Raw genomic sequence first — 138,124 nt, 5'->3', positions numbered from 1 at the left:
GGACCCTGAAGGCAGGTCAGCAGAATCGCCCGTCTGCTAACAGCAGGGAAGGCAAAATCATGTGTGAGATATGTATCAGATGAGCAAGGAGAAATGATCTCTCACGTTGTTGACCCAAAGAGAGGGTACGTGTATGCAGCGGTGTCCACAATTATTGGTGGAACTTGGTAGCCACATGCTAGTTCATCTACTGAAACACCCTCCCCCCAGCCACTGGAATTCCAGAGAGGCCAGGACAGCAGGACCGAACATTGAAGCCAGCCCGGGCTACATCATGAGACCTGGGCTGCACAGAGAGCCCCACAGATAAGAGCACACACTGTGGTCAAAGAGGAACCGAGTTTGGATCCCAACACCCAAAATGGATCTGGCAGTGTGGGCTGTGGACTTCTTGGAGTTCCATCTGTACTTGCAGCGAAATCACTCTGGTCTTCAGAGATCAAGAAGAAATGTAGACTCCAAGGTGCCAATATCAATTCCGGAGCCATAAAACTGATGCAGGAAAAAATAAATAAATAAATAAAGCCAGGGCAGCCACCACTGGTGTGGGAAAACTGCTCCCTTAAGTCTCCAGAGCAGTGGTTCTCAAGCTTCCAAATGCTGCGAACCTTTAATACAGTTTCTCTTGTTTTGGTGAACTGTCAGCCATGAAATCGTTTTGGTTGCTACTTCATAACTGTAATTTTAAGCTACTGATATGAATTGTAATGTAAGTGTCTGTGGTTTACAGTGGTCTTAGGTGACCCCTCTGAAAGGGCCATTTGACCCCACAGGAGTCGTGACCTACAGGCTGGAAACTGATGCTCTAGAAAGACAAACAAATAGAAAAGAGGGAGAGGAAGTGGCATTCGGAGGATTAGCTGACGTGACTGTGGACCCTGGAAAGGCCCAACAGGCTCTCTCCAAGCTGGAGACACTGGGTTTTCATATCTTGGCTCACTGTAAGTTTAAAAGCCTCACGCATTGTTCAATCTAGAGTCCCAGGGTGGGACTAGGGGTCTATTGCCATAAACCCTGTAGTCAGGACAGAAGGACCTCTTGTAAATTTGTAGCATCCCAGGGCAGCGGGAAGAGTGTCCCTGTCCCAGGAGAGGGTAAGACATCTGTCCACTACCTTGTTCTTCTAGCTGGGACTCTAGCCCATTGGACGTGGCTGCCCACAAAGGTGGATCATCCCCTACTCGGTCCACTAACAATACAGTCTCCTCCTCCCCACAGACACACCAGCGACGACCTCTAGATAGCCTCTAGTCCAGCCGCTCTGTCTTTAATATCCCCCAAGAGCGATGATGCAGGGATCCCGCCTGAGCCCACCCTCCAGCTCCAGGCGCCTTCTGAGAGGGATGGCCTTTCCCTCTTGCCTGCCTGCTACGTCTGAGTCAAAAGCAACCCACTGGAAAACCAGGCAGGCCTCCAGGAAACCCTCTGTTACAGACGGGAACTGTGGTGATTCCCAGTGAGCACTGGAGATGAACGGAGATGAGATCTGTCTTGCAGCTGCTTCTCTGTGGAGATCTCAACAGACCGAATTCCCCCCACCCCCATCGCCATACCCCAGTGCTTGAGGAGTGGGGAGAGTTACAGGTGACTTCAAGGTCTTGGGCCCTTCTCCTGGTTTCCAACTTGAACTCTGGAGTAGGGGAGATTGGTTTGTTTGTTTTTGTTTGTTTGTTTTGAGACAGGGTCTCGCTATCTAGCTCTGGCTGTCCTGAAACTCACTATTCCGACCAGGCTGGCCTCCAAATCACAGAGATCTGCCTGCCTGCCTCCCAAGTGCTAGGGCCAAAGGTTCGGAGCCACTACTCACGGCTTAGAATCAGATTTTTTTTCTTTCTTTTTTTTCTTTTTTTAAGAAAGCTATTAAAAATGCATTGGTAGAAGAATGGATCAGATAATTCCCTCAGAGACGGTTGTTTTGGGAAATCTCGAGCTTTCGGGGGGGGCAGGGAGTGGAACCCCGAGCCACCCCATCCTCCTACCTCAGCGACCAGCTTCCTCCCCAGCGCAACCCACTGAGGTTTAATCGGAGTCGTGCTGCCACCTAGGGGTCGGCACCGCGAATTACTTTAATTCCACAGCGTCTGCTCCTTTAGGGGCTGATCTCTTCTGAAGCCTCTGAATTGGAGGGGCTGAGGTTGGTGATTAAGACGGGAAAGGGCGAAGCAGAATGAGCCTGAGGCTCGGTGGCTGCATCTGTGCAGAGCTAGGCGCCCAATGAACATTCAGACCTCTTGCTTAAACATAGCTAGGAATTGCCAAACCCTAACTGTAGATAAGAGCGTTAAACCTGGGGTGGGGAGGTCCGAAGGCGGTGAGTTTTCTCAACTGATTGCTCACAGCCAGTTAAAGATAAGACCCCATGTCCTACACTCTACCTTCTAACTACTAACATCTGACTAGACCAAAAGGAGGAGGGGGGGAGGAGAGGGGAAGGGAGAGGGAGGAGAAGAGGAGGAGGAGGAGGAGGAGGAGGAGGAGGAGTGGGACTGGCAAGATGGCTCGGTCCACTGCCCATGCAAGTCTATCAACCTGAGTTCCAAGATCCACTGTGGGGAGAATTCACTCCCAAAAGTTGTACTCTGGCCTCCATAGATGCGTGTGATCCAAAATACATGCACACCTATCCTGGTGCACACAATAATAGGCTAAATTAAATGAAGTCTCTAATAGACCCTTCTGAGCCCGAGGCCCTGTGTGGCCATTCACGTGGCACGCCCACAGAGCTGTCCCCTCCTGCGCACTTGTATTCGGGTGGAGGTTAGCAATGCTCCTGTGTGTAAATGTCCAGATGTGTACACATACCTAGGTTGGTGTACGTGCCACGTGCCTACGCACCTGTTTGTACAAGCACATGGGCCTAGGTGACAGTGTGTATGTCCGTGTGGAGGACAACGGTGCACGTGATGAGCGAGCAGGCTTCAGTGTTCCGGGATGCAGGTCCTACGTCTCTGCCTGGGACAGCTGGGGGACAGCAAGACACGGAACGGCCATTATCTGCACTCAGACAAGAGAAAATCTGGCGTGGCCTCTGGAAGCATAAAAGCATGTCCCCGGCAAGCTCAGTTCTCCTTAAACAGCCAGGCCAAAACAGATCCGTGCTCCTGGTGGTTATCATCTTCCTCTGGCCAACACTGGGCACAGACCCTGAGCTCTTTTTCAGAGCTTGTGGTGGACACTCCTCCCTTTGTCCCTCCTGCTAGGTGTGTGGCAACTGCCAATCAGCAGGACCATTCCCGATTTGAAAAAAGAACCAATAAGAGCAGAACTGCAAGCCAGGCTCAGTGGAGCACACCTGTGATCCCAGCACTCTGGGAGGCAGAGGCAGGCGGATCTCTGTGAGCTGGAGGCCAGCCTGGTCTACAAAGAGAGTCCAGGACAGAAAAACCCTGTCTTGAAACAACAACAACAAAACAATAAAAAACAAAAACAACGCAGCTTCATGCCAGCCAACAAAAGGAGATGGCCTGGTCACGTTTGTCACTTGAGCTCCCCAGTCTCCCTTTTCACCCCATTCATCCTTTAAAGGTCCAGCCAATCAGAGGGGGGCTCACTTCCTCCCTTTGTCGGTAATATTAAATCCAAAGGCCAGGGAGCCATTGGATGTTGCCTCAGTGGATCAAGCTCGTCGTTAAAACGGACTCATCGTGCGGAAGTCCTCGGCACCAGGTGTGACAGACGGCTAATCTTGACAACGTTCCCGGATCCTAGAATCACTGTGGAAACAAACCTATGGGTGGGTCTGTGAGAGATTATCTAGACTGGGCAATCAGTGTGTGAAGGTTCACCCTAAATACGGGTGGCGCCATCTTCTAGGCTGGGGTCCCGGACTGGATAAAAAAGATAACGCATGGGGCTGCTTCCTTATCTGGGACTCTAGCCAACGCCCACAAAGGTGGACCTTCCTGGCTGCTTCCTGACTGCAGGCCCACTGCAAACAGCCACCTCCTGCTCTGCAACCGTGTCTTCCTGATCCAGATGGAGTGTGTTCCCTGGAACTGTAAGCCCACATGTCACAGCATCCACACACATCACTAACACATCAGGATACAGGTACTTTCTTTCTCTGACCTCCTGAGAAATCAGGTCACCCGGCAGGGTAATGGGGTTCCCTCTGCCTTAATTCCCAGACACAACGAAGGCACCTGAAGTCATCTGAGGGGAACAAACCCTGCTCGCTCAATGGAACTATTCTATTTTATAAAACAAAATGCCACCTGGTTCTGGAATAAAAAACAAAGCCAATTAACATTTAAATCCTGTCATGTTGCCATCTGACAGTAATTACTGGGTGAAATCTGCTCTTTCCCAGGAACTCACGGGCAGCTGTTCCTCCTTGGTCTGTGCCCTCTGGCTTTCTGTATCCCAGGGCACACCACACGGCCCCATTGCCACCGGGGCATCCACACTGTGCCCATGAGGACACTGAGCAGAGCTGCCTGAGTCGGAGACACAGTGCCTGAGAGCAGCTCCCATCCAGCCCTCCTAGCGGATAACTTGGAAGTGTCCAAGCTCTGACTGCTTCCCAGAATCCTTCTGGGAGAATGAGCCGAGCCCGCTGCAGAGTGGCAGTTTGCTGAAGGATACAGTGTATCACCTTACTTCCGGCTGCCTCTTGACACCCCCCACAGGCAACTCCTGGAAATGGCTCCTAAGAGCCTTGGTCTTACTTGGGAGTCACCTTGGAGACTGTCCTCTGATGATGGTCTCAAAGGCTCTCTTCAGAGCCCCTGTCCGAAGCTAATCTGGAGTGGGGCCTATTTGCTCCTTTGCTTGTTTGATTTCTCTTCCAGCTTTGGACGGAACAGGCTGTGAATGACAGCCCAGCAGACACAGACTGAGGGGGATCTCAAATCCTTTGATAATGCCGCTATTATGTGTATGGTGTGTGGGTAGGGGCAGGGGAACCCGCAGAACAAGGTGCCCTCTTCCCACTTAGCGACTTTAGAGGGAAAGGTTTTCTGAGCTGAGAGGGGAGGAGTCTTTGAGATTAGCAGACTGGTGGGGTTATTAAAAGCCATAATTTCTGAAACTATTCCTGTCACCCCACCCTGCTTTGGAGCTGCTAGCTGCTGGCAGTTTAGCAGCTTAGGGAAGGGACTAGATTGAATACAGGCATTTCTGACTCGCCCCACTCCCCAGGGATTTCAGGGCTCTCCCACCTCCATCCTCGGCCATCTGGTGAAGGATGGGTCAGCCAGGAGCGGACCATGTGTCTCCTAAAGACAAAGCTCTGTTCAGAGCCACCCTGGGGTACAGTTTCTGACCCCATAGATGCCTGTGACCTCTCCTCTCAGCTTCTCCGTGTCTCCTGAAAGCCTTCTTTTCTTTCTTAATGAGTTAAAGAGCAACAGCCTGTGGGGAATACGGAGGCTGCTGTGCACTTCTCTGATTGGACATTGCTCGGCCACTGCCCTGGGGGCTCTTTCCAGGGAAGGATGTTTTTAACTCTCCTACGTACAGGAACCTGAGAGTCAGCTGAGCCCTGGCCCCGACTGAGCCCCACCCCCTACTCCACAATAGTTAGAAAAAGCTGCGAGGTCTCCGAGAAGTCCCCACTGTAAGTCCACCCTAGAAAGACCTGGATTCAACTCCTACCTCTGTGCCTCTGGACCTCAGCAGTCCATTTCTCTCTACGTGTGTGCCTTGGTTTCCCCATTTGTTTACAGAGTATTTCTTAAGACTTCTGCCCTTTCCCCTTTGGTCCCTTAATGACTTTTTCACCATAGACCATGATGTCCTGGCCACCTAGCAATTGCTACTCTGGGTCCTTGGCCTGGCTCTGACCCAAATCTCACCAAATGCATATACAGGGTCTCCTCTTCCTCCTCTTCCTCCTTCATCACCAGCTTGGAAGGATATCTGGTACTTTCTTTTCTGGAAGAATTTAAGGACTCGCCACAAACAATAAAATCTCCATGTGAACTTCCTCCTCTGCACTTTAGACACTCTAGAAGCCTCGTCCATGCCTACCTGAATTCCTGAGAAAACCGCAGTTTGCACTTCAGTGGGGTAGGGTAGCTTGGTGAATGAGGTGTGGGTTTCAGGTTAGGCCACCTGGCGCGAATCCCAAGCTCCAGCATGTATTATGTGTCAAAGGATAAAATTACACCCATTCAATTTTAAAATCTTAAAGATCTTTATATTTGATCTCTCTCTCTCTCTCTCTCTCTCTCTCTCTCTCCTTTCTGAGTCCTTGTCCCCAAGTGCTAGGATTATAGGATTATAGATACCTCCACAGCCAGCTTTAAGATGTTTACCATCAATTCTGAAACCATATTTTATTCCATCGAATAGAACGAGTGTTCTGATGAGTGCACAGAACCGGTTGGGTTGACAGAGCCAAAACAGCTTAGTGGGAAGGGTAGAAACAAAGCCAAATGGCAGGGCGTTCCTCCCAAGATAGCTTTCCTGTAAGGGAGGATGGGGAGGCAAAGCAGCAAAGAAATGCCTACTTAGTATCAGGATATTCTGATTGCCTCCATGTTAAACTGAAGCCTGGGGGACGCCACGCCTGTGTCTCTTGGGTAATTTGACTCTAACCTCTCATGGCTCCTGGCTCCTCAGCAGAGCAGACAAATGGCTGTCATCTTGGTGGTTGAAACTTTAACGTGGGACCAGTGCGGCGGCCTAGTCCCAAACAGTGGTTTCCTGTGATGTCCATCCAGGAGGGGTCACAAGACATCATATACAGGAGGAGGGAACGTACCGTCCCCAGGAAGGTGGAGGCTGAGGTAGCCTGGGATCATGGTCAAGGTATGAAACAGCCATGTCTTATTTTAGGCCATCCTCAGGGGCTTCTCTTTGTGGGACATAGACATAACACAAATTATGGTCTCTAGATCAATTTTCACTATGTTAATCAGTGTCACTTGGCAGCTGGTCCCTGAACATGGCACTTACCAGTCACTCTGAATTCTACCAAGAAGAGCCAAGAGAGCTGTCAGAAGCAGGACCAGGAGATCAAGGCCTCCTTTGGGTAAAAACCAAAATGAAACAAAAGCTATACATGTTTTATTTAGTTTGCTGACACAGCTAAGCTCTCTCTAGAAAAGAGTTAAATGAAGCTCTTCTTGTCTTGAGGTGGAATATTCAACTGAGATAGAGCCATGGCACATTCTATGCAGAATTTCTATCCAGACTGTCCGTTTCTGCAGAGTACCGAAAACCCCTCACACAGGCAGAGGGAACCTGCCCTAAATACCGCAGTACTGACGCACAAGACCATAACCCAAATGTCCTTCAGCTGGACGGAGGACAAATGGGCAGCAGGAAGGAATGAACCTCCACCCCCAACCCCGACACATCACAAAGCCAGGCCACCGTGTGCCATGACACCAAATGACAGCCTGAAGAATGTGTCCCCCAAGAGCCAAGTGGTTCTCAACCTCCCTCACGCTGCGACCCTTTATCATAGTCCCTCAAGCTTCACTGCTACCTAACTGTAAATTCGCTGCTGTTGTGAATCGTGATATAAATATCTGATATGCGGGATAGATGGCAGGCGACTCGCAAGGAGACCTCGACCCACAGGTTGAGAACCAACGCTAATCATGTCACCACCCAAAGGCTGGCCACAGTTCATGGGGTGACTTTAAGAGTAGGGAGGGAGGGCTTGAGAGCAGCCTAGGGATCCACCTTCAGGCTGCGTTTAGCTGACTTCCAGAGCCACTCTGGTGTAACGGGAATTAGGGGGCTCTTTGCAAACTCAAATTACGTTATGTGAATATGTTTTTGTTTTAATCCGAAGTGCGGGGTTTTGGTTTGGGCTTTAGTTGGCCACAGCTGACAACTGTCTCACGCAGGGTGTGGTCATTGACAGCTGTTGACGGCCTGGTCTGTCTCTTGAGGCAGGGAGAGGAGCGTGGTCTAGAGTTCTGAGGATATAAATAGGAGAGCCCAGAAAGAAAACGTGCGGCGAGTGGCAGTTTCGAGAGACCAGAGACGGATGGGATGGTGTGGCGGCTTGGGGAGGAGACTGAGTTGCCGTTGATGAAGGCAGGTAGAACCCCCAAAAGAACCCCTCGACCTGAAACAGCCGGGAGAAGTAAAGAGGTCTACACCCCCTCTCCCCACTAACCTCCTCTTACCTAGAGCTGGGGGTTGAAAGGGAGAGGCATTAAGGAACCCCAAATAAAATAAGAGTTTACAAATGAGTGCTACCCTCTGGGGAGAGAGGCGGCTGGCAGAGCGCCTTCTGGTGGGAGGAAGGGTGCTGACAGCACAGTGTCCATGAGCTGATGCGAAGAGAGGCCAAAATGGAAATCACTCTCTATGCAAAACAAATGTGATGTGTGTTTAAATGTGCCCTCGTTCTCGTCGGTCAACTTGCCGGGGTTTGGAATCACCATAGAAACAAACCTCCGGGGATGGATATCCATGAGAGAGCACCTACATCAGGGCAACTGAGGTAGGAACACTCTAATGTGGGCAGCCCTTTCTGTGGCCCGAGGCCCCAGACCCAAGACAATAGATGGCATTAAGGACCAGCAATCATCGTAATTCCTGCTCCTGACTGTGCCTGAAATGTGACCAGAGGCCTCACTCCTGAGCCACACAAACCCTTAAGTGTGATCAGGTTATTCGTCTCAGCGATGAGGCGCCACGTTTTTCTATACTTGCTTTTTAATTTATGTCAGTCTGGTGAACTGATTGTTTTCATCTGCATCTCTGATGACTCAGAATAATGAGCATGCCTTCGGGGATTTTTTTTCCCCTGTATGTTTCAACCAGATCAGAAGCTCCTAGAGGGAGAAACCATCTGCTGCCCCTACCTCTCCTCCATGGAGCTCTGCTCCAAGCTTCCGGAGGCACATCCATCTCCCCAAATACTCCTTGCTAGGAATTCATACTCGGCACGATGTCCTGAATGTTGTGCCCCTTTTGGTCCATCTTAGTGACCCAAGGTGTTCTCCCATCTGTACCCACATCTCCCCCTTGGCTCCCCAGGGGTCTTGCTATAGGCAGTTAGGGATGCATCGCTTTGCCCTTTAGGCAGGCGTTGTGACGTATCCACATGTGTATGCACAGTGCATTGGGTCAGAACCAGCTTCCCCATCAATTCTCTGCAGACCATGATGCCCCGAGCACAAGGACTGCATTACATGTGTCTGGCACCTAACAGGATTGTGTCCATGGTGCCTGGCACAGGTCTGATGCTGCTGCAGTATGGTTATCTGGTGGACATGGAGTACCTTTGGGAATGAGGGTATAGTTCAAACGCCTGTGTTTGATTCTGCAGTACCTGATAAACTGGGTGCGGTGGTTCCTGCCCACAACCCAGCACCAGGGCAGAGGCAAGGAGATCAGAAGTTCAAGGTACTGAGGCCTTATCTAAAAAAGACAATAAAGAGGAGGAGGAGGAGAAAAAAAAAACAAGAAAAAAAGAATAGAAGGAAGGAATCAGAAGAAGAGGAGACACAGAAGAAGAAAGAAAAGGAGAAAGGAAGGAGACGACGGGTTCCCAGGTAGCATCTCACACCTATGCCTGGTCATCGTTCTCACTGGCCTGTTTCTGCACCACTTTGTGCATAGGTTGGAAGAGATGGATGATAAGGACAATCTCTCTGAAGTCTGTGGGTACCTGTTGGAGGAACAGGCATCCAGAAACAGTAACCATCAGCCACGGACTCACACGCAGGGTACAAGAGGACCTGTACCCAGGAGTACCCAAGAGTACCCAGGGCACACTGGCTCAACTCCAACTCCTCCTGAGGTCAAGGGGGAGAGGCATAAAGAGGAGGTGCTCATGGCTCGTCTTCCTTAGCTGTTCCTCCAGACCCACGCACGGTCCCTGTTCTGGAGAGCAGTGGCAGCACAGAGAGGCGGGGCTCAGACTAGAGCCTTTATCTCTTTATTGGCAGCACCCTCCTCGAGCTTCCTTCCAACCTCCTCTCAACTACTTGCCCTTGGATTTGTTCTTTTCTCCGAATTTCTCTTCCAGCGCTTTCTGCAAGTTCATGTTCATAGCATTTTTCCGGTGCCACCGGCCTGCAGGGAGCAGGAGAGGGACTATCACAGGGGGGACAACAGCTTCTTGGGGGGACCAGACCCCAGTGGCTGGAACTCAGGCCTCTTCAAGCCCACCCCCAGGATTCCACCTCCTGCTCTGCATCTTGAAGCCACTCCCCCTCCCCCCCACGGAGGAGAGGGCCACCCCCTCAGCTGTTTGCACCTACCCAGCTCGTCTGTCTTCCTGCCATGCCAGTGTTCTACGTCCCTCACTGACTTCTCAATCACCTCCGGCGTGTAGGAAGCCTTCATGAGGCTCTTTGTCTCCTGGGGTGGGCCTGTCGGACGTCATGAAAAAAAAAATCCCCAAGTCACCAAAGGAGGGCAGTATCTTAGTATCTTCTTCCCCTGTGGGCATGGGCAGTGGGCATGGACAAGAAGGGGTGGGCGGGAACATTCAGCATGGCCTCCATGTTTAACCTCTCCGAGCTTCAGATTTGTGCCTATGTGAGGGGATAAGGTCTCTCTGCCTTGGGAGGATCGAACCTATCTTTCAACTCGGCTTCCCTCCAGGGTTTCTCTGGCTCAAGACTCCAAACGTTTCCAGATTCCTTCCACAGACTAGTTTCAGAGTCCTATGCTCGTCAAAGGGTTCACAACTCTGGCACCAGGCATTGTGTCAATCAGCTTTCCGTTGCTGTGACAAAATGCCTGAGCCCAACCACCAAAAGGGAGCAAAGAAGGTTCATGGTTCCAGAGCTTTCAGTTCAAGTTGTCCAAAAGGGTGTGGGAAGAGGGACACTCAAGTCATGACAAGCCAGGAAGCATGGAAGGCACCACCTGCACCCAGGCCAGATCCCCACCCCCACCCTAATACACCCTTAGTTGATGTCTCTAGAAACTGCCTCCCAGACATACCCAGAGGCACCCTAGGTCAGAGTTTCTACGTGGAGCCCGTACCACCAAACCTGCTTTGCTGCACTGTGTGAGTCAAGGTTTACCAGGAGCTAAGAAAAACTCCAGATGCTTCCCCAGGAACTTGCTCATTGGCTCAGCCCTCCTAGGAAGCACATGAAACTATTGTCCCCATCTCACCGCTGGAGCACAGACTAAGGGAGTCTGCATAAATCCTCACCGCTGCAAAGCCAGAGAGAGCTCGGCTGGCCGGAAGCTCAACCTTTTGACTTTGCCACAGGACGCTGTAGTGGACACAGCACCGAGAGGGAGACAGGAGAGTGAAAACGGCCAGCTGTTGTCCTGAGACTGCTCAGGGAAACCTCATGCCCCCCCTTGAGGATGTGTCTGCTGTGCACCTAAAAATGTCAGCAATAACTACAAAATGAAAAAGAGCTGTGAGAAAGGACCAAAAAAAAAAAAATCTGACTGAGGGAAAATAAGGCTCACGAAAATGTTTAAAAAGCACAAGAAAAGCACAAAGAAAGCATGGCTGGACCCAAATACACCCCAACAGAAATAAAAATTGACTTCACTCACTGGTTAGAGAGAACAGATTGTCAGAGTAAATAACTTCCAGACCTATATTATTTAAAGCCTACTTTTCAAGGATAAGTATGAAAGGATATAAAAAGATACATTAGCTAAATGAACGCAAGCTGGCCCGGCTACATTTATATCAGACAAAACAGCCTCTGAGTCAAAGGCAATGGGAAAGATACAAGTAACAGAGGTTGGCAGTGTGGATCAGCAGGTGAAGGTGCTTGTTTGAATTCAGCCTGTGACCTGAATTCAATCACTGGGGCACATAGGATGAAAGCAGAGATTTGACTCTTGCAAATTATGCTCTGACCCCCACAAACCATGTGTGTGATGTGTGTCCCATACCCTAATACATACATTAAAAAAAAATCTTTAATACGTCTCTCTCTCTCTCTCTCTCTCTCTCTCTCTCTGTGTGTGTGTGTGTGTGTGTGTGTGTGTGTGTGTGTGTGTGTATGTAACTAATTCTCTGAGGTAGCACCACGGTTCTAAGCTTGCTTCATTGCGAGCATCTGAATAGATACGCCAAGGTCAAGAGAGAAATTGATGGGCCTGCTACCATGGGAAGGATTTGGAGGTTCGTCTTTCACTAATTAATAGATCAAGCAGAGAGTGGTAATCAAGACTGACAGGGTTTATGCAGAAGTCATTAACAGGCCTCTCCTCTTAGACAAACACAAAGCCTCCAGCCAAAAGAGGATTTGCAAGCTCGTGAGCAGCTCTGCAAAAGCAGCGTGGGCTGGGCTGTGAAGCAGGTCCCAACAACGTCCAAGGACCTGCAGTTACTGCATAGTGCATTCTCTGCAGATGAGGCCACCAAGCCAGGAACCGCTCTGAAAAAGCAAATGTGCAAGCTCGGTCTCTACAGACAGCTAGTAAGGTTCACGGAACAGAGTGAACTGAGGTTTGGTCCGAAGCCTGAAGCCCTGGTGACAGTCAGGGATCAAAGCCAGCTTCGACACAGAAGCCTCTGGACAGACTTGAAAGCAGGCTCTGTAAATGGTCAGGTTTGGGGGTGGAGGGGACGGCCAGGTTTAAAAGGATTACTTTGGCTTTTTAGATTCCCCAAGGCAGAGACCATGCCCTGCTTCCCGCCTTTAAGAATAAATCTAATTAGATGGGATTTAGAGCTTGCTTCAGGGCTGCCTTGGAGTCTAGAGGAAACCGCCACAGAACACACTCGGATCGGAGCACGCATGGGCCAGCTGTACCCCCAGATCAGGGAACCCCATGTTTCTCTAAACCAGCCACAGGCAGTAGGGGGGGTATAACCCCAGGGCCCTGATGAGTCTTACCCCCAGGCTTCCAGAGAGTGGGTGGGCAGGCACCGACCAGAGAAACACTGAGAATGTCCCCCCAAAGATTAAACAGCAGGGATGGGGACATGGGGGACAGCAGGACATGCTGCCGTGCTGGTGTCAAAAAATCAGTGAGTGCAGTGGTTTAGGTGATCCCCCTTTCCTCTTCATGAAGGCTGGCCCTGCTGGCTGAAGCTAGCTGGCTGGGTCTAGCCAAAGCCAGACCCAGACCCAGGCGCTTTCCCTCGCTCTGGAGCCTCCACCTGTGGTAGCTTACACAATTCCAGGCCACCCTGTCACCCTGGTGTGTGTGCATGTGTGCGCGCATGCGTGTGTGTGTGTGTGTGTGTGTGTGTGTGTGTGTGCATGCGTGTGTGTGGTGTATATGTTCACATGTGTCTCTGTGTGTATATACTTGTAGGGGGGTTTGCACATGTGTTTGTGCACACTTGGAGGACAAGGAGCTATCTTGGTTCTCACTTCTCCAATATCGTTCACCTTGTTTTTTGTTTTGTTTTTGAGGCAGTATCTCTCACTGGCCTGGAAGCTTGCCAAAAAAACAAGACAAAACAAAAACCAAAGCAAGCCTGGTTTACTATGAGAAAATCGGTTCATATGATTTACTACATTCCTAGACAAATGAGAAAAGAAGCCAGTGACACAAGCGGTTAACAAACTCAAGGTCTAGTCAGAATTTGCAGGAGGGGGAAAGCAGACTAGGGGGAAAGCAGACTAGGAATAGCGGGGCCCTCCTAAACCCAATAAAAAAAAATCTCCAAAATTCTCTTACTAGTAAGTGAGGCGGAGTAGCAGAGACCCATAATCCCAGCTACTTGGGAACCTCAAACAGGAAGATCATAAGTTCAATGTCCACCTGGGTGAGAGTGAACACAGGGCCAGCTGGAGTAATTTAGTATCCATGAAGCCACTTCTCAGCCTCCAGTAACGAGTTTATATATACAGAAAGATGACAGATAAATAGATAGAAATATATTGATATAGTTATGAATGTGTATGGCCAGCTGACTATATTATTATTCAAAAAGGTTCCAAAGGATCCATAATTATTGGACTACGTGAGTTTCTAGATATGATTAATATACAAAAATAAAGCTGACTGTGAGCTGGCAATACAGCTCCATGGGGGATTATTCACCTAGCTGGGGTTTGGTTCCCCAGCACTACAAATAGGAAAGGAAAGAGATCAACAAGCAAATGAATGAAATGGCTCTTGCATAGACCAGTAGCAAAAGTATAAAATTTAGTATCTCACTTATTTTTTTTTTAATTTGAACCTGGGGCCTCAAACATGCTGAGTGAATGCTTTGCCACTTAGCCACACCCCAAGCCCCAGGAAATAACATTTTAAAAAGATATCATCCACAATAGAGAGGGTGGTTTATGCCCCAAGCAGTTGAGGAGCTGAGGTAAGAGGGTCACTCTGAGTTCAGGGCCAGCTAAGGCTACTTACTCTTCCTCAGAACAAAGACAAAGGGGGGAAAAAAACCCATTTGCAATGAATGCCAAAATGAGATCTTCGTCCTGGAAATTATGAAATACTGAAGGAAGATCCTGACGGAAGCAGCTGTGTAGAATACCGATAAATTGGAAAATGAATTAGTGCCACATTGCAATTGCTCCTTGTTCACAGAGTCAATGTGCTCTAATGAAAAAACCCAAAGAGGGTTTTTTCTGAAAACTGTCCAAGTGACCCTAAAACTGAATGGTGTGTGTTCTCAGGGGCCTCAACAGCTCAGTGACCACAGCTGAGTCCACATCCTCATGGGTGGATAGAGACGGAACCCAGGGCCCCTTGCGCTCGGAAACCTGAGGGCACACCTGCGGGCCCCTGGGGGATGATGGGAAAAGATCGATACTCCACACAGAGGGATTAGAAAAGAATCCTTCTCAGAGCAGGCCGAAGCAGACCTGAGGTGGAGTGAGGGCTTAAAGCAAGCCTGAGAACGCAGAGAGGATCACACCCGCCAGTGACTCAGCATATCCTGCGCACCGCCTCGCTCCTTCTGGAAGGTCCCGGCTCCACAACCAGGAAGCTCTTCTGCGGGCTGCTCAGGTCTTTTGAAATCAGCCATGACCCTGCTCTCACACCCAAGTCTACTCCTTAGCCTGCTCCACCCTTACACAAATGCCCAGATTCCTGTGCCTGGGGCTGTGTGACCAGATGTGCCCTCCAGATGTGCAGTGCACCCGACATGCCTCCCAATGGCCCAGTGTCAAATGCTTAGTCCGAAGTTTGGCACCATTGGAAGATGGTGTTTCCACCAAGGTGGAGTCTACTGGGAGACTTCGGGTCACGGGATGGGGAAGGGGAGCCCCCATGGGATAAAAGGACCTTGGCTTCTTTTCCTTTATCTTCACTTCTCAATCATGAGGCGTGTTCCATCACACACTCCCTGCCGGTGGCTTTCTGCCTCACCAAAGCCACCAAAGGGCAAGAGGCCAATTGATCACAGCCTAGGCGACGTTCAAAACCTGGAGCCACAATAAAGCTTTCCTCTGTTTTGTTTTCATTTGTTTTTGCTTGTCACCAAGGCTAACCTGGAACTCACTAGGCAGTCCAGGCTGTCTTCAAACTCACCGTAATCCTCCTGCCTCTGCCTGCTGAGTACTGATAACAGGCGTGTACCACACCTAATTAGCCTTTTTTATTGTGTTATTTTATTTTATTTTTATTTTCTCAAGACAGGGTTTGTCTGTCTAGCCTTGGCTGTTCTGGACTCGATTTCTAGACCAGGCTAGCTACAAACTCACAGAGATCCACCTGCCTCTGCCTCTCTGGGTGCTGGAATCGCAGGTGTGCCCCACCACACCATAGTCTTTTTAAAAGTTTATTATCTTGGGCATTTCTGTTACAATAACAAAAGGCTAACAAACACCCCAGACCACCGTCATGGGTCCCTCCTGGATGCCTACAGTTCTTTCTTTCCACTGTCACTGTGTCTGCCCTGCAGAACCACCCCCACACACACACCGTGTCCTTCTCCACATGGCACTGGAGAAACCATTTATTCAAGCTGAACAATTCCATTCCCCTGTCTCCCACGCTAGCTTAGCATCCAACTCCACCCTGGGGGGAAAAAAAAACTTTCTAGGATCCATGACCCAGACTGTTCCTGCTATCTGGCTTCTTTCCGCTGCCCAGATGCGGCCGCACCTCACCAACTCCCATCAGCGAGTGCCAAGGTGAATCCCAGTTGTGTGGACCTTGACACGGACACTGACAGTCACGTGCTTAGGGTGCTGCCAGCCAAAGCCCTCATTCTGGTGGCAATCTCCGAGCACAGGCTGCTCCCACCTAGTTTTCAGTTGTCATTTATATGCCAGTCAGTCCAGGAAAGTCCAACAATGGACCCTTGTGTGCCTGGCCTTGTGAGCTGGCAGAAGCTGGTTCCTGCTCACCCCTTGGCACACTTCCACTGCCCGGGCTGGGTGAGGGGGACATGGATTCTTAAGAACAGTACTCTTTATATGCATGCACACATTTTACAATGTAGGTAAGAACTCCCTGGTGTCCAGTGTCAAAGAGAAAAAGCAGAATCCCAAGCTCCAAAAGAGACGATTTGATCTGACTTAGCCTCCTTCCCTCCCTCCTTCCCTCCCCCCTCAGCGCCACCCCTTCCTCAGGCTCAAAGAAAAACCCAGAAAGGCTTCTTTCTAATACGCATCTGGTTCCTTGGGTGACAGGGACCTAAGCCAGGGAAAAAAGGTCTGCTAGGCCCTGGGAGCACTGAAGGAGGCTGGAGGGAGGATGGAGGACCCTTGACAGTGAAAGATTGCAGAGAGGAGCTCCTGAATGCTCACTATGTGCCCCAGTCCCCCTCCCCTGCAATGGACAGAAGCCCCGGGGATCCTGTTACCCCAGGGACCACCACTGTAGTCCTGCTTCTCATCACATGACTGAGGGGTCTCAAGCTCTTGGCTGCGAGCCCAGCTGTGACATGAAGCTCATCGCACTCCTGATCCAAACAGGACCAAACAAGGCCAAGTCATCCTTCTAGAAATGGCACCCCTCCAACCCACTCTGTCCTTCTCCCAAGGTGGTGTCAACACCAGACTCCGGAAAAGAAAAACAAAAAAACAATAACCTGTCACCTTCCTGTCCTGGAATCCTGCCCATGGCAAAAGGGCCACACTGTCTTTATCAACCCAGTTGCACAAGGAAAGGGCAGAGGTTCAGAGAGGTCACAGTTCCTTGTTCAGTCATCCCCAGTTAGTGAGTGGCCAAGCTAACCTTTGAACCCAAGAAAGCTGCTATTGTCACTGTCACCAAAGGTGTCAGAGGTCAGGGGTACCTTGGCCTCCTGCTTGCAGACTAGGGAACCATCGGTGTCTGGTGTGGGCAGGCCTCACTGCTAAGTGGGTGATGTCTCCTGCCCAGTGAAAGCACACCTGCCGGGGACTAGGTGGCCCCAGTGCTCCCCTAGGACATGGCAGCATGAAGGATGCCTTGGGTGCTTGTAAAGTGAATGTCTGTAGGGCTGTGCCTTTGGGCCTTGAGGTTCAGGTGAGGTAGACACTCCAAAGGCCTTCAGTGCCCAGTGTCCTCCCCAGGAGGACACCCATGCTCACAACCCCCTCCTTGCCTGTTAAACCTGACCTTGAAACAAGTTGGACCTCATGTGGTAGCCCAGGTCATAGTAGTCTGAGAAGATGGAGGAGATCTGCATGGGAGTCTGGGTCCTGCTGGGCCATGAGCTGGATCTCTTCTGGCCCTCAAAGATTTCACCGACGGCCCTTCGAGCCTGGTGAGGGAGACAAGGACAAGAGGCAAGTGATGAAAAGGTAAGTGTGTGTCCTCTCCCTCCTACCCTGCCTTCCCACTGCATGCTGTAGCCCCCAAGGCAAGCTCTACACCTCCCCCCAGTCCATTTCCTCCTGCCAGTGGTCAAAGACTTGAGAAACAGCAGTGACCCTCCACACTACACAGCTCCTACTGTGTACGCGCCATTGGGAAGAGGGTCTTCCGAGGCTGAGCCTGTCCCCACAGAAATGAGTAAACGGGCCAGACTTCCCCAGTTCACACAGCTGAGAAACTCCGGGGCCCCAACTTGCTGCCTACTAGCCAAGGCATCCCACAAGCAAAATTTCTTCCTTTACACCGAGACCAATGTCTTCCTCAGACCAAGAAGGAAAACGAGGCCCACAAGGTCAAGCCTGGGCCCGTGAGTCAGGAAACCTGTGGCTCTTGACTTTGGTGGGTCTTGAAATCCTCTAGGCCTCAGTTTCCCTACCTGTAAAACACGGGTGGAGGGGAGACCTGAGAGCCTTTAAAACTCAGGCATTTGCCACTCCATTGCCATCTGGGCACCTGTGCCCTAAAAACGGAGATGCAGAGGGCAATGATGGCTAAATAGAAATGGTATCTTCCAAAGTCTGAGAGCTGTGATGAGCGACCATACCCATCTTAAATGGGTATGTGACACAGCTCTGGGGTTTCTTATGGGTGGGTCTGTTCCATCTTGAAATGACAAATGAAGGCAAGCCTGGAAAAGCCCTGACCCTCATTCTTTTAATGGATCTACTGGCCTTGTGGCTGTGAGCAGATCACACACAACACCTCTCTCCTTGTCCCAGTCACCCTCTGTTTAAATGGAAGCATTAAACCTCTGCCCCTGCTGACCACACAAGGCAGCCGCTTGTACAAAGGTTGACAGGAGACATGGTTCAGTGGTTAAGATCACTGGCTGCCCTTCCAGAGGACCCAGGTTCAATTCCCAGCACCACATGGTGGCTCACAACCATCTATAACGAGACCTAATGCCCTCTTCTGTCATGCAAGCACACATGCAAATAGAACACCCATAAACATAAATAAATAAATCTTTTTCTTAAATGTCGCACAGTACCAGAGAAGGAGGGGAGCTTATCCTTTGACTAAAAATGGCAGGTGAATCCAGCTGTGAAGTAACAGCTTGTCTAGAAGTAGGTGGGAAAGGGTGCCAAGATTGATTAGTCATGTCTGCCCTGAGCAGTGCTGTGGTATGCGTGCCATGGATTTAGCAGACTGACCAGTCTGGGTGCTCCCTTTTGCAGATCTAGAGACTGAAGGCCAGAGGCAGAAAGCAGCTTCAATAGAGTCATCTGGCCTGCAGAAGTAGAGCCACAACCCAAAGCAGGATCTCTGATAGCCACTAAGTGCAGACTCTCCCCAGATGCTGACCCCCTTAGGAGATGTGTCCAGACTGGAAATGTCTAGTGCAAACAGCCGACTTACAGTTGCAAACTCAGAGGCAGCCAGAGCTCTGGAACCCGCCAGCCCTTTGGGGAGATCCTCACCCCACACGGCTGGGTATACGTGGTTAACCTTGGACTTCCTGTGAAGTGGAGGTAATGCCTCTTTCCTCATAGCTGTCACACACACGCAATGCCAAATGGGTAGCGGGTCCCAGTAAACTTTCTAACAGTATAGGGACCATTTCCAGGAATGGGCTTCAAACCCTCGTTGAAAGCCTCCAAGATGATCAACCCTCTTCTGCCCTTGGCCTCTCGAGCCCCGGCTCTGTCACCTGTTCCTCGGAGATCAGATGGTCCACCACATCGCTCCCAAACTTGTGGCGGATGTTTTCGGGAATGACGCTGTCCTTTGAACTCATAGGCACTTCCCTCTGCTCTGCGGCCCTGGAGTCCCGGCCTTCCTCCCCCAGAACTCCCTCTCTCAAGCTGGATCTGGATGCCCGCTTCTTCAGGTCCTCAGGCTGGGGGGTCATGACTAGAGAAGTCCTGCTGGTAGCAGCTGGTGGTGGAGGCGGGATCTCCAGGTGGCCCTGGCCTTCAGGGTTCTGCGAGGGCCCTGGATGCTGCTTAAATTTGGAGCTGTCCAAGGAGCTATGGGCAGCCCCCGGGGACTCCATGTCCTGCTGGCCCTCTTTGTTGTTCGGGGGGGTCTTTGTCAAAGTGGTTGTACCTAAGCAGGGGGAAAGAGGAGTGCAGGAAAGGTGACAGAGGGCCCGGTGGGAGGGAAAGTAGACAGGAACCAGAGAGATGACAGAGACAGACAAGTAGGTGGAACAGAGAAATCACAGGATCCCCAGGCAAGGTGAAGAAGGGGAGAGGAGGGGACAGAGGGAGGTCAGTGGGAAGACCTTCACAGGACAGGGTTGTCCCCATAAGGCTAGGACCAAAGGGGCTGTGACCCAGGTTTGTGCAGCCTTCGTTAGGCCTAACTGCATGGCCTTGAGCAAGAGAGGCCACCTCTCTGGGCTTTAGTGTCCCCCTGGCTCACTTTGGTTAGTTCCCTTCCTCACTATACTTGCCACCCCCAGCTAACCGGGGGGGGGGGGATGGTAATGTTCCCAGAGCTGAACTGGCTCAGACACACCTGCCTAAGACTCTTTTCCCCTATCAAGCCTGCCATCTTTTGTCCCCAGTAGCCAGAGGCATAGATGCATACTCCTCTCTGCCACCAACCCCAACCCATACATCATCCTGAGCAGGGTTCAGTCAGGCCTGATGCACCCCTAACCCAGCCTCTGCACTTGGATGCATAGAAGGGTTCTCCATAACAACCCAATCTTAACCCAAAGAAGCTGGTGACCAGGACCACGTTAAGTCAGAGCTTCCAGGCCTGGAAGATAGAAGGCTCAAGCAGCTCTTTCCTCCACTTTTCTTCTGTGCTCAGTGTCTTGGGTCAGTTAGGCCATGCCATCCGGAGGCCTCAAGCAGGACTGAGGGAGATGAGGAGGTGAGACCCTCCCCCGACCCCCACTTCAAGAAGCTAGTCTGTGCTGACAGTGTTCCCATCTTCCCATCTTACCTTGTCGGGGACCCAGCTCCATGGACTCTGGCTCTGGGGCCCGCAATTTCCGGGCTTGTCCCTGTAGACAAAGGAATGCACACCAAATGGTCTCAGGTGACAGCCTCCATAAAGGATGACAGCTGAGAACCAGGGAGGCCCCAGCGACCCAGCCAGCCCTGATCAGGCACTCTGTGCTGCAGCCAGCCGCCAGTGCCACCTGCCATGCACCAGCTGTTCCTGGCTAGCCAAGGCCTCCCCACCTGGGCTTCTGTGGCCTTTCTCACATAGCCATGTCGCTGAGATTCTTTCACTCCTTCCTAATCTCCTCCTCCTCTCTTCCACCAGCTCCAGGCTGTGGGGACTTTACCTCAGCCCCCTTTCCCACCCCCATCTAAAAGTTCTATTTCTTTCTCCAAATAGAAAGCTGCTATTTGAAGAGGCACGGGCTTCTGTGTTGACCCTGCCGCTTGGCTCTTCACAGATGCTTGGATGAAGGGTCTGTGCTCCTGAGCTGCCTCTGTTCCTTCCACATGGCCCCCACACAGGACAACTAAAACATGGCAGCTTGGGGCGAGGGGAACATAAAACCCAGGACCTCACGAATGCCTGGTCAAGCCTCACCCCAAGCCCATTTTACCCTTGGGTTGTTCACTGAAGAAGAAAGTTCACTAGGAGAGCCTAGAAAGGGACCCAGGACCCAAGGGCATCAGCTCTGCATCCTGCAGCTTTTGTACCGTTTCTCCTAAGGGATCATTTCCTTATTTATATTCCCTTATTTAAAGCACATGTGAAGTTTTCCCCAAGTTTCTACAAATGTAGTAATGTCAATGCAATAAAGCCAGGTCTGACACACAAGCATCTTTAAAATAAGAGAGGCGCAGAATAGAAGCACCAAGTCTGAGCTGGAAGAGTGTCCTAGTTTCACTTCCGTTGCTATGACAAAACACCCTGTCAAAAGCAATTAGGGGAGAGAGGGTTTCTCTTAGCGCACAATTCCACCTTACAGTCCACCCTAGCAGGGGAAATTAAAATTGGCAGAAACTTAAAACAGCTACTCACATCCTACCCACAGGTAAGAGCAGAGAAAAGTAAAATGCACACGTGCTGACGCCTCAGCTCACGTTCCCCACTGTTAAACAGTCCAGAACCCAAGCCCAGGGAATGGTGCCGCCCACAGTGGTCTGGGTCCTCCCACTTCAATCAACTTTAACAAGACAGCCTCCCACAGACACACCCAAAGGCCAACCTAAACTAAAGAATCTCTCAGTGAGATTATTGGCGTGGGGGAGAGAGGGGGAGAGAGAGAGAGAGAGAGAGAGAGAGAGAGAGAGAGAGAGAGAATGAGAGACTGGTCCGAGGTCATCCAGCAAGCTGAATTGCTGCTAAGCTCAAACTGGGTAGGAACCAGACCAGTTTTACTCCCTTGAAAGGTTGTTAGTCAAAATGCCCTGTTACTTTGGACTAAATTACCTGGGGTCCGCCCAGCTCAGTTGGAGAATGATTGCCTAGAATGCATGAGGCCCTGCCTGGGTCTAACCTCAGCACCACAAAGTGAAAGTGGTCATTTGATAACTGTGCATTGTCTGTTATGACTCCTGGTGAACCCTACCCAGAGTGCTCACAGGCTGGCTAGTCCTTGAGTACGGACTGGACCCGGCAACCTGTTTCTTAATCAAAATGATGTGATGAGAAGCGGTGCAATTGCTTCCTGGATCAGATTCACGGCATTTGCCTTACTTGCACTCTCCCTGGCCCCCTTCAGTTGGCTCACTCTGACCTGCCATGCGTGAAGCCATCCCATGCGGAAGCCACGTGGAGGAGAATGAGGCAGCCTCCAGCCAGCAGTTCATGAGGAGCAATAGGCCCCAGGTCCCAGCATCCCCAAAGAACCAGGAGAGCCCTGTCCCTGGGAAGAACCTGGAACTGGATCCTCCTCCAGCTGAATGTGAGAATTTGGCCACAGGCCCTGACCCACGTGTAGCAGGCTATGGCCGTCAGCGCCCCTGCATTGTCTCTCCCTGCCGCTCACTTTCCAGGCCTATGCTCTGGCTTGTTCTCTTGAACTGATTCTAAGAAGTAGCCAGAAGCCAGGATCAGTGGCGCACACGTGTAATCCCAGCACTCGGGGAGGCAGAGGCAGGCAGATCTCTGTGAGTTTAAGGCCAGACTGGTCCACAAAGTGAGTCCAAGACAGTCAAGGCTACACAAAGAAACCCTGTCTCAAAAAAAGAAAACACACACACACATACACAAAGGAGCCAGAAAACTGGCCTACTTTAATCTCCCTGCCCTCAGACAAGAGGATACCACCGCCAAAAGAACCACCTCCTCCCTCCTTCCGGTGTGAGGCTGGGCCCCTCAGCGAGGCTTTCTGAATGCAGGCAGTAGCTGGACAGACCAGCACCTCCCTTTTTCCTGAAGCCGTGAAAAATGCTTACATTACCTTACGTGTCTGACTTGGAAGTCACTCAATAGACCCACATTTTCAACATCCTCCACACATCTCTTGGGCACCAATTCTTCCACATGAGACTATAATTTGGGTCTCTGTAGCCATAGCAACCGAAAGCCAAACTTTTGAGACTTCCGAAAACTTGAAGCCACTGTGCTCTCTTGAGTCTCAGTCTCAAGCAGGAATCAAGAAATGAACGATGCTGTCAGGGGCACAGTGGGCAGTGAGGCTCCCTCAGGAGACTTAGAGGAAGAAGTGCCTTGGTATTCAGTGGCAGAAACTCAGGGGCACTGTGGCCTGTGTCAGTGATGTGGAAGGAGACGGTGAGGCTGCAAACTGAAGGATGGGATAGAGAAGCCAGCCACACCTGGACTCAGCATGCAAGCTTCTGGCTGCTTGGAGCTAGGTCTGGGGCTTTGAAAATTCTCATCCTGGGGCCAGCAAACTGGCTCAAGCAAAAGGTGCCTGCCAACAAACTTGGTGACCTGAGTTCAATCCCTGAGACCCCACATTATGGAAGAAGTGAACTGACCCCCGCCCATTGTCCTGACTTCCTCATGTGTACCTTAATGCACATGTACACGCACACATGTCTGTGCGTGTGTGACACAATAATAAAATTGCTTTTAAAGAAAAATATTCTCTTTTCCACATGCCAAAAGAACTAGGAAATGGTTCCCGGAGCTGGGGAGACAGTATGGTTGATAGCATGCTTGCTGTGGAAGCATGAGGGGCTGAGTTCCTCCCCAGAACCTGTGTAAAATGCCAGGAATGCTGCCACATGGTCGTAATCCCAGAGTTAGGGAGGTGGAGATAGGAGCAGCCTTCTCTAGCCCATCAGCCTAGTCTCACTGGTGAGCTACCAGCCAGTGAAAAAAAGCAAGGCGGACAGCATCTGAGAAAGACACCTGGAGGCTGACCTCTGGCCTCCACACATAGACGCACAGATATGCACACACACAAACACACACACACAAGCACACATGAACATGCATGCAACATACATGAAAATCAGGCACACACTTACACGCTTGCACACACATACTGATATACATATAAGCATGCACACAACATACTCACATGAAAGTCAGGCACACACTCACACACAAGGAAACACTCAGAATGGTTTCAGGCAAAGGCCAACAGCAGGATATACAATCTGTTAACACTGTGGGAAAATTGAGAGACCAGGACACTTCTCAGCCACACAGAGGACTGCCGGATTCTGGGGTGATTTGTTACACAGCAAGAACTGACTGCTACAGCTCCTATTAGCACGCAGTGGTGGTTTGAATAGGAATGGCCTCCCTCGGCTCATATACTTGAATGCTTGGTCATTAGGGAGGGGTGCTACTTGATGGGAATTAGGAGGTGTGGCCTTGTTGGAGGAAGTGTCTCACCGGAGGTGAGCTTTGTGGTTTCAGAAGCCCAAGCCAGGCCCAATCTCTTTCTCTCTTCCCGCTGCCTGCAGATCCAGATGTAGAACTCTTAGCTACTCTCCAGCACCATGTCTGCCTGCGTGCCACCATGCTTCCTGCCAGGATGACAGTGGACTAGACCTCTCCAGTGTAAGCCAGCCCCAGTTAAATGCTTTCCCTTACAGGACTTGCCGCCGTCGCAGTGTCTCTCCACAGCAATAGAACATGGACTAAGACAAACTCCCATGACCAGCAGATTAGTGTGTCTTCAGAAGGACCCACAGTGGTGTTCAGAGTCTGTGAACCTACCCTCTGACACGGTGGAGAAGATGGAGAGGAGGAAGCGTTAGGGGTGGAGCTAAACAGGAAAACGAGTGTCTAGCATGTGATAGACCCTGTCCTCCATCTTGAAGTCAATGGAAGTAAAAATCAGTACTTTCAAATTAGCTTTCTTATCTTAGGTGCTGCCTACCCCCCGCCCTGTTCCCCAACCTGATATGCTCCCCCCATAGCTACTCCTTACCCTAGAGGTACAGCCAGTTAGATCAGCCCTCACCGGCTGTCACAGAAGGTGGGCTCACAGCCAGCCACTGACCTGGAGAGGGAAGTCCTGAGAGGTGTTGGCCAAGGATGGCAGGAAGATGCGTGCGGCTGCAGCCTGGGCACCTGGCACTCACAAGCAGCTCTGCATGGGAAGAAGGCAAATGAAACCCCAGGTGGCAGTGGAGTCCCAGCCACCTCACAGATCTCTACCTCACCTCCCCAGATGAACCACTCTGGAGGGTCAGACAGAGTAGCACTGCTAACCAAGAGGACCAGTGGGTTACTAAGGAGCAGCCTTCCGAGCTGTTGATTGGAGTTGGCATGGTGACGCGGTACGCTCGCCTTTGTTACCTCAGAGGCTGATAGGCTCTCAGCCTATGAGGGTGAGGGGCCAAGACTGAGGGGACAGGAGACACTCTCTGTGTGTCACTCTCTGACCCATCCTCACAGAAATGTTCATTGAGTAGCCGCTAAGGCCGGGCTGTGTGTGGGTCATGTTCACAGGGCTCAGATCAAGCACAAAGGGCACTCTTGGCAGGGCAAGGAAAAAGTAGACAGTATAGCCAACTCTATCTAGGGGAAGGGGAGCAGAAGAGCCATCTGGGCTGGATCTTGAAGTATGCATAGGAGCTCACTGGTTTAGAAGAGGCAGAACGTGGGAGGTGTTTAAGAGCACAAATATGATTCAAAGTAGTGAACCCCCGGTACCCGAGCCGGATGTTGGAAATCAGGGAATAAAATTAAAGCATGGCTGTGAGAATCAGGGTCCTCTCCACCTCGAACTACAGGGCTGGCTGCCGATGAGCTCAGTAAAGTTGTGACTTCTGCATAGTGGCGCAGAGGCGGAAGCATGGGTACGGGCACTAGCTCTGCTGCCCAGCAGGCACAGGGTAGAGGTGAGCACCTTGCAGCATCTCCCCAGAAAGGAGAGAGAAAGGGTTGGCTAAATCTGAGGTCCAACCTATGCCAGATGACGTCACCTACCTGTTCAGAACCTTCCCGTCGCATCCCATCTTAACCAGGGTAAAAGCCAATGCGCTCCTCTTGACCTGCAGAGTCCTACCTAATGTGCTCCCTTTCCTCTGCTATGGGTCCTTCCACTCCGCTTATGCGCCCAGGGCCCCAGCTGTGCACAGCTGCCTCACGGCCTATGTATTAGTCATCCCTTCCAAGCTTCCTTCTTTCCCCAGCTGTCTTCAGGGCCAGCAGGACATCAGCTGCAGGATGGAGCAACGGAAGAGGGAGGAACTCAAGGATACTTGTTCTTCATCCCCAAAGATGCTTGGGTCCGTCTGGCTTCCCGAGAGAGGGTAAGCTGACATTAGGAGGGGAAGGCGACAGAGTCGAGGTCTAGCCTGCAGCCTCAGAGCCCCTCCCCAGCAGCTCATGGGGTCCCTTTCACCCCAACACTGGGGTGGGCTTTCTCCCTAGCAAACATGGTGTTAGCCCTGCAGGACCCCTCTTTCCCTCTGGAAGGCTGGGCATGAGAGAGCCAGGGTCTCCAGTGGACGGGACCTAGACTTCACCCTACAGCCTCAGAACTTGTTTTTGGAAAACTCAGAACAATCCTTCTCCTCGTCAGGGAGTCCTCAGCCATGGTGGCTTCCTGCTGCCACCTATCAGGCCCCCCTCCATGACCTGCCCTACACCCCCCCCATCATCCCCAGAGTTCTGTTCAGAACCAGCAAGGGAGTCAAGGCCACCTTCCGAGCAGGTGATGTTTCTTTGGGTGGCCTTTGGAAAGCTGTTTCTCTCTCCCTCCCCACTCTCGGGGCATGGGGAGTAAAGCAGAGGGCTCAGGGCTGGGTTAGTCTTGGTTGGCTTCATCTGTCTCGGCCTTCCTCATTCTCCTTCTGACAGCTTCCCAGGTAGGTCCCAGCATCCTCTACGGCATAACATGCCTGACTAGTGTTATATGACTGTCACCTCACAATGGGAACATTCCCCTCCAAGAGTGTTGGGGGAGGCGGTCTCAAAAGGCAAATAGAGGTCACATGTCTGGCAAAACAAAAACTTGAAAGATCCCTGAGGCCTCTCCATAGCAGTCTAACAAGGAGTCAGAAGTGCTGGGGGAGAGCGCTCAGGCCAGCAGAGCTGAAGATTTTCTTAGCCTGTGGAGCTGTCTGCAAGCTGTGCAGAGCTCCAGGGACACAGCTCCCGTGAATTGTCACCCGTGTTTGGGGTGGGCTTCAGTGATACAGCTTGCTTCTGACCTATCCCTTCTAAGTGGCCCCTCACCCACGCTCCCGTGAGTAACCCCAATAAAAACTCCTTGGTTGGACAAGTTGGACACTGGTGCAATCGCTACTTTGGTCTTTCATGGGTTCTCTTTCTGGGGTGAGTAGCCGTGTGTGGCCTATCTTCTCAGGAAAAGCCATGCCATGTGACACAAGAGAGGGCAGGACCAAGCGCGGCAATGGTGTCCTCTGTGTGACCTTCCAGGGGCTGAAGGTTGATGGAGGCAGGGGTCCAGTGTCTATCCAGGGCAAGGGGGCAGACACACTACTGAGAAAAGGCACTTTATTCCAGTGTTGGAGGGAGAGAGGCACCCACAGCAATTCTAAAATCCTGTCAATCTCCATCGCCTAGGAGGTGCGAAGCTGTGGCGGGTCTCACCGGCCCCACTGAAGGGAACTGGCTGTATTCAGTGGGCAGAGGAGGAGGCTGTGCACACTCAGGCCTTCCCGCTCTTCCCCTGGGACACTCGGGTCTCCGGGGGCGCCCTGCGGAACCACTCCGACCAGGAGCCGTCATAAACAGCCACGTCGGGCTTGCCGCATAGGTAGGCAGCCAGGGCAATGTGGCAGGCAGTGACCCCCTTGCGGCACGTGGCGATGAGGGGTTGTGAGAGGTCCACCTTCTTGTCCTGGAACATGGCACGCAGCTCCTCCGGGCTCTTCTCGAAGCCATCTTCTGTCAGGAAGTCCATGAAGGGCATGTTGATGGAGCCACGGATGTGGCCAGAGTCCAGTCCTGGGCGGCAACAGAGGATACAGGGTTAGAGGAGGCACGCCAATGGGAACTGGAGGACCTGGGGCCACCCAAAAAAAGAATCTCTTTGCTCCCTTGGGGACTCAATTTCTATACCTGCTCTGCTTATCGCCAACACTCAAGCTATAAGACCCAAGGCCTGTCTCATCTCACTGCTGCTGGTCTGCATGCATTGTTGGTCTCTCTAACTTTCCCCTCTAGCCTCTGGGAGCTGCCTCTGCACTCCACACCTCAGGCTTTCTCACCTGGGAAATGGGCTCAGTAGTGCACGCCTGTCTCCCTGGGTTACTGGGGAGAGCAGAAGGGTTGAATCCACACCGAAGCTACACACTGTGCTGGCTGCCAAGGACACGGCCGTGTGGGCTCTCCTGGGCAGCCGTTTGCAAGGCCACCGCAGCTGGCTAGCTCTGTGTGTCACTAAAGAAGCCCTCCTGTGAATTTATTTTACAGGTGAAAATGCTGAAGTGTGCTGACATGAAATGGCTCAGCTGAAGACACAGGGACAGGCAGACCCAAGACCACACCCGGTCTTGGTGTTCCTGGGGGGCACATAGTTGTGAAAAGAGGAGACCTGGTATAGGGACACATGTTCAAATCCCAGCTCTACCACTTACTACACTGGTGACATTAAGTAAAGTCACCTCTCTGCACCTCAGTTTCCCTGTGGGGAGTAAATACACCTGCATCAAGATAAATGACATGGACAATATTGAACCCTAATGATGCCTGACCCCATACATGGCTCCCAATCTATGCTCCCTCTAGGAACAGGGGATTATAATCCCCTCCACACACCTCTAAAGCCTAAGTGAGAGCAGGGCAGAGGTGAGGGAGGCCGGGGTCCTTTCCAGAACACACCCAGGGAGGCTTTGAAATAGTTGTCACGGGTGGTGGGTGTGTATGGTAACCCACATCCGTAATCCCTGTAAGCTAGAGGCTGAGGCAGGAGGATCTGCAGTTTGGGGCCAGCCTGGTCTATATAGTGAGTTACAGGTCAGTCTGGGCTATAGAGACCTTGTTTGAAAACCATCAAACTAGTAAAAGGGGACGGCCCTTGCAAACCACAAAGATTAGCCATGGCTGGCTAGTGGTGCCCAAAGGACCCAGGCTTTATCAGTCCTGGCATGCTCAGCCAATTCTCTTCCTTGGGCATCCTGCACCCTTATACAGACAGCACTGAGAGGGAAGCCCAAGCCAGAAATGCCTCCATCTCTTCAGGTTCCCCAAATCCCCACCAACCCATTAAACTTGCAAGACAGAAACAGCATGGTGGGCGTGATGGGAAGAGGAGGAAAGGGCTTGGATTGCTATGAGCAAGTCACATTCCAGCAGGGTGAGCAGCGTCAATCAGACAGGAAGGCTCTCCCTTCAGGGCCTCAGTGTCCCCTCCTATAAGTAAAAGACCCCAGTGACCCCAGCGGCACAGTGGGTACATGCTTGGCCGGTGTAGCAATATGGGAGCTCCCTCATCCCAAAGACGAATCTAAGAACCACTAGCACAAGCAGTCCTCCGATGGGGCCCATGGCCCCGCTTGCACAAGTGACATCGAGACACGTCTTCCTGCTGAACCTGAAACCAGCGATGTGTAACCCTGCCAGGGAGGAGCAGCTGGCTGCAGACATCAACTGTCAGGGTACAGCAGTTCCCTGCGGGAGGCATCGCTGGTCAAGATCCTTTGCGCCGAACCTCTGAGTGCTGTTTTCTTCTTGTCTGCGACACACCAACCTTATTGTTGTCTTAAGTCTATAAAGGGAGTCTTGCCCGAGTGAGGATGAAGCGAGGGATTGCTGGGAAGCCTCAGCACCAGCCACTCGGCCAGGAAGGCTCAGGGCCTCGCTGGGTTTTTCATCAGGGCAGGTGTTGAGGAGTGCACTCCTACAGGCATGCACATGGAGGTCAGAGGACCACCTAGTCTGAGGCCCCTCGTTGGCCCACCCCCCTGGCACTTGATGGTAAGACTGGCTGCAGAGAGCTCAAGAGGTCTGCCTGTCTCTGACAAGCCTAAGCCACTAAGTTGCATTCAGGGATCTAACTTGTGCTCATGCTCGCAAGGCGAGCACTTTCCCCGCTCAGGCTCTCTCCAGCCTCTGCCGGGAGACTTTAAAGGAACAGAGGGCACAGCCTTTGTGCAAAGGGAGAGCCGGGGAACCCATGGGCCAAGGCCAGAGAACTCTGGAACACTGCCAACCAGCTAGAAGCAAACCTCCTGCCACATTCCTCCTCTCTACAGCCAACACCCCAAAAGTGGGTTCTCTCACTCCTCACAAGAGGAATGAAGAGACATTCCTCCTAGCTCTAAAGGAGATGCCAGGCTCAGAGAGACACAACAACACCCTCCTCTCCCCCAGGACACACAGGAGTCACGTAAAATCAAGCCACACTCCAAAGCCTGTGTTTTTTAGTCACTCTCAGCTCCCCTGGAAAAGAAGGCTGAGGCAGGGGAATTACTAAGATGACTTCTTGTGTTCCTCAGCTGCCCAGAAGTCTAGGAATTTGTGTCCCAGGTTTGGCTGAGGAGGGTCAAGTCCATAGGCATGTTGAGATCCTGTAGGCCACAGACGGGCTCAGCTGTTGGAGGCCAGGAAAACCACAGACCTTTCGGGCTTGCATCTCAAAGATAGGGAATCTGGTGTAGACACCCTGGCTGTGGCCCAAGAGACAGGGCCACAGGTAGAGAGGCTCCATGCTCGCACGTAGCAACAGTGAGGAGGGCTGACCTTGCCTGCCCCAGTCCCCATGTTTGCTCTGGCTCACCCCACCCTCTGCAGCAGCCTTAGGCAAGCCTCTTTCTAGAGCCTGCAACTGAGTGGAGTGGGGCCAGGTCCTTGGGCAAGGCCACTGAGGATTTCAGAAGTTGACTGCATCCAGGGGCCTGCAAACCAAAGTGCTAGTCATGGACCAACACCCTCCTCCTTCCTCATCCTCAACCACTCCGCAGTGAAAGAACAGGCTCACAGGCTGAACAACTGAGAAACGAGTGCTACCAGGATCAAATCCAGTACTCCCATTTTATAGATGAGGAACACTGAGGCCTGGAGAGGGGAGACAGCCTATTACTGGCCCAGGCCTCAAGAGACCCTTGCATTCTAAGGTCCCTCTCCTTTCTACGACTCTTCCTATTTACTCTGGGTGCTCAGCCTTGGACCTGACTAGCATAAGCTACCTCTGTGCTTCTTTGCTAGTATTCCTTCCAGTGCTAACACACAGCTCCGCCTGAATATTCTTTTATTCTACACCCTAACTCAGGACTTTGGAAGTCACGTGAAGGCCTAAGGTAAGTTGCCCCTGAAGGGAGCAGCCATCGGGTCATGTTTTTTTTTTTTTTTGTTTCTGCCACATTCACTCCCTTCAGGAACACTCAAGAGTCAAGGGCTCCCCGCCCCCGTGATTTTTTATATCCGGACTACTGAACCCACAGGAACTTCCCTGAACCCACCCAACAGACCATAACCTTGGCAGTGTGCATTTTGTTTTCTCGTACAAATCCTCGTATAGAATGGGGCAAGCGGCCCACCCTGCCTGTCTAAATGGCCCTGGACTTTGCTCAGTGCCTTCCCCTCCAAAGAGCCCCTTTGCTGACTTGCTATGTGGAAAAAAAAAAAAAAGCCATGGGCATGAGGCAGGGCTGGGGACCTCTGGCGAACACAAGGCCAAGCAGTTGGGCTGAGTACCCTCCACATAGGAGCGGCTGAACTGGAAGGAGAACCCTGGTTGCCTGGCACCCAAGGGGAATCAGGAGAGGTAGGAAGAATCATGAACAGAGAGGGGCTTTAGAACCGTGTCCTCTCTCCCAGCCTCGGCTTTCCTCATCTATAAATTGGTGGGAAGGCAATGTCTGGACTCCGTTTCACTCACGTCTCAGTTTGCTTTCTAGCCTGCTGGGAGAGCTCCATGACCAGCTTCACTCCCCCTCCCCCCAGCATAAGTTTTGAGAAGAAAAAGGGCTTTGAGCCAAGACCAGGAGGGGCTGTGGGCGTTCTGTGTCCATAGTCTCTGGAAAGTGCCCAATGAGCAAGCGTCTTTCTCTCCTGACCTTCCCAGAGCGCCACAGGCGGGGGAAATCAAAGGCCTGGAGAGGCCCATGCCAAGCTCTGCCAATTGTGTGCGTGGCCTTGACCTGCTCCTTCCTGTGTGCCTTGGCCCCACTCTATCCGGTGGGCTGACAGTTTAGTATTAAGACCGTAAAAACAGGGTTGCGGACACCAGGAGGCAGAAAGGAAGAAGCGTTTTGCAACAAGTTAGGCAAAATGTTACCCCGGAGTTAAGTCATTCAGGGCAGGGATACTTACTGATAAAAAAGAGCCTTGAGAGGCAGGGGACTAGTGTTGGGGGTGGGGGAAGCAAGACCTGGGGTCCCCTGGACCCTAGGAAGTGGTGGTGGCACTGGATGGGCTTATATCTGAGTTTAGAACCCTGGTTTAAGACAAAATAGCACTGGGTTCAAACCCAGCCACTGCCACTTAACAGACCCAAGTAGCAACATCTCATCTTCTGTCTAAGTTAGGTATTTCATTTCATCGATATCCCCCTGCACCAGCCGGCAGCTGTTGCATCAGCTCCACAAACAGACTGTGGCTGCTGGTTGAGCTTCTGAACTGACTGCTGACTGACTTTTACAAACACCAGTCAGAGTCCCAGGAGAGCCGGAGGAAGGACACTGTGGTGTTTGAAGGAGTTTCTGGGGTCTAGGGGGTGTGAGCATACACGCAGACCTCTGTACAGCCCGTGTAAGTGACTGCTCGTGGGTGGGATGTCCTTTCCTGCATCCTAGTGCATGTGGGAGAGAGAGCTGGCGTCTGGAAGTGGGCCGTGGAGAGAGACAGGCCACCAGCCGCCGCTACTAATGCAGCACAGGGCTGTGGGCACCCAGGGCCCTCCCTCACTTATCAGAGAGCTGCAAAAGCCTTCAAGGTTGACTGTCCCCTCCCATTTTACAGATGGAAAGACAAATCTAACACGGAGGGAGGGACGGAGGGGCCCGGCCGTTCCGCTTCCCCATCTTTTGATGGACGGTCCTCCCCTGGGGCCCTGGTAACACCTACCGACCGCATCGGGCTCCGGCTGTGTGCCCAGGTACCTTCCTTGGGCCCGAGAGTCCACCAGCTGGAACCTTTTAGACTGAAGGTTCTCCAGGACCTGCTCGTAGGTCTTGAGCAGGGAGCGGTCCAGCGTGGCTTTGAACACGGCCGGCTCGGGCCTCGAGGGCTCGGACGTCACCGGGTGGCCCTCCTTCAGCCAGTTCCGGAAGCCGCCGTTGAGCACTGACACGGTGCGGTGGCCGAACACCCGGAACATCCACCACACCCGGGGCGCGTAGAAGCTGCCGAGCTCGTCCCCGTCATACACCACCACGTGCGTGTCGTTGCTTATACCCAGGTTGCCCACGTACTCCCCGAAGCGGGCCTCACTGGGCAGCATCATCTCGTAGGGCGAAGCCGTGTCCCGGCACTCCTCTATGTCAAAAAAGGACGCGCCGGGCACGTGGCGCTCCTGGTACTCTCGGCGCGCCTGGCGGGTCCCCGGTGAGTACCAGGACGCGTCCAGCACCCGAAGGCCGGGTCCCAAGTTGCCGGACCGAATGGATTCCGCCAGCCACTTGGTGGAGACCAGCGCCCGGTAGAGCACCTGATGAACCATAGCGGCGGCTCTGCCTGTCACCTGGCCCCGGGTGGGAACCCGGAGAGACACCAGCCTGAGAGGACTCGGTGCAATGGGCGGAGCCCAGGAGGGAGGGCCGGTTGTCCCCCCGCTACACTTTCCCAGCGTGCAATGGTAACTGCACCCAGAGCGAGACCGGGGCCACTGTGGGATAGGTTTGCACATTTCCCTAGGGAAAGCCTGCTCTGCCCCTCCCACTGTCTCGGTGCCATCCCCGTCTGGTCTCTAGAGGGCAGGTGGGCGTGGCCGAGGGCTTCGGAGCGCCCCAATAGCAGCAGCCGCTGGGAGGAGCTAGCTCAGGACTCTGTTTGCAAGAATGGGGTGCGGGGGGCGGGGAAGGAACACAGATCCTAGGTGGAGAAGACGGCCCTCGGGTTGCGAGTTCCCTCTCCGGGCGCACTGACCACTCGCCAGCCCTTCTGCTTCTGTTTTCTGAAGCCTGGGTTCTCTGGCTTCTGGAATGCCCCAATCCCGTGAAGGGGCTCCCAGTTCCCTGCCTTCCTTTCGCCACCAGGATCCAGCCAGCGGGCCCACACCGGGCGGCCCGCAGCAATCCAGTCGCCCCAGTAGCTTGGCTGGCTCTCGCCTTTACACTCCAGAGAGGCGGGCGGGTTCAAACCGGGAGCCGGGAGCGTTCTCAAGTGGCCCTCACCATTGCGCCGCCTCCCACGGGGGGTGCTTTTCTCGCAGACAGTCGGGAGTCTGAGCAGCTCCTGCACCTCCGCACCGCAATTCTGTTTTCCCCCTTGCTGGTATAACGCTTTTCACCCCCGAAGCGGGGTAGGAAAGGCTCGGGTGACGCTGGGACAGCACGCAACCCGGCTGCACGGCGCGTTCTTCCCCCCGCGGCCCGGGGAATGGAAGGTGCAGCCAGCAGCTGCTCGGAGTGGCTAAGGCGGTAGGCTGTGCCCGAGTCTCCTCCCTTTGGCTGGTCGCAGGTTGGTGGCGGAAGGAGGGGACCTCTGAGGGCCCGGGGAGGGGGTGACATGGCGGAGCAGGGAGCACGAGACCCTAGTGCCTGCTACCCAACGCGTCCTGTGAGGGAGGGTGCTCTTCGGGGGTGCATAGCGTGTCACCACGCAGGAGTGGAGGAGGGGGTGCAGGTGGTCACGAGAGGAGAGTTTCCAGGGCTCCCCTAACTTGCCTTACCAGGGGCTGTCCACAGCTCCTTGTGACCGCCTGTGGGTTGGGTTGGGTAAGAAGCAGGCAGGTAGCAGTGGCTGGCAGGGGTTTGGAATGTCCTGGTGCCTCCCCGAGAAAGTAGGAGGGCCCGAGAGAACCCACAAAGCCGTTCAGAGGGCCTGTGATGAGAACACCCAAGGCTCCCCAGGAGGAGAAAGTAGTAGAACACAGTGGAATGAAATGAAACTAACGTTTATCAGGCCCTCCTGCGGTGGCGAGGGCCTTGACGACCCTGCGGGATAGGGCTGAAACTTCTCCCAACAGGAGAAACAGGTAGTGCCAGGAGGCGTCAGGGCGCGGAGTAAAGTAGAGACTAATTTCTGACCTGAAGCCCAAAGCGGTGGGAGCCGCCTTGGTCTCCCTGCCCCGTCCTTGAAGATAATCCCTTTGGCCTTCAATCTTTACCGCTTCGTTGTAAATTTATGTAAATGCCAATTGGTAAAACATCTGGAGGCAGGGCATGGCTCTAGCAAACTGGCTGTACCCCACCTCTCTATAGTTTCTTCTGTTCCTCTGGAATGCTTTTCCTTTGGACTTCCCCCCCACCCCTGTTTTTAAACATTGATCCTGCCCTGAAATGCTGTGTGTTGCAAAAATTCAAACACTGCTTAGCATTTTCCAAGGGTCCCCTGAGCCTCGTGCTTGACGGTGGGGAAAGTGCCAGGAGGGTCCCGGTGGGGAGGTGCTCTTGTGCCTCTGCATATGTGGCATATATGCCTTAGGATGGCCTGGAGCTGCTCTATGTGTCCTGATGGTCCTGCAGAGAGAGCATTCTCGCCTGGAATCCTGGCCCTCCAAGCGTAAAGGAACCTACTCTCTTCCTGTTTTCCACCCCTCAGGAACACCCATAGCCCTCTTTCTGCAGCCCAGTGTCCTTTGTGGTAGCTGTCAATCAAACAGGGGGGTGGGGTCAGGTGACCTCAGACCTCTGAAGTCCCGCCCTCTGGAAGTCTAAGACAGTTTGTAGGAGTAGATTCAAGAGCCGCTTTACTTTACAACAGCTTTACTTTCAACTACCCTAGGTGATCATTCAAAGAAGCTGTATGTGGAGTAAATGGTGGCCCTTCTGTATTTATTTTTCAGTCTCATTAAGAGGTGGTTTTTTGGAGTCTGACATAGTGGCTTATGCTTGTAATGGCCCTACTCCTGAAGCTAAGGCAGGAGGGAGATGTTTTCAAGTTCCAGGATACAGAGTGAGACCCTGAAGGGGGCAGGGTGGTGCTCCTGGGAAGATGGCTCAGCCAGCTTGCCCGGAAAGCACAAGGCCCCGAGTTGGATCCCCTACAGCCTACATAAGCAACACAAGACATGTTGCATGCCTGTAATCTCAGCACGGGGGAAGGAGTGACAGGTACGTCCCTGGGGCTCAGTGTGCAGCCAGCCAAGGTGGGTCCCAGGCCACAGAAAGATCTCTATCCCAAAAACGAAATAAAATGGCTAATGCCTGAGGCTCCATCTGACATCTGAGATTGTCCTCTGCCCTGCACACACACACACACACAGAGGAACCATCATGCCCACACAAACAGCCTGTGCCAGGGCATTTGTGCTGTCTGACTCTGAAATCAGAGATGGAGAGGCAAAATTCCCAAGAATGATGGAGGTGAAGTTGCTGCTCTCCTTCATGAAAGGATTGTCCCACCGGCCCTGGCTTCCCTGCCCTCTGTGCACATACCTTTGTCACATCCAATGCATGGCAAACACTGGGATCAGTCCTTAGCCAGAGTCCATGACCAACCAACTTGCTTTCTTGTTCTTTTTGTTGTTGTTTTCTTTTTTGAGACAGGGTTTCTCTGTGTAGCCCTGGCTGTCCTGGAACTTGCTCTGGCTGGCCTTGAACTCAGAGATCTGCCTGCCTCTGCCTCTGGCTGGAATTAAAGGTGTGGGCCACCACTACTTGGTTCACCTCTTTGTTCTTCTCCCTGAGACTTAGTTTTCAGGAAGCCCTTCCACCTTCTCCCTCCCTTCCACCTTCTCCCTCCCTTCCAGGCCAAGGTAGAGACCTTGGTGTTCGCTCTAAACTCCCAGTTGCTTTGATGCTTGAGTTGCTTTGGGGCCTACCAGCTCTGCCCCGGCCCCACCCCAGGGCCCAGGCCAGTGATTCAAGCCTATCTCCACTTAATACCCTGGTTTCTGTTGTTTGTTTTTGTTGTTTGGTTTTGTTTGGTTTGGTTCTGGTTCTTGTTTGTTTTGTTTTGTTTTGTTTTGTTTTGTTTTTGCTGAATAGTCCAGGCTGGTCTGGAACTTCCTATGTAGTCTAGGCCGGCCTTGAACTCTGGTCCTCCTACCTCAGTCTCCTAAGTACTGGTATTATAGGATGCCCAGCTTCCACTCCAGGTGACTCAAAGCCTCAGTGGCTTTCAGAAGAAGGTGACAGTACCAAACCTCCTAAAGCCTGCTCCTTCAGCAGGTTGGGGAGAGGCTGGCCTGTCAAGTGTTGTAATATATGAGGATTAAACGACACTGGGCTAAGGGTGAACGCTGGTTATTGCTCCCATTGGACACCCAGAACTGCTCAATGAGTGAGCAGATTTGATTGGCTGTGGAGCTGGGCTGCATCTTGGAGAAGGGCTGAAACTTTGGCCTTGTTTGCTTTACTTAAGCTCCAATTGAACCTGTCCCTGGCTCCACCCGACCCAGGGGAAAAAAAAAAGAGAGAGCGAGGGGCGCGTACCACCCTCTCCTGTCGCCCATGGTCGTGAGGTCAGTTGAAGCTGAGTATTATTCAAGGCCTGGCAGGGGGCGTCCCTGGGTGATAAAGGCAGAACCTGGCTTCACCGCAGGCCATGTCTGCATTCCTGGACTCTGCTCTGCCGGTGCGCAGGCTCCACCCCCGCCGATTAGCACATAGGCCACAGCCTCAGCCCCTGACAGGCGGGCCTCCAGATTCTGATCTCTTCACTGTCTTGCAGGCCCGCGATCCGAGCATCCCCAAGGTCATGGCCGCCCCGCAGCTTTTCCGAGCGCTCGTGTCAGCGCAGTGGGTGGCGGAGGCCCTGCGGACCCCGCGCGCCTCGCAGCCGCTGAAGTTACTGGATGCCTCCTGGTACCTGCCCAAGCTGAGCCGCGACGCGCGCCGCGAGTTCGAGGAGCGCCACATCCCGGGCGCCGCCTTCTTTGACATCGATCGCTGCAGCGACCTCACGTCGCCCTACGACCACATGCTGCCGAGCGCCGCGCACTTCGCCGACTACGCGGGCAGCTTGGGCGTGGGCGCGTCCACGCACGTCGTGGTCTACGACGGCAGCGACCAGGGCCTCTATTCCGCCCCGCGGGTCTGGTGGATGTTCCGCGTCTTCGGCCACCGCTCCGTGTCGCTGCTGGACGGCGGCCTCCGTCACTGGCTGAGCCAGAACCTGCCAATCAGCTCCGGCCGGAGCCCCTCGGAGCCGGCGGAGTTCTCCGCGAAGCTCGACCCCTCCTTCATCAAGACCCACGAGGACATCCTGGAGAACCTGGAGACCCGGAGCTTCCAGGTCGTGGACGCCCGTGCGGCCGGACGGTTCCGAGGCACTGACCCGGAACCCCGAGATGGTAACGCGCGGGGAAAACTGGCGGATCAGGGCGTGGGGACAGGCTGGTGTGTGCGCTGGACACTGCCCAGCCTTGTGCTGGCCTTTCATGCATACCGAGCAAGGGAGAAGGGTTGGTTCCTGGGCGCTTCACTTGAAAGCCTCTGGCTTCCTTCTTACAGCGGAGGCCACAACACCACCTCATAATTTCCGAACTTTGGGCTGAGGTTGCCTACACACCCTTGAGAATCCAGGATACCCAGGACGCAACAGCAGCCCAATAACTCTGGCCACCACAAAATACCGGAAGGAAGCCCCCACAGAGCTTAGGGAAGGACCCATATTTGGTCCCGATGAGGTGTGGCCTGCAGTTGATGGGGTGTGGAGGTTTTAAGGGATTCCGAGCGGGGGCGGGGGGGGAGCGAGGGGGGGAATGGGGGTGGGTCGCCCAAACTTGAATGGTTGGTGCCCCAGGTGAGGGCCAAGCCGGCTGCCTATGGCCTGGGCTTATCCAAGCAAAGCCCTTGTGTGCCGTGGAAAGGGACCCACAAAGCAGGTAGGCCTATACGCCTTCCATGCTGGTGTAAGCCTTTCAAACCTCTCAGGAGATAGATAGAGCCAGCTTTCAGTACCGGCAGATAGCACATGCCAGTGTATTATTATTATTATTATTATTTATTATTATTTATATATTATTATCCAAAAAGTATATTATTATTATTGTTATTACTATTATTTTGGTCTGTGCTGAGGCTGTGCTCTTCCTTCCCCTGTCCTTAGCATTTACTGTTGTGAGGTCCACTCAAAGCCAACCTAACTCAAATACCAGGTCGATGCAGGTGACAAAAGTGTAATCAAGCCAATACTGACCGATCAGGGCCGCAGAACAGACTCGGGAGCTGAACTATGACCCTGAAGGGATGCTGTACATCGTATCTAAAGGAAGAAACCACAAGGTGGGGGGGAGCGGGGTGGGCTGTAGTATTGTCCGGTCATATTTCAACATAAGGGGTTGAACAAGGAAGTTTCCATCCGTCAGGATGGGAGTAGGTTCCTGGGCCCGAGAACATGAACTTAGTTGACCTTGCCAGCAAGATGGAGAAGTTGTCCTTGAAATGGCTAGACTCAGACAGTTGTTTCAACTTTTCCCTGAGATGTCTGGACTCGAGATAACTGTTTCCTTTACAACAGATGCTGTTCAGCTATGGGGGAGTCCCCAGACCCCTAGGGCCTAGTACCCTGAATGTAGTTTTTCCCAGTGATGAAATGGAGTCTGAAAACAAAATGGTAGAACTCAGAACAAGTTTCTTTTGCTTGTTCCCAACATTTACAACCGTAATGGGTATTGAAAGAAATCTAGGGATAGGTGCAGCGCCTCGTGGCTGTGATGCCAGCATTTTGGAGGCTGAGACAGGTGGGCCATGAGTTTCAGGCCAGCTTGGGCTATATAGTGATTTCCAGGTCAGCTTGACCTACAGAGTGAGATCCTGTCTCAAGACTCAAAAGGGAGAGAAAGGAGTCAGGGAAAAACCTAGAGACATTTTAATTGTTAGGAGGGTGTGTGTAGATTACATGATAGGACATGTTTCAGATGATTGTGGGGTCTAGGCATCAATTCTCCTCCAAATACGGAGCGATTCCTGCACTGTCATTGTGTAGGTCAGGAAAATAGCCCTAGAATGGCCACCTTGCCCAAGGTCTCAGGAAGGAGCCTCTCTGGATTCAGACTCCTCACATACTTAACAGTGAACAAACAGCAATTTCCCCATCATTTCTCTTCAGCCCGCTAGGATGCAGCAGCCAGCCATGGCCCTGTGCCCTCTCTGCTGGTACAGGCTTTGTTTCAGAGACCTGGCTGTGCTGTACTTCCTGGGTAGCACCTGGCAGGTCACCCAGCCCCTCTGGATGGTGGCCCTTGTACGTGTATAAAGAGAACAATAGGTTACGGGAAACGCAATGCGATGTCATGGGGTAAAAGAGCAAACGTAACTAAATTGCCCAGCTCTGTTCACACACTCAAAACAAGGTGGGGCGTGGCGTCATCAGCCAGTGTTTCTCCACCCAGGCTCCTTCGGACATGTTTAGAGTGTCCTACCACCAACTACACTTATTTGTCTGGTGCTTTGCATTCAGATGTTAATTGCTTGCACCCCCAAGATTCTTACTCTTCTATGAACAGTCCCTTGTGTGCACCAAAGTGATAAACTGTATAACCTTGCCTCCGAAATTACCCCTGATTGGCTAAAGAAAGTTGCCTACACACCTGGGCAGGGCAGAAGTAAGGTAGGCGGAGCTAAGGTCAGAGGCCTTGGAGGAGAAGGAGCTTAGGTGGGGAGAGGCAGGAAGGAGAGTAGGGAAGAAGGAAGCAGAGACTCAGCCCCAATGTATAGACATCTTAAAAATCTAACAGGTCTCTATGTCTTTTATCGATATGATAGTGGGATAGATAATCAGCCGCCATCATAATCTGAGGCTTAATAATAACCCTTAATAGCCAACTATTTTCTACAACTCTTACTCACTTGTAGATGGGGCTGAATGGTGAGGACCTCACAGGCTAGTAAACACGATCCAGGCCATTTCTACTTCCCGGCCAAGCACGGCTGCAATTTGCTGTGTCAGTCCAGCAGGGCAGGGTGCATGCTTTGCTTGGTAAAGCTGGAGGTGTAGGAAACACTGACATGACTTATCCATTGCACCCTGGCTGGATAGTCTGCTCCTCTCGGGGCTTTGGGAAAGAGCTCAGGAATGCCGTCTCTAGCTGTCCTCGGAGGATGGAGACCAGTGTGGACCAGCAGCTCCCATGAAGACCTGTCTGTCCCTCCCTGTACGGGGAAACCAAGGCAGAAGTTTCTCACAGATGCATTTCAGGATCCAGAGGGCCCAGCTGACAGCTGTGAGGTTTCACTGTGGTGTGAGTCTCAGCCTTCCTGTGAAAACAGGGCTTTAGCAACCTCTGGCTGGAATAAATCTAGAGACAAAACGCAGGTTGGAGCTCATGGGGCTTCTGAGCAATGGGTAAAGTGACACGCCTCCTAATCCACACTTTTTTTTTTTTTATTGTGGACAGAGTCTTGTGTAGCCCAAGTTGGCTTCAAACATGACTATGTAACTTAGTAACTTTAAACTTCTGATCCTCCTGCCTTCACTTCCCAAGTGCTGGGATCACAGGCAGGTATCCCCAGAATTGTTTTTGGAGGTGCTGAGGGTGAAAGCCAAGGCTTCATGCATGCTAGGCAAGCCATCTACTCGCTGAGCCACACCCCCAGCATCAAGACTGAATTCTCTTGAGAATACAGACTGATTTTCCCCAGCCAGGTGTGTGTCGTCACACACCTGTAATCCCAGCACTCAGGGAGGCAGAGGCAGGTGGATGGCTGTGTGTTTGAGGCCAGCTTGGTCTACAAAGCGAGTCCAAGACAGCCAAGGCTACAGAGAGAAACCCTGTCTCAAAACAAAAAGAAAAGTAGAAAGAAAAAAAAATAAAAACAAACAAACAAAAAAAACCCCTGACTTCTCTGGTGACCAGATGGAGTCCAAAGTCGTCCAGGCACACTGAGGCATTCCTGCCCCTTCACTCCCCTGATGTCTGAGCCCTGGCAACAATGATGTTTTATGCATAATTCCCGGGTTCATGGGTTCTTCCTGTCTGCATGTTCTCTCCCGCCGACTGGCTGGCTTCTACTCATCCTGGGAGAAGGCCCCACCCTCCCTAGGTACAAGCACCGGCTCTGGGGTGCTTACAACTCATCCCACCCACTGCCAGCTGGGGCATGCTAACGTTTGCGCCTTGTTCTCCTGGGGATGGGGGTGGCAGTCATTTCTTCCTCGTGGAATTCGGGTGGTATTAAAGAAGAAAATGCTGCTGGGGTCCAGGTACTGCCAAGCACAAAGCAAGCATTCTGCCTTGTCAGCTTATTTGCGTACTGCTGCTATTTTTGTGCTATAGCCCCGGGGCATTCTTGTCACACTAGCAATCATCTAATTATTGCCTCTCTGCCCTGTACACCTTCTCTAGGCCTCCTCCTGTCCCAAGTTCTCGTTGGACAGAGGTCCTGTGTATGGCTCTGCCGCCCCCAAAGTTCACAGTCAGGAAGCTCAGGGTCTTGTGTGGCTCTGGTAGAGTCTTGGGTTCACACTCTAGCCAGCAATTAGCTGGGTCTGGTGGCTTTGGGTGTTCCTTAGGCTGGCCATCTGTGTAGTGGGGCTGCCTAGCGCTGGTAGCTGGAGGATAAGATAAGTCGTTGGAGCCATGTGGCATTCTGCCTTGGTAGGCTTAATACCACAAATACCAGCAACACTAGGCATCACTCAACCTGCCCTTCCTTGTGTCCCTCTTTTGCAGGCATTGAACCCGGCCATATCCCTGCCTCCATAAACATCCCGTTCACTGAATTCCTGACCAAGGAGGGTCTGGAGAAGAGCCCAGAGGAGATCCGACGCATTTTCCAGGAGAAGAAGGTGGACCTGTCCAAGCCCTTGGTCGCCACGTGTGGCTCCGGTGTCACAGCCTGCCACGTGGCCCTGGGGGCCTTCCTCTGTGGCAAACCGGACGTGCCTGTCTATGACGGCTCCTGGGTGGAGTGGTACATGCGTGCCCAGCCCGAGCATATCATCTCCGAGGGCCGAGGGAAGACCCAAGGGAAGACCCAGTGAGGCCCGGCAGGACACAGTACAGCTTGGGTGACACCTGACCACCGCAGTGCCAAGCCTGGTCACCCTGACTCTGCTTTGAGGAGGGTCCCTCCTCAGACAACTCAGGTGGTGTTTGGGGTGGCACCCCAGAGACCAGGAGATCCAATGACTCCTGGGAGCCCAGTGGAGGTAGCTATGACGGTGGCAGGCAGTAAGAGGGTACCCAGGAGAGGGAGGGAGGGAGGGAAAGAGGGAGGCCAGGCAGCAGACCAGCCTGCAAGGTGCTAAGCTGGGGCCCACCTAGCTTGTTTCACTGTAGAGAAATAAAACAAAAAGCACAGAAACTTTGTGGTTGTGAGAACGTCTGTTTCCTGAGGAGCCAGGGGTCCCTGCACACCTATTGGCTTTGGGAGGCCTCCCAGCCTGGGGGGAAAAACATTATAGCCTTCGGTTGATGCTGAGGCCTCAGAGACCCTGTTCTCAGATGCTGTGACAAACTCATCTACCCACAATCCTGGCATCTCCCTCTGCCTTCTGGGCTCTTCGTTTTATTTGCATGTGTGCACATGTGAGTCTGTGTGCCTGTGGATCTGCGTGTGTGTTGAGGCCCGAGGTCCTGAGGGCTGAATGTAAGCCCTGCCAGCCCGAAACCGAGTGTGATGTCTCCACAGCCCTGCCTCTGGGTGATGTCAGGTGAAGTTAGCTGTGGCTTGTCTGGGACCCCACAGGAAGCCTTCTACATGCAGGTGAACAACAGAGGAGGCCCTTTCAGGAGAAAGAAAGGTCCACAGCATAGGCAGCTGTTCCAACCTTGCTGGAGTATGGGTGGACTGAGGGCTTTGAGCCTTTCTGCTCCAGAGAACCAGCCTACCCACTGTTCCAGAATAGGGACTCCACGCACTGCTGTCTGTAGTTATTCTCTGGCAGAGCTGAACAGAGGTGTCTAAAAAGTTCTTGGTCATCCTTCCCTGAGTTTTCTGCCCCATTCTGGCAGTGCAGGGAATTGAACCCAGGGCCTCATACCTGCTAGAGAACGAACCACCGAACCGCTGTACTACAGAGCCCAGCTACAGACCCCTCCCCTCATCTTTCCCCTGAATGCCCTCCCAGAAGCACAGGATAGCACCACATCAGTTGTCACTAGGACCTGGGAGGTGGCGTTAGCTTTTTTAGCTTCTTTGGAATATACCAAAGTGAGACAATACCTAACCATGGTATGCTTCCTGCAGATCTGGGACCCAGGCCCAGGATTCTGATTCTGAGCTCCCTCTCCCTTTGACTCTATTAAGCCCGCAGAACAGGGAGGAGCCAGCGGCGTGGCCTCCTGCTACCGGCAGCAAGAGTTCTGAAGGAAGCCACGCCCTCCTGGAGCCCCGCCCTCTGTTCTATGCCGTGAAAAGCCAGTCACTTCAGAAGAGGGGAGTCAGACAGAAACCTTGCACAGACAGCCTCAGGCTGGACAACTCTGCCCTGAGGCCTTTCCTACCCACTGGACACTCAGCAGCATTTTTTGGCTTCTGCCCCACAGATGCCAGTTGATGTCCAACTATTAGACTCCAAGGAGAGAACGCTACCTCACAAACAAAGGATGGTGGACAGCAGCCGTCAGGAACAGCAGAGGCAGAGACACTCTCAGCCCCTCAACTGATGTGAAGCCCCCAGTTTCACATCCAATTCCTCCCTTCCCGCTTGGCTCAGGTGAGCCTTGCTTGGTCTCCCTAGAGGAGTCTGTTCTAGGAGAGACAGGAGCCCTTCTCCCTCCTGACCCAGCCTCTCCACAGGGTCTTCCTGACCGACTGGGCTTGCTGCAGAGTCCCTTAGCTTTGATTTCCTCATCTTTTTGTTCTTCCTTAAGCAAAAGGAGGGATAAACTGACATAATCTACAGAAATACTTCAGCCTGATGCTGGACACAGTAAGAATCAACTACTAATGTTTGGGTTTGTTTATTTACTTACTTACTTATTTTGAATTTTTACACTTTTTCATGTTTTTACCTCTCTCTCCCTCTTTCTCTCTCTCTCCCTCTGTCTCTCTCCCTCTCTCTCTGTCCTCCACAATGCTCACATAAGATCAGAGAACAGCTCTGGGAGTCAGTACTCTTCTTCCCAGTCTGAGGGATCAAACTCATGTCACCCTACTTGGCTGCAAGTGCTTCTATCCACTGAGCCGCCTAACCAGCCCCAACGGTGTTTATTTTTAGCATATTTTTAGTAGCTAGGCACGGTTACATTTTTCTCTGGCATCGGGAGACAAAAATAATTAACACAAGAATCGTGTCTTTGCTTCAAGAGCCTCCAAACCAAGAGAGGAAACCAAAACTTTCGATCATTTTCCAGAGAGTAAAGAGCACTGTGAAGTGATCTGCTTTCTAACAGGCTGCATTTATAAAGGAAAACAAAACAAACAAAAAACTCAAGAGAGGTGGAGTGCTTTACCCGAGTGTGCACAGCTAACCTGAGAGGAGTCTCACTGGAGAATAACCATCCAGTGCAGGGGTTTCTCGTAGGACCACGCCTGCGCTCTTCTTCTAGATTTACAGAGGACAGAAATATGTGCACCACATGCATGACACATGGCAATTCGCTTCCACAGCTCTAGGGGAGGCTTGAGGGATGGGTTTTCAGCCAGAAATTCCCAAACCCCCCCCCCCACACACACTCAGACTACCCAGATGAGGCTTTTCTGTCCTTGGAAAATCCGACGCAATGGGAACAGATTTTGAGGAAACCTGAACTTAGCCAGGGTCTTCCAGCAATGACCCAGGGCCACCTCTGAGCTCTGCCCTGCCTCCTGTGAGGGTGGACCCCGGAATAATTGACTGCCCTCTGTAGGCCCTGCCTCAGCCTGCATGCACCCCGCCCCACCCCAACTCTGTGGGATCCAAGGAGGAGCTTGCAACACCAGCAATGGCCAGAGTTTTGTCCGCTTGACAAATATTTGCTGAGCACCCCCACCATGCTGAGGTCTTTCCCAGCCCTGTCTAACCAGCTGTATCAGAATGTTCCAGTTTTCCGCACCATTGCCAATAAGGGTCATGGTCCAAAGCACCCACTGACAAGATAGTTGAATCGTGGATCAGTGCGGTGCCTATGCCTGGCACTTCGGAGTTGGCCTTGCCCAGAAACTGTCTTCCTGGGCCTCAGCTTTTCTTCTGAGATACAGAAGCAAGAATCCTTCCAGGCTCAGGGGAGCCCTGGCATATGCTGGAAGACTGTCAGCCAGTGAGCACAGGGGAGGGTGAATCACCAGAAGAAAGGATCACTGTCAAGGTAACTGGAAGCCTCATGATCTTAAGCAGCAAATCTTCATCCAGTCATGATGGTGCACACCTTTAATCCCAGCACTTGGGAGGCAGAGGCAGATCTCTGAATTTGAGGCCAACCTGGTCAACAGAGCAAGTTTCAGGACAGCCAAGGCTACACGGAGAAACCCTGTCTCAAAGTAAAATAAAATAATAGAACAAAATGGAAAAAAAAAAAAAAACAGGAGTAGTGGCACACACTATTAATCCCAGCACTTAGGCAGAGGCAGGCAGATCTCTGTGTGTTCAAGGCCAGCCTGGTCTACAGAGTGACATCCAGGACAGTCAAGGCTACATGGAGAAACCCTGTCTCAAAAACCCAAAAATAAATAAATAAATAAAATAACTGGCTTCTACAATATTAATTACTGGTCAAGCACGGTGACACATGCCTGTAATTTCTGGTGGCTGAAGCAGGAGAATGAGGAACTTCAGGCCAGCCTAGGACAAACAAATAAAAATCTGAAAGACAGAAGGAAAGCAATTCTTTTATTTTCTTTTCAAGTAATATGACTTGAAATACCACAGAGAATTAAGACTGAGAGCTACCTAAGCAGTTCATCAGTCCTGTCAAAATTAACATATGCAAATAGACATTCTGAAGACACTCAAACAATAGAGAGGGGAGAGGAAACTTTAACTTCAATAGCAATAAATTTATCAACCAGTGTTAGGCCATGGTGGGTGTAATGGGCATGGTGGACTTGGTGGCCAACTGTAACCCCAAGGAGGCTGAGGCAGGGTGACTGAGAGTTCGAAGCCAGCCTCAGCAACATAGCAAGACCTTGTTTTACTTATTTTGTAAAGATTAAAAAAATTAATTTGTGTGTATGCATGTATAACACATGTATGTAGGTGCCGTCAGAGGAGCTGGGGCTAGAAAATGAACTGGGATCCTCTGGAAGGGAAGAACAGCAAGTTCTCTTAAGTGCTAAGCTGTCTCTCTAGCCCTGAGAGAGGGAGAGAGAGAGAGAGAGAGGGAGAAAGAGAGAGGTCAGTGAGATGGCTCATCAGGTAAAAATACTTACCGCATAAGCCTGACAACCTGAGACACACACACATAATAATGATAATAACAACGGTGACAGGAAACAGTTTAAAAATGAGAGAGAGAGATAAGAGCTGGAAGTTAACAAAGCCTATCAAACTTTGATATGAGGCCTAAGACAAAGTGTTAAGTGAAAAAAGTAAAGCAGAAAAGACCATGCACAGTACTGGCTGCGGTCCCTACTGTGTAAGAAAACGGAAGTTCAGAAAGAGACGTGGTCCTGTTCACTCCTGTAAAATGTCATGGCGAAGAATAACTCAGAAAGGAGTGAGAGCCAATGGGGATGTGTGGAAATATCAGGATCGGTGGAGTCCTGGAACTGTACTTTTCGATTTTCCTGCTTGTAGATCTGCGACAACCGAAACCAAACCAAGCCAAAAAATCATCCCAACCAATTAACCAACCAATCAATCGGCAGTGGTGATGAGAACGGAACACAGCACTTTCCGAAGCAAGCTAAGCCAGCTGTGATTCAGGCAGAGACCAGCCCTTGGCTCTCTCAGCACTTCAGCCCATCCAGGCAATACTTGAACATGGCATTCGGCTGACTGTGTGTGTTGCAGACAAAAGACAAAACGAGCAGATCCAGAAACCTGGGAATCAACGTCTTCTTTGCTAGAGAGAGGAAAACAAGGCGGCAGGGGAGAGGTGACTCACCCTCCTGGGTCAGAGTTACGAGTGTCAGTGACTTCAGGGTTCTGAGGGGAAGGGGAGAGAGAAATGTACTCACGTGATTGTGTGCATGCACAGGTACGAGTGTGTGTCTCCGTCTGCAGCCATGTGTGGGACTAGACCCGCGTGTCTCACTCCTATCCTAACTCTTACACTGTTCACTAAGGGCCCACAGGAGCGATGACCTCAGGGCTGTGAACGGCCGGGCAGGCGTTTAAGCTGCATTATCCGGGCGAAGAACCTGGTCGCTGCTGGAGCTGGGAGAGAATGTGGTGAGCATTTGTGCATTCTCCATCTGGTTAGTAGGGATGGTAGCAGTAGGGTGTGGTGGTGGAGGTGGTGGTGGTACTGGTGAGGATGGCAGGGATGGAGGGGATGGAGGGGACTGTGGGAATGGCGGGGATGGTGACTTGTTGAGGACAGTGAGGATGTTGGGGTGGGGACCGTGGCAATGGTGGCAATGGTGGTAATGCTGGAATGGCGTTTTCGTGCGGGTGATATCAGAAGTATGACTTTATGCCACTGAACACTGGCCTTAAAAATCTCTTAGGTCATCTAATTTCATTGTTTTTTATGCTGTACTACAATTTTAAAAGATTAAGTATTAAGTCACTTATTAGTTTCCTCTTTTTTTTGGGTGTGTGTGTGTGTGTGTGTGTGTGTGTGTGTTTGTTTGTTCGTTAGAGAGGGTCTCACATGGTCCAGAACGGCCTCAGCTTCTCAAAATAGCTGAGGATGACGTTGAACTTCTGGCCCTCCTGCCTCTACCTCCCAAGAGCTGGATTTACCATCCTTTGCCATGCCGTACATCTCTATGCTGTGCTGGGGATGGAATCCAGGCCTTCATGTATGGCAGCTAAGCACTCCACCAGCTCATTCACATTCCCAGTCCAGTAATTTAAAGACAAAGAGATACAGAAGCCATGAAGATGAAGTTTCCATTGATCAAATCTTAGGTATTTTAAGTGTAAAAACAACAGTAGTAACATATTATAACCCGTAGAATAAAGACTCTAGTAGTTGGCATTAATATTAAGTGATAGTCTGCATTTTAATTAATTAATATGCGCATTAATTAATATTCTGTACTGATATTAACTAGTTAGTTCATTAACTCAGGAGACAGAGGGTGGCTGTTCAATAGACAGACACCCAGTGAATACAGAAGCGGATAACAAAATCAGAGCTTGGCCATCACCACAGTTGATTATTCCACACAGGATTAATCAGTGAATACTGAGATTCATAATAAGCTAGATTAGCTGGAGGAGAAGACAATCAGCATGCCCTCCCCTCTCTCCTCAACAAATCATTTATTCAGAAAGGAGAGGCGACCACAGGGCTTGGAAACCTACCCTCAGCACCTCTCCAGGAGGGGGCACCCAGGAGAAAGCAGCTCCGTCTTCAAGGCTCCAGCCCACGACACAGGTGTGGTGAGGGGATCCAGAGCCACAGTGATAGGTGTGCTACACAGGTCATCTACAGGCTTCAAAAAATGAAAGACAGGAGCTGCTGCAGATCAGCAGAGAGCAGAGGGGCTAGGTGTGGTGGTGATCTAGAATTCCAGCATTCAGGAGGCTGAGGCTAGAGGATCTTGAGTTCCAGGACAGCCGAGGCTACGTAGCAGGAGTGAGGGCAGGGACTACAGCCGAGGCTACATAGCAGGAGTGAGGGCAGGAGCTGAAAGATCAAGTACGGGATGGGTTGGATGGAAATGGTTTTTGTTCTTGTTGTTTGTTTATTTATTTTTGTTTTTGTTTTTTGCATGTCTTTTCTTCAGTTAGAAAGACCATTAGATGGAAGTTTGAGGACATCTGTAGACGGTTTACAGTATTGTATCAGGCCTAGCCCTCCCCCGATCCCCACCCCACCCCAACTTGGATCCTATGCTGACCCTATACTGTAGGCACGGGGGAATGGCCTGGTGTTAGAAAGCTTTGCTGAGTTTACAAGGAAGAAGCCACTGACAATCGACAACTTAGCGATTTATTAATTAAAAGAACAAAAACTGCTTAGAAAGCAAGAAAAGGCAGAGAGAGGGAGGGAGGGGGTAGGTGACAAAGGTAATGAAGCAATGACATTTAGGGATTGGGGGGGTATTTTTGTAACATTTCTTAAGCCTGAAGATAAACGTTTTTGTTTTTCATACAATTTTTTTTTTATTCCGTCTCCGCTGGGCAGCTAACTGGACCCACATCCCGAAAACAAGATCTAAAGCTGTTCTCACAATGAAAGCGGTTAAGGACAGTTGGACTCTCTAGGAAGTCGAGACTCACAGGTCGGGACCCACAAGCAGTGTCCAAGGACCGATCAGAGGAAGGGCATTCCACTGTGAACCATTCCCAGAAGTGAGAGCTCCAAAGGACGCCTCCCCCTCCCCACCACCACCACCAGAAAACAAAACAGAACTAGCCAGCTTGAGACACGTGTTCTAGTCACGACAAAGTCCCACCAGAAGAAGGTCTGGGCAAGGGATGTCTTCTCTGCCCTTCCTTTCTTCGGCTTGTATCCTTGGCTGCCACCAGGAGCTGCCTCTGCAGAAGGTCACAGATGGGGGCGGGGTGGGAGAGGATAGGATGGAGCGGAAACTTTCCTCTGGATCCTTTCAGGGCAGCCTAGACTGGGATTAAAGTGATCACTCACCATGTGCCTGGCGCGGATGGCCATGGCTGGGATTCTGAGGGATACACGGCGTAGGTTGAGAACAGACAAACAAGCCACAGGTCATAGCCATGCTTCTGAAAACCCAGCCACCTAGACCGCAGCGGAACCGGTAGGTCAGTGTGTCTTCCTTCTCAGGACGGAGGGGTCTGATGAGCGCCCCCTGCTGGCTGAAAGGAACAGCTCCCAGGCCCAGCCGGATCTGCTGGCAACCAGCTACTGTCACATCACAAGTTTGTGTCTGCAAAACGTGAACAGGCAATTCCTTCCTTCCTTTTTTCCTTCCTTCCTTTTTTTCCTTCCTTCCTTTCTTCTTTTCCTGCTTTCCTTTCTTCCTTCCTCTTTCCCTCTGTCCCTTCCTCTCCCCATCCATCCCTCCCTTTCTTCTTCTTTCCTTCCTCCCCCTTCCTTTCTTCCTGTTTTGAAACAGGGTCTCTTTATACAGTCTTGGCTCTCTTGGAACTAGCCATATATATCCCGGGCTGGCATCAAACTCACAGAGATTCTCCTGCCTCTGCCTCTCGAGTGCTGGGATTAAAGGTGTGTTGTCACCATGCTTGGCCTCAGAGTGCCCTTTCACAACATTTTAAGTGGAGTTTTGAAGGTACCCCATGGAATGGGAGAGACTTATGGGCTGTGAGCTCAAGTCCTGTGAGCTCAAGGGACGGGTAGAGGGCTCATTTTATCTATCTATCTATCTATCTATCTATCTATCTATCTATCTATCTATCTTATCTTATCTATCTTTGAGACAGGGTCTCCCCAGCCTAGGCTGACCTCAAACTTCCTATGCAGTCTTCCTGTCTTCACCTTCACCGAGTTGTAGGATTACCGGTGTGCACCCCACCCTGGGCTTTCTCGGAAACCAAGCCCCAACCCCCGAGACACTATCGGTGAACATCTGCTAAAATTCTAGAACATGCTAAGTGAAAACATGGCGACACAGTTGCTAAGAACATCCAGGCCTGTGGGTCTGTTTTCCCCCCTACCCAGGATCCCACCTTTACCAAGCCTCAGCACCTGTAGGTGTTCCGTTGTGGGAGCCAACCTTCATTACCTGGAAGGACACTGGGAGGTTGCGAAATGAACTAACACCATGGTTTGATTATTGCAAATAGTGTAAAGTGAGGTTTGACGAGGCTGCAGACCCAGCGAGCCAGATGTCATGAGTGGAGAACCACGGGACAGATTCAGACACTGGACTTCCGAAGCCTGTTGCTCAGTGAGAAGAGTTCCCACGGCTAGACGTGTGCCCTCTGACCCACTCCATCTCCTCGTGTGACCCGGCACGGGGTGATGACTGCCAGGCAGCACCCACACAGCATGAGCGCAGAGCCCACCCCCAGGTGGGGGTGGAATTGGATCTGACATGAGGAACCAAACAAGGGCTTGAAGCTAATAGGGATGTTCTGACATTCTGAACTTGGAGGTGGGGAGAACAAAATGAATGACATCTCTGTCACAGAACTGCCAGCAGAGGTGACACAAGCCACTCAGGTGCTAGATGCTGCTAAAAGGAGAATGCTCAAAATGGGACAGCCCACGAACGATGTGCTCAGATGAGACCTCAGGGGGTCTTCTGAGACCCTACAATGTAATGACCTGAGGGTCACTTCGGGCCGTGGGGCTTAGCATGCAATGGCAGCCACTCTGTCCTGGAGGACTTAGGGGTAGCCTGTCTTTCTGCCTTCCCTTCAAGCCCCAGCATGGAGTGGGTGGTAGGCTGGCTGACCCATGGCTAATGAGACAACCTTTGGCTCAAGCAACACTCTTGACAGAATAGCTGGCTGGCTTCATAAAAGCTGCTGCTCTCTGGCCTCCGTGTAGCTGGCATGGTGAGCACGCCTCTTTCGTGACTGACTGCTTCTTCACAGCTGCTGTCTGTCTCGTTTTATAGGTGGGGGAATAAGGTTCAGAGAGAGTAAGTGACCTTTCCAAGGCCATCCAGCGGATAAGCCACAGAGCTGGGCTGCTGGTTGGCAGCCTTGTCCGGGAGACTGCACCCCTGTGCTCCACTCTCACCTGTCCCCATTTCCAGCTGAACCGGGACCTCCAGAAAAGCATCAGATGAACCAGGACCTCCAGAAAAGCATCAAGGGGCAGTGGAGCATTTAAAGTTTGACTCTCTCTCTTCAGGCTTAGCCACCTTCCTGGAAAGTATCTAAAGAATGCTAGGTGTTTCCCAGTTGTCTTCTGAGGAAGCAGCAAAAACCCCCATGCAAATAAACAAACCACAAAGATAAGACAATGCGTGACTACAGTCAGGCTACCAGAATTCTGGGCTTTTTCCCTCACCCTCTCAAGCCCACCTTCCCTGAAGCAAACAAGCCCCGTTGAAAGACAGGGGCCACCTCTGACATCTTCATCTCCAGGTTTCAATATTGGCACACAGTAGGTGCTCAGCATACCCAATGATACATGAAAGACACCTGGAAAGAAGGGCTAAGGACGTTTCCACAGCTGGATGAAGATCCTCCTAGTCCACCATGCATTCCCTCCCCAAAGGGGCCAGACCAAAGCCCAGGCAGAAATGGGAAGAAATACAGTGGCAGCTGTGGGCTGTTTAGGGGACTTGGACCTTGTTACCTGGCTCTCGCTGTGACCCGCCTTGGGGGGGAGGGGGGTGTCACTTCGAAGGGGTTGTGTTTAGATCTGAAGTGCTCCCTACCCAGCTCATTTGTGAAAACTTGGTCCCCAGCTCACGGCATCACTGGGGCTGATTAGCACAGGGAGCCACTTTATCAGTGGATTAACCCGCTGATGAGTTCCAAGCTGAATGGGCTATTCAGAGATAGGACCTAGGAGGAGGAAGTGGGTCACTGTGGGACACGATTCAGAACGGTAGAACTTGTCCCTGGGTTCTGGAGTCTCTCCCTCTCTCTCTCTTCCTTCTTCCCTGCAACAACGTGAACAGATCCACCTAGGTTCAACCCCACCACCCCCCTAAAAAGGGAAACTAAAATCAACAGTCAGTGAAACCACGGAAACCTAGCAAAACAGAATAACTCTCCTTTCAAGAGATTTTACTCAGGTTACTTTGTTACAGTAACGAAACATTAACACAGGGGGAGAACGTCAGGAATCTCTTTGAAGGGGCTCTGCCACCCAGGCAGGAGTTCTAAAAGAAGGAGGGAAAATTGAGGCAAACCTACCTCAGGGTACTGGCCCAGCCTCCTTGCGACCGACACCTCTGGGATCAGAGCCAAACAGGACAGTGCCCTGAACTGTGCTGGGCTCAGAGTCACCAGCAGGTGTGTGGACTGCGGTCCTCTCCCCTGTGCTGTGGCCTCAAGAGAGCCACTGCAGGGTTGCCACAGGACCCGAGGAGGCTGGGACAACTTTTGAGTCAGAGCCTCTTCCAGCACTGACTGGACAAGCCCATAGTCCCTGAGCCTTATTTTATGTACCTTAAGATAGACATGGAGAAGTAGGATCCGTATTCAAGTCTCAATGATAACAGCCCACTTGAACCAGAAAAATCCCTCGGTGAACAGGGATTCATACCTGCCGCTCTGGTGGCTGATGCCATCACCATTCTCTTGGCAGAATACCAAGAGCATGGGCTTTCCTTCCTTCCTTCCTTCCTTCCTTCCTTCCTTCCTTCCTTCCTTCCTCCTCCTCCTCCTCCTGTTTTGTTTTGTGTTTTCAAGACAGGGTCTTTTTGTGTAGCCTTGGCTGTCCTAGACTCACTTTGTAGACCAGGCTGGTCTCGAACTCACAGAGATCTGCCTGCCTATGCCTCTCTGAGTGCTGGGATTAAAGGCATGTGCCACCTCCCTCGGCTGAGCATGGCTCAGTGGTTGATGACCTTGTCCTCGCTGACTGCTTTTGGTGTCGATGGCCAGGCACTTATAACAGGGCCCTGGCTGGAGGACACCACAGAAAATAAGTGCAGCCTGTAGGAGGAAGACCTGCTTTCCATCCTTATAAGGGGTTTGCTCCACTCACCTCCTCAGTGACGTCGAGTTTTGATTGTCAACTTGACACAGTTTAGGATCGCCTGAGAAGAGAGCTAATGAACTGTCTAAATCAGGTTGGCCTGTGGGCATGTCTGTCTGAGATTATCTTGATTATGTTAGTTGACATGGGAAGACCAGCCCACTGCGGGTGGCACCATTTCCTAGGGTTGGGTCCAGGACTGTGTGAGAGTAGAGGAAGTGATGGAGTACAAGCACATTGCATTCATTCTCTCTCTGCTCTCCACTGTGGATGTGATCAGCGTCTTCAAGGTCCTGCCACCTTGACTTCCCTACAAGGAAAGGATGTGACCTGGAATTATGAGCCAAATAAACCATTTTTCCCCCAAGTTGGCTTTGGCAGGATGTTAATATTACATCAACAGAAAAGTGAAACTAGGCCATCCCTAAGTCAGGTCCAGGGTTTGGTACTTTGGGTACCTGCTGTGTTGTCTTAAAAGGGACAACTGTCCTCAGGAGCTCACTGAACAGTGAGGGGAGAACAGCAGAGACTGTGCTCCCCACACACATCAATTTTTCCTTCCCACCCTTCCCACCTAGTTCCCCATCCCAATAATCACCCTGAACACCAGTCCCAGCGGCATTCCTGCTTTGCTGAGAGCCTTGGTGCCCCCTCAGTCCTGTTGCACAGACCCAGCCCACACTCCACATGGGGAGAGGCAGCAGGGGGAGAAGGGGGTCTCAAAAACATGAGGAAGAGGCTATTCCACAACTTTCCTTCCCCCGTCTTGCAGAGCAGACCTGTGCAGGCTACCAGGTCTCCAGCTTCAGTTCTAGCCTATTTATGGAATCACGTGGCATCGGGGAGCCTGGACCTGAGCTTTGTCTTCTGGATGACCACTCCTTAAGCAGGCTCTGTTCATTCAGACTAGCCCAAGACTGGTGTCCTGAGCACTCTGGCTTCTGCCCCCTCCAGACTTCCCTTTTTTCTTGACCCCCCCCCCATCCCTGCAGACCTGTGACCCTTATGATCTGCCCCACAAGCCCTACAAGCCAGGGCTGCCTTCACACCCCTCAAGCCATCCTGTCCAGACTGACTCCAGAGCTGGGAAAGGAGTTGATGTGTCTGATTCTGCTTGCCCCTGGGCTGTGGGCAGATGAGAGGTGCAGGGAGCTGGGTGGAGGCTCACTGTGAGAATCCTGGGCCTGATCCTTGACAATCCTGGGAAAGCACAGGAAACAAACTCTGGTAGGGGGCCCCACCTGTGCTGCTGTTTTGGTGATGCGAGCATGACAGGCCTGCAGGAAGCTGAAATGAGTAATACGTATGTATGTTCGAACTGCTTTCTGGCACACAGATTTGTTCAACCAACCCTAAATCCAACTACATGTCCTCAGAGAGTTTAGGAGGAGGTAGAGGTGACCCGCCCTCATCCCTATGATCCTCTGCCAAACACAGAACAGAAAGAAATGGTGCTGTGTGACTCAGTGGTTTAGCATACCAGAGGCTCTAGGTTCCAGCCCCAGCAACGGACACGCGCGCGAGCGCGCGCACACATTGGCACACACGTATATGCACAAGTTCACATACAGGCTCTCGAGCCTATTAAAAAGTAGGTACAGGTATATATAGGAATCTCTGGAGGAAGAAAGTTCTTCTCAGGTCAGTCATTCCTCAGCTGGGGCCCCCGCACAAAGGAGCAAATCGGAGGAATAGCCGACTGCGAGATCCCCGTTTTTCCTAGGACCCTGGCGTTCTGCAAACCAAACAGTCTGGCCAAACGGCCGCCAAAAAAGGTAATGTGGGGCGGGACCTGCTGTCCGAGACACGCCAGGACAAGAGCAGCGCATCCCAGCCCTGGCTCCAGACTACAGCTCCCGGCATGCTCCGTGCCTGGTACCCGCCCGCGGCGCGCGGAGGGAAGGATGCAGACACCGCGGCCGGCGATGAGGATGGAGGCCGGGGAGGCAGCGCCACCGGCGGGGGCGGGCGGCCGCGCCGGGGGCGGCTGGGGCAAGTGGGTGCGGCTGAATGTGGGGGGCACGGTGTTCCTGACCACCCGCCAGACGCTGTGCCGGGAGCAGAAGTCCTTCCTCAGCCGCCTGTGCCAGGGCGAAGAGCTGCAGTCCGACAGGGTGAGCCCGCTGACCCCGGGTCCCCGCTCTAGAACTGTCCCGCCTGCGCGTCCCTCTGCCTCAGGCCTGGGTGGTGTAGCTTTCCTAGGGTTCGGAGGCGGGAAGCCCGCGCAGGAAGAGGGGGAGGAAGCCGAGCGGAGAGGGATCATTGTACCCATTGCCGTGGCAACGGGACAGCACAGGCCGCGGCCATTTGGAGTCTTGGAGCGCTGCCTCGGATCCGGGACGCTCCCTTGCTGTGGAGCAGTGGGGAGGGACGGAGAAGCCCGGCCTTCCGTACTGCTCCGGCTGACTCCAGCGTTCGGAACGGAGTTGATGCGGCTGCTTCTCCACGCCCTTGGGGTGTGGGCAACCGAAGGGTGCAAGGAACTGGGCGGAGGAGGCCTGAGTGCCTTGGAGCTGGGCTTCCTGTGGGGAAGAGCCCTGGCCTTGCAGATACCACTTGTGGGCTCACCCTCCTCTTCTGCCAACTCCCAGAATGACCCAGGAGGAGTCTGGGGTAGCGGGATAGGAATGACTTCCTTGCACTCAGACTTTGGCCTCCTCACGTGCAAGGTCTCTGGAGAGGGCTTGCCAAAGTCCCCTGGCTCCCATCCTGTGGCCCTCTCCCACTGTGCCCTTGGGGTGAGTCCCCTGCTGGCTCCCCTGCAGGCTGCGGATGTCCAGTCGGAGAGCAGCTGCTTTGGAAACTTGCAGACATCTGGTGGATAGCGGGGTTGGCTTGGGGCGCAACCTCCAAGAGGGAAACTTTCCCAGGAGGGAGTTCGCTGGGTCCTGCGCCGAGGTAGGGACCACTCCGGAAGGCCTGTCCTACTCTACGATCACACTTAATCCTCTAATTACGGCTGAGAGAAGAGATGCTCCGAGAGGCCGGATGATTGGCTCAAGGTCACACAGCCTAGAAAAGGCAGAGGCAGGGCTGGAACCCGGAGCCTTGCTGCTCCATCTCTCCCCAGTTCCTCTCTCCCTTTTCCAGCCTGCGGCGAGTTGAGCTTTTGTGTGGGGCTGGGGGAAGCTTGCATCCCTCACACTGCCTGTGGTCATCTCGTCCACAGGATGAGACCGGGGCCTACCTCATTGACCGCGACCCCACCTACTTTGGGCCCATACTGAACTTCCTCAGGCATGGCAAACTGGTGCTGGACAAGGACATGGCTGAGGAGGGTGAGTCGGTCCGTTGCGCTGGGCTGGTGACATCTGCTTTCCCCCATGATTTTCTGCCTGTCCTAGAGTGGGGTTTCATTCCCCAGGTCTCTGCCGAGCTGTCACTGGGTGCTCTTGGGGAAATGATGTGGAGACAGGAAGTGGAAAAAAGAGCCAATGAGGCTCCCCAGAGGCTTTTGTTGCCTTTGGGATTGAATGACCTTTCTCCCTGGCCTTTGGGCAAGCCAGGTGTGGCCTGGATGGGGGAAGGTTCCGGTCTTCTTTCTCTGCCTTATTCTGCATCTCCCAAGCGGGGAGGGGGCCGGGGGACTCTCCCTCCCCAAAGCTTGGGCAGCCTCCACAACCCAGTGGCTCATTACGAGAAGTGGGCGGCAGTGTGTCCAGTGTAAGTTTGGTCCTTCCCGGGCCTGTGAGCATTCTCATCTGGGTCCAGCTGACATGGACGCAGTGTGAAGGGGCAGGGACTACAGTCATCCCCAAACTAGCTCTCCTCTGTACACTTGAGTGTAGCTCTGTATCAGACCAGGTCAGCTTGGACAGGCTTCGCTGAGTCTCCACTGGTGCCTACAAAAGGGGCATCATGACCCATGTTGGGAAGAGTGCCTGTTGGGACTACGGATGGGTCCTGTGTACCTGTGGTGTCTCTATGCAATGATCGTCTCTGGCTGACCTCGATGGGGTACAGTGATCTGAAGGTTCCCCAAAGGACAGGAAGGGCATCATGCTCAGAGCTCACTATTAGGTAGTTAGCTGGCTCTGCCCAGCCCACTGATGGCTGCCTAGCAGTCCAAGGGGAACAGATCACATGGACGCGGCCTGGGCTCGGCATCGGGTCCCTCTGGGAGGCCTCGTCACAGCCGACACCTGTTTACAGGTTCTGGCTCCTTGAGGCCCTGGTGCTCTGACATCTTCAGCCGGGACTGGGGAGTGTCTGAAGAGATGGAGTTCGGGAGGAGGCAGTGAAGCAGTGGACATGTTAGTTAACCTCTCTGGGTCTGTGAAGTGTAGCAACACTCGAACCCACCTCAGTAAGCAGTGGGACGGTAGATGGAAGTTTTTCAAAGCATGGAGCTGCCTCGCCTAGGCACAGCTCAGTGTTCCTCTCTGCCAGGGCCTGGGAGATTTCTGGGCACTAAGGGAAATCAGAACGCCCCCTCCCCACCACACACGCCCAGTTTCCCCACCCCACCCCCTCCAACCCAGTTCCAGCTGCTGTTAGGAAATACCAGAGGCCAGGGGCCTGTAACCACAGACGCTGATCCCTCCTTACTCCTCAGGCTTTGATTCAGGGTCAGTGTGCTAGCGTGGGGCTTGTGGCCCTCACTCTTTCCCCCGCTGCCAAGTGTCCGCTTGTATGCTCCATGCAGCCAGGGTGTCACTGGCCCGTCAGTCTCTTCCGTCAGAGCTCTCATACCCTTGGGCTTCCATCCTTGTGACTCTTCACCTCCCCCTGGCCAGGGTCCCTCCATCACATGGCAGTTAGGTTACGTTTTGAGGGGACATTCACAGTCTGTGGTGATCCCTAACCCCAGAGAGCCCAGCAACCCCCTGCCCTGCAGAGACCTCCTGCAGTACGGACTCCTGGGAGCTCTTTACACAGCACTGAGCGGGAGGAGGGATGGCTGGTCTCTCAGGTCAGTCTACAACGCACAGACGGTACCACTGCTTCCCCCACATCCCAGGACCTCCACAGAGGGGTTCAGGGCTCTGAAGGTGGAGCTTGCCTTGCCTCTGCAGCTTACAGGACAGGTGACCTTGGACAAGCTGTTTCTCTCCCACAGCCTCAGTTCCCCCAGTTGTTCGGTGGACATAATGAAAGAACTCACTTCTGGTTCTGACAAGTGCCACAAAGAATGTGGTGTTCCCAGCACAGGCACTTAGCATGTGTTTGAGAAATGAGGGCACACAGTGGGCGGGCTGGGCTCTCCCTGTAGTATTCTAGGGCAAAGCCCCAATGAGCCTTCTCTCTTGATGCCCAAAACAGCTGTGGGCCGTGAACTGGCAGGTAGTCCTGGGTCACATGCCCATCACAGCACAGGAGACAGAGCTGGCCGAGAAACATCTCAGCCTCTTATGTGGACACCAAGGAAAAAAGTGTTCCCTTTTGTTTGGGTTGGAGCAGGTCTTGTGTAGCCCAAGCTGGCCTCAAACTTGTTATGTACCCAAGGATGTCCTCTGCCTCCCAAGTACTAGGATTATAAGTGTTTTCATCACCACTCACGGTTTGGCCAGTGCTGGGGCTCAAACCCAGAGCTTTGTACCTGCTGGTCAGAGCCACTCTACCAATTGATCAAATCCTTACCCCTGAAATGTTCCCTCTTTCTTGACCCTTGAACTCATGGACCCTGTCTAGGATATGACCAGAGCAGGAAGTGGGTCTGGGTCCAAGGAGAATGGGGCATGGAGACAGTAGAGGTGACTGGGCTGCTCTGTGTCCCAGGGGTCCTGGAGGAAGCTGAGTTCTACAACATCGGCCCTCTGATTCGCATCATCAAAGACAGGATGGAAGAGAAAGACTACACAGTGACCCAGGTTTGGAGAGAGCAAGCAGGGCCGGTGGAGGGAGGGGGTAGGGGAGGAGGAAAGAGGGGGTGAGCAGCCTAGCAAGGAGAAGCCTCCCAGGCTGCCCAGCACAGCCCCAGCCTAGATATATACTGCCAAACATTCTGCCCCCGCCTGGGCTCCTGCTCTGTGTGACCAAGGGTTATCATGCCCTTCTTTGTTTTCCTCTGTGGAAAGCAGAGATGCTCCGAGGTTGCCTAGCTACCCTCCCTCACAGAGGATGTCGGTAGCAGCACAGCCCCCCCCCCCCCCGCCATGCATGATGAGTAAATGTTCACTTCATGGAATCAGGCTGTACACATGAGCCATTGGGGCTGGCATTCCCAGGCCTCTCTGGGAAACGGGGTGAGACATCGCCTCCCAGCCACAGAGGCTAAAGAGGTGACGGTCTGACTCAACTAGTAACCCAGAATGTCTTCCCAAGCCCTACCGGGCTTTCTTCTTGAATCACCCATATTCCGCATACGGCTCTGCCTCCCTTGAGCTGGTGACCCTGGACAAGTAGCTGAGCATCTCTGAGAGCCTCGAAGTTATCAAATCCCATAGTGCTTAAGGGTCCTAGAAGGAGCAAGTCCTGCATGGGCTGCATCAGAGTAGGTATTTAGAGCATGGTTCCCTCCTTCCTCTATGGTTCTAATTTCCCTGCCCCCGTCTTCTGTGGTTCTTCAGTTGGGGGAAGGAGCAGCTGGGTGCCCGGTGCCCTAGGAGGTGCCCGGTGCCCTAGGAGGTGCCCTCTATGGAAGCCTTTTACCCACAGGTGCCACCCAAGCATGTGTACCGCGTGCTGCAGTGCCAGGAGGAGGAGCTCACACAGATGGTCTCCACCATGTCTGATGGCTGGCGCTTCGAGCAGGTGGGCCGGGCACAAGGGACACCCTAAGCCTGTCCTTTCTACAGCCTCCATTCCCCACATCCCCCAGCCCAAATCCTTAGTCTTCTTGAATGGAACTAAGCAAGACTAGAAAAGTGCCTGCTAACTGGGTATGGTGGCACACGCCTTTAATCCCAGCACTTGGGGAGGCAGAGGGAGCCGGATCTCTGTGAGTTTGAGGCCAGCCTGGTCTACAAAGTAAGTCCAGGACAGCCAGGGTTACACAGAGAAACTCTGTCTCAAAAAAACCAAAACCAAATGAAAGAGAATGAGAGAGAGAGAGAGAGAGAGGAAGAAAGAGAAAGAAGGAAAGAAAGAAAGAAAGAAAGGAAGGAAGGAAGGAAGGAAGGAAGGAAGGAAGGAAGGAAGGAAGGAAGGGCCTGTTGGGTGGACTGAGAAGGAGGAAGGAATGAGGCAGAGAACCCTTGTCACTGGGCATCCTAGGCCCTGGGGATCTGGACAGCAGCCAGTCTCTGGCCCTCAGGGACAACTCAGGTGTAGGAAACCAGAACCAGAGTTGAATAGAATCCCTGCCTTGCCCCAGGCATGCCCTATAGGGTCTCATGACAGACAGACGCAGTGCTAAGGATCCCCCTTTCTTGGAAGCCCCAGGTGGTGTCTTCCCAAGGCTGTGTGACCGGCTGTGCCTCCAGGCCATATGTGGGTCACCACAGGAGACTCCTGTTATCTACCACACAGCCATGCTCTGCCCTTGGGTTTCTGGAGGCACAGAGCCCCCAAAGGGACCCAAGGTTCAGTCTGTCCTGAGAGTAAGAGAAGAACCGAGCTAATTCTGGGTGCGCCTAGCCTACCAACTTTCTCCCCTATGGGAATGAGAGGAGAAGGCCGGCCTTCCAGGACAGCCATTAGGAGGAAGACTCACCAGCCAGCTGGGACAGGAAGGACACCTCATCTTCCAGCCCTGCCCTCTGTCTCTCCTCCTGCTCGAGCAAGCCAGCTCTTCTCCCAGCCTCTGCACGCTGGGAGGTGAGCTCATGGCACCTCCTTCACAAGTCCTTTGTGAAGCTGAGACGAGAGATTCTAGTTTGGGGCAGGACTCCAGTAGCCACATCTGCACTCAAGAGGCAGAGGCAGGAAGTCAGGGTCACCTTCAACTGCATAGTGAGTCTGAGGCCCTGTCTCAGAAAACCTAGAAATGGTGTGAGTAAATCTGCAGGACTCCAGGGAGGACGCGGAGAGCTCCTTGGCTTGTCCCTGGCCTGCCTCCTGCCAGTGCGGGCTCTCCAGTAGCCGACCCTACGTCTCTCTTGCCTTCTGCTGGCAGAGAGGGTTGATGTTTTTCTCTGCCTGCTGAGTGGGTCCCAAGGGCTCGGGGCATGTTTTTTTGTCAGAAGGGCTGCACAGGTGTGGCTTTCAGGACACCAGAGCAAAGGAGGTCACTCGGAACCTGAGAGGGTGTTGAGCAGTTGCTCGGCCTCTCAGAGGATACAGCCAGCAGGTCAGCAGCCTGGGCCCTATAGCTCAGGGATTGGCTGCCTCTTCTGGGAATGAAAGGAATAATCCATGGGCTCTACTCTGCCAACTCTAGTTTTGGGGGCTGCCGAAGCAATGTCTGGGCGAAGCGGACTCCACTTGCTTCAAAAAGTAGCACCTGGTTGTAGGGTAGGGTGAGGATGATATAACCCTCTCTTTCTGGGTCAGGTCTGGCCATGCCTGGAGAGGTGCTGGTGGGGACCAACGACACTGCCTTCCTATGCTCTGTCTCTGGAAGACCAGGGGCTTCTTGCACAGACCAGAGCCTGTGTCCCTCCTGCCCCCTACCTACCCCACGCTTCATCCCTTTCCTCCTGGTGTCTCGCCCTCCAGCTGGTGAACATCGGTTCCTCCTACAACTACGGCAGCGAGGACCAGGCCGAGTTCCTGTGTGTGGTGTCCAAGGAGCTCCACAGCTCCCCACACGGCCTGAGCTCAGAGTCCAGCCGTAAGACCAAGGTGAGTCCCTGCCCTGGGTGAACACGGCACCCCTTCCCCCACTCTGCTGCTTCCTCCTCCCTCCTGCTGCACCCACATAACACTCATGGTCATGGTCACAGCCAATGCCATCCATCCCATGCCACTACAGTCCAGTCAGCTCACACCCTTGGCCCAGGCTGGGGAGCAGTCAGGAGGACCATTGCAAGGGCACAGACAGAGTGGGCTTGATGCCCGTTATTCATGGGGCATCGTAAAGGGGCCACACGGGCAGGAGTTGAGGTACGAGGCAGAGCACACTGAATTAGGGGCCCGGGCGTGCCTTGCTCCTCTCTATGACTCTGGGCAAGCCTCTCTTCTCACATCTTTTGCTGCATTCCCTGTAAAGGGACAGGTGGGTCGTGAGCTCTGCTGATCCCAGGCTGGAACTCCTGGCTCCCATCTGCTAGTTTAATTCCCAGGGACTAGTGACAGTCTAGTGTCAGCCTAGGTCAGGATGGGGATATCCCACAGTCCTACCCGTCCCCATGCCTTTTAGGTAGCCTGCTTGAAGGGTATCAGGAGCCCCATGGGCTCTGGCCTAGGCAGCAAGTTCCCAAGAGCACAGTTGACAGACAGACGGTGGGGTGGAATTGAGTAGGATCCTGTCCCCTTGGACCTGCCATAGGGACCATAGGCGTGGTCCAGGTTGGGAAGGCGGGAGCTGTGCCCATGCGCTGGAGGCTTAGGCACTCTGTGTGTTCCACACCCGGCCCTGCTGTAATCCCTTTGCCACCCCCCTCCCCCCATGCCGGCGGCTTCTCCCTGTAAGAGTGCAGGGCGCCCTGCTGCTCTGATTCCCTGTGTCACCAACCTGGCCCAGGCTGCCAGACACTGTTGCTGGCATCTAGATCTGGCTGGTGACTGCCCTGGGACAACCTTGGCTTCCTGCTCTGGATCCATCCTCCCAAAGTAAGGCTTTCCCAGAATCCCAGTGGCTCCTCTTCCGGTCTTCCGGCTTTATAACAGCAGCCTGGCTGGTCTCTGAGCATCCCCTCCGTGCTAGGGAAGACCCACCAGCTGCTTTGGCTGCAGCCCTTCCTCTCCCAGAGGTCCCTTTCATCCCCTCCCGCCCCTCTGTCCCGAGGTCGGGGGTCCCTGCGGACAGCCGCCCGCAACCCCGCCCCCTCGTCAGTGTCTCCACTCTCTCTTCCCTGGTCGGCGGCTGGTGCGCAGAGCACGGACGAGCAGCTGGAGGAGCGGCGGCAGCAGGAGGTGGAGGAGGTGGAGGTGTCCCAAGTGCAGGTGGAGGCGGATGCCCAGGAGAAAGGTGCAGCCCGCCCCCAAGAGGACGATTGCTAATGACAGCCCGGGCCTCCCGCCCTCTCCCTGCTGGAGCAGCTGCCGCCGGGAACTGCGGGGGAGGGCCACCAGGGTTAGCTCAGCGCCTGGCGCCTCGCCCATAACCATCCCTCTCTCACTTTCTCTTGCAGCCCTGTCATCTCAGGATCCCGCTAACCTTTTCTCCCTCCCACCACCGCCTCCTCCTCCTCCGCTTCCTGCTGGAGGTCCTGCTTCATCTTCATCCACCTCCTCTTCCTCCTGGATCTCATCTGCACCCTGCCTCTTCCCTCTCTGCCCCTGCCCAGGTTTCCTCTCCGCCTGCTCCCGTCTCCACCCTGGGGCTGCCCTAGTCCCAGTCTCTGGTGCCCTCTCCCCGGGCCCCCTGGCCCTGCATCCCCAAGCATCCTGCCTGCCGCCTCCTTCGCCCCTTCAGGCCCCTTCTGCCTCCTGGCCTGGGGAGGAGGGGCGTGGCCGCATCTGCTCTATGTCCTCCAACCCAGCAGAGCAGCACCTCTGAGGCTGGCCTTGGCCACAGGCCCCACTCTTCCCGCTTGCCTCCTCACGTTTCCTCCTTGCAGGTCCCTGTCCGCACCCTCCCAGACCCAAGCCTGAGCTTGCTGTGAGAGCTCCTCGGCCCCGCGCCCGCCCCCAGAGCTGCCGCCCCTGGTTTGTAGCCTGGCAGAGCTGGAGGGAGGGGCGGAAGCAAAGGAGGGTGCTCATATCTTGTCCTTGGACTCAAGCCGGGCTTTTGGCTGATTCTCTCCACCCACCAAAGTCTCTCTCGATTTATCTGGTCCTTGGGTTGAGGCCCTGAGAACTGAGTCAGAGGTGGAGACTCTCCTGCCTGCCGCCCTGCCTGCTGTAATCAGAAGGCACCGGAGCCAGGCTGGGGAGGGGAGGACTAGCCATGTGCCTCTGCCCCATCCCGCATGTCCAGAAGCTCCTGCAGTACTGCATGAGGGTACTGTGTCCCCTAGTTCTGTGGAGCGGGTGGCTGGGCCGTATGTGGTGCCCCTTGGCTGGTGAGTTGGCAAGAGCCTGCCAAGGATCGGATTGTGGCAGGACAGAAATCTGCTCTCTGACTGGTTGACCTTAGCCGCCAGTCAGCCTTATCTCCCTGAATGACCTTGGGCACGTCACTGCCTCTCTCTGGGCCACAGCTGGATTCTAAGATGGGCGGGCAGCCGCTCCCGGTGGCCCCTTTGGGCCTGGGAAAGCAGTGATCTGCCGCTCCCATCCCTGTCCTACCAACAGGCTGCCGCCAGCAGCCCAAGAAGTCAGCTTCTCCCCTCCTCGGTTCTGACTCCGCCTCCTTTGGGCCTCAGCCCCACCCCTCCTCCAGAGCCAGCCTGGGACTCACTTGCCTTTCTCTCTCCCTCTCTCCCTCCCTTTCCCACTCTCCCCCAACTCTCCCGTCCTGGCATCACCCTGTCCTCACCTTCCCACCCTGGTTTTTCTGACCCCCTTTCCTCTTCCTTCTGTCCCTCCCCTCTCTTATTTTCTAGCTATTACAAGCCAGAGGCACCCGGATGTGAGCCCCCAGATCACCTCCAGGGACTTGGGGTTCCGATCTGAAATCCTTTATTTTTGTACCACGGGGTGGGCCCCTGGCCCGAGGAGGAAGACTTACCCTCTCCCTTGTCACTGCTGCCTGCATCTGCCGGGCTGAGACTCGTGCCTCCAGGCCAGGGCCTGGGGCCCTCTGGGACTTTGGAAGGCCTGAGGTGGGCCCTGGGGTCTTCAGGCAAGAGTCGCCCACCCATATCTCCCAGGCCCTTTTGTCCCCGCGCCTGGGTCCCCCTGCTGCATGGCCGATACACTCCCTCCCAGCCCAGTCATAGCACCCCCTCGAGCCTCAGTCTCCATGGCACTATAGGGTCAACCCCTACTCCCACCTACCTCACAGGGCTGTTGTGAGAATCAGGGAGGGTCACGGGGGTTCCTGGAAGCACAAAGTGTGTGGGCTGCAACCATGACCTTCTGGGGGGAGGGACTCCAGCCTGTCCCGGAAACGGGACACCCTGGCCTCAGATACTGGTGGGGGACAATGCTAGGACCTAGCCATGCAGGAAGGAAGGTACAGACTTGGTATCACCTTGGCTGCCCCTCCCCTGTGCCACTATTTGGCAGCAAAGTGCACTGGCAAATCGTGAGGCTGCCCAGGAACTTGTGATGGGGGAGGGGCAGGTGTGACAGGGGCTGAGCTGCCCCTCCTGGTGTCTTGACCCCCTGGGTTGAGGTTGGGCACACATCTGTCACTTGTGTCCCACCCACCGTGAAATAAACCTGAACAAACAGGCTGGCCTGGCTGCCTCCCTCTTTCTCTGGGGACAGGGCTTAAAATTCAGGCCAGGTAGACCCACTCCAAGAAACGGGGCTATTCTTTGTCAGTTTCCTGGGTCCTGGGGGGAGAAGGCAGGCTATGTCTAAATCCTGTACCCAGGGGTCAGAGTTGAGGGTACCTGCCCTACAGTCCTGTTTTAAGATAATAGCGAATAGGTGGGACCCCTGTATTTTAGCAGAGCCCCCAAGGGCTAGGAATTCCGAGGGAGACCCTTTCATGCCTTACCCACAGGGGTGCCAGAGGCTGCCAGGCCCTTCTTCCTAGCCGGATTCAGTGCTTCCCACTGCTTCCTGGTCAGCCTCCCCCCCCACCCCCCGCCCCCCCTTTTCTACCACTGAGGAGGAGCTCAAGGCACTTGACATTTCTCACCACTGCCTCCAGGGGGCGCCCCTGCGTGTGAAATTTCCAGCCCATCCCCATTGGCTTGCTCCAGCAGTCTGTCCCCTCCTCCCTGGACTTCATCTCCCTTCAACTGCCTCCGAGCCCCCCCCCCGCCCCCGACACACACAACATGACATGGATGCTGGTTGTAAAATGTGAGGCCACTCTGTTCTCCAGCCGGCCGTGGCTCCCTCAGCTCCGCAGGGGCCTCTGCACACGTCATAGGGGGCTGGGCCAGGCGCAGGTCTGTTCTGCGACAGGCACTGAATGCGAGGGGTCCCTCAGATAGCAGCCTCGGGGCTTGGTGAAGCGGTTTATTTTCAGAACAGGCGGTGGGCCTCCAGTGAATGGCGGGGAGGGCCCTGCAGCAGGCAGAGCTGCAGCACACACCTGCCCCTGGGGCTGCCTCATGGTTTGGCTGACGGTGTGGCCCACTTGGCAGTCTCAAGGGCTCTGAGGGTTCCCCTTGATGGAGGCACCTTTTGTCCAGGTACACGGAGGCGGGGTTGGAGCTCCCGACCTGGAATGTATTCTCCGAGCCCCTCCCCAAGAGGCTTTTGCAAGGGGAAGGAATCTTACTTTCCTGCTGAGACCTGGGAGCCAGCATCATGGCCCCCAGACCTCACTCAAGACACTGGCAGGAGGGGGAGAGAGGAAATGACCAAAATGAGAAAGGGTTGGAGGTGAAGTCATGACGAGGCTGGCCCCTGAATCTCAGGAGACATCCTAGCCGGCAGCTGAGATTCCTTCTCTGTGCTGTCACCGGGGTAGGCCTTGGGGGGAACAGACCTCAGCAGGGTCACTTGCTACAAAATACTTGTGCCCTGGCTGGACAGGAGCTTGGGCCGGAAGCGTGTCCAGCCCTGTAGAACAGCCCCTCAGGTCAGCACCTGCCGGATCCAGTTGATCACATGTGTGACACGAGTGTATACGCCAAAGAAGTTAGGTCGGCCGCAGCCCAGGCCCCAGCTAACCAACCCTGCCAGGAACCAGCGGCCACTGGGCTCCCTGCAAACCAGTGGACCTCCAGAGTCGCCCTAAGAGAGAGGTGGAGAGACATGACCGCCTCAGGGTGAGGCTCTGCCTTCAGCCGCCCGCCGTGTGACCCCTGGTCCAAGGTCTCAGGATAGCAAGGAGCAGACCTCAGGGGTCGGCCATGTGCCTCTTGCAGCCATGAGCATGCCTTTCAGCCCACACCCCACAGGTAGGCAGTTACCTGGCAGGCATCCTTCTTGCCCTTGCGGTAGCCAGCACAGAGCATGCGCGGGGTCACCTGGTAGCGATAGGCCTCACTGCACAGGTCCTGAGGGACCAGCTCCACATCTACCTTCTGAAGGGTGCTGCTGCCGGGACCTGCAGGAGCAGAAAGGAGGGTCCAGAAACCCACTCCCCACCAAACCCGCTCCCCACCGTGCTGGTCCCCTTCCCACTCTACCCTGTCACCTCTGACTCCCCTGCATGGCTCGTTGACAAGAGCCTCCACAGCCCCCGAAAAGCCTGTTAGAGCATTTCCCTTTCCTCATTCTTCTCAAGGGCTTTCAGGTACAGGAGGACTCTCCGCGTTCTGTTGTGGCCCCTGGGAGATGCTATCAAATAGATGTGCAAGGGCCTCTGCTGTGCTCGTAACTCCTTAGTGGCCCCTGCTTTTGAGTCTAGTTCTAGTCCAGGGTCTTTGCCCGCCTGTCCTCCAAGGCCTTCCCCCTGGCCTCCTCCAGTTGGTGGCTGGGAACAGTCTCAGCTCTTTCCACCTGGCCCCTGCACCTTCACCACGAACACCTGGTTCCCAGGAGCCACTCAGTAGACATTCCAGCCTCAAGGTAGACCCTTCCTGGCCATGCCGGGTGGGTGCCTTCCCCGGGCTGTTTCCTGTTCCTGTATGTGGTGGCTCATACCATCCTCTACCTCTCCCAAGAGCGTTCTCCTCTCCATCCCCCTTGTCTGCCTCAGCGCTTGACACATAGTAGGTGCTCATATGTGTGTCACCGAGTGAGGGACCAGGGCGAGCAGCCCTTGCTTTGCCTCCATCATCTTGGCCGAGTCACCTTTCTGAGGCTCAGAGTCCCCCCTTCTTAGTCTATCTCCATCGAGGTTGAGGTGTGGCTGGGTGGTGGAGCATATGTCTTGGCACACGTGAAGCCCTTCAGTCCCCAGCACCACGGCACACCTGCCGCCTACTTCCAGGTGCCAGGGTTGAGGTCAAGACTGCTAAGCCAGTCAACCCTGTGTTTGCAGAACTGAGGAGCAGCCTCCAGAGACGGCAGCTCCTGCCAGTTAAGGCCAGGAAGCAGCAGCAGTAGCAGAAAACTCTTGGGACCCCAGAACGTGGTCCAGTCCTAGATCCGAGCTCCTATCCAGCTCTCTTGACTGGGTGGACTTTCAGTAACTAAGGGCCTCAGCCTCAGTCTTCTCATGGACGTAATGGGTCCATAGTACCCCTCCCCCCAAGCCGAGTGGCTTAAATGACATCTTCCCCTCAGTGCAGTCTGCAGTAATGAGGAGCCCCACCTGACCCCTACCCTCACCCCAAAGTTCACGCCACTCCGACATGCCCCCCCCTCCTCCAAGCCTATTCCAGCTCCCACCACCTGCCCCTGCTCACCACCCTCACGCAGGGCTCCCCAGCCTGTGATCCAGCAGCGCTGGCCCGGCTCGAAGAAGTGAGAGGGCGCGGGCAGGCAGACGGGGCGCACGGTGGCAGAGTACACCACGGGGTGGTCCAGCTGCAGCAGGGCCACGTCGTAGTCGTGGCTGTCCTCCTCGTGGTACGGGTGCAGGAACAGGCGGCTCACCTTGAAGGACACCTCGCCTGGCCAGCGTGCGTTCTGCCGCATCTTGCCCAGGAACACGGTCCACAGCCTGGGAGAGGCCATGCTGGGTGGGAGGCAGGGGGAGGAGTCAGAGCTGAGCTGCTCGGTCTCCCATCCATCCGGGGACCGTGCCATGGGTGGGAAGCTCCTGTCTCCCTCTACACAGTCTCTCTGCCCTTCTCTCAAGCCCCCGCCTGGTGTGCGGTGCTAACTGAGCACAAGCCTAGTCCCCACCCCCAACCTCATCTCTCCCTAGCTAAGGCCTTCTCTATGCCTCAATCCCATCATCTATGAAATGGCTACATTCTGGACTTCCATGTTCTAAGGAGACTCGGGAAGAGCCCAATGCCAGGCTCTGGGGCAGTGTTTCCCTGTTTGGAGCCCACTTTGCAGACCCGGCAAGGTGGGTGGGTGAGGGCCTTGGGGAAGAAGTTGGCTGAGAGGTGAGAGGGCAGGCGGGCAGAGCGGAGTGTGCCTGGAGAAGACAAACAGTTCCCGCAGAAGCCAATAGAGCTTGCTGAGGGCTGACTTCTGTGGGAGGGGCCTGAGGGGCTTGGGGGCTCAGATCTGGTTAGGCCCGGAAAGGGTTCAGCTCACCAGGGAAAGAGGTTTGGGGGCCAGTGAGATGCCCCCTGAGAGCTTCCCTGGCCCAACCCTCTACCCCATCGCAGTTCAGATTATGGTAGAGGTTATGCCTGTGCCCAGCTCGGACAGTTGTCTCCTCCACTATCTCCCTAACGTCCAGCATAGCCCCCGGCATGCAGGAGGAGCACCCCCATTGGGATGAGTAAATGACAGTCACCTCAACTTAAAGCAAGAGAGGAGCACAAACGGCTGAACAACCAGCCTAGTGACACACAGCATGTTTGGGGTGAAACCAGATCCCACATGTCATGGGGGCCAGTCCGGGGGCTCTTCTCTACCCTCTCCTCTGTCTGAGTATGGTTTGCATACACTGTACCTCCCGTGGCCTCCCCTACGCCCGCCTCCAGGCCCTGCGTCGTCCCCTCACCTGTCCTCATGGAAGCAGTGGGCGGCTGTCATGACCCAGCGGTCAGCGATGAGAGCCCCCCCACAGATGTGTCGACCCCGGATCTGGAGGCTGGCCTGCCACGGCCACTCACCCTCAGAGGACACGGCCCCACCCACAATGCGGCTGGAGGGGCCCTGGAGGCCACAGTCTGGGGGTGGGAGAGGGCGGGGGGCGGGTGGACAGAGAAGAGAGGAAGAAAGGCTAGTGAGAAATGGAGACAGAAAACAAAGGAAAGTGATGGAGAGATGACGTATGTGGGGGGGGAGATAGGCCAGGAAAAGGTGATAAAGGCAGAACAAGCTCCTGGTGGAACTCCCCTCCTGCTTCCCTGTGAGGGCCTCTGCCCCACCCCGAGGCCTGGTCTCCATGCCCAGCCACGGCGGGCAGACTCACCGCAGTGCTGCTCATCTGAACCGTCGCTGCAGTCCGACCGCCCGTCACACTCTGGGTTGGGCTTCTTCACACAGCTGCGGTCCTCACACTGGAAGGTGAATGTCCCACAGGGTACTCCTGGGATGGAGGGGACCGGGCAGGCCACCAAAGGTGGGTCTCTGAGCCCCAAGGGAGCCTTCCAAAGTGAGACCCGGAAAAATGGCACCAGGAGACTAAGGAGTGGGGGGGGGCTGTCACACCAAAGGGTTCCTGGAGGCAAAACCAGTGCTTCTCCTATCAGACTAGAGAGACCCAAGAGCAGAGCCACATTTTCCCAGCAGTCAAAGCCTCCGCCCTGCTCTTTATTGTAATGGACATCCCAGTGCCACCTGCCGCTCGTCTCTTTGCTTCCTTCCCTCCAGTCTGTTTCAACCCCGCTCTCTGAAAGGCCCAGCAAAAAGCATACTTCCTCTAAAACGTTTTCCGTGACCCCAGCCTTCTCACGCTACTGTACGAGTCTCAAAGGCTTCGGGTCACCTGTCCTGGCCTCTAAGAGGGTAACCCCTTGGGGGTAGGCATCACTGTTGTCCGATTTCTCCTCCCTCACGGCACCCTGACCATGGGTGGGTGGGTGGCTGGATGACTAACTGGCTGACAAACTGGCTGACAGACTGGCTGGCTAGATGGGATGGAACAGTGGGCTCCTAGAAAGACAGTTGGCTACACAGGCAGATGGTTGCCAGGGCTGTGGCTCGATGGATGGACAAGTGGTTATGTGAGACGGAGGATGGGAAGCGTGATTCAGGAGCAAAGATGGAAGGGTGGATGATGAGTGAGTGGGTGGATGGATGGATGGATGGATGGATATTAGACAGAAAATTCAGGAGCAAAGATGGAAGGGTGGATGATGAGTGAGTGGGTGGATGGGTGGATGGATATTAGACAGATAAATGGGTGGGTAGATGGGTGAGTGGATGGCTGGCTGGATGTTGGACAGCTGAGTGAAGGAATAAGGGGTTGGTTGAGTGAGTGGATAGATGGATGGACAGACCTCTGAGCAGACAGCTGAACGTGCTGACGTAAGCACAGTGAGTTGACGGTGTTTGGACAAGATGACAGAGAGACCTTTGTGGCAGTAGGTGTTGCCGTGACCCTGCCTGACCTTAGAGACCCTGGGTAGGGTCCCCCTACCTTCTTGGCACTGCTCTTCGTCGCTGCCGTTGAGACAGTCAGGCTGCCGGTCACAGACTTTGGGCAGTGAGATGCACGTGCTGTCCTCTTGGCACTGGAATGTGGCTCTGCAGACTGTGGGTACAGAGGACGATGGTTGGAGGGGTCGCAGGCCCAGGCTGGGGCTTCACGGTGACAGCGGATGCTTCCTGCATCACGTGTCCACCATCACAAACCCTTCTCAGCTCTACACACCCATCTCACAGCAGTCCCGGAAAGCCCCATCTCACAGCAGTCCCGGAAAGCCCCATCTCATTGGTGGGACCGGTCATGAATGGTGTGTCTGAGTGAGGTCCCCAGACGTCCAGGATCAAATATGAAACCTCTCCGCCTGGCTCTCCCCTCTCAGATGGAGAATTGACAAGGCAGGTGCGGAGCATCATTACCCAGATGCCTACATTTGCTGATGCCCGGATGGTGGTTCTAGGGGACAGAGCTGGCATTTGCTCAGAATTGTTCTTGAGAGCCCTCGTCTGGGGTCTGCCTGCCTCAGGCTGGAGGGATGAGAACCCACCCCATTTGAGGAGAGAGATACAGGATCCCTACCCTGCATCCCCAGTCTCTGAGAGTCTCATCCCAGCAGACATCCCTGCCTGGTCCTGCTCACCTCCTTTTGGTTATTTCTCAGAAGACTGGCCAGGACAGATAACTGGCATATTTGCCTATGATGAAGGGAGAAAGCTAAGCTGAGGGTCACAGCTTGTCCCAGACACTGCCTTGGGCGATGGTGGGGGGTTAGCTCTGGGGAGGCCACTCTTCCATGCTGTTTCCATCTTGCCTTCCTGGCACAGGACAACAGCCCTGGGTTTTGGGGGTCCTCAAAGGGGGAACACACGTGGGGGTAAATCAGTGCAGGGAGTGAGGGGGGAAGATGGCAGGCTGCTCACCACAGTTTCTCTCATCCAGGCCATTGGGGCAGTCCTTGATCCCGTCACAGACAGGGACGCACAGGCCATTCACGGAACAGAGGAACTCTCCAGGGCAGGCTGGGGACCCCCAGGAGGCCGAGGAAGCGGAAGGGCACCGTTAGGACACATGGCATGAAATGTGTGCATCTGTATCTTATGTGCACATGATCAGGTCCCCGTGCAGCTGCTCCTGTGCCCATGGCCCGTGCGGAACCACACAGGGACAACACACACAAAGGGACACATGTGACCGCCTGCCCAGCACATAGAGCTATGGCAGTGTATGCATACGCACGCACACACACACACACACACACACACACACACACACACACAGGCATACACACCCGTTGTACTCACGGTCTGACTGGTTGTACAAACTGTAGTATACTTGGACACCGGGGCCGGTAAGGGAGATCTGGGAGGTGAAGTTGATGGTGACGCCAGCCGAGGCCACCACGGGGATCCTCTCGGCATACGGCTGCAGGGTGCGGAAGCCACACAGCCTAGGAGTGACCAGGGATGGCTCAGGTGCATGGGCTGGTTTCCCGGCCGAGAGAAGAAACAGCCTCAGTCCCTCTGCATGAACAGGGTAAGGACCAGGCAGCCAGAAGCAATGGCTCCCACCCACGTTCCCTCTATCTTGATTTTTTTTCCCTTTGGGTGGCTGCTCAGCCCCCAAGTCATCTTCTAGAAAGGAACTTGCTTGTGTCATTCCCAGGCTCAAAAGCTTGCGGCGGCACCCCACTGCCTGGGGACAAGGGTCAGTCCAGATTCTGGTCCTCATCACCCATCAGCTCTGAGAATCGGCAAGGCCAGAGCTTCCTCTGAGGCTCACTTCCCCTCCTTGTTCCGTAAGGAAAACGATCAAACCATTCATCTACAAAAAGCTTCCATGTGTCTGCAGGGGCAGAGGACCTCAGCTAGCCAGCAGGCTGCAGTCTGTAGACTGCTGGTCACCCCCCCACACCAAAACGGGGTGGGGGGAGGGTTGGCCTTCTTATCTACAGATAGTTGGCTGGCGACCAACCAGGCAGGGGCACTCAGCCCACGGACGGAGATGTTTGAGAAGCTCTGCAAGGTTGGAACCAGAATTCAGGCCCCTCCAGCCCAGTTCACTGCAGGAGGTGGGGCTCTGGAACCCGAGCCCCACCCCAAACCCCTGATGCTCACCGATGCTCACTATCACATTTCTGGCCAGACTCTGGCTTCAAGCGCATCTGTGACCTATGCCACTAGTAGTTCTCAAAGTGAAGTCCAGAGGGAGACCCCTGGGAACCTAAAAGTCACCTTTCTAGTGATGCCCTTTGATCCTCCCGTCCTCCCTCCCTCTCTCACAACGAAACAGCCGAATTTTCCAGGTAGGTGGCTGGTGAGTGAGGGCAAAGAACGTGCAAACAGTTTGAAGGGTCGATATTTGTGTCCGGAGATGTTGGGGTGCCCCACCACTTCAAGGCAAAGTAAGGGGTCCTGGAAGGGAGCTGTTTTGAGAGGCCCAGAAGCCCCACAGCCTAGCCTAGTCATAGAAAGGTTGGCCACCAGGATTGCGGAGAGCAAGCCTGGCCCTTTGTCCCCACCCCCACCCCCCTTTTTATTTTCAAGCTTAGGAAACAAGTTCTTGTGGATAGAAAGATAGAACCCTGGGTCGTTAGCCTCAGAGGACAGCCTCAGGAAGTGGGCAGGGCATATGGGAAATATGATTTTTTTTAATGTCATTTACATAAAGCATGCACTTTAAAGAACGTAAGTTTCCCCCTATGTGTGGGAGACATTCCCAGACCCCCCCCCCCCCGGACACCAGACATTCCAGGCAGCGCCAAACACTACCTGAACTACGCTCTGCCTCCACACATACGTCACTGGTAAAGTCTCTCTCTGTAAATCAGGCTCTAAAGAGAGCAGTAGCCAACGAAACAGATTCACTTCTGGCATTTTCCGCTTCAGTATTTTCCAGTCACAGATTACCATGAGTAACCAAGAGGAACTGGAGAAGCAAGCGTTTCTGAAATTGTCAGGTTTAACCGCTGACCCAGGCATTTCACCTGGGTGAGCGAGGGTGCTGGTCCCTGGGAAGGAGAGTAAAGAGAGGGGAGAGACAGAGCCCAGCTGCCCTTGACAGAGAAAAGCACCACCAGGGGGCACCCTGAAGCAAGTCCAGTCCCTATCGAGCTAAGGGGAACCCCATTGTTTCTTGAAGGGGGTATAGATACATTTCGTGATACAGTTATGATAACTTATAGTTATCATGGACTGATATCCTAGGAAGGGGCTCCAGGAAGCAGACAGGGGAGCTGGGAGCATCCTGGAGCAAATTAAAATTCAGACATGCGGGGTACCGTTCCCCATTTGTGGCCCCCTGAGTGGTCCACCATTCCTCCTGTCTGCCAGACCCTCTCACTTAGGCGGCTAAGTGCTGGAGTCAGAAGGTGCTGGGCACCGCGTGGCCTACTTTGTGCCTGTGAGTTTGGGGGAGGGGGATTCTTTCCCTCAAGCCTCATCCAGATACTCAGTGAGAGCCTGTCCACCTGGCATATCAGCGCTTCTCAGGGAGGAGTTGGAGAGATGCTGGGTGGAAGCATGGGCAGGAGTGGGGGAGGGGCCAGGCCTCACATCGGTCATGCCCCTTTCTAAGGACAAGCTTAAGGGAGGAGGGCAGAAAGACAGCACTGAGGAAGCGACAGTAGCCTGCTCTGTGGTGGCCAGAGCATTTGACTAGTGCTGCAGAGCTGAACTTAACGTTGCTACCTGACAAAGCTGTGGGACTTTGGGGGCCGGCCTCAAGGCCTCAGCAGAACTCCAGGCCTTGGTTACGTGTGGCGATGGCACTATAGTCGGCTGAGAGCCATCCCTGACCCCACCTCCTTGCAGACATTTCAGAGAGGACCCGGAGAAATGGTTCTGGGGGAAGTGGCACCTGGCACAAGGTGGCTGCAGGTGGCACTGGCCACAGGGCACTGGGGAAAGCAGAAGGACCACCTAGAGCCAGGCCAAGCCACAGGGGGCCTCTGGAGCCTGTAGTTCTGCCTTATCTCAGGGCTGGAAGCGGGCAGAAAGGGTCAGGCAGGTCACAGGGGAGTGACATCACAGGAGAGGAAATGAGGGCAGGTTCCTGGAAAGGGGGAAGCCGACAGCTGCTGCAGCAGCACCCGGCGAGGAGGTTCCACAAACCTCAGCCGCCAGCAGCCTGATCTAACAAGGACAAGAGCCACCACCGCCTGCAGGCCACTGGAAGGCAAGAGGACCCTGCCGGGCCATAAAGACAGCAAGAAGAACAAGGTGGATGGCATGGGGGCCAAGGGTGCCCAGCCAGTGGAGGGGCCCCTTGTCACTAGACTGGCATCTGGGAGCAGGGGTTCAGGCCCTCGATGGCTAGACCAAAGGACTTGGTCTCCCTCTCCCCTCCTCCATCTCTCAGGCCCCGGCTACCCACAGGGCAGATTTTCCAAGACACACTCTTCAGAGAATTTCCCAGCAATGACGTATCTTTAGCAGCCCATAGGAACCGGTGCGTAGCTCCCACCATGCCTTGCCTCTCACCAGGCCTTGCATGGGGGCAAGGAGATGGTTCTCCATTGAGGGACCCTGCATCCCAAATAAAGGGCTGCGAGGAGGTGAGCCTTAACCAGCTGCTCTCAGAGGAACAAGTGAGAGCGGCGGAGATGGCGGATACTCCCAGCAGCAGGCAGGTGCGCTGGCTGAGAAATGACGGCCTGCACAGCCTGCTTGGAGCCTTTGTGGGAGGCATATCCTTGCACACACGGATAGACACAGCTGGGCAGGCATGTCCTGGGGGCCCAGCTGCCTGAGCTCAGCGATGATGTCACAAGCCACAGGGACTTTTAGCAAATGACTCAGCCTCTGTGCCCGAGGCTTCCCCGCTGCCACGAGGCTTCCAGCGAGTCCCTGAGATTCACGCTTGGAAACCAGAGCTCCAAAGTCTCGTGTTAACAGCATTTGGAGAAAGAACAGATTGAGTCAGGGGCTGTACTTGGCGAATGCATTAATCTACTCAAGACTTAGCAGAAGAAGGAAAGGAAGCACTCAAGTCTCAAGACCGGCCCTGTCATGCAAGCCGGTTTGGCCCAGCATCATCCCCTGGCCCCCTCTGCCATGTTATGACTCAGCAGAAAGCCAGGCTCTGACACCATGCTTTTGGACTTTGGAACCATGAGCTAAGCAAACCTCGATTCTTTTGAAACTACCCTGCCTTGGGGACTTAGCTATAGCCACAGAAACAATTGGGGACATGATCTGAACATGACTTCCTTGCACAGAATCCCTTTCCATGGCTGCCTGGCACAGAATAAGAGCCAGTTAGCAACTGTGGTTGGGGTGCTCTCCACCCACCATCATATTCAGTGTCCAGCAGGAGGGTTCTGTTTCATGCTCTTTGTTTTGTTTGTTTGTTTTGTTTCTGTGGTAGAAAGACAGCTCTGTTGGCCACAGTGTGTCTATAGAGACCAAAGAATTACTTTTGGGAGTCGGTTCTCTCCTTCCACCATGTTGGTTCCTAGGTCCTCAGCATTGGCAACGAGCTCCTTTATCCACTGAGCCATCATGCAGGCCCATGCCCTTTGTTTTTTAGGACTGTTACTGGAGGTTACCGGGGTGGAGCCCAGGAATCGCTATGCTGTGTGTTAGGCTAGCCTTTTGTCCTCAGAGCCCATCCAAGCCTCATATACTGAGATGAGTTCCTGAGGCTGGGAGAGGTAAGTCTTGCCCAAGAAGGAAGCAGGGGAGGCAGCTTTTGAGCCTCAGGCTTCCTGCCTGTAGCTGGTGACTGTTGGGAGGGCTGCCACTGTGACCCGTCAGGGTTCTCCCAGTGAGGCTGGTGTTTATGTTGAGCTCTGAGCTCAGGGACCCACAGCACTTGGTACAGGACCAGCCTAAACTAATGGCATAACCAGGGTTATGCAATAGGGTGCCAGGCCCAAGGCTGTTTCCTCTCCCTCTGGTCTCTCAGAGATAGCGACATCACTCAGGGAGGGAGTCATAGCTGAAAGCACAGCACCTTCATTCATGGAACTCCAGTCACAGGCCAGTGCCAGGGTTACCTGGGCTCTGATGTAGAAGCAGAGACCCTTGGTGTGGGCCAGTGGCTTTCTGAAGGAGAAGGGCACCTATGACAGCACCCTTCCCCAGGAGGACACCTTCTGTTCCCTAGATATCACAGGCTTATGTCACACAGTCGGCCTGCCACCCCAACAGCATAGGTCCATCACGCCACGGTCATTTTACACCCCGCCCCTTTCTGTCACCATCCCTGATACATTGGTTAAAAAGTAAGCACCGTCACTCCCTGCCACCCCATTTAGAATAAGATCTACCAGTGGGGAAATGGGGCCCAAGTAGTGTCCTCAGTTGCTGGCCCTGGGGGACTGTCCATCCTCACCTTCCTGGCCAGCTCCTGGCTGCCCCAGCCCACCCCTACCCCCAAGCCTCACTTCACAGCTCCCTCTGTCTCCTGCAAGCTCCTGATGGGTTTAGCTTGAAACTTTCCTGCAAGGAGGCCAAGGATAGGAGCAGGAAACAGGGTGGATGCCGCAGGGAGCACAGGACAACTCTGAGAACTGCTGTCCCCCCCGGAAGCCAAAAAGTACCACTGTCCTCTGGCTGTAGGGGAGCGGGAGAAAGGTGAGCAGTGCCTCCGTGTGCTCTCAGGTGCCCTGTGCCCTGTCCCCACAGATGGTGGAGCCATGTTAGCACCCTGTCCCCACAACTGGTGGGTCCATGCTAGGGGGCCAGATATGCGGCAGCTCCAACCTGTACCCTAACCGGGATGGACGGGATGCTGAGATGCTGAGATGCGCACCTGAGACCTGCAGGGCATTTGGAAAATCGGGGGAGGGGAGGGGAGGAGAGGGTTGGAGTCAGGGTGGTCAGGCCAGCGGGGATAGTCAAAACAGGCTTTGCTGGCTTCAGCCTCTGCCACCTCCTAGGCTGGGGAAGGGGGTGGGGCTTGAGGTCCCTGTGAGGGGTTGGGGTGGGGGAGGAGCTACCTCCTGTTCTGGATCATCCACTGGCCCTGAGTACACAGTAGGTTGTACTTCTGCCTCCTCAGTGCGTAAGCATCAAACCAGAGTGCCAAGCCGTAGTCCAGAGAGGGGACCTGGAGAGGGAGGGTGGGTGATCACGTGTCACGGTCGAGCTGGGGTACCTACCTCCTCAGATAAGCAAGCTACAGCTCACACCCTCCCACTAGGGCAAAGCAGGATGTCCTCCCCCCCCCCAGCCCCCATCCCGGGTGCTGGAACCCTACAGGTCGCTGCCGGGCAGTGGTGCCAGGCAGGTGGGGTGGAACTCACGGTGAGATGCCAGGAGCAGTGGGTATTGGGCGAGTAGTAACTGGGGTAGTAGGGTGTGCGGAGGAAGCCCTGCAGGTCCAGCCGGCCCTCCAGCGTCAGGTTCACCTGGCAGTCTGTATCCAAGGACAACCATCAGGCTGGATCCCTTGGCCCTCCCCACAGGGCCTCCCTGTACCCCACGACCTCTAGCAGCAAAGCTTGGGGTCAGACATGGCTACGTAAATGTGCCTCTCGGTTTCCTCATCCACAAGACGGGGAGAAGAGAGCACAGCTCACCCAGTGGTGAGCCGATGCGATGGACACAGAGCGTTCCGCCTGCAGGCCAGGTAGACCTTTGCTGCGTGACCTGGACACTGCCCTTAACAGAAGGCAAACTACACTCACAGCAAGCCTCATTGTACAGCTGTGACGGGAAGTCTCCTCCCTTTGCAAAGAGGGGGCTTGGAAGGGCTCAGGGCATGACTTCATGCTAGAGTATTTGCTTAACACACGTGAAAGCTCTGGAGTACATCCTAGCAACCCACACCCACACAGACCCACACACACACAGCCCTGTCACCAAACTTTTGGCTGCTTTGTTGAGTTCTTCTTCCTACCTCTCTATACCATCCCTATCCCTTCCAACCCCCAAACACTAGGTAGGAAAGAAAGAAGATTACAGAGGGAAAAGGAGTGTCAATATCATTAGACAACTTCCTGCTGATTAGGGGTGTGGAGTTCCTTGGAGTGGGTTTGATCTTCATAGTCAGGACATAGCCAACCAGTAATCCAGCAATCCAGCAATCAGCAACAAATAGCAACCAGCAACAGGAGCAGCAGGGGCTCCTCTCTCCCAGCGCTAGCGTTTATGTAGTCTCTGAAGAATACCCAGAATTCCAAACTTAAACTATCCTCAGCTGGCAAAATCACACCCATGCTAGGGCACGAGGCAAATCATAGTCAGCCTCTGTGGACAATCTGAAGCAGCCCAGTATCCAACGCGTGGGATTTAAACAAAAACATATTCCCAATATAACTGGGGTTTTTAAAGAAACCAAAATCCTCACACACACATACCGCACACAGACGCACACACAGACACACACTGATGAGTTTTAGATGAGAGGGGGGAGCCTTCGCTGAGTCACTCAGGAAGAGCTGAGGGCTCAGGACACAGAAACAGCAATTCATTGACCTTGGGTTCTCTGGACACCTCTGGTCTCCAGAGCCCCAATCCCTTCCTTCCTTTCTTGTTTGTTTGTTTGTTTGTTTGTTTCCTGTAGACTGTGGTGCCTGAAAACCCGAGAGAACGCCAGCTGTCACACCCTGAAGGGCCAGCTGGAATTATGAGTCATGGGGGGGGAGAGCCCAGGAGAGTAAGAAGAAACAACCAGACACAAGCAAGGAAATGCAGCTGTAAACAGCAAGGGGCCCTGAAGAGGTCCCGGCCCCAGCTTAAGCTTAAACAGGGTCCTTGAGTTTAGTTCTGCTAACCCAGAGGACAGCCAGGGGACAGGATGGAACGGGATGGGAGAGAGGCAGGAAGAGCCGATGGAGACCTCCTGGGGGTCCCCTGCCAGGATGCTTTTGACGGGGGGGGGGGGCACGGGGGCTGTCAGGACCAAGTCCTTACATTCTCAAACCTGCTAAAAACCAGGTTGGCCTTGGGAAGAGTGTGAAGGAGAAAGGGGGGATTGGAAAGGGGGGGCTGCTGCCCAGGGAAGGCTTCCAGACCACCACCAATAGGGCAGAGAAGATGTAGGGCATGCCACCAGAGACCAGGGCTCCTGCCCACGTCTCCCTCCATCCTTGGTGACCCTCACCTTGGAAGGCCACAGACTTCACAGAGAGCAAGAAGGGGTCATAGTAGCTATGCATGCCCTTCTTCCACACCACTGCCATGACGGAGCCCGATGCCAGCACCTCCATGACGGGTTCCTGGCGGCTGCACCCGTAGACCCTGATGGAGCAGAGAAGAGTACAATGTGGTATGGCCCAAGAGATGCAGAAATGGTACCACCCTGTCCCCTGGTACGAAATAAGTTCTCAGCAAACAATGGCACAACTCAGCACTGTCTACCCCACTTCCTGAAGAACCCTGCAGATCCAGTACCCCATGGCTCATCCTGGAAGAGATGGCCAGGGCCCTAGAGGCCCCGAACTACCCAGGACAAGAGGGGGTTAACCATGGCCCCATTTCTTGGATAGTCTCTACGTCACCAAACGGTGACTGAGAATACACACCCATTTTACAGATGAGAAAACCCTGGGCTCAAAAGGCAAACCCCTTGTCTTAAGGCATACAGCTAGGATGCAGCAGAGCAGTGGTTGAAATACCAGGCTGCTGCCAGATTCTAACATGTCCTAACAAGCCGTGTCCCCTCCCAGAGTGGACTTTAGGGATCACCTACAAGAACTGGTTAGTTACATCCAAGCTGGGAAAACTGAGGCTCTGAGAAGGGAATGGGGGCTCTTGGTTGGCACACAGCTTTGTCGCCTCCTCTTCCACTGCCCTCTATCGCAGCGGCCTTATGGGCCTGAGGCTACAGTGCATGGTAGAGAATGGCATCACACACAGAGTGTAGCCTTTGACCCCGGGTCTCCCTGAGCCTTCAGGAACTCACGAGGTGATCAGTCTCTTCTCCAGGGGCCCAGCCGCGTCGTACATCGCTACCCTGTCTCTGCAGTCAACCCGGGTCCACTCGAGCCTCACTTTAAGCATGAGGTCCTCAGGCCCCTGCAGGTGCCACAGGCAGCTGGTGGACTGCTGGTCGGGCCCCCTTAACCGGAGGACCTGGTTTGGCTTCACGTAGCTGTAACGGTAGCAGCCTAGAGGGGGAGAGGGATAGAGCCCTTAGCCAGGAAGAGAGACTGGGAATGGCTACAAAGCTTTCTCCGGTCATGGTGGAGGGTGGGGAGGAGAGGGGCTGGGTCAGGTGTGGGCACCCACCTTTCTTCCCCCTGTAGCTTCCCTGTCCAGCCCCTGACTCACGCACTCCCTCATTCATTCAACAAACTCACTGAGCCCTGTGTGCCAGGATGAATACCAGACACAGATAGCACAGAAGCTGAAGACCTTGGACTCAGCCTAGGGTGGTACATGGATGGCAAGGGGAGGTTACAAGCCAGAAGGAAGCCTTGCAGAATCTGACCACAGAGCAGGTGTTGCAAGAGGACAAGGAGGCAGACTTGGATCACATAGGACCAGCCCTGCTCTGTCCTATGGCCATAGGGAGTCGTAGCAGGTTAGGCAGGACAAGGCCATACATGGACCCCCCAGAGCAACCCTGAGCAGTTCACACCAGGGTACCCATCATGGAGCCAGAGGTGCCATAAGCACTGAATAAAAGCAACGACTGTCCTTGCAGTTGTGAGGAGAGGGGAAAAGGTCGAGGAGAAAGCTCTGTGGCTTGTCACCTTGCAGCTGTCCCCATTGGAGGCTCAGCCCCCGCCAACCTCACGGCCACCTTCACTTCACACCTCCTCTGGCTTCTCACCAGTCCCCACACCTCAGGAAATCCTCCCCCAGTAAATTCAACTTAATTTAATACACTTAGTTTCCTTATTAAGTATAATAAATTAAATGCACTTATAAAATTTAATTTACTGAAAGCTCATTTAATCCATGGGCTTGGAAGCCATGCCAGAGCTAGCAAAGCTGTACCTTCCGGAGGAACCCATTAAGCCTGGCCCTGAGCTTCATGAAGCAAGGAGGCCAGGCACTCTGCCAGCAGGCTCGGGGAATCCAGGACTGAACCCGAGACTGGGTAGACAGCCAGTTCCATCCTGGTGCCAGCATGCCTCAGCTGTGTGACTCTGGCCAGTAGCTTAGCCACTCTGAGTTCTGCCATATGTAAACAAAATCTTTGTCCTATCCTCTGCTGAGTGCCCAGGGCCAGGAAGGGTCTGAGGCTACAACGACCGTCACCCAGCCCTGGCCAGCAGACTCCACTGGGGTACAGAGCTCCCTGGCACAGAGGCTGCCCAGGCATTTGCCTGGGGAAGGGAGAGACCTGTCTCTGCCATCTGGGTAGACGTCTCTGTTCTTTAAGTCTTTCTGCAAGCCCAAGCCTTACACTGGCCATTTAAATACTTTTCTGTTTTGAAAAGTAACTAAGTGGAGTGTGCCCTTGTCTAGGGTTACCTGAGAGCCCCAAATCGGCCACTGGCTGGGACCAGTAAGAAAGCATGTCTGACCTTGGCCTTTCCTAGTCTTTGCTAATGTCCTGAGGGACCCATGTCTCCTCTAGCCAAGGTACTTTCTCCTTTTAGACCTGAGGAACTCCCAGGTCCCCAGGCTTGGGCCTGACACCCAGCCTGCGCCTGAATGCCCAGTCTGTGACTGACAACTGACCTCTAGGAAGGCTTTGGATGGCTGAATCAAGAGCTGCTCCTTCCTTCCTGCCTAATTCCCTCCTCTGTCTCCTTCCTCTGCCTTGCAGGCCTGTCCACCTGTATCTCCTGCACAGAACCATTCTTTCCCTCACAGCCTGACCCCAGCACTGGCACCCAGCCTGTGATACTCTATGTGTGTGATCAGTCACCCAGACGGCCACAGTGAGAACAGGGGCCTGGCATGGGGGACCCAGTCAACTCGAAGGGTGCCAACAGGCCTCGTGTGATTCTGTGGAATCACATGGTGGCATGTAAGCTCGCCGGCTTCAATCCCAGCACTGCAAGTTCCCCTCCATCCTTTGACCTCTGTGCCCTGGGAGGCAGGGGTTCTGCTGGGCACCCACACAGGCAGAAAGAATAACTGCAGCACCAGAAATGCAAGGCTTTCTACCAGAGCAGACCTGGCATAGAGCTGGCGGCCTGATCTACAGAGCAAGTTTCAGACAGCCAGAACTCTATAGAGAGACCCTGTCTCAAAAGAAAGAAAGAAAGAAAGAAAAAAAAAAAAAAGATGTATGATAAATAAATATAAAAATTTTTAAGTCTTAATGTTCAGGCTAATCTCATGGTGGCCTGCACATGGACAATGCACACATGATTACTCCAAGCCTAGCACAGGAGTCTGGCCATGGCGAGCAGTTGTTGCTAAGGCCCAGCACTGTTTATTTGATGTACCCAGGGTGACAAGGCTGACGCTGACACCTTGCTGACCATGATCTTTCAAAGGATCTCCATGAGGCAGAGAAGAGGAGGGTGGTGGCTTACTTGGGGTGTTATTTTTTGTTTTGACAGCATCTCACTCTGTAGCTCAGGCTAGTGGCCTCCTGAGTTCTGGGACCAACGCATGTGGTAGGTACCACACTCAGCTGTGTGATGTTACAAAAGCCGTCTCCTGTGATGAAAAGTAAAACCACCGAAGGCAGAATAAAGGGGAAAGGGGGCTGTACCGAGAGCCTTTCTGACAGCACACAGAGTTCTCAGTGTGACACCCCGGGGTCCTGAGGAGTCAAGGTTAGATTTTTTTTTTTTTTATGTATGTTAACACTAAGATCCTCATCTCTTTTGCTTTTTGGAGAACACAGCAGAGCATGCCAGAGCTCTGTGACGTGTGATGTTTCAGAAGACCAAATACAGACACCCACAAGACACCAACAGACAGGTGTCACAGTACCTTTCTTCAAGGCAAATTGGTTTTAGGGAAAACTGCCACTTCTTATTTTATAAAAAAAATATTTTGTTGATATGAATGGCCTTGTCGTTGTTTTTAAAATAAAGACCAAGTTGGGCATGGTGGCGCATGCCTTTAATCCCAGCATTCAGGGAGACAGAAGCAGGCAGATTGCTGTGAGTTTGAGGCCAGCCTGGTCAATAAAGTCCAGGACAGCCAAAGCTACACAGAGAAACCCTGTCTTAGAGAAAGAAAGAAAGAAAGAAAGAAAGAAAGAAAGAAAGAAAGAAAGAAAGAAGGAAGGAAGGAAGGAAGGAAGGAAGGAAGAAAGAAAGAAAGAAAGAAAGAAAAAAAAAAAAGAAAAGGAAATCCAATATGAGGGCCCACACCTGAAATCCCAGCACTCAGAAGACTAAAGCAGAAGAGTTGAGAGTTTGGGGCAAGCCCGAGGCTACATTGGGAATCATTTTCTTAAAAATAAAACTTAAGCCTGCATGGTGGTGCACACCTTTAATCACAGCACTCAGAAGGGAAAGGCAGGGAACTCTCTGTGAGTTCAAAGGCAGCCTGATCTACAGAGCAAGTTTCAGACAGCCAGAACTCTATAAAGAAACCCTGTCTCAAAAAAAAAAAAAAAGGATGTATAATAAATAAATATAGGGATATAGGGGCTGGAGAGATGGTTCAGTGGTTAAGAGCATTGTCTGCTCTTCCAGAAGACCTGGGTTCAATGGCAGCTCACAACTGTCTGTAACTCCAGCTGCAAGGGTTCTGATACCTTCATGCTGATGCACATAAAATAATTTTAAAAATAAATAAACATAAAAATTTTAAAGTTTTAATGTTCAGTGGATCGATAAATGTCTTCTCAGTGTTTTGGTTTCAGTCGGTAAATATGCTTACAGTTCATGGTCCCCTGATGGGATCAAGCAGTCCTGAGGGGAACTGCCCTAGGTCAGACAGGAAAGGGCCAGATAGAAATGTCAAAGGCTTTTCCAGCTAAGAGTCAAAATTGGGAGGAGCTTCTAGATCAAGAAAAAAAAAAAAAAAATCCGAACAAGGCATTTTCCCGTCGTTTAAAGGTGAAATTACTGTCAGCTCACGGAGCCCCCAGAGCCAGCTGGCACTTACAGAGTGGGCTTGCTGGCACAGCTCGCTCACCTGTCTCCAAGCCACAGACTCATCAAGACCTCCAGGGACAGGCTGTGGAGGGCTGTGTGTTAACTAAGAGATCTTGGGTCACTGCAAAAGTCACCCAAGGTCAGAGCTCCACCGCCTGGTTGTGCCTAACACCAGATTGTGTCCAACTTTGCAGCATCCTTGCAGACTGACCTGCCGCTGACGACAGACAGGCGGATGGATGTGTGCAGAGAGAGAGAAGGTGGATATACGTACAGATGCCACAGAGAGGATAATACACACATAAAGGCGGATGATACTGGGGATGAGAGATAGCTAGATGGTAGGCACATAGATGATAGACAGGTGACAGAGGACAGACAGACACGATAGAAACAAGATCTGTGTTCCTGCCTTCCACAGCACCCCTCATCATGGCAGGTATATCTGGCCCCACTCAACATAACTCTGAATGAACATCGTGACTTTAGCTTTTAAAGTGTGCTTTGAGATTAGGGCTTCCACGCACCGAGGGCAGGAGAAAGGGAATCAGAACAGGAGTGACTAGGATTTTAAGCTCCTCTCTGAGAGGGGTCAAGGCGTGCACCCCTCCTTCAGCCCTGGATGGGAACTCCAGCTGGTACAGGAGGAATCTGAGCACCAGGGCCTGTGTTCAGAGTCTCAGGGTACACTAGCCCAATAGCATCCTGCACAACCTCAGGAGTCACCAGTCCATAGACTATAGCGTGCATGGTACCCCTAGCCTGGCACGACAGGGTGAGCCAGCTGGCATCTGGCTTCTCAGGCCTGAGCAGCAAGCCAGTGGGGCCTCTGGGAGAAAAGCAAAACAATTCTAGCAGTGTGGTATCATCAGACAGAGAGAGAGGAGAGCAGGTTAACCCAGCTGAGGGGGAAAGGGTGAAGAGAGAGTTCTTGAATGTGCCAGAAACATCTCCATCCCACAGACCAGTTTAATCCTGAGTGGCCCAGGGACCAAGCATGGATTGGCAAGACTGTCTCTACCTTCAGAAAGAAAAAGGGCGGGAGGGGAAGGTTGAGTTGAGTGACAGGCTTCCACATGACTGACCTACACAGCCCACCACCCACAGCGGCTGACTCACTTGCATCCAAGACTCACACCTCTCCCTGAGCCCCCACACCTCAGCCTTTCTCAGAGCCCTCACCCAGCGCCCCCCATGACATCCCCCACTGTCTCTAGGTCGGACTCCCTGCCCCCACACAGCAGGAGCCTCGGGACCCACCCACCCCCAACAATGGACCAGACAAGAAGACCTCGGATTCAAAAGGAAAGAGGCCAGAGCGTGGACGCAGCAGCGTACCCAGCGTGGAATTCAGTACAACTATGTCGTTCACGCTGGCTTCTGTCAAAAGGAAAGGAACAAAGAAATAAACGAGGGCAAAGCCAAATAAACGGGACACTGAAAACACAAACAGGGAAGAGGAGCTCAGCCAGGCTCATCCAAGGCCAGCCCCCATGTCACCCACCCTTTGTCCTGGCTCCCAGGGTCACAGGGGGTTCCCTGAGCATCCCACCCCCAGCAGGGGAACAGCCTCCCCCAGCCCTGCTGCTCGAACCCTCCCAGTACTGACCCAGGATCACCAGGCTTTCGGGGTCCACCTCATATTCCGTCTTATAGGAAGCCAGGGTTGAGCTGTTGGACAGTAGCTCCCCCGCCAGAAGCCCACGCACCACCTCAGGGCTCAGTGTCAGCCGCTGGTACTCGGGAATGTCAAGGATAAACCAGAAGAAGCACATGAGGGACCCCTCCCTAGGCAGAACAGAAGTGAAAGGGACCTGAAGTCCCATCCCTGCCCAGCCCCCTCACACCCCCAAGACTCAAGGGAAACGGCTGAGACCCAGACCCACTGGGCACCTACTCTGCTTTCCTCTCATTCCCGCCCGTGCCTCAGTTTCCCCATGTTCTTTGTTTCCTTTATAATTGGAGTTTTGAGAAAGAGGATGGTTAGGGCATTGTGTCAGATGCCTGCAGGGCCTGGCCCCCTCCTGCCCTTAGATCTGTGACTTTCACGGGGGTCCGTTTAGACTGTGACAACTTACCCAAAGGAGTATATGGAACTGGAGTTGTAGTATAAGCCCAGGTGGGTGCTGGCAACCAGGTCTTTGAGCTGTGAGAAGGGAAACAAGGTCCTGGTTACGCTCCACGGTGGCATGGGTGCGGGCTTCCCAAGTCCCTTCCTGGTCATCAAACCTATACTAGCCACCATCCCAAGCACAAGGTTAAGCTAGGCGCAGCCTAGCCCACCCCTTGTCCCCGCTCCACCCCACAAGCTCTGGAATAGCCAACCCACTCTGGGGGTCCAGCTAGCCTGCTGTTATTGAGGGCAATAGGGCAATACTGGGACACAGTAGGAAAAGAGCCCTGTGGCTGTTCCCTATGAGGCCAAGATGCCGGGGTGCATAATATTCAGTTCTCTGGCTCTCATGGCTGTGCGATGCCTCCCACATTTCTACCTGGACCCCCCTGAACACTAGTTCTGTGCCTGGTTGAGGGTAGAAGGGGCTAGCAACCCACCGTCCCTAATGGGGACTGTATGAGAGGGGCAGGGTCCTGACAGCTACACAGCTCCAACTTTCCTGCTGCAAGAGGCAAAATGTAAAGTCTCTGTCTAATCAGTTGACGCCTGTGCTGACTCCTCCTCTCCCCCAGCCCAGCCCCTTCTCAGGGTACCCAAGTCAGAGTCTACCCCAGTGAGCACTCCCAGAAGAGTGAGGGCCAAACCTTCCAGAATCCCCCACACGTGCCTTTGCCCTTTCACCTTCTCACACTTCCCCCTCCTGCCCTCCCACCCGTCCCTACCATCCTCTGGGCTTTGGCAGCTTCACTGCGGAAAGCAGTGGACTCCCGTCGGGCCAGGTCCTGGGAGAAATGGCGGTTGAGCACCCGGAGGCTGCCAGTGTACACCTGGCTAACGGTGGCTTCTGCCTTGTACCCTGGTCGGGAAGGAATGGGTTGTCAAGGGAGCATGTCCAACAGTCTCTTCGCCTCCCTCACTGTCACTCCAACCCTCGGCCCGCCCCTGGAGTCTCGTGCCTCCCAGACAGCAAATTCGGGAGTCGCCGTGGATAAAGGACATTGACCGCTAAGGATGCCAAAGAAGACTGAGTGGAGACAAAGAGGAGATTCTTCCTTGGTGGAGGAAGCGGAGGAAGTGAGAGGGCGAAGGCAAGGTGGGGCTGATGCCATGGCAAGGAAGACTGCATGCTCCTGGCCCAATACAAAAAGGGATGCCTGGCTCCAAGATTCAACAGTGACCATACAGAGGCTAAAGGGGCTGGGGCTGGGATAGGAGCAGAGCCAGGCCCCACAGGGTAGATGATTGCCAATGTTCACTGGAGGATGCCGCAGGAAGAGAAGAGGCTAAGAGGGGCCTTCTAGGGCACGTGGAGGATGAAGGGGATCCCACCGTGTAAGGTGGGAGGGGTTGGAATCTGGCTTCACACTGCTCTTGGGGGGAGTGGGAGGCAGAGCCCTCATGTTGGCCTTTTTTTCCTTGAGGAGCAGAAGGGGGTGGGGCCAGTCTGGAGCTGTAGGGAGACTGAGAGAGTGAGGGGCTTAGCTATCGGACCCCACAGAGCAGCAAGGAAGCCAGGCACAGCTCGCATGCAGATTCAGGTTGCTCGTTGCCCAGGCATCAGCCCCACTCTGGGCTGCCTATTTTCTCTCTAAGGTGGGTGGGGCATGCTTTCCCATCTATCTCCTCACCCAGTGCTGGCCTGAGCAGGAGGGGGGGTCATCCTAACAGCTCCCCCAGGGGCTGCTTCAACTCTGAGTCCTTTTAGGGGGTAACATTCTGTGGTACAGTGTAGAGCTCTTGTCCCACGCCCTGGGTCTTCAGCCCCAGGTAGAACCCCACTGGGGCACAGGAGAAAAGGCCAGTTGAGTGCCTGGCCCATCGGCCCTGGAGACTAATTACCCAGTGGCTTAATGAGACTGCCCTCCAGCCTGCACTATTTGGGGTGCTGGCTTCCTGTGTGGTGGTGAATGGATACTCTCAGCCTGCATTCCTCAGCTCTGAGAAGAGCTATGAGTCACCATGAGATAGTCCCTGTTTGGATATGGGGACTGTGCTAGTTACATTTAGGTCAACTTGACACAAGCTGGAGTCACTAGGAAGAGGAACTCTCAACTGGGAAAATGTTCTCGCCAGATTGGCCTGTGGCCAAGCCTACAGGACATCCGCTTGATTGATGTGACAGGGCCCAGCTTACTGTGGGAGGCACCACCCCTGCACTGATGGTCCTGAGTGATAGAAGAAAGCAGGCTGATCAAGCAGTGGAGAGCAAGCCAGTAAGCAGTATTCCTCCACGGAGTCTGTTTCAGCACCTGCTTCCAGGTTTCTATCCTGACATTCCCAGTGATGGGCTGTTACCTGGAAGTGAAGTGTAAGTGTAAGGCCCCTCTTAGCCTCTTCTCTTCCTGCGGCATCCTCCAGTGAACATTGGCAATCATCTACCCTGTGGGGCCTGGCTCTGCTCCTATCCCAGCCCCAGCCCCTTTAGCCTCTGTATGGTCACTGTTGAATCTTGGAGCCAGGCATCCCTTTTTGTATTGGGCCAGGAGCATGCAGTCTTCCTTGCCATGGCATCAGCCCTTACACTCCCCATCCCAGGTTGCTTTTGGTCATGGTGTTTTTATCACAGCAAGGGAAACCCTAAGACGTGGATCTTCAATGTGTCACCTTTCTCTCATCCGAGCTGAACTAGGTGTATCTGTTTCCCTAGTGCTGTTCTAAGTGAGTTGAGCTTACCAGGAGCTGAAATTGTACTGGTGGATATGTCCAGAATGAATTCTATGCAACTCTTTAATGAAAAGCCTCCAATCATGTAAGTAAGCTGGGCTCTCCTTTCTGTGGTTTCCCAACCCCCTTCGCCTCCACAGTCATGACAGGTATGTTACAATTGTATTTGACACCGTGATAAAATCATGAGAACAGGAGCAAAAGTCAGATAGGAGGAAGAGGTTTCAGAGCCTGAGTGCACTTTAGTGGTCCTCTTGATTCTCCATATACCCACCTTGAGGGACATGGCGGATAGTGACTCAAGAGGTAGAACACAGGAAATGGGAGAGCACCATTGAACCTGGAATCCTGGTTCATCCTACTGTGCTCCCCACAGCCATGACAGTCCTCCCTGAACCCTTCCAGTTGTCACTCCAACTGGGCCCTTATTTTCCATTACCTAGGAAATACCAAAGCGTGACTCCTGCTGAGGCCAGGGCAGCCAAGACCAGCAACAGCGGTGTGAAGCGGAGGTAGTCCCGGTTTTTTCTTTTGGTGTTTTTTGGGGTGTTGAACATCCCCCCTGGCTCGGCAGCTTCCTGTCCATCACCTCCATTGCCCTGCCCATCAGACGCTTGGGGAACCTCAGCGGTGGGCCTCCTGGTAGAACAGGGGAGCCGTAGACATCTTGGCATCTGCAAGAGAGCCTTTGCTGAGACCCAGTGGTGCCCAGAAGCAGGGCAGCACCCCTGCCCTTTTCGTGGAAGGGCAGGGACCTGGGAAGTGGTAGAGATGGCCTTCCGGGGCCATCCCAGGAGACAGGTGGCAGGGCTGGAGGGTTTGGCTCCCCGTAGGTCCTGAGGCTGTGCTCACAAACAGGTGGGAACCCATGAACCCAGACTTCTGCCTTTCTCGCAGTGGCTTCCGGGACATGCTTTTCCTTCCTTGGGGTGTCTAGCCCAGTCCCAGTCACCAGACACCCCGAGCCATCCCTGTCCTGGACCCAGACCTCTTCCCCTGCAAGTCACACTGGCCTTCATTCTCCTCATGTTCTCAAAACTTCCTGGAACTGAGGAGGCCCCAAAAGTCCGTGATCATCTCATGCCTTTGGAGACATTTTACATATCGCCTTATTTAATCCCACGTTACCCAGGATGTGGACCACTGTCCCCTTATGTTCTTCCTCATCCCCCTGGACTTTGCACCCATTAGACAGATGAAGGAAATGAGACCCAGAGTGTCCTGGGAACAGCTCTGTCAGCCCAGGATTTGCCTATTTGAGTGCCTGGGATTTACCCAGATTGGGGGGTGGGGAGAAGAGTTCCAGAAAAGCTAAGTCTCCTAGTTAAGATCACACGGCAGCAGCTGACAGTCTCTGTGACTTTTCCTGTATTCCGGCTATCGCCTATAATTAACTAGTTATGGTCAAAGGACAGTGGGATGTCACCTTGCCTGGTTCCTTCTGTCACTCTAACTTAGATACTCCCAAGCAAACTTTGGACATAGAAGCTTCTCTGCTCCACACACTCACACACTCTCTCTCATACATCACGGCTCTCTCTCTCTCTCTCTCTCTCTCTCTCTCTCTCTCTCTCTCTCCCCCCCCCCGGTGTGATACCTGTAGAGGTCACTGTGGCTCCAAGCTGTACCCCCAGAACATGCGTTGGTGGGAGGAGTCACTTGGACTCTTGGGGCAGCCTCCTAGATGGGCATCCTGCCTCCTGTGTCCTCCTCCACTCCATTCTCCACATCCTCACCAGAAAGGTCTTCTGCCCCTGCCTTCATCCATCTGCTCTGAATCCTTCCATGGCTCCCGGCTACCATTCCAGGGCATCAAGCCTGCTTAGCCTCTGTTGGCACACACATTACCCTTCATTCAAGCCCATGACACCTCATCTTAGCATTACCACACTAGGGTTAGATGGAGTGTGGGGACCTTTTCTATGCACTGTCTGGCAATGGGTTCAGGGTCGTTGGTTAGTTAAGCCACTTATTGCCCACGAGCACCCTTGGTTAAAATCAACAGGCCTGGCTTTGGGCCTTGTTTCTCTTCATCTCCTTTTTTTGGGGGTTGGGGGTGAGGAAGGGTTCGAGACGGGGTTTCTCTGTGTAGTCTTGGCTGCCCTGGACTTGCTTTGTAGACCAGGCTGGCCTCGAACTCACAGAGATCCTCCTGCCTCTGCCTCCCAGAGTGCTGGGATCACAGGCGTGCACCACCGCACCCAGCTTCCACCTCCCTTTAAAAAGAAAAAAAAATGGGGAGATGGTTTGCAGAGCAAACACATCTTGCTGGACAAATGTGAGGACCCGAGTTCGAATCCCCGGTGCTCACATAAAAACTGGCTGCGATACCGGGCATCTGTAATTGCAGTGCTTCAACAGCAAGATGGCACGGGGAGACAGGAGAGCCCTCGCGAGCCAGATAACAAATACAAGGTCCTATTTCAAACAAGATAGGAGGCGAGGGCCTTTCCTTTAACTGTCACCAGTATGCTGTGGCACGTGTGCGCTTTATTCATACACAAAGAACACGCGCACAAGAAAAACAACAGAACAGAACGAAAAAGCAGAGCCATGAGCCGTGCTTGGTAGGGCACATCTACAATCCTAGGCCTCAGGAGTCTGAGTCTGAAGCAGGAGGATCATCTGTTCCAGGCCACTCCGGGCTTGCTTGTCTCAAACAAGGCAGCTAGCAAGCTAGCAAGCAAAATAAATAATAAATAAATAAAAGGCAGTCTTTTCTCTCAGATGAATAAAGGATGCTAAGGTGGAGCAATGGGACAGCCAGGACTCCAGGCACAGTGGCCTCTTCTCATCTCATTGCCTATGGGAAGCAGGGCTTGGGTGGCTTAGATACTGAAAGGATGCTGAGCCTGCCCCAAACCTCTCAATTTGGTGACTGGCTGAGTCACCCCATTTTGTTAGAGCTCTTATTTAGAGTCCAAATCCGTGCTGGGCATGGGGGTGAGGTTGACAGTGAATAGAGCCCCTGGCTCCATCTTCTGCACCCACCATGAGCATGGCCACACCGTGGCTCACACTATTAGGCAGTGGGGCTCATTGTTCTGAGGTCCGGTCCATCATCAAAACATGTGGCTCCACCTTCCCTCTACACCGAGAACCGCCAGCCTTGCTGTGTAGCCCAGGCCGGCCTTGACCTTGAAGTTCTCCTGCCTCATCTCCCGAGTGCCAGGATTGCTGGCTTTCCCCGTCCTTCCTGACATCTCCTTGGCTCACACCCAAGTCACTCTTCCCACCCTACCATCGTCTAGACCTCTGCATCTGCCCCCCTCCCCCCACAGACCCACTCTCCCTACAGCGGCCAGGCCTGACCACTCCCATCAGCGAATTCTCATACAATCCCTCCCCTAGGGTGATGTCATCACCATCTACCCAGTTTGCAGGCCACACATAGCTCCAGCCATCTAGAGCACAGTCCCAAAGGACCCCACGTGCTTTCCTCTCTTCTTCCTCCTTCGAATACAGACGTTTACTCTTTGCTGGATTGCTAACCCACCTCAGGGCCTTTGCACTTGCCACCTCCCCTGCCAGGGGAATGTTTCTCCTTCAGTTTGTCTCATGGCCCATATTATCTCCTCCAAGTCTTTGCCGCTTCTTTCCCTGCTGACACTTTCTTTACGGTGTTCCTAGAGGCCTACAACCGTGATATACCTGAGTTTTCTGTCTTCCCTACGGCCGCACAAACACAAGGCTTTCTCCATCATCGTGGTGTGTCCTGCTCCCACGCAGAGCCTGGTATGGAGTGGACCATCCCTTGCTGCCCAATGAATGAATGTGAGATCCCAGGCCCTTCCCACCTAGCCCAGAGACGCCACCCCACAAACGGCTGACCCATCCCCCACCACCTCACCACTTTCTTGCTTCTTGACATTGTTTTGCTTCCCCTCCCCCCCATGATAACCTTGTCCAACAAGGGCAATAATAAATGTTGTATACCACCTGCCAGTCACCTGCCCGAGCATGGTGCTGGTTGAACTGGAAGCCCCACGAGTCCTTGTTCACTGACAGGCAAGTGCTCCTGCTTCCCCAAACGTTTCCTCTTCTGCTGAGCTCTCTCCTGACCCGAAAGCTCTGACGTCACCTCCACACTCAGTGGAGACGACAACCTCCTTCTAAAAATTCTCCCAGAGTGCCCCTGGAGGGGTGGTGGCCCCATCAGTGCAACTGAGCAGACGGATGTGCTCTCTGACCCACGATGTGGTGCCCCTAGAAGCGGACAGTCTTCTTCCCTGGTGGGACATCTACCCTGGACCCTTTCCTGCCCTCCTGACAGTCCACAGGAGGCTGGATTCACTGGGGCAGGGCCACGAGGTAGCCCAGTACAGATCCGGATTCAACCACCGTATGAGAGAGTTCCACTCCAGCCGTGGACCGGATGGCGACACGTAAGGCCCATTCTGCCTCCAGCGACCTCGGCTGTTTGCTCTACTGTTTATTTTCAGTGGGTGCTGACTCAACCAGGAGATGAACTCCCTCAGACTGAACGGAAGGGCCGAGCTGGGACTCTGACCCAGGGACATAGGAGGTACGCGTTGGAGCTTGGAGGAAGCCCTGCTGTGAACCGCTGAAGCTAGGGGCCTGAGGGTGAGGGACTAGGAACTGACTGTTGGGAGCTCCCGCCACACACATAAATCCACGTATACCCACCCCAAGCTGTGTAGAGACTGAGACACATTGAGGAATGCACACCCATCTGTTCATTACACGGACCCCTAGGCACACACCCTGGCCTCCCATGTCCTGGCAGACACACACACACACACACACACACACACACACACACACACTAGCTCCAGCCTACAAGGCTCCTGTGTGTAGATTACGCACGGGTACAGAGTGGTGCTCTGGGTCTGCCTTGTTTTCCAGAAAGCCCAGGTTGCAAAGCTGCATGTGGAATGAGAAATAAGGCCACCAGCCCCATAAACTGGGCCCCTTCTGTCTCTGCACACCTGAATCCCGGGCCACCGGGTCCCTGGAAGCCCTCCAGCACCCCACACCTTAGGCCCCAGCTAGGTTCGCTCCACCCACACTTCCCTAATGGCAGCTCAGCGCACCCCGTGGCCTCAGTTCCAGGTCACTCTGACCAAGGAGGCTCTGGCGGGCCCAGCTCAAAGCAACATGGGCCACTCAAAGCTCCATGAAGCCGGGCCTGACTTTCAGAGGAGCTGTGGTCATGGGGAGATTCATAGGTCCTTGTCCCATGTCCCAGAGGCCCCTGCTTACCTTCAAGAGTGGAAGGTAGGTGCCGGGCCTGCACACAGGCCTGGAAGCCTCTGTTTATCCAGGCCAAGGTCTCTCCACCCCCAGCTGGCCAGCTTAGGTTGGATCAATGGCTTGGAACCATGGCTGGGGTGTCCGGCCCTTGTCCCCTGTGGCCTGTGGCCCCAAGCTCCATGGGCCTCCTTTCAGGTCCAGGGCCACAATATAACTGAACGAAGGTAAACAGGCAGGAGGCAGGAGGCAGGAGGCAAGCAATGCCCGCCTACCCAGCCCCGCCCTGCCCGCCTGGGTACCCAGGGGGCTGACAGGCAGGAGCAGGAGACCTGAGCTCTCCCCCGGGGCCTGTTGCTTGGTGACATTCTTGCCTTGTTACAGCCCCTGGTCCCCCAAGAGCATGAGTGGGAAATTGCAGAGGCCCATTCAGGTGAAAGCAGGGGCACACGCGGCTTAAACTGGCCAGAAAGGCCTGGGCTCAGGCCTTTGGAAGTACAGGAGAGAAGGGGGGGGGGATTGACACCCTCTCTCATTGATTTAGGAATTACCTGTATTCTACAAAGTCCTGTTGTCCAGGACAGTGGCCGCTAGCCACATGTGGCCCTTGGACATGATATAGAGTCAGGATGAGCCGAGATGGGCTTATACATAAGATACTCACCAGGTTTCGCAGGCCCTGAGCAAGCAAAAAATGTCAACTATCTCATTGATCATTTGCATACTGATTGTAGATTCAAAGGTGAGCTTGCCGGCTCTCTTGGGTTAGATGAACTGTGCGAAAATGAATCCCACCCACTTTTTTTTTTTTTCACTTTGATGCGCCATCTAGGAAACTGACGTTGCAATCGAGGCTCATCATAGAATTCTGTGAAACAGTGCTGCTGCAGAGGGGTCACATGACATGAACCTGGGTTTCCTGCAGAGTTGTAGGGATATCTGAGGCCCACCATGCTGTGGATGTGTGTTTCCCAGGGATGTGTGTGTTGTGTGTGTGTGTGCACGCGCGCGCCCACGCCCACGCCCACACACACCACGCATATAGGAAATGCATGTTCAGTGTAGAATGTAAGTGTGGCTTGATGAGGAATGTAGAGTTGGGAAATGTATATTGGGGGCATGCTGCAACTATGTGATAAAGGACATGTCTGGAGGGGTGGACTGGATGTGTGAAGCAGGCTGTGGAGCTGTGCGTGTTAGTGTAAGTGGGTAGGCATGCGCGTGTTCACAGTGTGACGGACACAGGTTGTGAGACGTAAGGTGTGTGTGGAGCTATGAGGCACACGTGGAGGAAGAGATGGATGTGGGGTGTGAGGTGTGGTGGCGTGGGGGGGCTGTGGAGTGTGAAGGGAGTGTGGAGAGAGCGTGGACACACACCTACTCTGGGATGCCAGCTGCATGTTCCGTGGACACAGTCCTTTCTGTGCTAGAGGAATCAGGGCAGGTCCCTGGCCCTGAGTCGCGGTTCCTGTATGATTAGTTGTAGCCATTAGCCCCGTTCTGGGCCAACAGGAAAATGGTGTGTGAAAGCCCAGCATTGTGGAGATGGAAACACACAGCTGCATTTGACTCAGAGCGAGGGTACCTCTCCTCACCGTCTCCTGACCCTCAGCTCTGTCTGAGTCCTTGCCCCCACTTGTGGGCCTGATCCTCAATCCTATGAGGGACGTCTCCACTCTTGCCTAGACACTCATTCTCAGCCCAGCTCATTCTCCTTCCTCTCTCCGCTCTCTCCGGCTTTCACCACACAAACCTTCCAAGGGACAAGAACTTGGGTGGGAACAGGGTCCACATACCACCGGGACACAGACCCCCTGAGTCCCTCTTCTATGCCCTGTCCTGTCCTCTGGAATGCCAAGTGGCCCGGGCCCTGGCCCAGGCAGGATGGCAGCTGGGAGATCTCAAAGATCTTGCACAACTGGCAGCCTCTGCACCTTGTGACCACAGCCATTGATCCACTCAGCCTAGGAAAGGGGCTGGCCACAGAAGGACAAGCATCTGAGGGCAAGAGCCTCAGATCCCCAAGATCTGAGAGCCTGGAGCCATGGCTGAGGTGCCTGGCTCTTGTCCTCTGCTTGTCTCCACAGCAGAGACAATAGGGGCATACTTCTATATAGATGCCAAGAAGGCCTCATTGCTCCTGGGAATCTGTATGTCACAGTACTACTGGCCCTCAGATTCCTGGCCACTTCGAGTCAGAGAGGCCTGGCTGCTATGGCTTGAAAGCTAGGGGCACACAGAAGGGCAGATACAGGCCCTGAAGTGTTCAACATATTCAAGTGATGAAAGTCAGCCCAGAGGTCAGAGAGTCAGGCTGGTCAAAAACCAAGTCTTCTCCACTGCTGTTGCCAAGGTGTGTCACCTCCCCAGACTGCCACCTAAGGCTTGACAAGGCTGAGTTGTTTCGGGCAGAAAGATGTGAGGTGGACGGTGGCCCCTAATGCAATATGACTGGTGTCCTCACAAAAAGGGGACTTGGAGACAGATAGATGGACACACACACACACACAACGCAAGTGAAGATGGCGACAAGATCAGGTGCAGACAAGGACACTGGATTCAGAAACCACTGGATTCTGCGTAGAGGCCTAGAATAGATTCTTCTCCAGCTCCAGGGGGCAGCGACCCACGGACACCTTGATCTTGAACTTGCATCCTGAATCACTCTCGAGGCACGCTTTTCCGATGCTGAGAACCTGCGCTTTGTCGCACCCAGGCTTAACAAAGCAGGGCTGGGTGTATGCCATGCACTTGGCCAGATGGGTACCCAGCCTCTTCCCAGTGTGCACATACGGCGGGACGCCCCTTCCCAGGTCTATGTGCAGCCCGGTGCCTCCTCTATGACTAATGTGAAGTAGGGTGTCCCCTCCAAGGACCCATAGGCAGCCAGGTTCCCCCTCCACATACAATAGGGGTTCCCCTCCCATTTCCGAATGTGTTGGGTACCCCCTCCTAGGGGCCGAACATGGCAGGCCACATATGTAGCAGATTGCAATTACGATCCATTAAAGAAAGAAAGAAAGAAAGAAAGAAAGAAAGAAAGAAAGAAAGAAAGAAAGAAAGAAAGAAAGAAAGAAAAGCTGAAAAGCTGAGATAGACTTCTTTTTTTTTTTAATTCAGGGACCTTCCTGCAATGGGATGATGTAAGCTGGGACAGTCCCTTGGGGGACGTGCAGGAAGTAGGAGAGCTGGTCTTGAGATGGATCAGCGGGTACTGCGGAGGAGGGGGAACACTGAATTACTGTTAAGTCGCTGCAGATGATAAGATTCTACGGTAAGAACCCCCTTTAAGGCTTGCTTTTTCTTTAAGGAAGCTAAGATTTGGGATGCACGGTAATTTACTCCCCAATTTGATTTCGGATGCTTCTATGATGTCCTGGCCATCTTGAATAACGGACTACCAAGTGAAGCAGCCAGCGGGGCTGTCCCCATGCCAGTCCTTTAAACACTCCCCGGACACCTGTGAGGAGGCTCCCTGACCATCACAGCTGCTTGCCAGCTCCAGGAGGCACTGTTTCAGATGCGTCTGTTTCAAACAGTTTGTGCTGGACTTGGTGAACTCCACATGACCCTGCAACCAGTTTGACCCAGGCCAGAGGGCTAGCACTTCCCCAAGTGATGCAGCAGAAGGCCTGTGGTCAGTACAAAGACAGTCCTTTGTTTGCATAAAAGTTTGCCATGGTTTGATGCAGATGTCAGAAGCATACCCACTTCTTGTCTACAGAAGCAGGGTGTCCAGGTCACTTTCCCAGCCAGCCTGGAGACACCTCCTTGTGTGGCCCCTGGTTTTGTGACGTTAAGTCCAATAAGAAGATTTTCTCGAGTGGTGTCTTTTTTGCCTATTTGTGATCGTTATCATTAATAGTATTGGCTGATAACCCAGAGAGAAGACAGTGGGACAGCAGCAAGCTGGGTGACGGCAGCAGTCGGCAACAACCATGGCATGAGCAGCCTGAGGACAGCTGAGGTGCTGCAGGGAGCAGCTGGGGCAGAAATGATGGGGCACAGGGGTGACAGAGCCCGGGCAGGATGCAAAGAGATGATGAGAAATTGTAAGTCCTGATCCCTGGGTAAGTTCATTGGGATCACGTGTCTTAGTCACTGTAGGCCAATTGTCGTGGCTGAGGCACCTCGTGCTCTGGGCCTATAATAATGACCACCACAGGGTGGAGGCTCCCAGCACCTGACAAAGAGCTGCCACAGAAGGTAGTAACACCTGAGGCAGCACTGAGAGAACTTCTCCTCCCCTACCCATGATTCCTGTCTGGGTAGCACTGGGAGCGTAGCTAGCTGAGCAGTAACGTCTTTGCTTGCATGTACTTAGCGCCTCCTCATAGGCTCATGTTCACACGTTCTGCACAAGCGTACTCTGTAGGCAGACATCTCCATACTTGGGGCTGGTAGACACCCCCATACCCTGAGGGCAGAGAGCAGATTCCCTACTGAGCTGAGCCTCACTGAGAGAGAGAGGGCTGCCTAAGAATGGTTTGGCATGACAGCACTATGCTCCATCTCAGTTCTGAAGGTCAGAAGTCTCCAATCGGGCCATAGCAGCCCCGGGGTGGGGCTATGCCCCTCATGCCTCCTGCAGCCTCCGGTGGCTGCTGGCAGAGCTTGGCACACAGGCCTCAGGCAGAGAGAGTTCAAAATGTCCAAGGGATCAGAGTTCAATAGCCAACACTTTTCTTTGTTGATCTTTACAATCTGCAAGCAGAGAGCCACCCGAGACAGTTCAGCTCCAGGGTTGGCTCCTTCCGATAGGTGACCTGGCTGAGGTTACCCTAGCTCACATTCTCGAAGGAGGCTCCGCCCCCCCCCCCCCCATTAGCCACATGCCCTCTTTTCTGTTCCCGCAACTGTTTCTCACAGAGAATAGATAACCGGAAGCCTAGTGGTGATGGGAGGGCCTGGGACCGGTGCCAGCACCTTCTAAGTGACTGTTGTGTAACGCTGTCATTATTCTGAGCGCTAGCGTTGTTGTCTCCTCTCCCAGTCTCCATCAGCATCCAGGTGTTGGAGTCCCAGCTGCACAGGCATCATTATCGCAGTGAAAGAATTTTCTTGCCAGCCAGCTTGCTCTGCTCCGCCGTGCCCCTTGCCAAAGAAGGGGTCAGGAAGGGACACACCCACCAGGTCGCTGGGGTTGACCTCCACCAAGAGCATCTCATGACATTCCAGCTCCTCCCGATCTTATCTTTAGTATTGAAGGTCACAGCAAGAGCTCAGTAAACACACTGAAATAATTGCATGAAAGGCTGGCCTCAGGTGCACAACCAAACACAACCATTGTCACTAAGTCCCCTGGACATTGATGTGGAGAAGGGAGTGGAGAGGGCGGGGGGAGAGCTCTTTTAGAAAATGGGGGAGTGTTCTGATGAAGGGGCAGCCTCCACCTCCTTCTGAGGCTGTAGACCAGCCTTCTGCGCCACCAGAAACATAGAAGCTAGACTCTAGACTCTTTTTGCTCCCTTCCCTTCCAAATCATAAACAAGAAAACTGAGGCTCCCAAAGGCCCAGTGGGACCGACAGGGCAGGGACACAATGCCCCTGAGCAAGGCTGGCGGCAGATGTACAAAGATGCTTGGGGCAGATGTACAAAGGAGTAAGGCCTAGGGAGGATGAAGAGGGGCAAGAGAGCCCATGTGCCCCCCCACCACCACCCCTGCATAAGGGCTGCAGGGCAGACAAGAGCACCAACAGAGAGCAGCGAGTTGGGGACAGGCTGATGAGTGCTGACCACTAGTCTGCAGCGTCCACAGTTCTCCTTCACAGAGGCTGAGGCCTCTGCGGACGCTCTAGCCGCGGGGCCAGCACCTCTAGCACACCCACACCTGTGTGCCCGTGTGCGTGCCCACATGAGGCCCCATGCACAGAGGGGCGGAGAAGCTGGCCTCTCCACCAGCTGCTCTCTCCCCTCAGCACCCGGTTTCCTGGAATCGAGGGCACCTCCTGGCATCCTGCGCCCCAGGCCTCAAGTGAGCCCTGCTTCCTGCTTGGCTCTCTCAAGGCCCCCAGAGGGTGTGTCACATCCCTGGGGTCAAAAAATGTCAGCAGCGGGGTAGCCCCAGTCAAAAAACAGACATGCCTGGTAGATAGATAGGTCATAGAGACAGGAGGGCGAGGGAGAGTCTGAGCAGGGATGAGGCGGCTGCTGCTGGTGCCTGTCCTGTGGGATGCTGTGGACAGAGCATCCTCCTTCAGTCATGAGGAGGAGCCCAAGGCTGCCTCACCTGACCCGCAGCCATGTCCTCCACCCCATGTCCTGCCAGTGGCCCTGTGGGAAGGGTTTCTCTTCCCCCTGCAGCGTGGTGGGCATTGCATCTTCGTCTTCCTTCGAGACTGGCATCAGGAGACTGAGACAGGGCTTCCTGGGTTTCTGCCTTTGGAAGAAGTATCTCCAGGCAGGTTTGCACTCAGAAAGGTCTAGGGGCCAAGGATCTCTACCCTCTAGCAGCCACACATCTCAACCACCCCCACCCCAGCCTCAGTTTCCTCATCCGCCAAGTGGGAAGCAAGCTGCTGCCTCTCAAGGATGTGGAGGTGATATGTTTTTTTTTGGTGGAGGCAGAGGAAGTTGGCCAGCTTGTGAGGTTTGGGGAGTTTCTGTTTGTTTGGTTGGTTGGTTGTTTTTCGGTTTGTTAAAGATTTGGGGCGGTGTTTGTTTGCTAGAACAGGGGTTTGTCAAATAATCCAGACTGACCTGGAACTCACTGCATGGACCTGACCACCTTCAAACCTAAGATCCTCCTGCCTTGGCTCCCCGCTGCTGGGGTTCAGGAGTGAGCCACCATCCTGTTCCAGTGTGCTTTGTTGTTTTGGTTTTACTTTTGCTTTCTTGGGGTTTCCTCTATTGTCCCGGCCACCACGATGAGTAGCGCAAGGCTGGATTTCTGTCTTAGACTTGAACAAACTATTTCTACCATAAGTTGCCTGAAAGCCTGGGCTTTGGAAGTTGCTCCGAAAGAGGAGGAGAGCAGAGATGCGGCTTGGGGAAGGAAGGTGCATGTCAGCCTTGGCAAGGACACGGGAAAGGCCCGAGCCCCTTTCCTTGCATTCCCAGAAGCTCCTGGCTGCCTCCTGCTCCTCACTCTACACCTGAGAATCTCCAGAGCCCCCCTGCCCCCGCTGTGCCTGCTCTCCAGCTGGTGCCTTTCCCCTGAAACCTGACCCTGGGGGTCCTGGCACACCCTTCCCTGCACTATCCTGCCAGCTGCTCTCTCCTGGCCCTGCTCCCAAGATCTCCATCAGACCTGCAGTGGCGCTGGCCATCTCCACCTGACATATGGCGGCCCGTTTCTCCACACAGCACCAGCTCAGGTCTCTCAGGGACCTGAGACACTAGGACCAGCTGGGCAATCTGGGCCCCTGGGCTTCTGGAGCCCTGGCCCATTGTCCTCTCAGCTTCCCAAGGTGCAACATCTCAGCATCTGCTCTCCTGCTCGGAGAATCAGCCAGGAAAAGTGAAGGGCTCCTTGTGTGGAAGGAAAGTGAGAGGCAGAGTGACCCAGACATGTCGCTAGGTGCCAGCTCTCACCATCTGGGGCAGCGCCAGACACAGTACTGCAGAACCCAAAGCTACATCCAGCCTCTGGTGGAAGGGAGGCTGTGATCAAGTACGCATGGCTGCCATGCACAGGTGCCATTGATTAGCAGTGTCTGCCATGTACAGGTGCAATCGATTAGCACTGTCTGCCACGATTAGATGCAATAGATTAGCAATGTCTGCTACCTGTAGGTGCAATTGATTAGCAATGTCTGCCATGGTTAGGTGCAATAGATTAGCAACGTCTACTACTTATAAGTGCAACAGATTAGCAGCGTCTGCCATGTATAGTATGGTCAGTTGGCAATGTCTGCCTCACATGCAGCTTTACGAATGCTAGAGATTGCTGACTATTGTTTCTCAAGCTACTATAAAAATTCTGACAGGTGATAGGTGATCATTGGCTAGATAGACAGAGAGAGAAAGCGAGACAAATGATAGCTGGATGATAAATCAATCTAGAAGCTGTTGGAACACTTACCCAAGCCTGGATGTGGGAATTTAAGCGATGTTGGAGAATACCTGTGCATAGAAACGTGATTTCTATAACTGATGGAGATGTTCTCAACAGCTCTGCTTTCTTCCCAGAGGAAGTTTCCCTCAGTTCCCTAGCAGCATCACCCTTTTAGACTGAGATGACAGAGTACCACCAGCAATTTCAAAATACTATCTCTTGCAGTGTCGGGATGGAACTCCGCCACCAGGCTCCAACCCCAGATCAGAGTCACACATTACATAGTTTTATTGTATCTGCTTTTTTACAATCACCTTTTATTTATAGGAAGATTGGGTTTTCCAGCCACGGGAGCGATATGAAGAAAAATCTGTAAATACATGTATTTAAACCATAATTAAAAAAAGTAAACGTGTTTTAAAACATTCCAGGAAATAATTACAAAGATGGCACGCAGAGATGATTAAAAGAGAGGGACCTGAATCCTTCCCAGACCTCTTTTGCAGTGGAAATAGGTTGTATTTTTATTTGGGAGGTAAGGCAAGAGAACGCCAAAGGTTTGCCTACTTGCCTGGGATACAGTCAAGAATGTGGGTGCAGAGCTCCGGGCTCATCTGTCGCTGAGACAGAGGAGCCTGGTGACAGACAGCATCCCGTGGCAGGAGGGGATGTGTGGAGTTTCATACATAAGGAAGCAAGACTTCTGACCCCTGGCAGGCAGGAAAAAACGTGGGGCCTGAACTTCCTTTCCATTGGCTCATCTCTTCTTGCTTGTCCCAAGAGCCTGCTCCCAGGACTTTTGGTTGAACGATAACCTGATTGGCTAGGTCAGGCCTGTGGTGTGGCCAGACAGCCCACAAGCAGTAAGCAGGAGCCCTGAGGCAGGCACTGTGGGCAGGATATCCATTAGTTAGGTCTGGGTCTCTGCTTTTCTGAGATGGGCTCTGAACACCACTGCACCATCAACTCTGAAACAGTGACCAAAACTGAGGCTCTGTGCCGACGGAGATGTCTGTAAAGAGTAGTGCCTCTCATCTGAGGGAGATCTCCTGCCTGGGCTGCTGGATCTCATGCGTGGGTGAGGCTAGTCATGGAAAGGTCCAACAGCCTCTGCTGTGTAGCTCTTTATGTCCATCCTGAGCCTATCATTGGGAAGCCAGGTGATAGCTCGGAAGAAGGAATACAGGTCAGGAGCTGTCCCCTTTATCTCCTTCAGGAATGAAATGGCGAAGTTTGAGTACCTTAGGAAAGCAGTAGCTCCCTCGAGAGAGGCTCAAGAGAAGCCTGAAGATGAGGGACGTTTGACATCTAGATGAGGCTCAATGAACAGTGCCTGTGAAGGTGTAAGCCAAGAGCGGGGGACCCCAGGAGACCCAGAGGCTCCTTGTGAGGTTTCCACAAAGGGCAGCACCGACACCATGCTTGTTGTGTAAGCTTTTCTGTGCTTCTCCCAGATACGACATCAAGTGCACTCAAGTCCAGCTTGGTGAGCCTTTCAGTCTGCTAGGCTTACTTACAGAGACATAGGAGACCCCAAAGCAGCTGCTTCACAGAAAAAAAAAAAAACAACCCACCCCAGAATCGATGTTCCTGTAGATACATAGACAGAGCCCTCACCCCAGTCAACCCTTCCCCCCGCCACTTATGCCAGCATCTCCCAAGACACGCGCACCAGGGGCAGAGTTACATAGCTGGGGGATGGGAGTGGGTCAGGGGCATGGCTAGAATCTCAGGTGACAGCTGCCTCCCGTCTTATCAGGACCCCTTTGTTTGCTCTGATTAGGACATTGACAGCTCACATCCCTCCGTGAAGACAGCTGCTTCCACAGCGGTGCTGGTGGGGCAAGAGTTGGGACTGAAATGATGCAGAGAGGAGCAGGGAACCACAGCAAGCTCAAGGACAGAAGGGTAGCAAGGTCATATTTGTGTCTGGGGAGGCGAGTTCTGGCTGCCCTGTGAAGGTGAGCAGGGGCCAGTGAGGCGGGTACAGGAAGCTAGTGACCTCATGACTAAATAGGAAGGCGGAGCTGACCGCCCCCTCCCCACCTCAGCTCCTGGCTGGACCAGGAAGCAGCAAGTGGAGCTGAGAAGTGGATGACTAGGTTTGGGGGTGGGGATGACCAGGGACGGTCTTCCACAGTGGACTGTCCTCAGGAGAACCCTCAACCAGTCTCCCTCCAGCCTGACCTTACCCAGGCAGCTGGATCTCCATCCTGCCCACCTGCCTATACCAGGTGCACTGGCTCTTGGGCCTGCAGTTCTTGAAGAGACAGGTAGGCATCCGTGTTCAGAGCCAGGGCAGGGCCCTGGCATCTGTCCTGACCTTGCCCATGAAGGCTGCCTTCAGGGACACCGTCCTGCTCCCCAAAGCTATGGGCAGACAGCCCCTCTCCATCCCCTTCCAGCACCAGCTCCAGAGGGCGCTGTGAGCCCATCAGGTCAGGGGCCGAGAGGATGGGAAGTCCCTCCTGCAGGGAGAGGGGAGGCCTTTCCTCAGGCTCTGTGCTGCCCCCATAGGCATCGCTGGGGGAGCTCAGGCTTTGGGAGAAGAGCATCAGGTCATCCCTGGGAGGGAAGGCACAGTAGTCATCCTGTTCTCCCACCAGGGGCAGCAGAGGGGGGAGGGGAGATCCCTCGGGCAGCCCAGGCCCGTCTTCCTCCACATCTTCCTCCGTGCAGGGGTCGTAGGTGAAGTACACCTGACAGGATTCGATCTCCAAGGCGTCGGGCAGATGGAAAAAGAAGTAGCCTTGGTTGGTGAAGCAGCTGCCCTGTGAGTGGCCGCCGGGGGAGGATAAGGGGACCTTGTCCTGCTGTAGCATGAGCAGCTGCATGGCCTTGGTGTCTCGGTCAAGCACTTCCAGTGGAGAGATCTCAGGGGCAGGGCCGGTAAGGCTGAAGGAGGATGAGGGCATGGGCGAGGAGAGCCATTTCTGCCAGAGAAAGTGAGGGGAATAAATGGGCTGCCCCACCTCCGACCCCACCACTGAACTCAACACCTCCCCCCGCCCCCCGCCCTTCCACCTCCATCCTTCAGCAGCACCTAGGACCCCCCAACCCGGAAGCGTCCTGTAGCCTTGCTGTCTTGACGGACTGTCTGAGCTTGTCACCTTGGGCCACAATGACAGATGAACACAGCCCCAGCACTGGTTCACAGACGTCTGGGAGGATGTTGGCTAGGGGCAAGTGAGGCTGGCTACTGAGCACCTGCTGTCTACCTTGACTGAACTAGGTGTGAGAACACAGAAGGGCCAGAAACCCCACTGTCTCATATGGAGTCAACCAGCTGGCCATGTCCTTGAGGGCCCATCCTGCCTCAAGGCACAGGAAGCTGGTACAGTGAGGACACAGGTCCTGAGCCACAGTGATAGAGAATTGGTGGCTCCTCTCCCCATCATGGCAGACCCTCAGTCTAACCTACATGTAGGTGGAGTGAGATTCATGACACCAGAGGCCACCAACATGGCGACTGGCCACAACACAAAGAGGCCACAACTTGAATCCTTGCTGACCCTCAGCCAGCCAAGGTTTGCTTGCGTTTGTCTGTTGGTCAGGACCTCACCACATTCGGGGAAGAAGAATGGATTTCAGGAAAAGCAGGGTTGTTTCGTTTGCTTGCCTGCCCCTGCTGGTATTAAAGTTGTGCTGTACCACGCCCAGCTCAAAAATACAGTTCTGAGGAGCTACCCACCCCACTACACACACACTCGTGCATTCAGAAACCTGCACACACGCGCACACACACACACACACACACACACACACACACACACACACACCAAGAGTACTGCAATAAGACACCTTCAGTTCTGAGAGTTTAATAAGGGTCTTGCTCAGGCCTGATGGGAGCACACAAGCCCAGCCCAGCAAGACTAGAGCCCAGCCTGGCCCTCGCATCTTCAGCACAGCTCTCTCTGGCCCGCCACAGGCCTCCCAACCGTGGGAACCCCAGTTAGGCTGGGGTTGGTAACAGTAGAGGCCCTCTACCCTCCATCCACCCCTTGCCTCTGGAGGTAGACTGGGGAGAGAGATGCTATGACTGTCTGGGTCACACTTTGAAAACAAACCCAGGGCTTGTGGCCTGAGGATTTGTGTTACAGTGATGACTCACTGGACGCGGCAGGAATTGATCCGTTCCCCCAGGCACAGGAGAAGCAGACAGGAACTCCTGCAGCTCCTTAGCACCCATCCTGTGCCTGGAAACAGTCCCCGGGCCGTCCACGTACACATAGTATCACTGTTTTTGTTTTTCCCCGGTTGTAAAAGCCAGGACCCTGGGACACTGGGAAGCCCTGTAACATACCTAGCCAGGCAGTGGCAGAGGCAGGGTTAGAGCCACAGCCCTGCAGCTTAGATAGGAGGCTCCCGTGAGGAGTGGGGACAGAGCTGTGCCCACGGGACAGGCTGCTTCCTTCAGCAACTTGTATCCTCTCACCGAAGGCAAAGCCGTTGTCACCTAGTCACGTATCTGCCCCACAGCTTGCCCCTGGGCTGCCCCTCTGTCTTCTACCCCATGGCTCCTACCTGAAGGTCTCCTCCATGCTGGGAGCTCAGCTGGGAGAAGAACTTGGAGGGATCTGGGATATGGCACTTGAGCGCCTTCTTCAGCCTAGCCAGGGAGGGAAGAGGGGGAGAAACGGAGGGTGTGACCAGGAAGGAGCTGACATCATGGCCTACCACCAGCCCCACAGCCCTGAGAGCAGGGGACGGGCCTATCCTGCATCCATTCATTCATCCAGCAATGTTGACTGAACAGCCACTAAGGGAGAACATGGTACGGGGTGCCGGGGACACAAGAGTGAACCGAAGAGGAGGCCTCTGCTCCCCAGGAGCTGGCCTGCTGACCAGAAGACACACCCAAAGCAAATGTGTAACAGGATTGCCCACTCTGTGGGCACGGAACTGCGTGCGGGGAGACCACACATGCTAGAGGGGGAGGAGGGAGAGAGGCGTGCAAGTGAGCTCCCCCCCCATGGAGGGTGGTACCCTTCGGGCACGGCACAACGGCAGCTGCTCTGCGGAGACAGCGAGCGGAAGTTAAAGTCCTACCTCGTGTTCCGCTCACTCAGCTGCCTAGAACCTGACGTATCTAACTGGAGAAAGGGGAGGGGGGCCGCTCTCTGATTGGCGCCCAGTTTCCAGTGGAGGCTCTCAAGGGTGGGGATGGAGACCCTCTAAGAAGGGTTTCAGGCAGGAGCGTGGCGAGGTTGGAATGGATAGGAGGGGACCGAGAGTGGTGGGAAAGACACCCAGAAGCCCCTGTGAGCTTCGGGAAGCCTTCTGGGAACTCTTCCTGCCACGCTCTACCTCCCCTTCCCATAGCAACTTCAGAGCTGGGACATAGGGACAGATTGGCTGTTGAGGAAGGGGACGGAGGGAGAGGGAGGGCAGGTGTGAGGGAGCAGGGTGCAGCCCAGTCCAACCGGGAACAATGTGTGTGATGGAGATGGGGTGGGGAGGGGAGCCTGGCCAGGGGTTTCCTTACCATGGCCCAAGGTACGGGCACTTGATCAAAAGGCAGACACACACCAAGAAGCCTAAACCACAGCCGAGGCCCAGAAGAAGGTGTCTGAGCCATGCTAGGGGAAGAGTCTTCTCCCCAGGATCTGTCCAGGCTGCGAGGAGTAGAAGGGGAGAGGTCAGTAAGTCCCCAGAATCCCGGATCCTCCCCTCCTCCTTCCTGAGTCACACCCTGACAGCTTCCGGTTTCTGGCCAGGCTTACTTTTGCTAAGCACTTGATCCTCGGTCCTGCTGAGGCTCCAGAAAGGCAGGCTATGCTTAAAAGCAATGGCCCTGCCCAGACTGACCCCTTACCCCAGTTACTGAGGTTTTTGAGCATCACACCTAGGGCTTCCGTGTCCCTTGAACCCAGCAAGTGACATGATGAGGGATGAGCCCTCAAGGGTCCCTGCCAGGTGGGGCAGCCCACAGTATCCAGGCTGAGAGGCTATGCCCACCTTGCTTCTGGCAGAACTACCTTGTGCCACAGAACCTGCCCTGCAGGGAGGGCTGGGAAAGGGTAGTCCCGGCCCTGAATTCTAGTGATTCAGAGTGGACACAAAGAAACAGTCTTTCTACCACTCGTGGGCCATGGCTGACCCCTTGTTAGCCTTGTCTCTGGGAAGTGCAGGAAGATGAAGGGGAATCCGACCCCACCTTTGCAGCCCAGCTCCCTCCGAGCTGTCCACGGTACCTTTTGTCCTAAAGGTCAGGGGCTGGCTCCAGGGGCTCCAGGTACTCCGGGTATTGGATTTAACTGGTTGGACCTTGACCCGCACCTGAAGCTCATACCAAGTGTTAGGAGCAAGCGTCTCCAGGCAGAGCCACTGCTGCCACTGCTTGAGGCTTAGCAGGCGTACATCCTGGGCAGAGATGGGAGTATCCAGTTGAGCAACGTCTCCGCTGTCCTCCTCACCTCCCACAACCAGGTTGAGAGACTAAGCAAGGAGCTTTTCCCAAAGCTCCCTGATTTCCTGGCTGCTGGGGCCCTAAATCCCACGGTCTCCCTCCCCCTCTTCCCCCTTACAGTCTACAGAGAAGTAAAGGACCGTGTGTGTGCGCGCGCGCGTGTGCATGTGCGTGAATGATAAGCCGCAGTTCCCAGCATCCCCTGTTCCCCTGCAGCCAGGAAACTCACTGCATTTGTAATGTGAAAAGGTGGCAGCCAGGCCGTGCAGGCCACCTTGCCCTGGGTTCTACATAGACACAAACCCAGGTGCGTCCTCAAGCCATAAAAACATGGGCAAAGCAGGTAGCGCCAAGCAATAGAGGAGGAGCAGCACGAATCAGCTGCACAGCAGCCTTGGAGAAAAGGACAAACGCGTGCCCTAGAACAGGGAGGTGCCGCCGAAGCAGGGCCTTGGCCACGCCCTCACCTCCCAGCTCTGGTCAAGAGAACGTTTCCGGGCCTCAAATTCCAAATATTTTTCAATGTAGTGGGAGACCTCGGAGACTTCCCAGCTTATGTTGCATCTGTGGGCTTCAATGTGCAGGACTCGGAGGGAATGAGGGGCCAACAGGCGAACTGCAGACAGAGGAGAGAAGGGAACAGATAGCATGAACCAACCAGTACAATACCAAGAACTTTCAGCCCAGTTTGCACCTCACAGCATCCCCAGCACCAGCTCCTCCTCCGCACTTGATGCGCTTTCTCCTCTTCCACTGCTACTCCTCTTCCTCCGCACCTGCCCCTTCTCCTCTGCACCTGCTGGGCCTCCTCTGCACCTGCTCCTCCTCTGCAAATGTCTCATCTCCTTTGCACCTTCTTCCTTCCTCCTCTGCAGTGCCCCACTTCTTTTCCCTTCTCCATGTCCTACTCTGAACCTGTTCCGTTTCCTCCTCCACACCTCCCCACTTCTCCCCCTCATCTGAACTCACTCCACTCCGGTTTGAACCATTTTCCCTCCCTCTCGGCCCCTGCTCCTCTTCCCCTGCACCTGCTTCTCCTCAGTCCTGTGCTCATATGGAGCAGCCTTCCCTCCCCTAGTGGTGCTTTGCCACTTCGGCCACTGCTCTTGTTATTCTGCTTCTGCCTGGCCTGAAAGAGTGACGCTATTGGGGATCTTCTGCCTTTGCACCCACTGTCCCTCCCGGGATGCCTGGCTCAGGGACTGTGGTGTCTGCCGAGCCTTTGGTACCTGAGGCACTCTCCAGGAGTGACATATCAGCTTTTAAGTGATTGCCAAGCAGCCTTTCCCTGCTTCAAGACTGAGAGCTGTGCAGGCAACAGCTCATGTACTTTATTTTATTCATGTATCTATTATTGATGTATTTTTGTTTATAAAATACATATATTAAAACATTTATATATGGCATAAATTTAAATAACTATAAACACGTAACTCTAATTACATAGCATTTTACATAAATTTATATCTGTGTATTCCACTAGCATACTTATTAAATGTAAATATAAACTATAAACCTCTATGATGCATAATAGTATAATTGAGAAATTATACTATATGCAAATTATATATATACAAATTATATGCTTGTATATTAATATTTGTGGGAATGTGTTGGTACAAGTTTGGCAAGTACATGCCCAGCCTGCCTGGATTATTTATTTATATTTTATGTGTGAGTGGTCTGCATGTATACTTGCACACCAGAAGAGGGCATCGGATCTCATAGATGGTTGTGAGCCATGATGTGTTTGCTGCGAAATGAACTCAGGACCTCTGCAAGAGCCACCAGAACTCTTAAGCACTGAGCCATCTCTCCAGCTCCTACCTGCGTGGATTTTAAGTGTGATAGTTACTTCATTTTCCCCAAACTAAACACTGGTTTTCTCCTGTGACTCGATGCTGAGCAGTTTAGGCATCCTAGCTCTCCTTCCTTCCTGACATGGCGACCTTAATTATGCTCACTTCACAGAGAAGAAAACTAAGGCCCAGATGTGAGCTGCCAGCCGGATGAGTCAAGGCAGGGCTGCGATTTGAATTCTGCCTGGATCTCACTTATACCCCTTCTCTTCTCTAGAGATGGCCTCCAACGTTGGAAAACATTCAGCCATTCAACACTTGAGCCTTCTGCAAGCATTCCCCTGCTCGGGCCTGGATCTGAATGCTCAGGGAGTTGCTTCAGAGACTCTGAGGGGAGCTGCAGGCCCAGCGGAGGGACAGACCCGCCACTAGGTGAGAGCTGAAGGATAAGCGGGAATCTCCAGGCAAGGGTGCTCCAGGCAGGGGTGGAGTGGGGCGGGGAGGTTGGGATCTGGGGGAGCTTTTCCGATAGGCACTGGGACAGGCTTGGGAAAGGCTGACAGGTGAGAGGTCACCTACAAACCTAGACTCCGTACTCACGGTTCTCAAAGGGATGAAAATTGTAGGTCTCCACCATGCTCCAGCCCTTCCCTTCCAAGCAAACCATGCTCATGTTGAGGACGTCCGCGGCGGTCAGTTTCTGGGACTACGAGGGAGGAAAGGCAGAGGTGTAGCTGCCAGAAGCCACTGAGGAGTAGGGACCATTAAAACGTCAAGGCAAGGACATGCCCTGTCTCTACCCGGCTGGCTAAGGCAGGGGGCAGCAAATGTTGTCTGTAACCAGCCAGGCTGTGAGCATTTTTAGCCGCACAGGCCACACAGTCTCTGTCACAACTCAAGGGCCACATTCCAATAAAACTTTATTTATTTACAAACATGGGCAAAGGCTGGGTTTGGCACAGGGAGCATAGTCACTCAGTAATCCCTGATGTAAACTGATGTAGACCACCAGGGTTGGGAGGAACTTTCTCATCACAGGAGATATGCAAGTAGCAAAGACCCCAGGAAGGACAGCCACAGAAAGCATAACAGGACCTGTCGACTAGCCTTGTCCCCTGATTCTTCTGGAAGAAAGTACTGAGTGTGTCCCGGGTAGCCACTGCTCACATCTTTCGGATGAACACAGCAGTCTCCCTGCCCCCCATACTGCTCACTGTGACCACTCAGCTAGATAGCAGGAAATGGGTTCACATGAGACCATTGCAGACACCGCTTCCCAGAGTGACCAGAGCACAGAGGGTGAGTGGCATGGTCCCCCAAATAGGCAGGCCTGTGTGTGGACAGTAGGCCAAGGGAGGAGGCTCAGAGGCAGGCTATGGTAACACCTATGCTCTGAGACTGGGTAGGAGTTTGCAGTACAAGCCTTGAGGCCTAGGTCCTCTGACCTTTACCAGCCCCAAACCTGGCCATCAGAGTTCCCTGACCAAGCAAACAGGTACTACATCTTCTGACTTCACAGAGGACACTGCCTTCACCTCTCCCACCAGCTTGGGTTCACCCCCTTAATAATGGCCCGGCTTGGTTATTATTGCTGTGGTTGTCCTCAAAGCCTTGCCAGGACCAGGCTGCTGGGAACTTTTGCCCTTCTTCTTTGCATAAATTACCTCTTTGCAGTTTCTCAAAACCCTCTCAGACAGACCTACACTACCACTATTCCCATCAGTTAGCCCGGGAGGCTGAAACACAGAGAGGGTTAGGGACTCGCACAGCTATGGCATAATGGGACCAGGATGGAAGCCAGTTCCCTGCAAAGCTCCCAGGATGGCATAGGTGGGTGCTGGCCAGCTGGGCTATGTACCATCCTTCCCTTCCCTTTCTTTGAGAACATACGGAGCCTGCCAAAGCCTGGACAACACTACCTGAACTCCCCAGGGCAAACCCCTGCCCTCGCTCTGCCCCTGCCCAGAGGAGTTGAGGAAAATTTTAAGCTACATCCACATGGTCTGGACCTAGGGCCCTGCAAGAGGCATCTGGGCAATATGGAAAAGCCACCAGGAGGCCGCAGCTGTCTAGGGCTGGGTGACCTTCTACAGATGCCAACCACATCTCTCTCGGCCTTAAATTCCTCCTTGAGAAGGAGACAAAATTGCCGGGGTCTGTTTATTACTCTCATCATCTGCTCCATCCCAGAACAAGCCTTTGAGGGAGCTTTCATTTTCTTTTCTATTTGATGGAAGGGGAAACTGAGGCACCGAAGCTACACAGAGTCACTAAGCTATGATGAGATAGCACTAAGGCCGGGATGTCAATGCTAGCATGACTCTGTGCCCTAGCCTTAAGGCCTCAGCCAGCGTCTGGTATGATTGTCACTACTACTGGGATGTAAAAGGATGGCAAGACCCACGGCAGAGAGGAGGGGGGACAATCTGTGCAAAGGCAGCAAGGATGCAGGCCCAACACCCCACCTCCGGTCCTTCCCTTTCAGCTCAGGTGGCCTGCTCTGCATCACCAGGCTGATGCTTGCAGAGGACCAGGCCCACCCTGAGGCTTCAGCCCACAGCTGGAAGGACTTGAGGACATGGACACACATACACACACACCTGTGTACGCCCACACACCACACACACATACCTGCACACAGACCACACACACACATATCACCGCCCATGCTACTTACATTTGGCTTCCCAAGCACCAGGTCGCAGGCCCAGGATGCCTGCCCCTCCAGATAAAACTTGCAGATGTGGTTCCAGTTCCTTGCAGAACAGAAAAGTCACCTTAGAGAGCAAGGCAGGACTACAGAGCCAACCAGAGACGCTTCTTGGGGCTCCCTGTGCTGGGGGCAGCAGCACGGTGGACAAGAGGCCAGCTGCTCCCTGTGCTCCAGAACGTCCTCTCATGCCCTCACTACTCCCGCTCCCAGCCTGGCCTCCCAGCAGCCAGAGTGACCAAGAAACGCATGTCACTACAGCCCCACCCCCACCTGAGAGCCCCCAAGCTCTCACACAGCTAAATTCAGCCTGAAGAAACCTATGGCTCCCTAGGTATTTCCTGTCCCTGTCCCCACAGGACAGCATTACCTCAGGCAATGTGGCCCCGTGGCTGCCTGAGGGTTCAAAATACCAGAGTACTCAAAAAACAAACAAACAAACAAACAAAACCTCAGGAAGCAACAAGTATGCATCCTGCTTGTCTCTGATATGGAGTCCAACTTTGCCTCAAAGGCTCACAGCCACTGTCTCCAGACGACCTGGTCCAGGACCTCGGTAGCTCTCAGCTAGAGCCTGGATCCCACCCACTTTCGGGGACCCAAATGACTGGGTGGTCGATGTTGGTGCTAAGTGCCGTGGAGCTCAGGCTCAGGGTTCCACAGCTCAGAGTGCCCACGGCCCTGAGGTTCTGCCCTGTGACCACGCCACGCTTACCTGGTGTCCGACCTGGCGCTGACATTGCAGGACGTGACCTGGGGGCCGAGATGGGTCTCTTCCTCTCTCCACAGGCAGGAGATGTTGGCTCTCGAGTTGTAGAAGCACTTAAGATGGGGACGATCTGTGGGCAAAGTGGGTGTGAGTGGCTGGTTATGGGGCACACATGGCTTCTGGGCGAGTTCACTATCCTCCTCTTGGCACCCTGTGCCTACCAGAGGAGGAGGTAGGGAAATCAAACTGGCAGGATTCAAGCTCATTTCGTGTGTGTGTGTGTGTGTGTGTGTGTGTGTGTGTGTGTGTGTGACATGGACACGGCGCAGATGCCATGGTATGGGCATAGAGGCCAGGGGACCACTTTTGGAAATCAACCCTCTCTTTCCACCATAGGCCCTGGGGGGCTGACTTCGGGTTGTCAGGTTTGTGGGGCAAGCCTTTTGCCCAGTGAGCCACCTTGCCAGCCCATTTCTAAACCCTTTTATATGAGTGCTGGGAGTCTGGACTTGAGTGCCCATGCTCACATGACAGGCACTTTGCCCACCGAGCTGTCTGCCATCCCCAATTCAGACCTGTTTCAAAGGGAGGAAACAGAGCTCCCATCTGTTTCCAAGCAGGGAAATCAACAGCCTCTGCCCGCGCCTGGGAGAGGCCTGTGCAGGCCTTGAGGAGGTGGACAGCTGCCCTCTAGTCCATTGCTTCGTTTTTCCCTCCCTGCCTCCCGCTGTAGATGGACCTCCTCCCTGAAGCAGGAGGCTGGGCTGGGGCATCCAGTCAGGGAGAGCACGGACATAAAAAACCTGGATCCTCACCTTTCGCCGCTGTAGACCCCCAAGGTGTAGCCAGGGCCAGAAGGAGGAGGCAGAGAGACAGGCGCCAGGACAGAGCTATGGCAGCCATCACATCTGAGAGGCGGAGCTGAGAACACGAGCCCTAAGTGGAGGAGACCAGAAAGCAAAGTGAGAACAGGTCAGAACCTTTACCCTGCTGGCTCTCCACCCAGCCAGAGGCAGCGCAGCCCAGCCCAGGCCCTCTGTCCCGCAGGCACTCACTCCCTTCCTTCCTGATCCTAACTAGCTGCCATCTTTTTAACACACTTCACTGCATTTTGTGTCAACCTTGTTTGTTTGTTTGTTTTGTGCACAGTAGTAAGTAAATCCATCCCTCAGAGGATGCATTCTAAAACCTCCAGGGATGCCTGAAGCACCGGACCAAACCAGTCCTTACAAACCCATCGTGAGAAATTGATGACGGCGGTAATGATACAAGGAGATTTCTAGGGACACTCCCGAGCATGCTGTGAAAGCGGTCTCCCACGTAAAGTATCTTCTGGCAGGGGCCCACCCCGTGTAACCAGGTGAGGTGACAGGGACACATCATAGCCCTGTGAGTGCTACACAGGCGACTGGACAACCAAGCTTGCTAGGGGACTGACAGGTGGGCGTCATCTTCTTCACGGATGCTCTGGGTGAAGGAATCCTTCAGGCACCATGCAGGCTAGAGAAGGACAGCTCAAGACTTTTAGCACACGACTTGGAACAGTGTTCAATGTAAATGCAACACACACACACAAACACACACACACACACACACACACACACACATACCCCTGCACACATTAGTCATAGACAGTCCATAAGGACAAGGAACATTTGGATTACATTCATTCCTGGGTCTGATTCCCAAAATAATGTCTATCGCATAGCAGACAGCTGCTGGCCAGCCATGGGGTACCCTGGAGAGTCGACCCTCATCTTTCACGGGCTGAACTGGAAAAATGCGATGAAGGCTGAAAGGTAGGCTTAGGAGTGGCACAGGGCCACCAAGCTCTGCCTTGGGTGGCTCTTGTAGCCTACACAAGCTGGTAGCTCTGGTCTAAGCTTCTAAAACGCCTCCCTAGAGCTGACCACCAAGGCTCCTGCTATCCTTTAAGGCCCCTTTCATAGTCCTCTATCTTCTAGTTCTGTGACACCTTGGTTCCCCCATGAAGGAAGGACATTTTGCCTTGGGTTGCTGCCCACCCCTCTGGCATGACAGGTGCCAGACTCTCAGGGCAGAGTGCCCACTCCAAATTGCTGAGCTTGTCACACAGGAGGTGCTCGATAAAAGTTATGTGCGGACAGACTGGGTTTGGGGACCTGGTGGCGGCACTTGCCAGGTATGCTCAGCAAGCACTGCTCAGGCCGTGTGCTCCTTCAGGCTCCCAGCCACTCTCTTCTGCACAGCAGCTCAGCAGCCTCTCAGTGTCTGTGCTACACAAACAAGCAGACCAAGGCTCCTGGGGCCCAGTCTACAGAGCAGTTCCACTCAGAACTTCCCTGTCTGGGAGGTGCTTGGGTCAGCAGGGGGCCCAGTGTGTCCCTACAGAGCCCAAGCAAGAGGCTTCTACAGCCGATCTAAAGCACTTTAGGTCTTTGATGAGGCAGCAAGCCAGGTTAGGCCCAGACCTCTGAGCAGCCTCAAGCTGAGAGAGGCCTGCAGCATAACCCTGAGGGAGAGGAAAAGGGATGAAAAGGGCACGATCATCGGCAGCTCAGGGCCGGACCACAAACCCCACCCAAAGGCACAGCTGGCCTAGGGAAAGGTACTCAAGCCTGCTCCCCACCCTTGGCTGAAGAGGCACAGGAGTGTTCACCCATCCTGGACAATGTTAGATGCAAGAAAATATGGAAGGTTCTGGAAGGGTCCGGTTGGGGGCTGGGTACCAGAAGCACCATCCTTCAGCAAGAAGGACATGGAGTCTCTGGGAGGCTAAGACAGCCACTCACAACCACACAGCAGGAGGCCGGCCTCCGGCAGAGCAGGCCCAAGACTTCAGAGTCCCAGGCACTGCCTCCCTGAGGCTCACCCACGCATGCCCTTCAACGGCTACCAGACATTCCCACCCCTGACTCATTTGTCTCCTCCGAGGCCTCTGACAGGATCTGTCACCCCACAGGCCCAGGTCGTTCTAACTGGGTCACCTGATTTCCAGTACAATGATGATAGTGATGGAGGAGGGTCAGCGGTGACTGACAGCCGTGTTCCCTTGCCTCAGCCGGACCCACACATGTCACAGCGTGATCTCACAGCACAAGGTAGGTTCTGTGACTGCTCTTTCCACATGGGAAGTTCAAGGCGCAAATCTGCCTGTTTCCCAGGATAAAAGGAACAAGTTCCAGCCCTGGGCAGTCTGAGGCCCTACAGGTCTGTGGGGTCCAGGGTCGGTTAAGGGCATATGACAGCCAGGAACTTGTCCTTCAGACCTGTTGACCCTTGACCTCAGAGATCCCTTCTCTAACCACCTCTCCAAAGATACACACATTCACAAAGATACACACACACACACACACACACACACACACACACAGCGCTCACCTCTTGCTGTTTAACTGAGGCCATCTCCTGGAAGAATGTGTGGAAGTAAAAGGACCTTCAAAGGTAGCTGTGCCTTCCTTAGCCACACCACCTTTAGCCCTGAAGTGCTACAAACACAGCTAAAGGTAGGAAGCTCCTATGTCAGGCAGCCCAGTGCCTGGAGGCGCTCCTGGCCTCTCTAGCCACCCAGTAAAGTAAGAAATAAATCTAAGCTGGAACCCTACCTCTGGCCTCCAGCCTAGGACCCTCACACGCCTGTCAGTCAGCATATCTGGCTTCACAGCTAGGTCCCAGGGGAGATTCCTTCTCTCTCCCTCACTAGCCGCCTCAGGAGTATTTCCCAGGCTGAGCCACACTCCACCGGAAGCAGGGGTAGGTCCCACCTAAGCCACACACTATGCAGCCTGAGCATTGGCTCTAGCTACTCACCTTTTCCTCTACCCCTCTGGGCTAAGACATCACAGCACAGGGCCCAGGGAAAGCCCTCAAAGCAAAATGGCTCACAGCTCCCCACAGTATGGGCTGGGAAGGAGCCGGTGTGGCCTGACACTGGAAAGGGCATATTCTTAAAGAAGAAACCATGACAGCCAAACTACCCCATCCCCAGGGAACCCCAAGACAAAGGTGGAGCCATCAAAGCCCAGACAGAAACTCCAGGGGAAACTGAGTCAGAGATGAGTGCCTCCCCAGCCCTCTGTCCCCTGGGATGACCAGCAAGAGACGGTGGGGTGCCCTAGGCCCCCAGGAGTCCACTCAGGGGCATCACCTGGCTGCGTCATGGGGTTGTGGCGATACGGTCCCTGCAGTCCCACTGGAGACTGGGTCCACGGCCATCTCCTGCTCCGCAGCTTAGGTAGCAGACAGCAGCTAGGCCAGCAACAGACTGAAACCCAGAGCGAGCCCACTTCCTGCATAGAGGATGAGGGGCAAGGCCCAACGGGAGGTGGAGAGATGGGGGGTGATGAGGCAGCCTGAAACTCCACACACACCTAGCCCTGATAAGATCTCCTCCTACGCCCAGGAGCAGCCACCGCCTGTGGCGGCACACTCACACAGGCACTGTGGTACAGGGACCTTATGCGCAGAGCCTGAGGGGGCAGGTCCTTCTTTGCCTACACCACCCCCACTGCATCTCACACATTGCTACCCTAGCTTCATCGCCTTCTGGTCTCTCTCTCTCTCTTTTTCTCTCTCACACACACGCGCGCGCACACACACACACACTCTGACACCCTAACACCGAAGCCACCCGCACACACATCTCTCTATGACCCTTAACTGATTCCCACACTAGCCACCTCCCTTCACCTCAGCCTTCCGAGATACCTTTTACCCAGGCTAGCATTTAGGGATGACTAGTTCTCGGGGCTTGGCAAGCGATTTCATGGCCACTGGTTGGACCTTCTAGAACCTTCTTCTTTTCAAAGTCGTAGGTTCTAGTTCTTCCTCTCTTGGTGAGATGGGGGCAGTTCACTGCCCAGGGACTCCCATTTTCCTTCTCCCTTCATCCTGGACAGAAAGGGAGGAGGGTAACCTCAGACCCTCACCTGAGATCCAGCCCCCCAGCTACATGTCACCCGACTCAGGGCTGCTACATGATGTAGAGTGTAAGCTAACGAAGGGAGGGACCCCGTCTCTACAGCTATGGGGGCGAGACTTTCCAGTGATAGCTGTTTGGGGTTCACCCGCACTCCTGTAAGCCAACCCCTCACTCCAAAACTACACCCAATCAACTCACCAGTTCACCAAGGTAGACTTCAGTGAAGCAGCAACTTTCATCTGTCATTGAGGCCCAGTCTGGGATACGTGGGAACAGACATTTGTTTTCATCTCCCCAGGAAAAGTTCATGTGACAGGGGTAAGTGGGTAGGAGGGTTTGGAAGGACAGACCGGCAGATGATTCCCTCCACAGATGCCAGAAAGTGAAATTGAAGACCCTAAAAAGGGAATTGAGAGCCGAGGCAGGGAAGGAGGCGTGTGGGGTGGCATTGCTGGGGACAGTCACCCTGGCGGCGCCACCTGGACTCTCTGAGCTTCAGTTTCCAGATCTGTAAAACGAGATTTTAGTTTCACAGTGGTGACAAAACTGGTGAGCAAAATCAACTTAAAGAGAAAAGCTGTCTTGTGTGGCTCAGGGGTTCAGTCCCAGGAGGGCTGGCTCCGGGGGTTCTAGACCCGCCACAGTGGAACACCATGATGGGAGGGCGGAGGACATCTGCTCCAGCTTGTCAACCAGGAAGTGGGGAGAGAGGGGGAAAGGGCCTCTGAGGACAGGACACCTCTGTCCAAGGCATGTTTCCATGGACCTGCCTCCTGCAACCGCTCCCCACCTCCTAACAGCCCATCCTGCCACAAACTCATCCATAGAATAACCCAAAGGTTACATCCTCCTGATCCCAAAGCGAGGGGACCAGGCTTTCCACCCAGGATCTGTCTGCAGGGCACCTTACGTTCAGACCGTAGCAGGGTTTTATCAGTTCCTACCTGGGCATTTGGTGAGGACTGGCACACAGGAAGGTATCCAGGGCCGACGTGGAGGCTTTGGAGTAAAAGCTGCTTCTCCTGGATGGGGTGTGAATATGCCCCAAATGCTCATGTATTAGAAATCCAACCCCCAAGTTCATGTATTGTTTGTCTGTGGAGGCGGAAACCTCGGAGGCCGTCAGGGTGGGGGATGAGGCCATGATGGTGGCACCCCACCATGGCATGAGTAGCAGAGTGGAAGAGAGACGAGAGCCAGCACCCTGCTCTGTCCGGCCAGGCCTGCCTGCGAGCTGCCATGGTGTGGCAGGAAGACCTAGCCCACTGCCACTGTCGAGCTCTCGAGCTCCACAGCTGTGAATTCTCTGACATATTGAGTTACAGCCACAGAAAATGGCTGACGACTCTCCCGCAGCCCACATCCCTCCTACCCCAGAAGGTTCTTCTAAGACACAAAAAGGTAAGAAACATAACCACGGTGACAGGGAAATTGACAGAATATTTCTGGAAGCTTTTTAGGAACCCATAATGACAGGCTCTTCATTTTGCTTGCAAACCTTAGGCTTAGCTCCTCCTGCCAGATAAACAGAATCAGTTAAAAAAAATTTTTTTGAGGCACATATAAAGTCAAAATAAATAATTATCCCTAGGCAAAGTCAGAAACTGCAGACAATTTAGTTTTGAATGACCCAGTGTCATCATAGCTTTGTCTGTGGGGATGACACTGCCTGACCTGGCTGGTGAAGTCCAGGCTTCTTCCATCTCCCCCTCACCCCTTCGTCAGTCAGCAAAAACCTACTAAGCTGCCAGGCCAGGGGCTGAGGCAACCACTGTCTTTATCCTCTACTCAGAGTCTCTGGCCTGTGAGACATGGGAGGAGCACATAGAGGGTATGAGAGGAAAGGTGGGGTGGTGCTCCTCAGGTTCCATGGGGCCTTCTCCCCAGCATGTGACAGATTCAATTTCCCAGCCTCTCTTGTGGGGAGGTGGGACCTAGGACCCAGTATGGCCAGTGGGTTGGGAGATGGTTTGATCTACATCCAGGCCCTAAGCACCCCACCTTTAATCCACCTGTCTTTCTGTTTTTCTATCCACCCTCTTCTCAACTTCCTCTCTCCCCAAGCTTTGGTTGGGATTTCTGGTCAGTAAGGCAAATGAGGCATGAACTTCAACTTCACCTCAGACATAGCACGGTCCAAAGATCCTACGCACCATCTAGGTGCAGGGGAATGTGCAGTCTCTCCTCCCATCCATCCCTGGGGCCACAGGAACTTCCTGTCCAGCCTTGGTTTTCTTTTCGGCAGCCAGAATGGGCAGCCAGGACGATCTTTCCTCAACCCCAATCAGGTCATTTCACCACCTTCTTCCAGGAGTTTTCAGAGTACTCATCACTCAGCCCGAGCTTGGAAGCTTAGCCCGGAAGTCCACAAGAGTCACCCGGCCTTCCCGTCTCAAGGAAAACACCCCATCCCCCATCCCAGCTTCCCCTCGCTCGGAGAGTCTTACTGATCCTCAATCAGTCATCGCTTCATGTTGTGGCTTTGGGACTTTCATGTGCAGGGTCCAGGCGTGCTGTGTCACCACTGGGACTCCAGTGTTCACAGACTATCTAGGTGGGTTTTTTTGTTTGTTTGTTTTTGCCTCCATTGTGGATAGTTTTATGTCCTGACAGAAGCTAAACTCATCTGAGAGGAGGGCACCTCAGCTGAAAAATGCCTCCATGAGATCAGGTTGTGAGCAAGCCTGTGGGGCATCTTCTTAGTTGGTGACTGATAAAAAAAGGGCCCAGCTCATTGTGGGTGGTGCCATCCCTGGGCTGGTGGTCCCGGGTTCTATAAGAAAGCAGGCTGAGCAAGCTGTGGAAAGCTAGCCAATAAGCAGCACCCCTCCATGGCCTCTGCATCAGCTCCTGCCTCCAGGTTCCCTACACTGAGTTCCTGCCCTGACTTCCTTTTTGACGATGTGGAAATGTAAGGCAAATAAACCCTTTACTCTCCAACTTACTTTTGGTTTCGGTATTTCATCATAGCAATGGAAACCCTAACGAAGACAGGCTCTAATCTCATTCAGGCTTCTGGGAGCTGTCAGGGGTGGTGCTGCAGTCCCCAGGTCTCTGTACTAGCTCCTCCGTCCCCCCACAAGCTCCTGTCTTCTTGCGTCAGCTCCAGCCGCTCCATCTCATCATCACTGACCTGTTCTACCAGACCCCGAAAGCTGCAGACCCCTTTCCACCAGCAGCACCATCCCAATTCAGCTGCGTGCACCAACAGGAAGGAAGAAAACGGCAGCTTCAGAGGAGAGAGGACTTATTTCTCTCACAAATGTAAGAAGAGGTCCTGAGGTGGCAGTCCAGGCTGGCATGTGGCTTGGAGAGAGGTCAGAATCCGGAGCCAAACTGCCTTCCTCCTGGCATCCCACATCCTCAACAACCACTCTGCTGCCTCCTCACGGATCAAAAGAGCTGTTCGGGCACCGTCCATCACACCCTCATTCCTGCAGCTACGGGCAAAGGAAGAAGCAAAGGGCATATCTCTAGTTGTATATAGGTTTTTGGGTTGTTTGTTTGTTTGTTTGTTTTGTTTTGGTGTGTGCTCATGTGCAGTGTGTGTGTGTGTGTGTGTGTGTGTGTGTGTGTATGGGGGGGGTACACGGCACACGCATGTGTAGGGAGGCCAGAGAAAGATGTCAGGTGCCCCACTCTAACATCCTCTGATTTGTTCCCTTGAGACAGGGTCTCTCACTAAACCCAGAGCTCACCAGTGTACTGGACTGGCTAACAGGAGGGTCCCTGGAATCCTCCTGTCTTTGCCAGATCTGGGATCGAACCCGGGTCCTCAGGCTGCGGGCAAGCACACTACCCAGTCCGCCCTAACTACTTTAGCATTGCGTTGGCCATCGCTGCGTCACATGACAGCCCAGAAGCAACTGATGGAGTTCAGAGCTGTGACCAGCGGATGGGGACAATAGGCTCCGGCCACCATTACTGCCTGCCTCCACCACAATCCCAGCATCTACTGAACCACCCTCCCCGATGGCCTCACCCTCCCTGCTCAGCCTAGATGGCATTGCTCATCCAGGTGACACTGTGACCCAACTAGAGACCACTCCCTCACTGATGCTAAGGCCTGTCTTCTGTTATTCAGCCAGGGAGCTGGAGAAAAGGCACCAGCGCCCACTTGTGTCAGTCTCACTGGTGGCCCAGATTCCAGTCTTGTCATTGGCTGAGAGCTTAACAGGATACTGACTCCAAGACCAGCCCCTCCCAACTGATAAAGAGCATGGGGTAGAAAGGACCCTCAGAGGGATGAAATTTGGATAAGAACAAGGAACAGTCTTGTGGCTAGTTACTGGGGGAGGGGGAGAGGCTTGACCAATACCTGCTCTTCACTAGAAATACCCCACCTGTCAGTGCCAAAGCTAAAAGGTGCCATCTTCTACGGCTCCTTTCTCACCCTCACTTCCAGACCTCCCCACACACACTGTGTCCACATTGCCATACTCCTCACCTCCTCCCCGGGCCCCTGATCTGCAGATGTGCATTCTCCCATGATGCTCTGGGAGCCACCAGCTTCCCTGGCTATTCCAGCAGCACCGACAGCAGCCCACACAGTTCCACATCTCCCCCATCAGATCCTCTCTGCGACCCTTCCCGGCCGAAAGGGTTGCCAGCAGCTGGGGGTTCTCAGGACTAAGAGCAGGACAGAGCTGGTTACCTTATCCCCACCATGCTCTTCCCCAGACCAACTCAGATCCTGGGCCAAAGCCAGTCCAGATTTGGGATGTATGTTAAGACCAGTGTCCCAGGTCATGGCTTAGCTGTGCGGGCTATGGGAACCCACAGCAAACGGGCACTGTGCGATTCATCCAGACTGGCAGGGCCTGAAAATGACCTGACCTTCACAAGAGAGCTTCCAGGGGAGGGAGGAGGAAGGAAAAGAGAAGGACGCGTGGTTTGGAATTTCTAAAACCTCGGGCAACTTCAGGTACAGTTGCGTACACGTAGGCACGATGACATTTCCGTTGACCATGGACCACCAATGCCAGAGCGATGGCACAAGGTCCCGTGGCCTGCCGACCTTGAAGCCGCCTCGGCTTGTTTAAGTACCCTCTTACGGTGACAGCACAATGAAGAGGCTTCCTAACTCAAGACGAGTTTCTCAGAACAAAGGAATCCCTGCTTACACAGCCCCTGAGAGGGAGGCAAAACACAGATGGACGCTGGGAACAAGCATTTTGCTACCCAAGGTGGTTCTAGATGAAAAAAATCACAGCCTCGTGCTTAAAATGGCAGGCAATCTGACATCTGTTGACCTCTCCAGAGGTGGCCCAGAAACCACGCCTAACATGCTTAACATGCCTCCAACAGAGATCCACTTGGGAACTGTGTGAAGATTAACAGTGTGGTCATGACACCATGAGGCCAGAGGCAGTGACATAGGCATCCACGGGAGACTGGTATGGAGCAAAAAGGAAAGAACACGGGAAACTGGAAGGAAGAGGAAGTTACCCCTATTCCCTGACCTGGGACAATCCCAAGATATACGTTAGTGTGTGTGTGTGTGTGTGTGAGTGTGTGTGTGTGTGTGTGTGTGCGCAGATATGTGCTTGAACTATACATCCAGGGAGGGCGGCTAGGAGCCCTGTTTCACAGGAACTCAGCATCTCCTGAAAATAACCTAGAATTAAACACAGTTTAACGTGAGGTCCCCTCCTTTCGGCCTCCTATCAGCCACGATCTTCTAACCTTGTCGTATAACCTCATCATGCACACCTCGAGCCATGTGGCCCGTAGGAGCCCCTTCCACCCCTGGCCGCCCTCCTCGGAGCCCAGGGAACAAAGCACTTTGTCCATAGTTACGACGTGATCAGTGGCAAGGTGACCTAACGCAGGTCTCCTCACTACCTTGCCAGAATGTGCCTTTAGGGCCAGCCAGGGGAGCTGTGCAAAGCCTGTGACAGTGTGCAATGACCTCTCCCCTCTGCCCCGCCCCCATAGGAAACACGTAGGGCAAGAAAGACTCTCTGCTCTTTTCTCAAATGTTCTCTGTTTGCTGTCTTCTCGGACGGGTTTCGCCAAGATCTCTGATCTTTCTCAGAAGACAGGCTAGGTGTCACCTCGAGGAAAGGACGTGGGATGTTTGCAGAGCACCTGTGAGACGCCCTTTCTAGAAGCCCGGCTTCCCGGCTGCCTTGTTCTGAGTGCTTTTATTAAAGAACAGAAAGTTTAAACGTCCATTTGAGGAGGCTTTGTCTAACTGTCTCGATGGCCTACATGTCTGCTTGGGGGAAGCAGAAATGAGGGTTAGAGATCCACTCCACCTTGGAATGATACCCCTCCCCAACCCTGTGAGGTGTGGCTACGGGAACCAGAGAGACTCCAAAGAACAGGGGACATTTTGTGTCCTGAATGGCAAAGATAGTATGTGGCAGAAGCAAGGCTAGGCCTGACCCCGCAACATACACAGAGAGCAGGGTAATCCTCCACCGGATTACCTGCCTGTGATACAGTCACGGCTGTCTCAGCACTACTTCAAGAGTCTAAATGAGAGCAGACTGGGAGGAGAAAGGCAGAGTGTCTCCCCAGCTCTGGCCACATGTACAACTGGGCACCAGATGTCAATGGGGAATGGGGTATTAGATATTGACAGGGTACCAAGTATCAGTGAGTACCAGATATTATTGGCATCTAGATACCCAATGGGGTACCAGACATCAGTGGAGCATCCAGATCTCAACAGGGTACCAGATTTTAATGGGGTATCCAGATATGCTCCCCAAAATCACAGGGCTAAGCTGGGCCAGTTGTGGGGGGCAAGAGCTCTGGGTGGTACAAAGTCCCCAGAAGGCACTGGGCCACTGATGAAGATTCACAGAAAGTGTGGGGTGTGGGACCTCCTGCCTGGCTTGGGCATTGGCCACCTGAAGCTCTCAGGCAGTGTTTTCAAGCCGGGCCCACATAGCAACCAGACAAGAGGCTCTTGCCATTACTACAGGTGTGCAGGGACACACCAAGGGCTACTTTGGCTAAAACGTGACCCCAGCCTCTTGGCCTCCCAATATTAAGGACTCTTTGGGTACACAGCCAGAAAAAGTGGGGTTCTGTCACCGCTTGACAGTAGAGCTACGAGTCCAGGTGCCCTAGTTCCTGGATGGTGGCAATGTCAGGGGTTCCCTGAGGGGGGCGAAGACAGTTTCAGGACTGAGGGAATCCCAGTCAAGGTGTGAGATTCTTGCTCTGAGCACGTGCTGGGGCACGTGGGCACTGAGGAACAAAGCCTCAGGCTCGAGAGCCTTAGTGGGCTTAGACAGGGTCCCTAACCATGGATGGGGAAATGCTGGCTCAATACTGCCAGTCAACTCAGAATTCGCAAGCACAGCTGGAAGCGAAATTTATGTGTTTAACTGAAGGGGGGGGGATGTAGCTGAGGCAAGGTGTCAATCTTTAGCCTAGACTCATCTTGAACTTGGAGCAATCCTACTGTCTCAGCCACCCACGTGATGGGATCGCAGGTCCACTCACCACCCGAGCTTGAGGATCAGGGTTTAAAAGGTTCAAAATCCTCTCACCTAAGAGATTAGCTATTGATTCTAACTTAAATGCACAGCCAACCACTGTCAGCTAACTCGCCCACCACAGAGAGCACACCGCTGGGTACCACTGCTGTGTGTGTGTGGGGGGATGCATTCTGAGGGAAGGGCGAGATGGCATGGGGTCCTCTTTCTTCTCAGCTGCTGTCCCCCAGCATTGATCCGATGTCATCATACTTGCTGTTTACATGGTAGCTTTGTAGACATTTCCTGGGTTGGGGATATCTCCTGGGTTGGAGGGCATCTCATGGGTTGGAGGTGTCTCCTTGAGTCTTAGGCCCATGCTGGTTAGATTTCATTGTCAACTGGACACACCTTGGAAAAGTGAGCCTCAACTGCCCAGATCAAATTACCTGTGGCCACATCTGAGAGGAATTACCTCGATATGGGAAGGCCCAGCCCACTGTGGGCATCACCATCCCAACTGAGCTACATCTCTAGTTCTCCTTTTTTTTTTTTCTTTTTTTCTTTTTTCCTCGTTTGTTTGTTTTGTTTTGCAAGGCATGGGAAGAGGAGGGGAAACAAAATCCCATGTACCCCAGGCAGACCTTAAACTTGATTTGTAGCCTGATCTCTTGCCTCAGTCTACCCAGTACTAGGATTACAGGTGTGGGCTGCCACGCCCAGCATCGCCCCCTCCTCTTAATAAAGAGCAGTTATCACACCTTTTCACTCTCTTCAGCTGGGAGAGTCCACAGCCGGTGGGAGACACATCCATGGCCCGTTAGCCCCTGGCAAGAGACAAGCAGAAAGAGTGTTTCTTGGAGAAGAGGTCGTAAGACAGTCACTCCACCACGCCCAAGGACTCACAGTCTCTTTGTAGCCCTCCTTAAATGCTTTCTTCTTGCCTCCTCAGTTAGACTTATCCAAACCCAGTCCAGAAGCTGTGGCAAACTTAACTAGGCCCAGGTCAGTGCTTCAGGGCCACCAGGGGCTCTGCCTGCCTGGCCTTAGACAAGGGACAAGGGAGCTTCTAAAGGAGATTAGAGCTGATGGCTATCGGGACTGCAGCAGCAAGGAGAGGACAGACACGGTTTTCTCTTGTTGCCTGCCGCCTCAGTCAGGCCACCTGACCCCCAGCCAGCTCTGCCTCCTCCCATTCCTGGACATCTGATGTTTCTAGCACATAAAGCCAGTTGATACGCTGGTAAGTAATTAAAATGATTTCACCAGCCAGCCATTAGCACTGATTGCTTTCAGCCAACCCTAATCTAAGGGCTTAGTCACATTATTTAATCTTCTCAAGACCCCTTGTACTTAGTGAGAATTATCCTAATTCCTTGCTCTCACATGAGAGGAAACTGGGCACAGAAACACGAGCCCCATCTCACAACTCCAAAAATATTAAAGCTAAGATTCCAACGCAGTCGTGTCACAGAAGAGCTCAGGCTCTCTTTGTGTGCGCGTGTCTACGTGCAATTGTTTATTTATTCTGAGAGGGGACCATGCGAGTGTCACAGCATGCGTGAGGAGGTCAGAGGGCAACTCGAGAGAGTAAGTTCTCTCCTTCCATCATCTCTGAGATAAACTCAGGTTGTCCATCTTGGTGATACGGGCTCTTACCCACTGAGCCATCTTAACAGCCTGAGCCAGACACACACACACACACACACACACACACACACGCCCACACACATGCACCCACTCATCTCTGTCCTTCTGTCTGTGTCTGTGTGTCTCTCTGTCTATGTATATCTCTGTCTTTCTGTGTGTGTCTCTGTGTGTGTGTGTATCTCACTGTATAATCCTGGTTGGCCTGCTGCAACTCACTTTGTAGACCAGGCTGGCTCTGAAGTCACAGAGGTCCACCTGATCCTGGCCCCTGAGTGCTGGGATTTAAGGCGTGTGCCACCGGGCCAGTTTATCAAGTCAGACTCTTAGCCCCCGGGTGACGTTCGCCTCTCAAGCTTGTTTGTGGCTCTGACTGAGTGATGGAGCCAAGGCACAACGATTTAGTTTAAGAATCTAGGTTAGCCTTTGGTTCTAGAACCACGCAACACTTTCATGAAAACGCAATACGTGCTCCAGAAAGTTCAGTTCTACGCCTGGCTTCTGGAGTGACACTTGAACAGGCTTCTCCAAACACCAGCCTTGACTCCAGATCCCCGAGTGACCATGTGACTGGGCTCTTCTTATCACAGGCCTTGACTCCAGATCTCAAGGGGAAGTGAGGTGAAGGGAAGAGAGGCCCGGAGGCTGGTGAGGGCGGCTGCCGTAGGTTCTCCTCCAACGCTGTCTCTGTGAGCCTTTGAGCCTGAATCCCAGTGCCTTCAGGAGATCCCAGAAACCTCCTGACTCTCTTCTGCTGATGGCCAGCGCTGGGTTGGCTGCTGTGCTTTGCACCTGGAATTCCTGGCTGCTGTAGGTGCCACTGCCAAGCTGAGGAAGCACCCACTGGGCACAGATGGAAGGATGGCAGTGAGGATGAAGCCAGCCTCCTGAGATGGGGCTGCCAGAAGCATGCCCACCTCCAGCTTTCTCTCTCCCAGGGCCTTAGAGTCAGGTTGGCACCTTCATATCGGGTGCCCTGGTGCTCAAGGGTTCCTAAGCTACCAACTCCATTCTGCTTGGCTTCCCGGCAGGGCTGCTGATGGAAAAAGAAGGTGCAAGGCGCCGATGCTCAAGGCTAGTGTCTTCCCGGCAGACTGTCTGTGAGTCCCCTGCATACCCAGGAGGCTCGCCCTCCGGGTGCTTGCTGCTTTGGGCAGACGGCTAATAACGTACAGGCCACAAAACTCTCAGATGGAGCAGGGCCTGTGCGTGGTGGGTGGCTGGTTTCACTTTCAGAGTGAGAGGCCCCATAGTGTACGGAAGGACAAGGCCCTTTCCTTGCAGACTGTTTACTCAACCCTCCTTCTCAGGTTTGGGGGGGCACACTCCTCCCCCCGATAGCAAATTCTCTACTCTAAAAGATGCCCCAAGCCAGGGTGCTGAGGAGAGCTGGGGGCCATGAGGGCCAAAACTGTCTCACTGGCTGACTCCAAATCTCCATATATGCCATTTCCTTCCCCCTCTGCCCAGCAGTCAAATCACCAACCCATCCAAGCCTACACGGGCGTGCTGGATATGTGGATTCCTGCCAGGGTCCTCTCTGCCTCTTCCGGCCCACCACTGGCCCAGGTCAGAGCTGGTTCCCAGCAAGACCACCAACTCACTAGCCCCAGGTCCCTCAACCCACTAGGCCCATGTCAGTCTCACTAGGCCATGTCCCTCAGTTTACTATCCCCAGGTCTCTCATCTCACTAGGTCCAGGTTAAGCTCACTAGGGCCTCATCTCACTACGCCCCTGTGCTTTCCCAGGGACAGTCGCAGTTGTGAGGCTGCCGACCACAGGGACAGGTGGTGGCTGATTTGAGTCAAACTGAACAAACCAGAAGGATGTGGAGTCCACACCAGCTCTGGAGGACAGAGAGCCATACCTCAGAAGACAGGCTCTTGAGCAGCTAGCTAAAGAAGCCCTTGAGAGAGACACACACACACTGAAATCCATCCCCTGGCCTAGATCCCAGAGTCACACTGGCTAAATGGGAATCACGTGTCACCTCCTGGGTAGAGCAGGAGGACCTCCATGATCCGCTCTCCCACGAATCCCAAAATGTAGGCAAGATTCCCAAAGAGACATGGCCACTGGCGGAGGCCAGAGCCCCCATGAGCCATGAGTCATACCAGCAAGCAAAAACCCAAGGTGCTGCTCCTGCTTCCCTTCCCCAGCCCTTACAGGAGGCCAGCTCGGGCTGGCTAATCCTGGATCCTTTTCCAGGAAAGGTGCCCTCTGACTGGCTTTTTCCAGATACTGACAGGGACTCCGTGTGCTTTGCACCCCACTCCCTGAACCCCCACCACTTGGGAAAAAGCCCAAGCAGGATGGGGGCTCTGCAGAAGTTCATATCACATCCACTGATATGTGGAGCTTGACCCCAGTAACCCAAGAACTTGATCTCAGGGACCATCCAGAGCTCATGATTGAACGAACAACAGCAAAGCGTGTGTGCTAGGCTCCAGGCTATCTTGTTCATTGAGCTTGCTAAAGCCAGCTCATTTCACGGAAGATCCTGGAAAAATGACTCCCACTGAGCTCAGGCACCATGAAGCAGCATGAGCCAGGAGCCCCGGATCCTCAGACTCATGGTTTTTCTGCCAGTGAGCCTTGCAATAACCCTGGACCGTCAGCCATGTCACAGACAAGGCTGTGAAGGGAGATGTGACGCACGCGGACAGAGCTGACGTGCACTGAGCTCCTGCACGCTCTGGTATGGAGTGCTCTTTCTGCACGAGTCCCTGCAAACTCTGCTATGCTCTTTCTGCAGTCAGGGCTCAGAAACCAAGTCGGGCCTGGTCTATGCACGCAGGGGCCAGAGGAGGGGCCAGGGTCAACTGGCCTTGGACGCTCTCCTGGGGAGGATGTGGCCGAGGCTTCAGGCCTGTGGTTTCAGCCTGGCAGCCTGGCTGAAGCCACCTGCGCCTTCTTGCAGGAAGCAGGGGGTGGAATGTGTAAGGGGCAAGGCAGTGGGCGGGGGGCGCGAGAGGGGTGGAGAGGCTTTGGGGTTTGTGGTTGGCCTGTGAAGGCTCACCAAGCTAGCATGGTCACTCGAGGTGATGCTCTGTGGGCTCTCCCCACCAGGCCTTCTTCCTGGGTCTCCTTCTTCTGTCTTCTGCCCAATGCCTGTCCATTCTGGAGGCCTAGAGCATAGACTAACCCAGGGTCTCAGAACAGCCACCTCAAAGACACAAGAGACGGCAGTATGGCTGAACCAAGCAGAGAGCTGTGACAGATATAAGGGCAGAAGGCCCCAGGTAGATTGTTCTAGAAGCCACAGCCCCACCAGGTAACAGCAACTAATGCTTGCTTCCTCCACCTTTGACATTAATTCCTAACTGTGCTAAGTGTCCATGCCTAGAGTGTGTCAGAGTCTGAGAACTCAGGAGTTTAGTCTCAGCTGGGCCAGAATCCACTATTTAATGAGCTCCCAAGTGATCCACAGGGACAGAGAAATCCAGCCATTTAGCGCTGACAACAACCTTGCAGATAGGGCTTCCCTTGCTACTTCTTGGATGAGGAACCTGAGGTACAAAGAGACTAAATGGCCACCCTAATGCCCCACAGGTAGGAAATGTCAGAGCTGGGATTAGAACCAGGGCTTTCTGGCTTCAGAATACACGTTTTCTTCTGAGCCACGGTCCCTTTGGAATGAGAAAGCCAATGGCTATTTGAGGTACCACTGGTCATGTCGGGTCTGGCCAGGCTATGTAGCCCTGACCTTGCAACTCTTTCCGTGGCCATCCCACTGTTTCTCTGGCCCCTGCTTATCAAAGCAAAGGTCTGATTGGACAGATGATATGCATCCATGATTAGCTGAGTCACCAATAATGCATCACATTAAAGAAAGAAACCTGCTTTCTCTTGGGGTCCCCGAAGCAAGAGCAAATCCAGATTCTCATTATCTGCTTCATGCTTCCTGTGTTTCCATTTTGTCTGTCTGTTGTCTGAGTCTGAATCTCTGCCCTGAAGGCAGTCTCGTGAATCTGTTTGTTCCTGTGTCTGTCCCCGTATGTTGTCTGTGACATGTGGCTGTGTCTTCCATGTGTTCTGTCTGTGTGTCTGCGTGTCCCTCACGACGGGCTTCGCTCTGTGTTTATTGAGGGGAAGGAATGAGACACTTTAGAGAAATCCTTAAAACTTCCACAAGGGGGTAGGTCTCTGGCTCTACCTCCTCCCAACCTACCCAGATGACAAACATTGCTGTTTACCAACTAACACCCATAAACGGATGCTTTCACCCTTTATGGTAGATTGTAGAAGGCTGCTTTCAATCAGTGTGTTCACTGCTCTCAGCAAATGATACACGTGCATCATTCTGGGTCTGGGCCATGGAAAAGTATATCACTTAAGGTCACAGTTATACATCAGCTTAGGTTATGAAAGTTGACTATATGGGAGAGCCATGCAAATAAGGTTGGCTGTTGTTTAGTTCTCTTAGGGGCAGGTTAACTAAACAGCTTTGAGTATACACACACACACACACACAAACACACACACAGTAGGCTGGCAGGCTTAAGTCTTAAATGACCTCACGGTGTATGGCTAACCCTGGCCACGAGGTCCAGCAAAAGTTCCAGTCTCTTAGTATATAAGAGATAGTTTCATAACATTGCGTTGCCATTTGAATTGTATTTTTCCTGGGCACTTTTGGGAAATCTGCCTCCAGTGGGTGGTAGACAGCTCCTGGACCCAGAGTAAAGGTGGTCACAGAAGAGGCTCAGGCCACCCTACCATCTAGGAGTCCTGAGTCCACTTGTGGGGACAGAGAACAGATACAACAGCAAGTGGCCACACTTGGAGTTTGCGTGTCCCCCAAGAAGGAGGCCTGGCTCGTGGAGAGTCAGGGTACCAGCCTGAGCTGGAAAAGTGGCCGAGCGGCACAGCAGGCAAGACTGTCTGAGTAAAGCTGATGCCTAGTGCTTCCTTCTTTCCCAAGTCCAGCCCTGACCCAGTACCCACCTTTCCCGGAAGGACCATGCTGCTGTGAGGAGGTCGTGGGATGTGTGTGTGTGTGTGTGTGTGTGTGTGTGTGTGTGTGTGTGTGTGTGTGTGTTCTTTGCAGCATCTTTCCAGCACAAATGAATCAGGTACATATACCAGCCTGCAGAGGACTGCGATAGACAGCAGAGGGTCCCAATACTCTCAGATTTCTGGAGTCCTGGCTACTTGGAATGCTGCCACTGCTGCTGAGGGACCCTTCTCTGTACTGAACTGGAAGGGATCTCTTGACTCCTGACTGCCCCTGCGGGAAGAAAGCTGCTGCGCCCCATGCACAGCGCCTCAGGCACACGTAAAGAGCCTTGCGTGTTATGCACAGAGCCTGTGCTTCCTGTCTGGGCAGTGAGGCTAACACATGCCCTCTACATCCTGCTGTCCCATCTTACCCCAAATGCCCACCCATGACACTTCTGTGAGGGCTTTGTACACTAAAGGCCCCGTAATTCCTTTGAGAGAAACTGAGATAAAGCACAGACAGGGTGGTACCAGTAGTTGCCTCCAGAGGGCAGTGTGAGCTCCAGCCTGGTTTCCAAGCCGCACCAATCTGCAAGAAGGAAGTGACCAGAACACAAATGTCCCTGTCTACTCTGGCACCCATGCCCATCCCAGGTCCGAGTTTCCCCAGCCTTATTAACATCAACAGTCCCTGCTTGGTTCACTTGCCTCATTACTCCAGCGCCTGACTGACTGTGTGCTAGTAGGGGGATCTGCTTGGTGTCTTCTTGGCTGTTGTGCTTCCGGTTCTCAGGTAAGGACTACAGATCCCAGAACTTTTCAAGTACCTAAAGGCAGGTGTGGTTGAGGGTAGGTACTCAGGCTGTCCCTGCTGAAAGGAAGGAAGGAAGGAAGGAAGGGAGGAAGGGAGGGAGGGAGGGAGGGAGGGAGGGAGGGAGGGAGGGAGGGAAGACAACAAAAAAGAGGGAAAGATGGATAAATAGATGAACAGATGGAAAGATGGGCAGGCAGATGGATAGATGAATGGATGGGTGGATAGGTGGATGGATAGATGGATGGATGGTAAGATAAGTAGGTACGTGAATGGATGGATGTGTGTGTAGATGTGTGGACAAACCAGTAGGTGAATGGACAGATGAGCAGAAGATCTCTGTGTAAGGTGAAGAGGCGTCTTTTGATCCTTCCCTTATCCCAGGAAGAATCTGCTGATAACCTCTGGCAGCTCCACACTGAGTCCTGTGGAACAACCAGAGTGTGAGGGACTTTCATCCTAAACAAGGGGCTCTCTTAGCACTGGGGAAGAAAACACAGAAATTAAAATGAAGGCAACATCAGTGTAATGTCCCTTGGCCTAGGTTTTTGTGGCAGCCCTGGGAGCAAGAAATATTAAGCCCATATGACTTGACTCTAAACCTCTCAAGACTTTATATAAGCTAAACCAAACAGGGAGAAATCATTTTTTTTAAGGCCATATACACAATTTTGTGTTTAGAAAATGTGGTCATATATGCAAAGGTCAAATGATATGCCAGAGTCTGGCTGAGCTGGAGCAAACAAACCGGGCTTCTAGAGAAAGTGATCCCAGTGACTCTGGGATGATCTTGGTGACCTCAGTGACCCTGGTGACCCCTGTGACCCAGTGCTCTCATTCAGAGTAACTACAGGCAAAGGCCTCAAGCCTAGCTTTGCTGTGTGATCCTCGGTAAACTCCGTTGTTACTTCTGAGCCTCAGTTTCCACATCTGGGAATAACCCCTGCCTCACAGGCCTGTTGCGCAGGGGTGGAGCAGCCCTGCCACAAAGGCTGAGACACAGGAGGCATGTTAGTGAGCAGGAAGCATCCCCTGACCATGCCTTTCTGGGTAAGATGAAGTACAGTAGGTAACGTCCCCATAGGCTCGTGGGATAACTACTCTGCCCCTAGCTGGGGCTCTTGAAACTGTAAAGCCTGGACCTCGCTGGAGGAAGGAAGTCACTGGGTGCATGTCCTTGGGGCAGTGTCTTGTCCCAGGACTTCCTGTCTGTCTCTCTTTTCTCCCCCTCTCCTTCACGCCCACTTCCTGTCCACCATGAGGTGAAGAAGCTCAGCCACACAGTCCCGCTGCCATGATGTCTTGCCTAAGTGCACGGAGCCAAGCAGGCAGGATTGACCCCACCCTTTCCCCCCCCCAATAAAACCAACGTGAGCTAAAATAAGTCATTTCTCTCCTTTAAGTTGTTCTGCCAGGTAAATTTTGTCACAGCAATGAACAAGTAATGACCGCAGAAGGTTAGTACCAGAAAGAGCTGATGCCGAGAGCAACCTTGGCCATGTGGTTCTTGAGCCTCTAGAACTGCTTTGCAGGAAGAGGTGGGAAGAGTTTGAAGAAGTGACCCGAAAGTCCCAAGCCACTGTAAGCAGAGTGTCACAGGGAGTCCTGGGGGGAACTTCGAATATAGGCAGGAGCACAGAAGGTGACTATCCGTGACAAGAACTCTGTCAGGAACTGGACTCGAAGCTGGCTATGTTACAGTGAGAAAGACCTTGTCTGCATTTTCAAGTCCTGCGGTGGAGCTGAGTTCAAAAGCAGTGGACTGGTTCATTTGGTAGGGGGAAATCCAAGACAGTTAGCATCAGGATGTGGTACAGATATTGGTGGCTGGCTTTAGCCAGGTTTACAGTAACAACTGGAGGCAAAGAGCAGACTGGAAAGATCTTGATTTTGTTTGTTGTTGTTGTTTGTTCTTTTGAGACAGGGTTTCTGTGTGGCCTTGGCTGTCCTGAACTTGCTTTGTGGACCAGGCTGACCTCGAACTCAAAACGATTCGCCTGCCTCTGCCTCCTGAGTTCTGGGATTAAAGGCATGAGCTACATGCCCGGCTGACTGGAAAGATTATTAAAATATGCAATCTAGTCTGAAAATGGGGACATTTAAAGTCCAGACAAGGAAGGGGTACTGGTTAAGAAGATTCGAGCCATTAAAAGAAAAACAAGTTTGGAGTTTTTAAGATTAACTTATTTTTTTGAAATTATAATTACTTTTTCTCCCCTCCCCTTCATCCCTCCAACCCCTCTCATGCACCCC

At 53.5% G+C, this 138,124-nt stretch overlaps 6 protein-coding genes and 1 long non-coding RNA gene across 22 annotated transcripts; 3 read left to right on the top strand and 4 right to left on the bottom strand.

The window, feature by feature from the left end:
• Positions 1-9,366: 9,366 nt before the first annotated feature.
• Cimip4 (ciliary microtubule inner protein 4) lies at positions 9,367-27,279 on the bottom strand. The gene is made up of 7 exons (XM_021636708.2): positions 25,897-27,279; positions 24,965-25,054; positions 20,518-20,578; positions 19,271-19,668; positions 17,362-17,506; positions 10,176-10,286; positions 9,367-9,987 (listed from the first exon to the last, which is right to left on the bottom strand). The coding sequence occupies exons 3-7, from the start codon at positions 20,537-20,539 to the stop codon at positions 9,896-9,898; spliced, it is 768 nt and encodes a 255-aa protein (XP_021492383.1). The 5' UTR covers positions 20,540-20,578; positions 24,965-25,054; positions 25,897-27,279; the 3' UTR covers positions 9,367-9,895.
• A 136-nt stretch (positions 27,280-27,415) lies between these two features.
• Positions 27,416-33,820, bottom strand: Tst (thiosulfate sulfurtransferase). The gene is made up of 2 exons (XM_021636755.2): positions 32,947-33,820; positions 27,416-27,885 (listed from the first exon to the last, which is right to left on the bottom strand). The coding sequence occupies exons 1-2, from the start codon at positions 33,725-33,727 to the stop codon at positions 27,587-27,589; spliced, it is 1,080 nt and encodes a 359-aa protein (XP_021492430.1). The 5' UTR covers positions 33,728-33,820; the 3' UTR covers positions 27,416-27,586.
• Positions 33,821-33,898: 78 nt separating this feature from the next.
• On the top strand, positions 33,899-43,235 carry Mpst (mercaptopyruvate sulfurtransferase). Of its 5 annotated transcripts, none has more exons than XM_021636756.2 (3): positions 33,899-34,500; positions 37,657-38,278; positions 42,602-43,235. In XM_021636756.2, exons 2-3 carry the CDS (start codon positions 37,684-37,686, stop codon positions 42,910-42,912), a joined length of 906 nt encoding a protein of 301 aa, XP_021492431.1. In that variant the 5' UTR covers positions 33,899-34,500; positions 37,657-37,683; the 3' UTR covers positions 42,913-43,235. The 5 variants fall into 5 exon arrangements, with proteins under 5 accessions (XP_021492431.1, XP_060245087.1, XP_060245086.1 ...); XM_060389104.1 differs by lacking the exon at positions 33,899-34,500 and adding an exon at positions 34,997-35,017; XM_060389103.1 differs by lacking the exon at positions 33,899-34,500 and adding an exon at positions 36,073-36,095.
• A 12,934-nt stretch (positions 43,236-56,169) lies between these two features.
• Kctd17 (potassium channel tetramerization domain containing 17) lies at positions 56,170-66,778 on the top strand. 11 transcript variants are annotated; one of them, XM_060389096.1, is made up of 9 exons: positions 56,171-56,628; positions 57,684-57,792; positions 60,233-60,324; positions 61,112-61,207; positions 63,053-63,178; positions 64,373-64,466; positions 64,630-64,785; positions 65,059-65,146; positions 65,986-66,778. In XM_060389096.1, the coding sequence occupies exons 1-9, from the start codon at positions 56,293-56,295 to the stop codon at positions 66,053-66,055; spliced, it is 1,167 nt and encodes a 388-aa protein (XP_060245079.1). In that variant the 5' UTR covers positions 56,171-56,292; the 3' UTR covers positions 66,056-66,778. The 11 variants fall into 11 exon arrangements, 10 of the variants coding, with proteins under 10 accessions (XP_021492395.1, XP_060245079.1, XP_021492405.1 ...); XM_021636730.2 differs by having other exon boundaries at positions 56,173-56,628; positions 64,630-64,704; XM_060389098.1 differs by lacking the exon at positions 64,630-64,785 and having other exon boundaries at positions 56,176-56,628.
• A 728-nt stretch (positions 66,779-67,506) lies between these two features.
• On the bottom strand, positions 67,507-96,739 carry Tmprss6 (transmembrane serine protease 6). 2 transcript variants are annotated; one of them, XM_060389095.1, is made up of 19 exons: positions 96,527-96,739; positions 91,743-91,977; positions 89,362-89,495; positions 88,602-88,669; positions 88,133-88,311; positions 87,862-87,903; positions 82,464-82,668; positions 81,663-81,799; positions 79,861-79,973; positions 79,555-79,664; positions 73,916-74,061; positions 73,535-73,633; positions 73,255-73,328; positions 72,609-72,722; positions 71,439-71,526; positions 71,025-71,193; positions 69,805-70,076; positions 68,422-68,558; positions 67,507-68,242 (listed from the first exon to the last, which is right to left on the bottom strand). In XM_060389095.1, the coding sequence occupies exons 2-19, from the start codon at positions 91,975-91,977 to the stop codon at positions 68,084-68,086; spliced, it is 2,481 nt and encodes an 826-aa protein (XP_060245078.1). In that variant the 5' UTR covers positions 96,527-96,739; the 3' UTR covers positions 67,507-68,083. The 2 variants fall into 2 exon arrangements, with proteins under 2 accessions (XP_060245078.1, XP_021492443.1); XM_021636768.2 differs by lacking the exon at positions 73,255-73,328 and having other exon boundaries at positions 71,439-71,555.
• LOC132655801 (uncharacterized) lies at positions 95,417-100,333 on the top strand. The gene is made up of 2 exons (XR_009593659.1): positions 95,417-95,828; positions 99,635-100,333. It is a non-coding gene; the product is annotated as an uncharacterized LOC132655801 (long non-coding RNA).
• Positions 100,334-104,775: 4,442 nt separating this feature from the next.
• Positions 104,776-120,533, bottom strand: Il2rb (interleukin 2 receptor subunit beta). The gene is made up of 10 exons (XM_021636765.2): positions 120,265-120,533; positions 116,954-117,074; positions 116,145-116,268; positions 115,397-115,475; positions 113,320-113,425; positions 111,388-111,536; positions 110,706-110,874; positions 109,997-110,126; positions 109,036-109,120; positions 104,776-107,444 (listed from the first exon to the last, which is right to left on the bottom strand). Exons 2-10 carry the CDS (start codon positions 117,039-117,041, stop codon positions 106,737-106,739), a joined length of 1,638 nt encoding a protein of 545 aa, XP_021492440.1. The 5' UTR covers positions 117,042-117,074; positions 120,265-120,533; the 3' UTR covers positions 104,776-106,736.
• Between the last annotated feature and the right edge of the window lie 17,591 nt (positions 120,534-138,124).

The sequence above is a fragment of the Meriones unguiculatus genome, chromosome 8 (genome assembly GCF_030254825.1).
Source record: "Meriones unguiculatus strain TT.TT164.6M chromosome 8, Bangor_MerUng_6.1, whole genome shotgun sequence".
NCBI classification, from domain to species: Eukaryota; Metazoa; Chordata; class Mammalia; order Rodentia; family Muridae; genus Meriones; species Meriones unguiculatus.
The sequence above is the reverse complement of the archived record's forward strand: the minus strand, read 5'-3'. Positions and strand labels throughout refer to the sequence as shown.

Excerpts from the sequence above, each read along its gene's own strand:
- Il2rb (XM_021636765.2), bottom strand. The coding sequence starts at position 117,041 with ATGGCTGCCATAGCTCTGTCCTGGCGCCTGTCTCTCTGCCTCCTCCTT. Across the intron at positions 116,269-116,953 it reads GGGGTCTACAGCGGCGAAAG|ATCGTCCCCATCTTAAGTGC; the intron begins GTGAGGATCCAG and ends CTTTGCCCACAG. Across the intron at positions 109,121-109,996 it reads TGCCCGTACCTTGGGCCATG|GCTGAAGAAGGCGCTCAAGT; the intron begins GTAAGGAAACCC and ends CTCCCTGGCTAG.
- Tmprss6 (XM_060389095.1), bottom strand. The coding sequence starts at position 91,977 with ATGCCAAGATGTCTACGGCTCCCCTGTTCTACCAGGAGGCCCACCGCT. Across the intron at positions 70,077-71,024 it reads CACTGCTTCCATGAGGACAG|CATGGCCTCTCCCAGGCTGT; the intron begins GTGAGGGGACGA and ends CCTCCCACCCAG. Across the intron at positions 68,243-68,421 it reads GCAAGAAGGATGCCTGCCAG|GGCGACTCTGGAGGTCCACT; the intron begins GTAACTGCCTAC and ends CCTCTCTCTTAG.
- Kctd17 (XM_021636720.2), top strand. The coding sequence starts at position 56,293 with ATGTGGGGCGGGACCTGCTGTCCGAGACACGCCAGGACAAGAGCAGCG. Across the intron at positions 57,793-60,232 it reads CAAGGACATGGCTGAGGAGG|GGGTCCTGGAGGAAGCTGAG; the intron begins GTGAGTCGGTCC and ends TCTGTGTCCCAG. Across the intron at positions 63,179-64,372 it reads AGTCCAGCCGTAAGACCAAG|AGCACGGACGAGCAGCTGGA; the intron begins GTGAGTCCCTGC and ends GCTGGTGCGCAG.
- Tst (XM_021636755.2), bottom strand. The coding sequence starts at position 33,727 with ATGTGCAAACCTATCCCACAGTGGCCCCGGTCTCGCTCTGGGTGCAGT. Across the intron at positions 27,886-32,946 it reads GCCGGAGCCCGATGCGGTCG|GACTGGACTCTGGCCACATC; the intron begins GTAGGTGTTACC and ends GTTGCCGCCCAG.
- Mpst (XM_060389102.1), top strand. The coding sequence starts at position 37,531 with ATGTCTGCATTCCTGGACTCTGCTCTGCCG. Across the intron at positions 37,561-37,656 it reads TCCTGGACTCTGCTCTGCCG|GCCCGCGATCCGAGCATCCC; the intron begins GTGCGCAGGCTC and ends ACTGTCTTGCAG. Across the intron at positions 38,279-42,601 it reads TGACCCGGAACCCCGAGATG|GCATTGAACCCGGCCATATC; the intron begins GTAACGCGCGGG and ends CCTCTTTTGCAG.
- Cimip4 (XM_021636708.2), bottom strand. The coding sequence starts at position 20,539 with ATGGAGCTGGGTCCCCGACAAG. Across the intron at positions 17,507-19,270 it reads ATCTGATCTCCGAGGAACAG|GCTCGAAGGGCCGTCGGTGA; the intron begins GTGACAGAGCCG and ends CTCCCTCACCAG. Across the intron at positions 9,988-10,175 it reads CAGGAAGACAGACGAGCTGG|GCCGGTGGCACCGGAAAAAT; the intron begins GTAGGTGCAAAC and ends TGCTCCCTGCAG.